The sequence below is a fragment of the Bos grunniens genome, chromosome 18 (genome assembly GCF_055505025.1).
Source record: "Bos grunniens cultivar Pamir isolate PY7600 chromosome 18, Bosgru_T2T1.0, whole genome shotgun sequence".
Lineage (NCBI taxonomy): Eukaryota > Metazoa > Chordata > Mammalia > Artiodactyla > Bovidae > Bos > Bos grunniens.
Genome location: NC_141182.1, coordinates 63,217,850 through 63,323,423, shown reverse-complemented (window position 1 = coordinate 63,323,423; position 105,574 = coordinate 63,217,850). Strand labels below are relative to the sequence as shown.

General features: G+C 50.2%; 4 protein-coding genes, 4 long non-coding RNA genes and 2 pseudogenes across 17 annotated transcripts; 7 read left to right on the top strand and 3 right to left on the bottom strand.

The window, feature by feature from the left end:
* Positions 1 to 18,107: 18,107 nt before the first annotated feature.
* Positions 18,108 to 18,998, bottom strand: LOC147354685 (uncharacterized). The gene is made up of 2 exons (XR_015146536.1): positions 18,680 to 18,998; positions 18,108 to 18,370 (listed from the first exon to the last, which is right to left on the bottom strand). It is a non-coding gene; the product is annotated as an uncharacterized LOC147354685 (long non-coding RNA).
* Positions 18,999 to 27,677: 8,679 nt separating this feature from the next.
* On the bottom strand, positions 27,678 to 32,855 carry LOC147354684 (uncharacterized). Its single transcript, XR_015146535.1, has 3 exons — positions 32,688 to 32,855; positions 30,447 to 30,613; positions 27,678 to 29,437 (listed from the first exon to the last, which is right to left on the bottom strand). It is a non-coding gene; the product is annotated as an uncharacterized LOC147354684 (long non-coding RNA).
* Positions 31,562 to 41,453, top strand: LAIR1 (leukocyte associated immunoglobulin like receptor 1). 3 transcript variants are annotated; one of them, XM_086354604.1, is made up of 8 exons: positions 31,562 to 31,658; positions 32,073 to 32,108; positions 35,605 to 35,922; positions 37,637 to 37,756; positions 37,852 to 37,894; positions 37,979 to 38,016; positions 38,224 to 38,264; positions 38,681 to 41,453. In XM_086354604.1, the coding sequence occupies exons 1-8, from the start codon at positions 31,625 to 31,627 to the stop codon at positions 38,825 to 38,827; spliced, it is 777 nt and encodes a 258-aa protein (XP_086210730.1). In that variant the 5' UTR covers positions 31,562 to 31,624; the 3' UTR covers positions 38,828 to 41,453. The 3 variants fall into 3 exon arrangements, with proteins under 3 accessions (XP_086210730.1, XP_086210729.1, XP_086210731.1); XM_086354603.1 differs by having other exon boundaries at positions 38,224 to 38,276; XM_086354605.1 differs by lacking the exon at positions 35,605 to 35,922 and having other exon boundaries at positions 38,224 to 38,276.
* A 9,997-nt stretch (positions 41,454 to 51,450) lies between these two features.
* Positions 51,451 to 56,715, top strand: LOC147354682 (leukocyte immunoglobulin-like receptor subfamily A member 6; annotated as a pseudogene). Its single transcript, XR_015146534.1, has 8 exons — positions 51,451 to 52,339; positions 52,749 to 52,883; positions 53,040 to 53,075; positions 53,249 to 53,533; positions 53,679 to 53,981; positions 54,200 to 54,496; positions 54,702 to 55,004; positions 55,975 to 56,715. The product of XR_015146534.1 is annotated as a leukocyte immunoglobulin-like receptor subfamily A member 6 (transcript).
* A 3,760-nt stretch (positions 56,716 to 60,475) lies between these two features.
* Positions 60,476 to 65,925, top strand: LOC147354681 (leukocyte immunoglobulin-like receptor subfamily A member 2). 2 transcript variants are annotated; one of them, XM_086354602.1, is made up of 9 exons: positions 60,480 to 60,882; positions 61,639 to 61,788; positions 62,006 to 62,041; positions 62,200 to 62,484; positions 62,638 to 62,943; positions 63,151 to 63,429; positions 63,710 to 64,009; positions 64,798 to 64,848; positions 64,978 to 65,925. In XM_086354602.1, exons 2-9 carry the CDS (start codon positions 61,740 to 61,742, stop codon positions 65,097 to 65,099), a joined length of 1,428 nt encoding a protein of 475 aa, XP_086210728.1. In that variant the 5' UTR covers positions 60,480 to 60,882; positions 61,639 to 61,739; the 3' UTR covers positions 65,100 to 65,925. The 2 variants fall into 2 exon arrangements, with proteins under 2 accessions (XP_086210727.1, XP_086210728.1); XM_086354601.1 differs by lacking the exons at positions 64,798 to 64,848; positions 64,978 to 65,925 and having other exon boundaries at positions 60,476 to 60,882; positions 63,710 to 64,434.
* On the top strand, positions 65,356 to 73,016 carry LOC147354680 (leukocyte immunoglobulin-like receptor subfamily A member 6; annotated as a pseudogene).
* A 7,344-nt stretch (positions 73,017 to 80,360) lies between these two features.
* LOC147354679 (uncharacterized) lies at positions 80,361 to 83,117 on the top strand. Its single transcript, XM_086354600.1, has 4 exons — positions 80,361 to 81,430; positions 81,978 to 82,129; positions 82,565 to 82,886; positions 82,980 to 83,117. Exons 1-4 carry the CDS (start codon positions 81,427 to 81,429, stop codon positions 83,090 to 83,092), a joined length of 591 nt encoding a protein of 196 aa, XP_086210726.1. The 5' UTR covers positions 80,361 to 81,426; the 3' UTR covers positions 83,093 to 83,117.
* A 452-nt stretch (positions 83,118 to 83,569) lies between these two features.
* Positions 83,570 to 91,147, bottom strand: LOC147354678 (uncharacterized). 3 transcript variants are annotated; one of them, XR_015146532.1, is made up of 3 exons: positions 90,832 to 90,924; positions 85,114 to 85,332; positions 83,570 to 83,845 (listed from the first exon to the last, which is right to left on the bottom strand). It is a non-coding gene; the product is annotated as an uncharacterized LOC147354678 (long non-coding RNA). The 3 variants fall into 3 exon arrangements; XR_015146531.1 differs by lacking the exon at positions 85,114 to 85,332 and having other exon boundaries at positions 90,832 to 91,147; XR_015146533.1 differs by lacking the exons at positions 85,114 to 85,332; positions 90,832 to 90,924 and adding an exon at positions 84,101 to 85,102.
* A 1,431-nt stretch (positions 91,148 to 92,578) lies between these two features.
* LOC147354677 (uncharacterized) lies at positions 92,579 to 93,655 on the top strand. The gene is made up of 2 exons (XR_015146530.1): positions 92,579 to 92,853; positions 93,034 to 93,655. It is a non-coding gene; the product is annotated as an uncharacterized LOC147354677 (long non-coding RNA).
* Positions 93,656 to 96,638: 2,983 nt separating this feature from the next.
* LOC147354676 (putative killer cell immunoglobulin-like receptor like protein KIR3DP1) lies at positions 96,639 to 104,729 on the top strand. Of its 4 annotated transcripts, XM_086354596.1 has the most exons (9): positions 96,639 to 97,383; positions 97,526 to 97,561; positions 98,706 to 98,972; positions 99,868 to 100,167; positions 101,193 to 101,492; positions 102,461 to 102,511; positions 103,252 to 103,374; positions 104,102 to 104,154; positions 104,266 to 104,729. In XM_086354596.1, the coding sequence occupies exons 1-9, from the start codon at positions 97,350 to 97,352 to the stop codon at positions 104,419 to 104,421; spliced, it is 1,320 nt and encodes a 439-aa protein (XP_086210722.1). In that variant the 5' UTR covers positions 96,639 to 97,349; the 3' UTR covers positions 104,422 to 104,729. The 4 variants fall into 4 exon arrangements, with proteins under 4 accessions (XP_086210722.1, XP_086210724.1, XP_086210721.1 ...); XM_086354598.1 differs by lacking the exon at positions 101,193 to 101,492 and having other exon boundaries at positions 97,213 to 97,383; XM_086354595.1 differs by having other exon boundaries at positions 97,332 to 97,561.
* Positions 104,730 to 105,574: the final 845 nt, after the last annotated feature.

The window sequence follows — 105,574 nt, the reverse complement described above, 5'->3', positions numbered from 1 at the left end:
ATTCACGGTAGCGTCTAGGTGGTGGGTATCTATCTACTCAGTGGAACATTCTTTAGTGCTTCATCTTTATTGAGATATTGTTGATATATAACACTGTGTAGGGTTCTTTGGAAACTTGTTTGTTCAGGTCCTTTGCTCATTTTATGACTTCCCTGGTGGTTCAGATGGTAAAGCGTCTGCCTACAATGTGGGAGACCCGGGTTCAATCCCTGGGTTGGGGAGATCTCCTGTAAAAGGGAATGGTAACCCACTCCAGTATTCTTTCCGCCACCCCTCCCAAAAAAAAGCAGCCCAAAGAAATATTTGGGCTTCCCTGGTGGCTCAGAGGTTAAAGCGTCTGCCTGCAATGCGGGAGACCTGGGTTCGATCCCTGGGTTGGGAAGATCCCATGGAGAAGGAAATGGCAACCCACTCCAGAACTCTTGCCTGGAGAATCCCATGGAGTGTAGATTATTTGTGTGTGTGTTTTTTTTTTCCCACTGTAACATTCTTTCAACTTTTTTGTCTATTTGAAATTTTTCATAATGTTGCGAAAAGAAAAGGGCAAGGCCATAATTATGCATAGTTGCTCAGTCATGTTTGACTCTTTGTGACCCCATGGACTTTAGCCCACCAGTCTCCTCTGCCCATGGGAGTCTCCAGGCCAGAATAGTGGAGTGGATTGCCGTGCCTTCCTCCAGGGGACCTTCCTGACCCGGGGAGTGAACCCACGTCTCCTGCATTGGCAGGTGAATCCATTTTAACGCTGCACCACCTGAGAAGCCCAGGACTCTAATTACAGCAACACAATAAAGTAGTATTAGATTATAACCCAAATAAGAAATAAAAGGCTGTGATTCTAGAATGATGTAAATGATTGATCAAATAAAGTAATATATAGATGAGAGAGAAGGGGCAAATTCCCCACACAGCAGAATTCCAGATAATTGATGTGGATACTCCCACCTCAAGGGTGGAGCATAACTCCCAACTCCTTAAGTGTGGGTTCAGCGAGATGACATCCTTCTAAAAAGAACAGCATGAAAGTGAGAGAAAAAGAGTAAGTTTGTAGTCAAGAAACCTGACAAGCCCTGCCTCAGCCAGGAATTCAAGGTCAGCATCAACAGTCCTGTTGATAGCACGTAGCCTTGATGGGGGGTGAGGAGACTGGCATTTCAGTTCCATGGTTTTCCTCCCCCAGACCCGGACCCCAGGCTAATCGTGAGAAAAGCATCCACCACATGCCAAGGGAGGGACTTCCCTGGTGGCTTGGTGGTAAAGTGTCTGCCTGCCAATGCAGGAGACTGTTTGAAACTTTCCATGGACTCCTGATCCAGGAAGATCCCACTTGCTGATGAGCAACTCAGCCCGAGTACCACAGCCACTGAGCCTGCGCTCTGGAGCTGCAACTCTGAGCCTGTGAGCTGCAACCCAAGCCACGTGCCCTAGAGCCGTGCTGTGCAACAAGAGATGCCACCGCGATGAGAATCCCACGCACTGCAAGTAAGGAGTAGCCCTCTGCCGCTGGAGAACAGCCCACGCAGCAACAAAGACCCACCAACGGCCACAAATGAATCAATAAAGTTATTTTTAAAAAACCCCAAGGAGTGGGGGGGGGGAACATCCTACAAAACACTGGGCAGGTCCTCTTCAACGCTGTGAAGTTTATCCAAAAAAAGGAAAAGGGGAGAAACCACTGGAGCCCAGGGGAGCCTCGGGAGACTCGGTGACTTACATGTCACGTAGTCTCTTGGATGGGGGCCTGGAACAGAAGAAGGACATGAGGTGAAAACCGCGGAGCTCCAGGTAAAGTGTGGGCCTTGGGTAACAACCGTGCCTGAACCAAGGCTCACTCGCTGTGACGGAGGTACCATAGCCACGTCAGATCTTAGTGGCGGGGGCAACAGGGGCCAGGGGTGGATAGCAACTCTCTGTACCGTCCTTGCAAACTTTTCTGGAAGTGTAAAACTGTTCTAAAATAAAAAACTGACTTAAATAAAGCAATCCCATTTTTTTTTTTTAATGATAGAGTAAAAAAAAAAAAAAAAAAGTCTAGGCTTTGGTGCGAACAGGAAGCAGTTCCATTCCTTCTCCGTCTGCCTTCACACTCCATCTGCCTGAGTCCCCTTTCCCTCCCCTGTTGCTATATGAGGAGCAGATATTCTACATTTTTCTTGCCATCTGGGGGTTTTCCACCTGTCCCAATTTCAGGGGGTCAACTGTCCAGCCTAATTTAATATCAGAATGCCCCCCTGGCATCTAGTTCAGTCACTCCCTGTTTTCCAAGGGGAGGCTTGAGCTAAGATGGGGGTAAGAGGGCCAGCCCATGGCTGGTTTGCCCGCTCACCTCGCCCTCTTTGTCCAAGTCTGAGACAGACTCTCCTTCCCGTGTTGTGCCAGGCGTTCAGCTGCTGTCTCTCTGTCTCATGGGAATCCCCCTTCCTCCTTCCCTCAAGCCCACCAAGAATTCCTGCTGCCCTTCCTCAGCACCAGATTTCTGCTGCTAATGATGCTCTCTAGCCAAAGACTGCCAGGAACACGCTTGCTTGCAGTTGAACAACCTGGGTTGGTTACTCATCACAGTGGGAGAGAACCACGGGCTGAGAGGTGACACAGACCAAGGAACAGGGTGCTGCGAACTGCACTGTGAGTGCTCAGTCATGTCTGACTCTCTGCAACCCCATGGACTGCAACCCACCAGGCTCCTCTGTCCATGGGATTTCCCAGGCAAGAACACTGGGGTGGGTTGCCTTTTCCTCTTCCAGGGGAGTCTTCCCAATCCAATGATCGAAGAGGTGGTGGATTCTTGACCAGGGAAGTCCATGGGCTGCCCAGGGTACCCACCAAATTCACATGTTGAAGTTGTCATCCTCAGCACCTCAGATGTGACTATACTTGGAGAAGGGGCCTTTGACAAGGTAATGAAGTTAATGTGAGGTTGTTAGAGGGGAGCTCTAATGGAATATGACTGCTGCCCTCACTAGAAGAGGAGATTAGGACACACACATGACAGACGGCCAGCCGTCTGGGGACACAGTGAGGATGAGGGCACTTATGGGCCAAGGAGAGAAGTCTCAGAAGAAACTAAACGGGCCGGGGCCTTGATCGCAGACTTTCAGCCTCCAGGACGGTCAGAAAATAAACTTCTGTTGTTGAAGCCCCCGAGTCTGTGGTTATTTGCCATGGTGGTCCAGGAAAGGGAGGCAGAGCGTGTGAGAAAGGTGTTACAATTGGCTTTAGATTTACTGGCTCACTTTGAGCAGGGTCAGAGGAAGAGAGCTTGCCCTGGATTTGGGTGTTGTCAGGAAGCCGAGGAAACCCTGTGATTGGGTGTCTCAAGAAATCTTACCCACAAACAGCTCATACAATTCAATATAAAAAAACCCAATCCAAAAAAAAAAAGGGCAAAAGCCCTAAACTGATATTTCTGTAAGGAAGACGTACAGATGGGCAACAGGCACAGGAAAAGATGCTCAGCATCACTGATTATCAGAGAAACGCTAACCAAAGCCACAATGAGGTTCACAGCTTCATGGCAAACCACACAGCAGTCAGAATGGCCATGGTCAAAAAGTCTGTAAACAATAAATACTGGAGAGGGTGTGGAGAGAAGGGAGCCCTCCTACACTGCTGTTGGGAATGTAAACTGGTGCAGCCACGATGGAGAAGAGTGTGGAGGTCCCTCAAAAACTGCAAATAGAGCTTCCATAGGACCCGGAAATCCCGCTCCTGGACAGATGCACACAAAACACGGCAACGCTAATTCAAAAAGATTCATGCACCCCCGTGCCCACAGGTGGCGCTAGTGGTAAAGCATCTGCCTGCAAACGCAGGAAGGGCTCCATTCCTGGGTCAGGAGGATGCCCTGGAGAAGGAAATGGCAACTCACGCCAGGGTTCCTGCCTGCAGAATCCCATGGCCAGAGGAGCCTGGCGGGCCACAGTCCATGGGGTCGACACGACTGAGCACACACACAGTATCCATGCTGCTGCTGCTGCTGCTAAGTCGCTTCAGTCGTGTCCGACTCTGTGCGACCCCATAGACGGCGGCCCACCAGGCTTCCCCGTCCCTGGGATTCTCCAGGCAAGAACACTGGAATGGGCTGCCATTTCCGTCTCCAATGCCTGAAAGGGAAAAGTGAAAGTGAAGTCGCTCTGTCGTGTCCGACTCTTCGCGACCCCATGGTCTGCAGCCTACCAGGCTCCTCTGTCCGTGGGATTTTCCAGGCAAGAGTACTGGAGTGGGGTGCCATTGCCTTCTCCAACAGTATCCGTAGCAGCACTATGTACGATAGCCAGAATGTGGAAACAACGCAAGTGTCCGTCAACAGAGGGCTGGTTTAAGATATGGTGGACGCATATAATGGAGTATTCTTCAGCCATAAAGAAGAGGGAAATAATGCCAACATGGGTGGGCCTAGAACTATCACACTAAGTGAACTCATACAGAGAAAGAGAAATAACATGATATCACAATATGGAATCTGAAAATTACTAATAATACAAAAGAATCTATATACAAAACAGAGGCAGACTCACAGACATGGAAAACAAACTATGGTTACTAAAGGGGAAAGGGAGGGGCAGGGAAGGATACATTAGGAGTATGGGATTAACAGATACCAGCTACGACACATAAGAGAGATCTATGTATTTACTGTATAGCAGAACTATATTCAATCTTATAATAACCTATAATGGAAAAGAATTTTTTCTCTCTCTATACAAAATGTTCTTTATTCATTTCTATATATATATGTATATATATGTGTGTGTGTGTATATATATATATATATATATCAGTTCAGTTCAGTTCAGTCGCTCAGTCGTGTCTGACTCTTTGCGACCCCATGAATCGCAGCATGCAGGCCTCCCTGTCCATCACCAACTCCCTGAGTTCACCCAGACCCACGTCCATCGAGTCAGTGATGCCATCCAGCCATCTCATCCTCTGTCATCCCCTTCTCCTCCTGCCCCCAATCCCTCCCAGCATCAGAGTCTTTTCCAATGAGTCAACTCTTGGCATGAGGTGGCCAAAGTACTGGAGTTTCAGCTTTAGCATCATTCCTTCCAAAGAAATCCCAGGGCTGATCTCCTTAATGTTATTATTTAGTCTCTAAGTTGTGTCCTACTCTTTTGCGATCTCATGGACTGTAGCCTGCCAGGCTCCTCTGTCCATGGAAGTTTCCAGGCAAGAATATTGGAGCGGGTTGTCATTTCCTTCTCCAGGGGATCTTTCCGATCCAGGGATCAAACCCAGGTCTCCTGCATTGCAAGTGGGTTTTTCTTTTTTTACCCGCTGAGCCACCAGGGACGCCCATATTTTCTGTACAGTTGAAACCAACACGATATTGTAAATCAATGAAAACCCTCTAATTTTTAAAATTGACATACAAAAAGAGAGAAAGAGAGAGAGAGACAGAAAGAAAGAAAAAGAGGAAGGAAGAAAGAAAGAAAAAGAAATCTTGTCTGCAGGAGGGCAGAGGAGAGCAAGGCTAACCGGGTACCAGGCGAGGAAGCAGGCTCCCGTCACTGGGAAAGCGTGTGTGCTGCGGCTGCGCAGTGGCCCTGGCCGAGGCGGGATGTGTAGGTTGTCCGCCTCCCGCGGGCCGGTCCTGGCCCGGCCGGGAACCTCACATCCCTCCCGCGCATCCTTTCCCACCAGGCGCCGGTGGGCGTGATCGCTTCTGACCAGTGCGGTATCTGCAGCCATGACCAGCCTCACTAAACTTCCTCCAGGCCTGGCCCGTGTCTCCCGGGTCCTGTGTGGGATGCCCCCACGGGTCCGGGGAGGCCCGCAGCAGACCCGGACACGAGGGAGAAGTAACTTAGACGGTGACAGACTCCGTGGTGGGAGTCTGCCTGTCGCAGTTCCAGCCCAAGCCACCCGTGCCGCACCTGTCCCTCACACTCGCTGGCTCCTGTCCTGCCCTGGCCCTGCTGGCCCCTGTTCTTCTCCACCTTGGCACCTCCGGGGCCCTCGCCCTCTCGGGCAGGCCTCTGGGGTGTTCTGACTGCCTGGCGACGTCCTCGGCATCACACCTGCTTCTGCTGTGTGTGTGTGTGTGCACGTGTGTGCCAGCTGCTAAGCTTTACCTCCCCTCACCCTAACCTCCACTTCCCTGGTGGCTCAGTCGGTAAAGAATCCGCCTGCAATGCAGGAGACCGGGGTTCCATCCTTGGATCTGGGAAGATCCCCTGGAGGAGGGCATGGCAGCCCGTTCCAGTATTCTTGCCTGGACCATCCCACGGACAAAGGAGCCTGGTGGGCTACAGTCCATGGGGTCGCAAAGAGTCGGACACGACTGAGTGACTAACACCTCAACCTCACACCCCCCAAATCCAGAGGATCAGCCTTCTTCCACCATGCTGCATCTCCGACAGGGGGAGGCTCTGAGATGTCTTAGAATACAGGCTGCTGCATGTCTGATGCTTCTGTGTATTTATTAGATGCACCACCGGCTTGTGCGTTGGTTGCTCAGTCGTGTCCAACTCTTTGCAACCCCATGGGCTGCTCTGTCCATAGGATTCTGAAGGCAAGAGTACTGGAGTGGGTTGCCATTTCCTTCTCCAACCACCAGCTTGCAGGATCTTAATCCCCAGACCAGGGATGGAACCTGAGCCCCCTGCTGTGGAAGCACAGAGTCTTAACCCCTGGATCCCCAGGGAAGTCTCATGAAGCTACTCTTTAGGACATGCGTGCGTTTACCGTCCATGGGCTTTCCCCCTGGGGCCTCAAACTGCAGAAATAGAGGAAATCCCCCCTGCTGTGTTTTGAACAGCTTTACAGAGATATAAGTGATATACAGAAAGCACACATATTTAATACGTGCCATTCGGTGACTTTGGAAAAAAAGCATACAGTGTAAAAGCATTACCCCCATCGAGGCAATGTACATTTCTGACACCTCCCAGGCTCTTCTTGTTCCCTCTTTTAACATCCTTTTATGCTCTCCTTTGAGAAGGCTTTCTCTTTTGTTTTTTTGCCCGCATGCAGGATCTTAGTTTCCTGACCAGGGTTTCACCCTTGGCAGTGAAAGTTCTGAGTCCCAACCACTGGACCACCAGAGAATTCCCTACACTGTCACTTTGAAATGACTTTAGATCTACACAAGAGCTGTAAAGGTGGTACACAGACCTTTTGCTTAAGCTTCCTGATGTTAACATCTTACATAACCAGAGTTTTGTTGCTTAATCGCTAAGTTGTGTCTGACTCTTTTGCGATCCCATGGACTGCAGCCCTCCAGGCTCCCCTGTCCATAGGATTTCCCTGGCAAGAATACTCGAGTTGGTTGCCATTTCCTTCTCCAGGGGATCTTCCCAACCCAGGATCAAACCCCAGTCTCCTGCATTGCTGGTGGATTCTTTACCAACTGAATCACCAGGGAAGCCCTTGGCTGCAACAGGAAACCTACTTTATTTGGTATGGTGGGGAGGTACTTTGGAGGAAGTGATAGAAGATGGTCCTTGAAGGATGAGAAGAAGCTGTGGGGAGAGAGTTTCAGGCAGAAATAACAGCCTGTGCAAAGGTCCTGAGGCAGAGACAAGCTTAGATTTGGAGGAGCAGACTGAGAACCAATACGTGTGTGTGTGTGTATTGTGGGGGTGGCTGGTGGGATCAAGGGAAGGGGTGTTCTGGAGGACGAGGTTGGAGAGGTGGGCAGGCCAGCTCTCCCAGGGTCTGAAGTCTGAGAGGCATCTTAGAGCTTATTTTCAGGCAACAGAGCCATGGGTAGGGGTGGGGTTTAAGCAAACCTGGGCGTGGCATTGTGGCTATGAATGGAGTTTGACAGGAAATGGTATGTGTGTCCAGATGCTAGAGATGTGTTTAGATCTAGCTGGTGGGACAAAAGTCAAGCCAGTTTGTTGATTGCATGCAAGCCACACAGCTAGGAAGACAGCATAACCTCGAGGCTCCCGGGATCCCCTCTGAGCAGGTATGTCTCACCTGGACAGGCAGGGATTTTCACTTTGTTTTTTTCTCCTTCCTCTTTTTCCTTTCTTTGTGTGTATGTGTGTGTGTGTGTGTGTGTGTGTGTGTGTGTGTGTGTGCTTAGTCACTCAGTCACGTCTGACTTTTTGTGAACTCTATCCGTGGGGATTCAATATTCTTCATAGGCAAGAATATTGGAGTGGGTATCCGTTCCCTTCTCCAGGAGATCTTCCTAACCCGAGCATCGAACCCAGGTCTTCTGCATTGCAGGCAGATTCGTTACCGTCTGAGCCACCAGGGAAGCCCATGAATACTGGATCGGGTAGCCTATCCATTCTCTGGGGGATTTTCTGGATCCAGGAATCAAACTGGGTTTCCTGCACTGCAGGTGGATTCTATACCAGCTGAGCTACTAGGGAAGCCCTAGTTCTTGGTATTTATACTCACTGTCTTTGGGGGGATGGAGGGCAGGGAGTGCAACTCAATTCAAGCTTAACAGGAAATGCTGCACAGAAGATAAAGCAGAGAGAAGGGAAACCAGAACCCATGTGGGGGAGGAAGGGATGGGAACTCTGAACCCACAACATGGTCCTCGTCTTTGGCCTGAAGGATAATCTCAAAGGAAGCACTCTGGTGCTCTGGGATTGGAAAGAAAACTGACCTTCTCCAGTCCTGTGGCTACTGCAGAGTTTTCCAAAATTTGCTGGCATACTGAGTGCAGCACTTTAACAGCTTGGATTTGAAATAGCTCAACTGGAACTCCATCACTTCCACCAGCTTTGTTCACAGAGATGCTTCCTAAGGCCCACTTGACTCCACACTCCAGGATGTCTTCATTTTAGAGTCAGCCTTGTCACTTTCCACCTCACTCTGGGTGATTGCAGTGACTCTGTGACTGTTGCCTCCAGCCCTTGCCTCTCTGAACTAACCCCTGCACTTTCCTCTCCCTAGCAGCAACACTGGGCTCCCTGCTGGTCTTTGAATGAGCCGCTGCACAGGCCCACCCCGCTGCCTTTGCTCCCACTGCCCCTCCGCTTGGAGCTGTGCTCTCCCAGATGAACAGTGACCAACTTCGTCTCTCATTCTAACTCTTGCTCAAACGCATATCCTCAACTCCTCCTCCTCAGACTATCTTATAAACATCTCAGCCTGCTCCCCACCCCCCAGGCATTGTAGATCTCCCAGACCTTCCCTCCATGTTCTCCTTTTTCCAAATCACTTTTCCTCTTCGAAAAGGAATGGATTTACTTATTGAGAAGACTCTTGAGAGTCCCTTGGTCAGCAAGATGATCAAGCCAGTCAATCCTAAAGGAAATCAACCTCTGAATATTCATTGGAAGGGCTGAAGCTGAAGCTCCCAGTATGTTGGCCACCTGACGTAAAGAGCCAGCTCATTGGAAAGACCCTGATGCTGGGAAAGATAGAGGGCAGGAGGAAAAGGGGACAACAGAGCATGAGAAGTCTGGATGGCATCACCGACTCGGACATGGGTTTGAGCAAGCTCTGGAAGTTGGTGATGGACAGGGAGGCCTGGTGTGCTGCAGTCCCTGGGGTCATAAAGAGACTCACTAAGAGACTGAACAACACTCCCTCCGCAAGAAGATAAGATCCTCGAGGGCAGGGGTTTTTGTTTTGGTTTACTGATGGACCTCAAGAGCCTTGAAGAGTGTCTGATACACAGAGGATCAACAAATCCTTATTGAATGGAGAAATGAATTTGTCAGATTAAAAAAAAATTTTTTTTCCCTTCCCTTCCTGCAGGAAGGGAACTTCTTCTCTGTGGTCGCAAGAGGGAGCCCAAGATACAAGTTAATTCTCTGCAGCCCCAGATACCTAGCAGAGAAGGCAATGGCACCCCACTCCAGTACTCTTGCCTGGCAAATCCCATGGATGGAGGAGCCTGGTAGGCTGCAGTCGCAAAGAGTTGGACACGAATGAGCGACTTCACTTTCACTTTTCACTTTCATGCATTGGAGAAGGAAATGGCAACCCACTCCAGTGTTCTTGCCTGGAGAATCCCAGGGATGTGGGAGCCTGGTGGGCTGCCGTCTCTGGGGTCTCACAGAGTCGGACACGACTGAAGCGACTTAGCAGCAGCAGCAGCCAGACACCTAGGGCTTCCCCCGTGGCTCAGCAGATAAAGAACCTGCAATTTGGGAAACGCGGGTTCGATTCCTGGGTCAGGAAGATCTCCTGGGGGAGGAAATGGCAACACAAGCCAGTAATCTTGCCTGAAGAACCCAAGGACAGAGGAGCCACAGTCCATGGGGTCACAGACAGTGAGACACGACTGAGTGACTAAGCACTCCACTGCAGACACGTTTCCTTCTCTTGTGCATATTGTGAATAATGCTGCAAAGAACACAGAGGTGTTCGTCTCTCTTCAAGATCAAGCTTTCGTTTCCTTTGGAAAAAGACTCAGGGGTGGGATCGCTGGATCACAGGATAGATTTTTTTTTTTTTTTTTTTTGAGGAAGGAGTGATTCTGGTTTTCAAGCAAATGCAGGTGTGTATGGAAAGCGTACAAACCAGCTCAGGTGAGCCGCCTTCAGCCCTCTGGGGGATATCCCTGTGTGGACACCCGGGCATCACTCTCCCACCTGCATCCCGAGGGCTGGCAATTGGGAACTAGTGGCAGAAGCTGCAGCCCTTCCCTCTCATACAGGAGCCCGACCTGGGTCTCATGCGACAGCCTCCTCCCAGGTCTGGGGACCAGAGGCGTCCTTCCTGTTCCGCTCCAGCCCTGACTGGCGGACCGCTCTGTGGGCCGGGGGTCAGCAGGAAGTGCCTCTCCCGATGAGAGCGCTCCCGCTCCTCTTCTCAGTAGATGCCTCTACCCAAAACCAGAGTCCTATTTTATCCCATAATTTCCCAGGAATAATAAAACATTCCATAGTAATCAGCTCTTGACTAGCTTTTCTTTTTTCTTTTAGTATTATTTTTTAAGACATACACACAGCTATTTATTATTTATTTTATTTATTTTTGGCTGTGCTGCATCTTTGCTGCCGGCATGTGAGTTTTCTCTAGTTGCAGAGAGTGGGGGCCACTCTCTCCTTGCGGAGCATCGGCTCTAGGGCGTGCAGGCGTCTGTAGTTTGTGGCCCGAGGGCCCTAGGGTGTGCAGGCATCTGTAGTTTGTGGCCCGTGGGCCCTAGGCGTGCAGGCGTCTGTAGTTTGTGGCCCGCGGGCCCTAGGGAGTGCAGGCGTCTGTAGTCCCGGCTCCCTGGCTCCAGGTGTGCGCTTAGTGGTTGTGGCACGTGGGCTTAGCTGCTCCGTGGCAGGTGGAATCTTCCCAGACCAGGGATCGAACCTGTGTCCCCTGCATTGGCAGGCAGGCTCTCATCCACTGCGCCACCAGGGGGGTCCTTGGCAAGATTTTCTCGGTTGGCCCTTCAACATTTTTTTAAATAGGATCCACCTTTTTCCTGTAATAGAGTCTTCCTCGCAAGGCAGTGAGCTCCTAGAATGACAGCCATAACGTTGGCAAGTCATTTTCTCTCGTGTCGATCAGCCCAAGCTCCAGACACGAACTTGGCCGGCATTCCTAGTGCCTTGGCAGTCAAGACTGTGTCCGTCTTCTGCTATCTGCCAGGCTTAGCCCCGATGCTGGGGGAGGGGGGAGTTGTTATGTTTAACAGGGTGACACTGCTGCTCGGTTGAGATTAGATCAAAGGTGAGGAGGTTAAAAACGAGTAGCGGGGAGAAAGACAAGCAGCATAGGACATCACTTATACGTGGAGCCTAAAATATGACACTAACCAACATATCTACAGACAGAGACAGACGGACAGACATAGCAAACGGACTGTGGTTGCAGCGGGGTGGGGCTGGGGGAGAGACGGGCTGGGGGTTTGTGGTCAGTGGATGCAAACTGTTCCATATCGACTGGATGAACAACAAGGTCCTGCTGTAGAGCACAGGGACTTATGTTCGATATGATGGGACAAACCATGATGGAAAAGAATATTAAAAAGATTGTAAAAAAAACCAAAATGAAACAAAAAATCAGCAGAGAGGATAAATGCCTCCAGCAGGAAGATGGGCTAAAGACCAGTCCTCTTCATCATTTAAAACTGGGGTTTCTATCCTTTTAAGCCTTGCTAACGCCCAGTCCACTTTCATCCCAGGATGTGGCCCTTGGTGGATGTTCATGGGGTCCTTTCTCCACGATGGAGCCTTCTGCTTGATACCCCAATTTGGAAGTTCTGTTTAATGAGATGGCCGAAACTTCTATCCAGCTTTTCCCTGTCTTCTCCGCTGCTTCTACTGTCTACATTCAGCAAACCGTCAATGTAGGACTATGAGCAAGTGATAAATCCCCCTGTCTTGGTTTCCTTCTCTTTTCGCAATTTGGAACCAAAAATTCTCTCTTGCCTTGGAAACGCTCCAGGGCCGGCAAGCAGATGTTCTTTATGGTTTGTCCCTGGTTTTTTTTTGTTTGTTTGTTTCGTTTTTTCTTTTGCAAGTCGGAAGTTTAACCTAAAACAACCTAGTCAGTCAGTTTTGGAAACCAAACTTCTATCAGCATTTCTTTTGAGCTTACTTCCCAGTCTCGAATCCGTGTGAGTGTGTGTGTGTGAGTGTGTGTGAGAGTGTGTGTGTGTGTGTGTGAGAGAGAGAGTGTGTGTGTGTGTGTGTGAGAGAGAGTGTGTGTGTGAGAGAGTGTGTGTGTGAGTGTGTGTGTGTGTGTGAGTGTGAGTGTCCTCAGTAGTTCAGTTGTGTCCGACACTTTGTGACCCCATGGACTGTAGCCCGCCAGGCTCCTGTGTCCATGGGATTTCCCAGGCAAGAATACTGGGGTGGGTTGCCATTTCCTTCTGCAGGGGATCTTCCCAACCCAGGGATCAAAACTGGGTCTCCTGCACTGGCATGTGGATGGTTTACCCCAGAGCCACCTGGGAATCCCTGGCATTCTAACAGTCACCATCCTACCCCAAGCAACTCATCTCTTTCCTGGAGGACAAGAGCTTCTTAAGTAGTCAGTCTATCCACCCAAGTTTTGTTTTCTTTAATAAACACAAAATTTACATTGATATTATATATTATTGCTAAATATAGTATCACAATAATAGGTGACCACAAAGGACCTTCCCAGGTTGAATGCCAGCTCCACCACTCGCTAGATGCACAGCACAATCCAATCGGTTACCCCTCTGAGCCCCACTGTCCTCATCTCTAAAATGGAACTGATAAAGGAAACTCCTTTACTGAGTCTTCTGGGAATTAAGCCAACTATCCATATGCAGAACTCAAAACAGTGACCGGCTTATCAGTGCCCAGAAAATGTGAAAATGTGAGCTGTTTTTTGTCTTGTTTCCTTTTTTTTTTTTGGCCACACCGAATGACTTGTGGAATCCAAGTTCCCAGACCAGGTATTGCACCTATGCTTCCTGCATTGCAAGTGCAGAGTCTTAACCACTGGGCCACCAGGGAAGTCTCCTAAGCTATTATTTTTGTTGTCTTTTCCGATTTTGTCTCCATGAAGTGGCCGCACAGATGTATCCTAGACAAATATCTGACTATGCCAGACTTACATTTAAAACCTTTCTCTGGGACTTCCCAGTGCTTAGGAACCCACCTGCCGATGCACGGGACATGGGTTCGATCCCTGGTCGGGGAACCAAGATTCCACATTGCCCTGGTGCACCTAAATCCGCTCACGGGAACTAAAAATCCAAGCGACCAAAATAAATATTCAATATATTTAAATAAATAAATAAATATATATATATAAAATAAGATGAAACAAAACCTTTCCCATTGTCCTAAAGATACAATCACAAGTCTTTGCATAGCCTTTTAGGAAGCGCTACACTTTCAGTCTCTATTGAAGCGTCTCCGCGATGTGTTCCCACCTCCAGGGGCTTCGGAAGTTGTGTCAGCTTCTTAGAACCACCAGTAAAATTAGTTCCTGACCCGGGGCTGGAGTCAAGGTTCTGCCACACTTCTCCCCGGCCCTCTGCCCTCCTTTCCCACGTTGACAGTTCATCTGTCTTCAAACGCCTACCAAAGCTCAGCGTCACCCAGGGGACCCTCCCTGGGGTCAGCAGTCGAGGTCAAGTCCCCTCTCGACCCAGAGCCTGAGCCACTGTTTCCCTCAGAGCGCCTGCTGGGTGGGCAGCTACGTGCTCCAGACTTTCATGGCTTCTCTTTATTGCGCTGTGTATAGTTTATTTAATCGTTTGGCCTCCTGGCACGTGGGATCCTAGTTCCCCAACCCGGGATCGAAGCCCCGCCCCCTGCGTTGAAAGGCAGAGTCTTAGCCGCTGGGCCACGGGCAGTCCCTGTCCGGCTGTGCTGTCAGTGGAGGCAGCGGTCCTACCTGGCACGATATTTCCAGCCTTTCTTAGCCTCCGCTGGGAACCTGCGACTGATTCTCATCACTGCAACCAGAGCACACGTAATACCTGCCGCTCAGTGTTTTGTTTTATTTTTTTTCTTCAAGAAATGGATGCGTCGTTTTCACTCTCTCATTCTCCTTCGCCTCTCTGGTAGCAGAGAGGTCTTAGTGGATGCTGAAGCCTCCAAATTTGGAAGAATCCTGGGAGAACGGGTCACCCTGTGGGAGGGACCCCAACTGCAAACGTGAAGACACCCCTATGGAAGGGTCACAGGAGTGAGAAATACACATCCTGTTGAGACACATTACTGAGCTTTTGAGGTTGATGTGTGAAAAAAAAAGAAAAATAAATCTAGTGTTCCTAGTGGTTATTCAGCACCCCTGAAATCATGTGACTACTGGAGAGCTGTGATGTGTGTCTCCTTCACTAGGCTGGGAGCTCCGTTAATTTGCATATTTCAAAAGATTTGGGTCTTTAAGAGACACCCGATTGGTCGAACAACAGCAACAAAAGAGAGGCACCAGGTACGCCTCCCTACGGAGGTGATGCACCTAAGATGCCATATTCTGCATGAGTTGTTGCTCTTGTTCACTCGCTCAGTCGTGTCTGACTCTTTACAACCCCATGGACTGCAGCCCGCCAGGCTCCTCTGTCCATGGGATTTCCCAGGCAAGAATTCTGGAGTGGTTGGCAAGGGTTCCCTTGCCCTCCTCCAGGGAAATCTTCCCAACCCAGGGATGGAACCCGTGTCTCCTGCATTGGCAGGCAGCTTCTTTACTGTCTGAGCCACCAGGGAAGCCTGGTGCCTCGGTTGGAGGGGTCATAACAACACACTCCTTTGCCACCCGTCCTCCTGTGTGGAACGCTTTCCTAGGAACGGCCAGAGGCAGAGCTCATCTGGCTGTTCTCAGGAAAGCGTTCCCCCTTTCGCAGTGGTGTGGTCTCTCTGGGAGGTGGCTACTCACAAGGGAATCTACTGTCCGGTCTCAGGTGCATTCACTTGTGACTGTAGTAAGTATTTACAGCCAAGAAATTTGGGCAGAAATAACATGTATCCTTTCCGGGCCAGCCATTTTACAGGTGGACCACCCCCCTCTCTGCTTTCTCTTTCTCTTGCTTTTGGTTGGAGGCAGAGGGCACTGCTGCCCATGAAGATGGTCGGGCCACAGATGGAAGCGACTGTAGTTCCTGAAAACTCCTAGGGAGGAAATTAGAACTTCACCCAGGAAAACCCACATTGGTTATTTGCATAAGTGAGAAACAAACTTCCGCTGTGTTAAGACACTGGTGTCTCACGGTTGACCTGCAGTTACAGTGGTGAGTGCTACTCTCCGTTTGTTTGTTTGATATCACAGCATCATTAAATAGTTGATGGTTAGCTCTTTGAGTCTGTCCCCTGGTTGGATGGGAGCTCTGGGCACAGGGACCCTATCTACTTCATTTGCTCCTGCGTGCCAGACGCTGAGCACATGGCAGGCAGTGTGTAAATAGTGGTCAACTGGCTTCTGAAAAAAGGGAACTGATGAGCTCATATTTATGAAAGTTCATGGGGGAAGCGACGTGTCCAAGGTCGCTGGTGGAGACAGGGTCAGAGGAAAATCTTATTCTGTCTGACTTCTCAGCCCACACTCTGCACATCTTTCAATATTTCAAGGAACAAGTTTCCAATACACACCTACTCAGAGTGGCCAAAATCCAAAATGCCGAGGAAGCCAAATGCTGGTGAGGAATGTGGAGTGAGAGAAACTCTCATTCTTCGCTGGTGGGAAATGCAAAATGGGACAGCTGCTTCGATGAAAGACTGGCAGTTTCTTACAAAACTAACCCTGCTTCCCACGTGATCCTTGGTATTTACCTAAATGGACTGAAAACTTATGTCTGCACAAAAAAGCTGAGCACAGATGTGTATTGTTGTTGTTCAGTCGCTCAGTCATTTTTGACTCTTTGTGATCCCATGGACTGCAGCACGCCAGGCTTCCCTGTCCATCACCAACTCCCAGAGCTTGCTCAAACTCATGTCCATCGAGTCGGTGATGCCATCCAACTATCTCATCCTCTGTCGTCCCCTTCTCCTCAGGCCCTCAGTCTTTCCCAGCATCAGGGTCTTTTCCAATGAGTCGGTGGTCATTTTCCAATCAGGTGGTCAAAGAATGGGAGCTTCAACTTCAAATGTGTAGAGCAGCTGCTTTTTTCATAACTGCCCAAAGTTGGAAGCAACCAAGATGCTGATCAGCTGGTGAACAGATGAATAAACAGAGGTCCATCCACAGTAGTGTATTCTGTGCTAAAAAGATAGGAGCTAGCAAGCTCGTGAAAAAACATGGAAGAATTTATTTTTTAAAAAAACTTTAATTTTATTTTTATTTTGTATTGGGGTATAGCCAACACACCATGCGGTGATAGCTTCAGGTGAATGGCAAAGGGACTCACTATCCTTATACAGGTGTCCATTCTCCTCCCAGCTCCCCTCCCCTCCAGGCTCCCACCTGCCACTGAGCAGAGTTCCCTGGGCTCCACAGTAGGTCCCTGTTGGTCATCCATTGTAAAGATAGCAGGGTGTGCATATAGACACCGAGAAACTTTAAGTGCTTGTTACCCAGTGGAAGCGGTCACTCTGAATAGGCTACACGCCATATGATTCCAACTCCATGACATTCTGGAGAAGGAGAAACTATGGATACTGTAAAAGGATCGGGGCTGCCAGGGGTTAGGGAGGGGGAGGGGATGAACATATGGAGCAGAGGCATTTTTGGATAGTGAAGCTACCCTGTATGGGTCTGTAGTGCGGATTCACAGCGTTACACATTTGTCCAGACCCACAAAAGGTACCCCAAGGATGAGCCCTAATGTAAACTATGGGCTTTGGGGGGTTCTGATGTCAGTGTGAGTTCATCAGCTGTAACACACGCACCACCCTGATGCCAGCCTGCTGATAATGGGGGACACTGTGCCTGTCGGGGGTGGGGCAGGCAGTGTATGGGAGAACTTGGCATCTTCTGATCATTCCCCCCTGCCTTTTTTCCGTACTGTGCAGCTTGTGGGATCTTAGTTCTGCAACAAGGAATCGAACCCAGGCCCCTCGGCAGTGAGAGTGCAGAGTCCTAACCACTGGGCATCCAGGGAATGCCTCTTCTGCTCGGCTTCACTGTGAGCCTAAAACTAGTCTAGGAAATGAAATTTACTTATGAAAAAACCCAAATAACCCATAGGTCGTGGACGGTGTTTCAGATAAACGTTGTTGCTTAGTTGCTAAGTCATATCCTAGACTCTTTGCGACCCCAGGAACTGCCAGGCTCCTCTGTCCATGGAAATTCCCAGGCAAGAATACTGGAGTGGATTGCCATTTCCTTCTCAGGGGGATCTTCCTGACCCAGGGATTGAACCCAGATCTCCTGCACTGCAGGCAGATTCTTAATCATCTGAGCCACCAGAAGCCCTCAGTGCTAACCCTGGGCCAAACTGTTTTGCATGTTGTTGAATTGCTCAGTCGTGCCCGACTCTTTTGTGATCCCGTGGACTGTAGCCTGCCAGGCTCCTACTGGAGTGGGTTGCCGTTTCCTTCTCCAGGGGCTCTACCCAACCCAGGGATTGAACCCACATCTCCTGCATTGGCAGGTGGATTCTTCACTGCTGAGCCACCAGGGAAGCCCTCTCAGCTAAGTGAGCAGCAGTTTACTTGCAAAGCAGTTGAAACATCTGCTATGAAACGTCCCTCCCTGCGGACGGGGTTGGCAGTGAGGAGAAACAAAACCTCAAGGAAAGGAGTTACTTCCCTTCTCGAGAGAAAACTGTTGCCGGCCAAAAGCTTGGCCTTCTCGGCCCAGCAAAGCCAAATGAAAAAATGTGGAGACAGTTTGGAGGAAATTGAAAGGGGGCTTTTATTCTCAGCTGGCAGAGAGGGGAACGCAGTAGGCTTGTGCCTCAAGAACTGTGCCCCCGGCCCCACGAGGAGTCTAGGGGCTTATATAAGACAAGGGCTTGCAGGGGTTGGTGATGAGGAGCGAAGATGATAGGGTCTTGATTTCTTCCTCTTGCATTGTTTCCAAGGCAGTTATCGACGGGTATCAGTGACCCAGTAATGCAGTCTGGCAGCTTGGTGGCTCTGCCGTCTTCTTTCTGATATGTAAAAAGGGGCAGGGTGTTGCAAGGGTCAACACCAGCTAGGGGACGTATTTAGCACAGAGTCTAAGGAAAGCAGGTGCGAAGTGTAGCTCCTGCAGAGTTAGCGGGCAGAGACGCAAACTTAGTTACAGACACTCAGAGTTAGGAGCAAAGTCAAAAAAACAAAACAAAAAGCTAGGAATGTTCAGGCCTGCTTCTCACTGTTCTCTTTATCTTTGTTCTCAGGAAAGGGAAAGAGAAAAAAACCACTCCTCTTCTTTTCCTTTTCACTGCAACAAGACCAACAGGCAAACCGAAATATACCTGGGGTTAAGCTTCTGGGCACCACACCCTGTGTGTCTGTCTGTGGAGTCGGGCTCCGCTGCCTGTACAGCTGGTGTCCAGTTGGGTTGTGTCAGCTCCTGCGTTCGCCCGGGCTGGCCCTGGACGGGACGCGCATGCCTGGCCTGGTTCCCCGCCCCCGCCCCTCCTCCTCCGAGAGCCCCGCCATGGGGACAAGCATGCATCCTGGCCTGGCTTCTCCCCAGGCTCTGGGAAGCCGCCCCTGCAAGGACGTCCAGGTGCTCCCGACTGATGGCGAGCAATCATGGATGGGCTCGACTGACCCCCAGGGCTTGTGATCACGTGGAAATGTGCCGGGCTGATGTTCCCAGGGCTTGTGGTCACGTGTGAGCATGTCTGGCTGGCCCTGGTCCTCTTTGGGGCTTAGATGGGCGGTTTTAAGCTTTTTTTCTAAAATTAATGGATTTATTTAGTTTTGGCTGCGATAGGCCTTCACTGTTGCAGTGGGCTTTCTCTAGTTGTGGCAAGCAAGGGCTTCTCTTGCTGCAGAGCGCAGGCTCCAGACACGCAGGCTTTGGTAATTGTGGCTTAGTAGCTTCCGCGGCGTGTGGAATCTTCCTGAACCAGGGATCGAACCCGGGTCCCCTGCATTGGCAGGTGGATTCTTAACCACTAGGAAAGTCCACAGGCTTTAGGCACACAAGCTTCAGTAGTTGTGGGACACAGGCTTAGTTGCCCTGCAGCATGTCGAATCTTCCCAGACCAGGGATCAAACTCGCATCTCCTGCACTGGCCGGCGGATTCTTAACCACTGGACCACCTAGGAAGTCCTGTTTTAAGCTTTTTAATCCGGGGAGTGACATATATGGGAGGTGCCCCTGGGGTTCTTGGGGACATAGTGACACACAGAGGCCCTCCAGACTCATTGATGGAGACAGAGAGAAAAAAAAGGAGACAGAGAATTTGCATGAAGTCAGACTAAGTGAGGCAGAAGAGACGAAGAGGCACAGACAGGGACAGACGTGCTGAGTGAAGGAGACCCCAGCTTACCTCGGATACCGAGGGTGGGCTTAGAGATGCTCCACCCAGAGTGGTGGCTGCTACCCACAGGAGGTTGTTGATCAACTGACATAAAGCCAGTCTCGATCTGGAAGTGCGCATGTGTGTGCCCGCACACTCAGTCGCTCAGTTGCACCCGACTCTTTGCGACCCCATGGGCTGTAGCCCGCCAGGCTCCTCTCTCCATGGATTTTCCAGGCAAGAATACTGGAGTGGGTTCCCATGCCCTCCTCCAGGGGATCTTCCCGACCCAAGGACCAAACCCACGTCCCCTGCCGGTCCTGCATTTGCAGGTGGGTTCTTTAACACTGAGCCACCTGAGAAGCCCAATTGGGATGCGCTTCAGTCAAGGCTATGGTTTTTCCTGTGGTCATGTATGGATGTGAGAGTTGGACTATGAAGAAGGCTGAGCGCCGAAGAATTGATGCTTTTGAACTCTGGTGTTGGAGAAGACTCTTGAGAGTCCCTTGGACTGCAAGGAGATCCAACCAGTCCATTCTGAAGGAGATCAGCCCTGGGATTTCTTTGGAGGGAATGATGCTGAAGCTGAAACTCCAGTACTTTGGCCACCTCATGCCTAAAGCTGAAACTCCAGTACTTTGGCCACCTCATGCGAAGAGTTGACTCATTGGAAAAGACTTTGATGCTGGGAGGGGTTGGGGGCAGGAGGAGAAGGGGATGACAGAGGATGAGATGGCTGGATGGCATCACTGACTCGATGGACGTGAGCCTGAGTGAACTCCGGGAGTTGGTGATGGACAGGGAGGCCTGGTGTGCTGCGATTCATGGGGTTGCAAAGAGTTGGACATGACTGAGCGACTGAACTGAACTGAACTGAACTCAGTGACAAAATACTCCCTGGACCTTGAATACATAATATGAGAAAGAGTATGAGCTATCTTGTTGGTCATTTCTTACGCTGAAAAGACACCATTTTAAAATAGACTGGATTATGTTGGTGTTTGACAGAGAAGGACAAAATTCTGTAAAGCAATAATCCTTCAATTAAAAAATAGATTGGGTTAAATGAAACATAAGTATAATTAATTTCCATCAATTTCTTTTTGGTTTTTTAATGTAGATGTGTAAAAGTGCCTTGCTGCTAAGTCACTTCAGTCATGTCCGACTCTGTGCGACCCCATAGATGGCAGCCCACCAGGCTCCCCCGTCCCTGGGATTCTCCAGGCAAGAACACTGGAGTGGGTTGCCATTTCCTTCTCCAGTGCATGAAAGTGAAAGGTGAAAGTGAAGTGGCTCAGTCGTGTCTGACCCTCAGCGACCCCATGGACTGCAGCCTTCCAGGCTCCTCCGTCCGTGGGATTTTCAAGGCAAGAGTTCTGGAGTGGGGTGCCATTGCCTTCTCCGGTAAAAGTGCCTTGGTGGCTACTATTTGTGGTTTATGCTGTGTCTTTGTTGGACTGTGCTGATTTAGAAAGCTGACTGGCCACCTTAACAACCCACAGTCTTTGCAAAGGAGATTCAGAAGAAAATGGGTATTCCCCCTTAAGCAGATTCTGATAGAATCTCCAGAGAGCATGTGGCCAAGCGGCATTACTCAGAGACCTCGTGTGACCTATTCTTTCTGTCCCCAGAGAGATAAGCTAACTTTCCAAGTCTTGCTTAGCAGACGGTGGCTTTTCTGACTTCCCTTGAAATTTGTGATTTCAGTCACTGAAGACATCTTTCAGACAAGATGGTTTTTCTGACAGTGACCTCTCATGTTATTTGATCCTAACGATTTCTGGACTCTGACTTCATGGTCATGGGGGTCTGGAACAGTGCAGAAGACAAAAACAATAAACTGGACAGAAGGTAAATATACCCAAACTGCAGTCCTAAGAAGAGAAAAATGGAACATCCATGGGGGAAAGTCTCAGCGGCTTGTGGGACACAGAAAGAAGCTTCTATATGTGATTAATTGGCAGTCTGAGGGTGAAGAAGAGAGAGAGCCAAGGAAGAGCAATATTTGAGGAAATCGTGACCTAGAAATTGTCCAGTCTTGTCTAATTTAAATTTTTTGTGTGATTTCATCTTTCCTTTTAAATTTATTTTTATTTTAAAACTTCATTTATTTTTAGTTGAAGGATAATTGCTTTGCAGTTTTGTGATGATTTCTGCCATACATCTACATGAATCAGCCACAGGTATACATGTGTCCCCTCCCTCTTGAACCTCCCTCCCGCCTCCCACCCCCATCCCACTGCTCTAGGTTGTCACAGAGCCCTGGTCTGTGCCCCCTTTGTCATACTCCAATTTGAATTCTATCCGGCTTCTAATTATCCAATGTGATCCGTATTTGTTTCACAAGTTGGATCAGCCTTCAAGTCACTGCTTCCAGAAGCTCAGAGAAACCCAAGATAAGTACAAATAAAAGTGTTCAGTACTTCAGAGTGAATTCATCCAAACTACAAAGGAAAAATAACATCAATCTTATGAAAAACACATTGCCAAGGAAAAAGAGAGACTATAACTTATATCCCATGTATTTATTCATTTATTTATTTATCAAGTCAAGTGTTAGTTGCTCAGTTGTGTCCGACTCTGCAACCCCATGGACTGTAGCCCATCAGGCTCCTCTGTCCATGGGATTCTCCAGGCAAGAATACTGGAGTGGGTTGCTATTTCCTTCTCCAGGGGATCTTTCCAACCCGAGGGTTGAACCTGGGTCTCTTGCATCTCCTGCATTGGCAGGCAGATTCTTTACTAATGCCCCACCTGGGAAGCCCCAGCAGATACAAACTGCTACACAAACAACAACACAACAGCCACAATACAGAGAGGTTTTTTGTTGTTGTTGTTAGACATACTGAGGGTTCCTTGAAATAGAAAGACAAAGCTGGAAGACACACACTCCTAGGTGTCAAGCCTCACTATGGGGCTAGAGTGTCTGGTCCATGTGTTACTGGGTACACATACACACACTAATCATTAGAACAGAGACTCTCCTGCGATACAGTACAGGATATCCAACAGCTCAGTGAGGAAAGGATGGTCCTTCCAATAAACTGTGCTGTATTAATTGGATTTCCATACGAAAAATGCATGTGGACTGTTAGCACACAACACTCCCCCCCCCCCGCCCACACACACACACAGCATTATGTCCCAAGGACTGAAGATATAAATCCAAAAAGTACGTCTCTAGCTCTGGGAGGAACATACAGAAAATTTCTTCACCCTTTGCAGCAGAAATAAACATAAAATAAAATTAGATAAATGGGCTCTAATAAGATTTAGAAATAATCTTTTTCAAAATGCAGCAACAAGAGAATGACCCTCAGCTAGATGAGGAACAAATATTCAAAAGGAACACATCTGACAAAGGACTTGAGCATAATAAGAAAAAGAGAAAGCTTCCTATTGTTTAGTTAAAAAAAAAGTCAACTCAATTTTCTAAAATGAGGAAATGAGAAAAATGACTCAAACAGACATTTCAAAAAATTGGATGAATATTCAAATGACCAAAAGCCATAGGAAAATGTTTCCAAATGCATTAGTTACCCGAGACATGCAAAGTAAAACCACAAAGGTACCACCACCCCTCACAGGGGGGCAAAAATAATTAAGGTGGGAAAGCAGAGGGGCAGGTGAGGATGTGAGGTAACCAGAATGCTCAGAGTGTGAACTGATGCCATCACTTCGAAACATATTCATAAGTACCTACTAGAACTGAATAAATGCACAGCACAACACATGGCAATTACACCCCGAGGTTTATTCCAACAGAAACACACATATACGCTCATCACTGGACATGAATTAAAACATTCAAAGCAACACTTTCCATCCTAACGTAAACTGGAAGCTAAGCAAATGCCTCTTTACACTGGGGGGATGTACGCATGGTGGTGATTCACACAGTAAAATACTCCACAGCACCCAGAGTGTTAGACAAGTCTTAAAATATTCGATTGAGCAGAGGAAGCCACACACACACACACACACACACACACAAAGAGGCTGCAGAGAATATTCATCCTGAGATAAAGAACCAAAACACGCAAATTTAACCCATGCTGTTAGAAGTCAGCAAAGTCATTACCTTTGGAGAAAAGTTACTGGCAAACCTAGGAGTGCTCAATCTGAGGATTCGTCAAGCTGTGCATTTGATATGTGCACTTTTAATCTATTACACTTCAGTAAAATTCAACACACACACATATGCTGAGACACATCAGAGGAAAATTGCTGAACTCCAAAGGCAAAATCTTAAAAGCACTGAGAGAAAAAGGACACACTATTTTCAAAGGAGCAATGAGAAGATCTGCAGTTCATTTGCAACAGAAATGATTAATGCTATATTTAAGCGCTAAAAAATAAATGCCAACCTAGAACTCTACAACAGGAGAAAACTTCAAAATTGGAGGTGAGATAAATACATTAATTTCAGGCAATGAAAAACTGAATTCTTCACCAACAGATGGGCACCAAAAGAAGGAAGTGTGTTCTTTGCTTCAGTTGTGTCCAACTCTTTCAAGCCCTATAGAACATAGCCTGTCAGGCTCCTCTGTCCCTGGGATTCTCCAGGTAAAAATACTGGAGTGGGTAGCCATGCCCTTCTCCAGGGGATCTTTCCAACCTGGTGATTGAAACTGCGCCTTCTGCATTGTAGGTGGTTTCAGGTAAAAGGAAAATAATCCCAGTGGAAAGACATGCAGGAGGGAACAAAGGATAATGGAAAGATAAATACTTGAGTAAAGACAGGAATTTCAAAAGATGGTTACATTATTAATAAATAGAACATTCAGTTCAGTTCAGTCACTCAGTCATGTCCAACTCTTTGCAACTCCATGGACTGAAGCATTCCGGTTCTCCCTGTCCATCACCAACTCCTGGAGTTTACTGAAACTCATGTCCATTGAGTCGGTGATGCCACCCAACCATCTCATCCTCTGTCGTTCCCTTCTCCTCTTGCCCTCAATCTTTCCAAGCATCAGGGTGTTTTCCAATGGGTCAGTTCTTTGCATCAGGTGGCCAAAGTACTGGAGTTTCAGCTTCAACATCAGTCCTTCCAATGAACACTCAGGACTGATATCCTTTAGGATGGACTGGTTGGATCTCCTTGCAACCAGGGACTCCCAAGAGTTCTCTCCAACAGCACAGTTTAAAAGCATCAATTCTTTGGCACTCAGCTTTCTTTATAGCCCAACTCTCACATCCATACATGACTCCTGGAAAAACCATAGCCTTGATTAGACGGACCTTTGTTGGCAAAGTATCTTTTTTGGGTGGGATCCAACATTCTCCTGTCGATGGTTGTTCAGCAGCGAGTTGCAATTTGTGGAGTTCTCGGAGGAGATGAGCACACGTCCTTCTACTCTGCCATCTTGCAGTCAAAGGAATAGAACATTAGTCCATGCTTACTCCATACCTGATTTCAAAAATCATTTTCAAAACTCTATTGGGTCATAAAGTTAAAAACAACAATGAACACACGTATGTATATAATACGCATGCAAATGAGTATATATGTGGTCACACTGTATTTACAAAAATGCAAGAGAAACTTGGACACACGATTTTAGATGTTGGCTGCTTTAGGTGGTGAAGGAGTGAAGCCTGCTGTGGGACACCGTGGATACAGACAGGATTTTGCCAGTTTTCCTTTCGGATGGGGGTCACAGAGTGTTTCTTTCCATGTTCTTATTTTTTCTTCGTTGCGGTGGCTTCTCTTGCTGTGGAGCACAGGCTCCAGGGCACGTGGGCTTCAGTAGTTGTGGTTCATGGGCTTAGTTGCTTGTGGGATCTTCCAGGACCAGGGATGGAACCCGTGTCCCTTGCACTGCAAGCCAGGCTCATTACCCACTGGACTGCCAGGGAAGTCCTCCCTGTCCTGTCTAACTTTCTTTAAGGTGGCCTTTGGAAATTTCCCAGCAGTGTGATGGGAAATATGTAACAGTTACAGCTATGGGAGCAGGCAACCGATCTGTAGCACTCGCCAGTTTCTGGGGAGTGAATACAGTGTGGCTCATTGCAAGCTTCAGCCTTTGACAAAATTCAACATCCATTTATGATAAAAACTCTCCAGAAAGCAGGAATAGAAGGAACATACCTCAACATAATAAAAGCTGTATATGACAAACCCACAGCAAACATTATCAATGGTGAAAAATTGAAAGCATTTCCCCTAAAGTCAGGAACAAGACAAGGGTGCCCACTTTCACCGTTACTATTCAACATAGTTTGGGAAGTTTTGGCCACAGCAATCAGAGCAGAAAAAGAAATAAAAGGAATCCAAATTGGAAAAGAAGTAAAACTCTCACTGTTTGCAGATGACATGATTCTCTACATAGAAAACCCTAAAGACTCTACCAGAAAATTACTAGAACTAATCAATGAATATAGTAAAGTTGCAGGATATAAAGTCAACACACAGAAATCCCTTGCATTCCTATACACTAATAATGAGCAAATAGAAAGAGAAACTAAGGAAACAATTCCATTCACCATTGCAACGGAAAGAATAAAATACTTAGGAATATTTCTACCTAAAGAAACTAAAGACCTATATATAGAAAACTATAAAACACTGGTGAAAGAAATCAAAGAGGACTCTAATAGATGGAGAAATATACCATGTTCATAGATCAGAAGAATCAATATGGTGAAAATGAATATACTACCTAAAGCAATCTATAGATTCAATGCAATCCCTATCAAGCTACCAACGGTATTTTTCACAGAACTAGACAAATAATTTCACAATTTGTATGGAAATACAAAAAACCTCAAATAGCCAAAGCAATTTCATGCCAGGTACCATTTCATGCCAGTCAGAATGGCTGCTATCCAAAAGTCTAAAAGCAATAAATGCTGGAGAGGATGTGGAGAAGAAGGAACCCTCTTACACTGTTGGTGGGAATGCAAACTAGTACAGCCACTATGGAGAACAGTGTGGAGATTCCTTTAAAAACTGGAAATAGAACTGCCTTATGACCCAGCAATCCCACTGCTGGGCATACACACCAAGGAAACCAGAATTGAAAGAGACATATGTACCCCAGTGTTCATCACAGCACTGTTTATAATAGCCAGGACATGGAAGCAACCTAGATGTCCATCAGCAGATGAATGGATAAGAAAGCTGTGGTACATATACACAATGGAATATTACTCAGCCATTAAAAAGAATACAGTTGAATCAGTTCTAATGAAATGGATGAAACTGGAGCCTATTATACAGAGTGAAGTAAGCCGAAAGAAAAACACCAATACAGTATACTAACTCATATCTATGGAATTTAGAAAAATGGTAATGACAACCCTGTATGTGAGACAGCAAAAGAGACACAGATATGTATAACAGTCTTTTGGACTCTGGGAGAGGGAGAGGGTGGGATGATTTGGGAGAATGGCATTGAAACATGTAGAATATCATATATGAAATGAATCACCAGTCCAGGTTTGATGCATGATATAGGATGGTTGGGGATGGTGCACTGGGATGACCCAGAGGGATGGTACAGGGAGGGATGTGGGAGGGGGGTTCAAGATGGGGAACACGTGTATACCCGTGGCAGATTCATGTTGATGTATGGCAAAACCAATACAATATTGTAAAGTAATTAGCCTCCAATTAAAATAAAAAAAACCCACTAAAACAATAAATAAATATATTCCAATAATTTAAAAAAAAGTGAGATCACTAAGCCTGCAGTGGGTGAGGGATGTTCACAGTCAGGTGTCGGGAACCAGCTTGAGCTGGTTGCTCCACACACCACTGAGTGTAGTTGTCAAGTGAAATTGTATGACTCCAGGGGCCTAGGGCTGCAGGGCTGCCTTTAAGGAAGTAAAGTTCAGGATGGGTTAGGAGGGAGAGAGAGCAAGCCAGAGGGCAGGAGGGAGAGAGGCAGAGACAGAGAGATCGAGACACAGAGACAATGAGAGACAGAGGGAGAGATAGAAAGACAGGGAGAAACCGACGCTGACAGAGACAGAAATACAGAGAGAGAGACAGAGGGAAAGGGAGAAATTTTATTCAGTCAACAAATAAGAGGATTTTAGATAAAGCCCTCAAGAAATAGTTTTCATATGTATCTTACATTGCTCATTATACAGAATTGCAAGATACATTCAGCAACTCACTGACTTTCACCAAGGAAATTATGATCTCTGTAAGTGATACTGAGTCAAAATTCTGGCTGGAATAATCGTGTGAGTCTGTGTGTGTAGCTTGTTTTGGTGGCCTGGGTCGTGGCTGCGGTGCAGGCTCTCTCCAATTGTGTGGGGTTCTCCGTGCACTGGCTGCTCCTGTTGCGGAACCCGGGCTCCAGGCGTGCTCGGGTTTCAGCAGTTGCGGCAGGCAGGCTGAAGCTGTGTTGCACGGGCTTAGCTGCTTCGTGGCACACGGGATCTTCCCAGACTAGGGGCCAAAAGTGAAACTGAAGTCGCTCAGTCGTGCCCGACCCTCAGCGACCCCACGGACTGCAGTCCACCAGGCTCCTCCATCCATGGATTTTCCAGACAAGAGGACTGGAGTGGGGTGCCACTGCCTTCTCCATCTCGATCATGAAGCTGTCATAATTACTGGGCAAGGGAAATTTTGATGACACATTTAGGGGTACATTAAAACATAAAATTGGTATCACTGTTAGAACATGTCAAGATGATCTTTCCCAGGAACTGAAATTAAAATTTTTACAAGAAGCTAAAATCCTCAAGCAATATAATCATACCAATATTGTAAAATTCATAAAAGTTAGCACACAAATACAGCCTATCTACAAAATTAAGGGACTTGTTCCAGGACGTGATTTCCTCTCCTTTCTGAGAAAGAAGGATGACCTAAAACAGTGGCATTTTTATTAGATGCTGCTTCTGGATGGCAAATCTCAGGTAAAAATTGTATACGCAGGGACCTTGCTGCAAGAAACTGCCTGGAGGCGAAAATAATGTTCTGAAAACCAGTGACTTTGGACTGTCTCGTCAAGAGGATGGTGGTGTGTATTCATCTTCTGATTTAAAGCAGATTCCCATTAAATGGACAGCACCAGAAGCTCTCAATTATGGGAGATATTGGGACCAAACTAGGGACCAAATGTCCCCGGCATTGGCAAGCAGATCCTTAACCACTGGACCACCAGGGAAGCTCCATAATTTTTTTTTTTAACAAGAATAATGTACTTGTGTATTTAGTAGGTAAAGGAGTATTATATATCACCATCGTCATAAGACCTGGTAGTTGAGGAAAGAAGAAAAGTAAAAAAGTCTTTAAAAGCTTTGATATGAGTTTAGCACTTGTAAAACCAAATCATGGCCAGTTTGGATAGGAGGCTTGGGGCCTATAGTTCACGTCAGGGAGTAGTTAGGGGATGAGGGCTGCCTAATATAGCATCGGATTTCCTGTAGAACAGTTTCAGGAAGCCCTGTTCTTTTCTCAGCCCAGCCCGGGGCAGAACAGAGAGACCCACACAGAGCAGAAAGAAAACTGCTTGGTCTTACGTACTCGCTGAGATACAGAACTGTCGGCCTGTGTTCTGGTCCCACGCACCTGTGTTTCTGCCTCTGATGTGTTGCTGTTGAGTTGCTCAGTCGTGTCCGACTCTTTGCGACCCCATGGACTGTCGCCTGCCAGGCTCCTCTGTCCATGGGATTCTCTAGGCCAGAATACTGGAGTGGGTTGCCTTGCCCTCCTCCAGGGGAACTTCCCGACCTAGGGACTGAACCTAGGTCTCCTGCATTGCAGACAGAATCTTTACCGTTTGAGCCACCAGGGAAACCCTGAGGGGAAAACAGAGGTGTGGGCTAGTCTGGAAAACTTGAGGTGAGCTTTGCAGCAGAGTCTCCTGGAAGCAGGGAGCATGCCCCCGGACACCTCGGCACTGTTGACTCAGATTCTGTACTGTAGGCCCACAGATCCACAGTGGACACGCCCATATTTAATGGTTGTGGTTAACTGTCTGCAAGTTATCTGTTAGTAAAGCTCATAAAAGCCACTAATGACCATGAGCGAGGGAGACACACACAGAGAGAGGTCAGAAAGGTGGTTACACGGGGCTGCGTTAGTGTTCGTCCTAGTCAGCCAGGGTGACCCTGGTTGACTTTACTCTAGCCTTGACTTTACTAGCCTCACACTTGAGCCTTTAGCTGCTACCCTCGGTCAGGCCATGATACTAAAACTTAATTCATCACTGTCAAGGTGACAGCTATGTTCAGCATTCAATTTGGCTCCAGGGAATCTCGTCTTTTCATTTTTGACCATATGACCTTTGCTGAGTTTTCATTTCTTTGAGGCATTTAAGATAACCTTTAGAATATGCTATAAAGCAGTTTTATTTTTTTAGGTAATTATTATTTTTTAAATCATTTATTTATTTTTGGCTGTGCTAGGTCTTTGAGGCTGTGTTGGTTTTTCTCTAGTTCTGGCAACAGGGGGCTACTCTCTAGTTGCGATGCCCTCTTTGTGGTGGCTTCTCTTGTTCCGGAATACAGACTCTAGGGCACAGGCTCAATAGTAATGGCACACGGGCTTAGCTGCTCTGCAGTATGTGGGATCATCCCGGACCAGGGATTGAACCCATGTCTCTTGCATTGGCAGGTGGATTCTTTACCACTGAGCTATCGATAAAACAGTTATTATTTTAAGACGGTTATTATTTTATGCAGTGTGGTCCACAGATTTAGTCTGATATTTGACAGAAAATCTAGCACAGTTATTCTTTACTTCTTAAGAATTCCAGGGGTAGGCAGTCACAGGGCTTTTTCAGCAATTCCAGGAGTTTCTACAAACCTTAGATCTTGTATTCTTTCACCTCAGTATGTTCAGTATCTCTGCTATTGTAGTCAAGCTTGTTGCCTCAGGGTTGCAAAATGGCTGTTGCAGCTCCAGATATCACATCATCATCATATAGCTGCCCATGGACAGGATTAAAGGAGCCAGACATCTTATGAGACCCTCTGTTAATAAGAGAGAAATGTGATTCCAGAAACCCTGATATATTCCACATTAAGTGTCATTGACCATCCATGGTCTTGTGGCCCCCTCTGGACAGTCACTGCAAATGGGATTGTTGGATTGCCTTAGCCCTATACTGCATCCTCTCCACTCCCTCTTCCCTAGTCCAGGGTTGGAACACAGCCCCTCAGATAGAACTAGGTTTCTGTTAATAGGAAGACTGAGCACCGGTGCTGTGTAGACCACCATCACCACCTGGCAGAGCTCCTCCCGGGAGAAGCGGCTGTTCCCTGGCCTCAGGGACAGAGGACAAGGGATTCCACGATGGGGCTCCTGTCCTGCAGGCTCCGTGTGCACACACGCCTCCCACCCCCAAGCCCTGTTCTCATTTCAGCTCCCAGCTGAGGGCCCCACTGGGTCCCAAGCCCAGCGCCAGGTCCCAAGGTCTGTCTCCCCATCACTCAGCTCTGGGATTTTGTGTGTGCTCACCGGCCAGCCCCGCCTCCCCCGGTTCCAGCACCACCTGGGGAAAGGGGCAGAGAACACATGTGATAAGATATTTTTAATGCACTTGACACCTCCTGGGAATGTAACATATATCGTAATATTAAACACTCAGAGGAGGGTTTCGGAGTTTTCCATTTTCAATACGAGGAACCGTTGGCATAAAGTGATGCAACTCTTTGCCCAAGAACAGAGTCGGGACTGATGGTCAAGTCGGTGTGCTGCACAAAGTGTGTTCTGCTCATGGGTGGAGAATGGGGCTCCCCCCTCAGGGTGCACCCGGAGAGGAGTTGAGCCTCATGGGAGCTCAGAGGGAGGAACAGCTGGGAGCCGCCCCTGGGTCCCCTTGGGGGGAAGTGTGATGAGCGGGGAGGGCGCTCTTCCCCTTTGTGTGAGGCTGTTGGTTGGAAACCACCCCATAAAGGCCCGGGGGCACATCCCCTTCTGTGCAGACTGCAGGCTCCATCCTTCAGCACCGAATCCAGGGCGCGTCGGGACAGGGCTGGGCCATGGCGCCTGGGCCCTCCACCCTCCTGGGCCTGGGTGAGTCTGGGGGTGCTGGGACAGATTCCAGGGGCAGAGGGGCTCTGCTCAGCCCTGACTCCAGCCCAGGAGACGCCAGAATCCTGGGGGGCAACGTGGTTCCCCCTCCATCCCTGGGGCTGCGCCCTCAGCTTTGGCCCAGACCCAAGTCACGGGAAAGGTTCGGTCCTGGACACCGGCCGGGTGTGGGGTGAGTGCAGACTGAGCCGGGCTGGCCTGGAGGAGAGGGTCGGGTTGTCTGAGATTTCTTCAGAGCGAGGAGAGGGCTTGCAGTCAGACGTAATGTTGTGGGGGGCGGTGTTGGGAAATGATGGAAAGACACCCGGCCACCCCACGGCTCCTCGAGGGCCCCGGGACTGCGGCCAGTGAGGAAACCGCGAGGCGGGCATCTTCTCACTAGAGCTTCTCTTCCAGCGCTCTGTCTGGCCCAGACGGCCCGCACCCAGCAGGGTGAGTCTCCCCCAAACCCCCGCCTCCCCAAGACGGACCTCGATGAGAGCGGAGAGGATCGGGGGGTCTGGGGGCCCTGGCTTATACCCCGAGCTGCTAACAGCCCCAGGGTGGGACCCTGGCCCGGGTCTCCCTTGTCCCCCCTCTGCCCTCGATGGCCCCGCAGGGACGACCCGACCCTCAGGACCGTGCTGAGCCGGCCAGCTCGCGCCCTCCTCCCCCCGCCACCCCCGCGAGCCCAGACCGCCCCCGCCCCCACCCCGCAGCCCCGTGCAAACAGCGCTCGCTGAGGACCAGCCCGGCGCCTCCTCCAGCCTCCTCCTCCAGCCTCCCCTGCACACCGCCCCCCCCCCCGCCCCCACCCCGCGCCCCTACCGTGAGGCTACTCGCTCACTGGGTTTTCTTTCACTTTCTGAATCTCGCCGCCCAGCCCAGCCCTCCCCACGGTGACTCCTCCGCCCTGCCCCTCAGCCCGGGGACCGTCCTCCACGTCTGCTCTTAGCTCAGGAACCCCCTCCCTCGACCCCCGGGGGTCAGCTCGGCCTCCCGCTGCCCCCTCCCCGAGATTCCCACGCTCACCCCGAGGGCACACGTCACCGTTGGTACCCATGGATCCGCACAACTGTCTGTGAACGTCTGTCGTCCCTCTGGACTGTCAGCCCCAAGGGAGCAGGCGCCGGGGTGTTTCCCGTATTTGTGGAGCCAGAGGCACATGGAGGCCTCAGTAAATGGATGGACGGATGGACGGGAACTAGATGTGGGGGAAAGAAAGAGGGAGGGGGTGAGGGGGTGAGGGAGGGGTAGCTCTCCCAGTCTGTGTTGCTGTGTCTCAAGGGCAGCTGCCTGTCCTGGGTGTGAAAATGTGAGGTGAGGGGAGCAGTCTGCAGAACGGGGAAGTGAAGGGTGTGTGTGTGTGTGTGTGTGTGTGTGTGTATGTAGGCAGGTGTGTGTGTGTATATGTGTGTGTGTATTTGGGCGGGTGCGTATATAGGTGTGTGTGTGTGTGGTGTGTATGTGTGTTTGTGTATATGCGGGTGCATGTGTGTGTGTATATGAGTGTGTGTGTATGTGGGCAGGTGTGTGTGTGTGGGCAGGTGTGTGTGTGTGAGCAGGTGTGTGTGTGTGCAGGTGTATGTGAGTGTGTGTATGTGCATGTGTGTCTGTATATGTGAATGCACATGTGTATGTGTGTGCAGGAGTGTGTGGGTATGTGTGTGTGTGTGCATGTGTATATGTGGGTGGGTGTGTGCATGTGAGTGTGTGTGCATGTATGTGCATGAGTGTGTGTGTGTTTGTGGAGGAGTTGGAGCACAGGTCTGGTCCCACGTTCCCTGGCGGGTGAGGGTCACTGTGTCCAGGGTGAGTCTGCAGGGACCATCCCTGGGTTTTCTCAGTATTCTCTTCCTCCATCCCAGTGTATTTCCGTGTCCTTGTCACTGAGGCTTCTGGAAACCCCACATGTCTCAACTAGGCAGGGGCGTGGTGGGGGTCGTGGTGGGGGGTCGGGGGGTCGAGGAGGACTTGCAGCCCTGAAGCAGGAAGTTGGCTTCAGAGTCAGCGAAGTCCCCACAGAGGCAGGGGCTGGCAGAGTGCGCTCCTCACTCACTCTCATTGTTGTCTTTATCTGGAGGTCAGCTGTGGTTTCAGGACATGCACACAGGTGTCAAGTTGATGCTGTAGGTGTGGTGGAATTTGTGGTATTTAATTTTGTGTCTCCTCGGCTGGCCCATGGTCATTTACATGGTCAAACATTCTGGGTGTGTCTGTAAGGATGTTTTGGGATGGTATTAACGTTTAAATCATTGCGTTTTGACCAAAGCAGATCGTCCTCCATAATGTCGGTGGGCCTCATCCATCCGCTGATGGCCTGAACTGAACAAAAGGCCGACCTCCCCTGAGCGAGGGGGCTGTGCCAGCAGCCGGCCTCTGAACCTGAACTGCAGCACCAGCTCTCCTGGTCTCCAGTCGGCGCCCACCCATCAGATTCTGGGCTTGCCTGGGTGCTGCAAAGTGGACACAGGGACCCTCAGCCCCTGGGGTCTGTGGGGCCAGATCTGTGCTCCAGGTCCTCCACACACACACACCCCTGCACACCCCCCACACCTGCACACACCCACACCCATACACACCCACACACATGCACACACATACCTGCACACACCCGCACACATACACCCACACACACACCTGCACACATGCATACACACATACCTGAACACACACACACACACACACACCACCCCTCACATACACACACACACCCACAGCCTCCACACATTCATACCCACACCCCAACCCCCCCACATACATACACACACTCATACACATACACCCACCCACATCCCCCCATGCACATGCACACATACACCCTCCCCACACACACGCACACACATATATACCTGCACACACACACATACATGCCATACACACCCCCCCTACCCACCCCCCCCACCCACACACATATATACCTGCACACACACACACACACACACATACATACCCATACACACACCCACACCATACACACCCCCACACACACACCCACACATATATACTGCTCACAGACACACACACACCCATACACACCCCCACACACATACACCCTCCCCACACACATATATACCTGCACACGCACACATACACCCCACACACACCTGCATGCGCACACACATATATACACCCCCCACACACACACCTGCACATACACCTACCCCCCCACACCATCTTTCCCAGCACAGGCAGCGACCCGTCCCTTCAGACCCAGCGCAGGTCACTCCCACCCACTCAGAGCCCTGCTTTGCTCGTCCCAGGAATGAGCCGGGCATCCCGCCCTGTGTCCCCCTGCCCCTCTCTCTGGAGTGGCCGTGGGCAGGGAGGGAGCCGCCCCCAGCTGCTCTGTCACCTCCCATGTCATCCTGAGCAACATGTGACCGAGTCTCAGGGTCCTTACGTCAGTGGGGAGACTAACCGCAGTGATGGGAAGTCACCTGCTCCTGGGACGGGCGGGGGGTGGGGCTGTCCACTGCGGGGGAGACGGGAGTGTTCCCAAACTGGATGCTGGTGAGGGCTGTACACCTCTGCAAGCTTCCAACAAGAAAAAGAAGTGAGAGAGTGAATTGTGTTGTGTGGTGATCTCCACTGAGAGACTTTTGTTGTGTGGTGATCTCCACTAAGATGAGAGAATTGTGTCGTGTGGTGATTCACCACTAGGATGAGAGGATTGGGTCATGTGGTGATTCTCGACTAAGATGAGAGGATTGTGCTGTGTGGTGATTCACCACTAAGATGAGAGGATTGTGCTGTGTGGATTCTCGACTAAGATGAGAGAATTGTGCTGTGTGGTGGTCTCCACTAAGATGCGTGCGTTGTGCTGTGTGGTGATTCTCCACTAAGACGAGTGGGTTGTGTGGTGTGGTGGTCTCCACTAAGATGAGAGAACTGCGTTGTGTGCTGGTCTCCTCAGGACAGACCCTGTGGCCCTGCTCTCCCCTCCTAGGGACCCTGCCCAGACCCTCCATCTCAGCTGAGCCGGGCTCCGTGGTGCCCTGGGGGCGGCCGGTGAGCATCGTGTGCCGGGGCCCTGCCGGGGTTATGAGCTTCCGCCTGGAGAAGGGTAATAGAAAGGACTATAAGGATGTGGGTGTCACATCCCGAGGTGAACAGGAAACCGAGGCCAGATTCCACATCACCGCTCTGCGTGAAGATGCCGTCGGGCGTTATCACTGCCTCTATCAAAAAGAGTCCACCTGGTCAGCGCTCAGCGAGACCCTGAGCCTGGAGGGGACTGAGGAGGCCGTCTCTGCCCTGCCTGCAGGTGTGCCTGGGCCCCGCTGTGCCCTCTGCCCATTGGCCCGCACCCCCGCCCCCCGAGCCCTCTGCTTCTGTCCCCTCTGCCCACGCCTCCCCTGCCTCCACGCCTGGCTCAGCTCCCTGAGCCTGGTCTCACCAGGCAAGTCACAAGGTCCAGGGGACCCCTGAGCAGGCTGGATGGTGCCTCAGGGGACTCTTGGGGTGAGGCCATGCCTGTCCTGTGTGTGGTCAGCCTCCAGGGTGTCCTGGAGTCGGGTCCGTCCAGCACACTCTGACCCCCCACCCCCAGAGAAGATCACCATGAAGAGTCTGGGCAGTGATGCAGGGCACAGCTCCCGGAGGTGCAGAGGGTGTGACCACAGCATGATGGAGCAGGGGGCTCCGCCTTGTCTGGCCCCAGGCCCCTTTTCTCAGGAATCTCGGGGTGTTGTCTGGGGTTGAGTGAAGGCCGTGCGTGGCCCATGGTCGGATGCTCAGGATGGAGAGGCGCCAGGCTGAGTGGGACAGACCCTGGGCAGCCCCCACACAGCACCAGTCCTTCTCCTCTCCCCCCACCATCACAGGACCCCCTGGAGGCATCAGCTCCCCCACCACTCTGTGCTGCTCCTCGGCTGCTGAGTAGCTGACCCCTGCCTGGAGGGGTGTCTTGGGGAGGGCTCTGTGCTGGGATCAGGGCGCAGCCCTCTCCTGGACTTGGCTCAGAGACTGTGAGAGCGCAGCACGGGGCTGGCAGGCGCAGGGCACCAGGGTGTCTCAGACACTCATAAGGACCCCGGGAACAGCACCCACCTGGCTAGATGACCCTGCACCGGGCGCCTGACGGCAGTAATGCCAGGACAGCCCATCGTGGGCGGCACTTCCCGGACCTTCTCAGAGCCTCCGCCCCTTTTCCTATGCAGAAAGGAGCTTACAGGTTCTTGTCCAAAGGGACAGGGATTGGAAGGGAGGAACCAGCTCAGGGCAGCCCGACTGGACCCCAGACTCGGGGGTTTGGCTGCAGCTCCGCAGTGCCCCCTTGCGGTCAGGGTGTAAAGGAGGGCCCTGCTCCCGCTGAGAGAGGGACAGCGGGGCTAGGAGCCAAAGGGAAGGGACCCCTGATGGTTATGCCTGAGCAGCCTAGAAGGCAGACCTGCCCTCTCGGAAGGCCCTGAACCCGCCGGGGGTAGCAGTCCAGCTCAGCCCCCTTTCATCTCGCTCCCCAACTCCCATTTCATGTTGTGGAGACTCATGTCCAGAGAAGAACCCATCACCGAGACTGCCTGGATCCAGTCCCGCCCTCCCCAGCTCTGTGCCCCGGATTAAATCCAATCACCCAATCCTTCCACGTTCCTCGTTGCTCGTGTGCAAAACCAGGAATAAATGCACCGACCCCGCAGCACTGCCTGAGCCTGGAGAAGCGTTAATCTTATTCATACGAGGAAATATTTTCTTCCCTCCTCGTGGAGTGTGCTCTTTGGGGAAAGAGGGAGAGAATGGGCTTTGGTGTTGGTATTATTCCAGCTCTGCCAATATACTGTGGACCCAAGGCTTCAGCGCTCAGACCCGGCTTTGTAAAGCAGGGGAGAGCAAGTCCCAAGCCACAGGACTGGTGTGCGTGTGAGAGCTTTCTTTATATCTGAGTGTGAACACCATAAACACCCAGCATGTGTGTGTGTGGGTGGTATGCAGCAGGTGCTCCATAAGGGCATACTGCTGATAATCTGATTCCACCCTCCCAGCTCCCACAGGCCTGTCGACAGAGCAGGTTTATATTCTCATCGGGGTCTCTGTGGCCTTTCTCCTTTGTCTCTCCCTCCTGGTCCTTCTCCTCCTCCACCGTCAGCTCCGGAGAAAACGAGGTAGGTCTCAGGGACAGGGGAGGGTGACTGGGCAGGCCGTGTGGGGGTGCTGGAAAGAAGCCTTCTCTTCTTAATTCACACCTGACTCTCCTCAGGGCCTCCCAGAAGCAAAGACGAGAAGCAGAGACGCCAGGGGAGGTGAGGGCCCTGGGGATGACCTCTCATACTGCCTGTCCTCTGCCCCCAGGCAGCCCTCAGGGCTCACATGTTCTTTCTCCTCAGGCTCAGCCCAGCTGTGGATGTCCTAGATGGGACCCCAGGTAAAGACAAGGATGGGGGACAGGTCTGGGAGGGGAAGCAGGGGTTCAGTGCCATGCAGGAAGCAGTGGTGGGGGTGGGGGTGGGGGATGAAGCATTCCAGGATGTTCCAGGTGGGGTGGAGATGAAATATGAAGCTGTGAGGTCAGGCATATTTGTCTCCTAAGCTCCACCTCAGAGAACTGAGCCCTGGTCCTCCTCCCATTCAGGTGTGGCCAGCGTTGACAGATTTCCTGATGTGGATGGAGAGGTGGGCGCCTTCGTAAGTGTTTGCATTCATCAGCTAATGCTATGAACCAAAGCCTCTACAATTTAGCAGCTTAATAGAATCATCTCAGTTTCTTGGGCCAGGAACTTGGAATCGGATCGGCTGGGTAGTTCTGGCTCACGGTCTGTTCTGAGGTTACCGTCAAGATGCTGAGCAGGGCTACACTCATCAGAGGCTCGACCAGGGCTGGAAGATCTACTTCCACGATGCTCAGTCCCCTGGCAGCAGGCAGGATCTCACATCCTCACCACACGGGCTTTTCATGGTGGTCAGACTCCCCCAGAGGGAGGGACCCTAAGAGAGAGGGACAGAAGCCACAATGTCTTTCTGTGTCCTCACTGTGGAGGTGACATGCCCTCACTCTGCCACCCAAACTCACCCTGCATCTTTATCCTCAGACCCCTGCTGCAGGAGGCTCCCAGGAGGTGACCTACGCCCAGCTGAACCACAAGCTCCTCACCCAGAGAGTGGCCAGAGCTGTGTCCCCGCCGTCCACAGAGCCCCTGGCCAAGTCCAGCACGTATGCAACCATTGCCAGACATTGACCGCATGCCCACCTGGCCTCTGCACTAAAGATGCAGGAAGCCACACTTGCAAAAGCCCAAAGTGGACGTTGGGTTTCCCTGTGGAATCATTCCTTTCTGGAAAGACATCTAGTCGATCCTCCTGCAGGCAAGAGCTCAAGTCCTGAGATCCCACATTACCTTCTAGGAGATTCATTAACCATGTGATCCCTCCCACAAGCAACTAGCTCCTCAGAGAGGTGTAGCACTTGTTTCAAGAGACCCAGCTATGGTGTTTATTGCCTGTTTCCAGAGACCCAGCTTTAGTTCTTGGCTGTTTCTAGAGACCCAGATTTGGCACTTGGCTGTTTCAAGAGAGCCAGCTATGGTGCTTGGCTGCTTCCAGAGACCCAGCTATGTTCCTACAGTTGCCCAGTGAATTCCTGATGTGTCCTGTGAATTTTCCACTGCCCCTGGAGAACCATTTTGTCTTCTGAGCTGACTCTGCAAACTTCCTAGAGTGCGGGTGGTGATCTTGAATCTGGGCTGCACTTATGCAGCTGATAGCTGACACCCAGTTCTCTGGGTCACACTTCACCTTGTTCGTCAGTCAGTGTTCTCACAGGTCCAAGAGCGTCAGCCCCGCATGTGGCGCTGGGCACACAGGCTCTAGGCCCCAGTCTCTGCTCCACCGTCCCCCAAAACTCAGTGAGGGAAGCAAGACAAAACAGGACAATCAGTGTTTTCTGACCCAAGAGTGTGTCTGAGGGGACTTGTGTCTGGGTGAAGGTGCAGAGCTGCCCCACCTGCATACAGCTCCCATCCCCTGCATGCACAGGTCCATGGAGGCACGCACACACAGATACACACATGCACACACTGTACACACACATACACTCATGCAGACACCCACATGCGTGGGCACGGTGGACTGGCTGAGGGAGTTGGTGAGGCCATGACCGCACAGGGAGGGCCCCTCAGGCTTTAGGTCCACCCGGAGGAACCGGCAGGCCCCCATCTCCCACCCCACCCCAGTTCATTCCCACTGGACGCCATGCATTCCCCAAACACGAGAGGGCCCAGCAGCTGTAGGACACTGTCCTTGACCTGACCTTCACCCCTCACCGGGCTAATGCCTGTCAGATTTGGGATTGGAGGCCATTCATCCCTACAAGCATACAACTGCTGTAACAAATCACCACTCACACAGCAGCACCAAACAACGCAGCTTATTTCCCTACAGTTCAGGAAGTCAGAAGTCTGAGATCAGTTACACGAGGCTGAAATCCGGGGTGGGCAGGGCTGTGTTCCTTCTGGAGGCTCCACGGGAGGCTCCACTCCTTTACCTTTTGCAGCGTCTGGGGGCCATCTGCACTCCTTGGCTCATGGCCCCTTCCTCCATCTTCGGATCCTCTCTGTGACTAGGACTCCTGCTTCTGCGGTCACATCTCATCTCCTCACTCTCTGACCCGCCTGCTTCTCTTATAAGGGCTCTGGTGATTACACTGGGTCCACCTAGAATATCCAAGCTCATCTCCCCCTCTCAAGAGCCTTAACTCAGTCACACCTGCAAAGACCCCTTTTGCACCTAAGGTAACACAGCAGCTGGTTCCTGTCTTCCTGAGTGGGTGTCCGTCCGCATCACCACCTCCATTCGTGGGCTCCTCTGGGCTTGAATGCCTCACTCTAAATTCTACGCATCTCCTTGCAGGGATGTTTCCTTCTGTTTCCACTAGCTTGTGAAATAATGAATTCTTGAGAGTCTATTTCCTGTGTCCTAGAACCTCTGTGTAAGAGGAGGTCGGGTAGGAAGCAGTGGAGACTAGAAACACCCCCACCGTGTGACCCCCACGTGCCCATAAGGACAGGTGGCCCCTGTGTGACAGGACTGTGGCTGCCCGCAGCACCATGTCCGCCCTTCCTGGGCACCCAGCGAGATGGTCTCCCAGCCTCCTTGCAGTTATGTGTCCTGCAAGGGATGGGATGATGTTCACAGTGAGCAGGATGCACGGAGCTGCTTCCAGGCCTGGCCCCAAACCCTCCCTCACAAGATCCTCACTGTTGGTCATTCTGCTGGTGGATGCGGATGCCCTGGGCGACCTTGGCAGCACACTGAGAGTGGTGCCTGGCTGCCAGGATGACAGGGGAGTAGAGCTCCCTGTACCTCTTGTATTAGTCCTGCTTCAGGTTTCTGTAAAGTTGATGCTTTAACATGTGTGATACAGGCATATTCTGGTGTGAACATTAATAAAGGGAAACCTTTAAAACGGAGTTGGGAAGCCTAAAGGGGCGCTCTCTTGCCTCTCCCCTCTGTTGCAGCTTACTTTACATTTCTGGGCAGGAAGGCAGTTACCTTACTAGACAGCAGCGGGAGGATGATTTTCTCCTTGCCCACCAACAGCCCAGCCAATGAGAAGCAGCCACAGCTCAGCCAATGAGAAACAGCCACATCGCAGCCAATGAAAAACCATTACTGCCTTGAACGCTTGCTTTTCTTCAAGGGCCTTTGATTCAAAGCAGCCTCTTTCAGCTTCCTCTTATTTCTGTGTTAAGTAATATTCCTCTCATTTGTTCTCTGAATTTGACTGTGGTTTGCCATAGTTAGAATGTCCTGAATTGCAATTCCTCTGCCATTCCTAAATAAACTCATACTAATGGTTAAAAAAAACAACCGAAAACTGCACATCGAATTTTAAGGTTGACACAGGACATCTCTTTTCCTGGATGAGCTGATAATATGCCTGAGTCAACTGTACAGGTCTCCTGCTTCTCTCATTGTGTCCCTCCCCCAATATTTGAGCAAGAATCCTCTTCCTCTGGCGCACATATCAAACACAAACCAGTGAATCCAGGGTCCACACCTCTAACCACCTCCTTTATGGGGGTCCACAATCTGGGCCACTATCCACTTGCCCTTGTCACCCCAGGTCCAGGTATAGGCTAACTACGGACACCCCCTCCACCCCAGAACCAGCCAGGAGAGCGATTCCACTGGGCGGTGTGCGTGGTCACCGCCCTGCTTAATGGGGTCAGACTGTGGTGCCCACTTGGATTAAAACAGAAACTTTACCCCAAAATCCCGCTATGGGGCGGCAGCGTCCAGTTATCAATATTTTCATTTTTAGTTCTTAATAGAAACATAAGAAATGGCACCCCACTCCAGTACTCTTGCCTGGAAAATCCTATGGACAGAGGAGCCTGGTGGGCTGCAGTCTACGGGGTCGCACAGAGTCGGACACGACTGAGCGACTTCACTTTCACTTTCCACTTTCATACATTGGAGGAGGAAATGGCAACTCACTCCAGTGTTCTTGCCTGGAGAATCCCAGGGATGGGGGAGCCTGGTGGGCTGCTGTCTACCGGGTCGCACAGAGTCGGACACGACTGAAGCAACTTAGCAGCAGCAGCAGCAGCAGAAGCACAAGAAACCTGCATGCCTCTTACAGGCCTGGTATTTTTAAATGTCCTTATACATTTTAAGCATATTTTAATAATTGATCCTAGATTTAGCCAGCTCCTGCTGATGCTGCTAAGTCGCTTCAGTCGTGTCTGACTCTGTGACCCTATGGACAGCAGCCCACCAGGCTCCCCTGTCTACGGGATTCTCCAGGCAAGAATACTGGAGTGGGTTGCCATTTCCTTCTCCTCAGCCAGCTCCTACAATGGCTATTTTAGTTCTGCACCAACATTGGCACGTTTAACCCTGGTAAGAATCCTCCACAGAATGTCCTACTCTCTCCTCCCCTTTTTTGCAAGAACCAGGGACTGAAACATTAGATAACTTGCCCAAGGTCAGCCAGCTCTGAGTGACGGGGCCACAGACCTACGTGAACACCTGACACCCTGCCCTGACCTCAGGGCCGGCTGTATCTCGACAGCCAGGAGGTTTCTGTCCTGGCTCAGAGGAGGGTGCCCAGCCCCCAGCTCATTATTAGTACTGATCTTTCATTTCTTATTCACACTCGTGGTTAGTTCCTGCAGAGACCTGCGTCCTAACTCTTTGTTTCCTCCGGTTCCATTCTTGTGCTGTTTCCCTATTTCACTCTCTCTCTGCCTCTCTCTGTGTTCCTCTCTGTCTCTGTCTGTTATTTTCCCACCATTACCGTATTATTCAGGACTCTCCAGGACGGACAGGTCATCACACAGTTGTATGGGGATTTCTGAGAGGAGGCCATCATGGGAACAGACTCTCAGGGTTCAGGAGGTGGAGAGTCCGCCCCAGGACCTGCTGCAGACCCAGAAAAGCGGGTGACATCATCAGTGTAGGTGTGTGATAGCGTCAGTGTGCGTGTGTGACAGCATCAGTGTGGGTGTGTGACAGCGTCAGTGTGGGTGTAAAGGCCTAGACCGGGAGGGCGGAGGTGTCAGGCCCAGCCTGGGGCTGGGGAGGCGGGAACCAGGGGCTCTGAGTCTGAGGGCTGGAGATGCCCACATTGTGAGGGTGGACCCCTTCTCTCAGCCACTAAACTCAGCTCATCTCTTCCAGAGTCTCCTTCGCAGTCACGCCCAGAAATACTGTTTTACCAGCTCTCGAGGCTCCTTAGCCCAGGCAGGTTGACACATATGTTAATGATCACAGTTAGAATGGTGCATTTCCCCTAAAACATGGCATGACCCTGACCTCAGGCAGACTCGCCGACAGGTGGGTGCTTAGCAGAGAGAAGTGTGGAGGGCTGGCGTTCCTGGAGACGTTCCTGAATATTCTATGCCCCCGCCCGGCTCATGGATGGTTGACATGGTGCTGTCTGCCCCACTGAAAAGGATTTTTATGAGTCCAGCCCACAGTGGGGAGCAGACAGGGTTTAGGAGAAATAAAGACAAAGGTAAAAGAAAAACCTTTCCCACCTGGGAAGCAGGTGGGAAGAGAAGACTGGCCCGGAGAGAGGACAGGAAACACGAAGTCAGGGATAGTCTCTTCTTCCTGATCCTGTGGCCTCCCGAGCCGGGGATGGACTCAGGGCCCTGCGGTGCAAGGACATTCCCGCGGGGAGGGCGGCCCCTACTGCTCTGAGGCCCTCGGGCGCCACCTGGAGGACGAGCCGGGCAGTGCTGCGTGGTCAGGCAGCCAGGCTCCACCTCGCGCTCCGACCCTGCCCGCTCCCGTGTGTTCACTGGGGTGAGTGACGGGGGTCACAGTGGGCCCCCTCGTGGTGGGAGGAGAGACGTCGCCTGGGTGCGAGAGGGCAGGGACAGATGCTCAGACACTGAGCTCCCGGGGACGAAGAGCTCACCTCGATGACCTGAAGGGTCCCCAGGCCCCCAGGGAGCCGAGCGAGGATGGATCTCCCTTGACCGGCGCCCGCAGACGTCAGCCTCCAGCAGCCTGTGAGCGAGGCCCGCATGGCTGGTCAGCTCGGACGCAGTGCCAGCGGGGGCCTGGAGTCTTCCCTGTGGTGCGAATGACTGCTCCCTCTCCCCTGGGTACCATCCTGGTGGAGCGTTGACAGGGAAACACAGAGGTGGAATAAATGCCACGGGGTGTGTTTATACTGCTTGGCAGGGGCTAAGTATCAAACTCTGGCAGGGTGTGTGTGTGTGTGTGTGTGTGTGTGTGTGTGCTGCCATTAAGCGGGGGCCGCTCCGGGGACCAGATCAGTGCCAGACAAGTAAAGACGTTTCAGGGACTTCCCTGCTGGTCTGGCGGGTAGGACTCAGCACTCTCGATGCAGGGGGCCCGCGTTCCACCCCTGGTCAGGGAGCTAGACCCCGCATGGTGCGATTAGGAGTTCACGTGGGACAGTCAAAGGTCCTGCAAGCTGCAAGAAGACCGAAAATCCCGTGTCCCAAAGAAGACCGAAGATCCCTCGTGTTGCAGGTAAGACCTGGCGCAACCAGATAAATAAATATCAAAAAAGCCATTTCTCTGATTCTTGTTGATGTTTGGCAGAAACCAATGCAGTACTGTAAAGCAATTACCCTTCAACTGAAAATAAATAAATTTAACTTAAAATTTTAAATTTTCTTTTAATTAAAATAAATTAATTTCTTTTAATCAATTAAAAATAATTCCATTTCATTTCTTCTACTGAACTACAGTGCTAATAATCTACATACACATGCACACATGTGTACACACCCATGCACACAAATACATGCACACACATGGGCCTGCACACATATGCACACTCACCCAAAATTAATACATGCCAATGATGATACATTCATTTATTTGCAGTACTATCTAACATCTCCACATTTTAATTTCCTAAGGAATGCCATCCCCACTAAGGCCTCTAACGGCACTTTGGTTTTACATAGCAGAGTCCCATCAGTGGGAAACCATTGATTCCAGAAAGATCAGATCAGATCAGTCACTCAGTCGTGTCCTACTTTGCGACCCCATGAATAGAAAGGTGGTATGTTGATTCATAATATGATAAAAAGTTAAAATAGTCAAAATGAATGATTCTCTGAATTATAAAAAAGTCAAGAATCATAGAAAATTGTATAAAAATTCCTTTTCCGGAGGGGTTTGTGTTTTGTTCTAATGGTTCCGAGCGCTCACTGACAGAATCTCTTATCAAAACCTGGAGCCTCCTGATAAAGAACTAGTGATTAGGGGAAGGGGTAAAATGGGAGACGTGGATTAGCAGACACACACTGCTCTATAAAATAGATATCCGGGGCTTCCCTGGCGGTCCAGGGGTTAAGAATCCGCCTGCCAGTGCAGGGGACACGGGTTCCATCCCTGGTCTGGGAAGAGTCCACGTGCGGCGAGGCAACTAAGCCCGCGCACCACTAGAGGGCCCCCTGCTTACCACGACTAGAGAAAGCCCGCACCGCAGTGAAGACCCAGTGCAGCCATGGATCAATAGACAAGATTATAAAAAAAGAGAGAGACAACAAGGACCTACTGTAGAGACAGGGAACTATATTCAATATCTGGTGATAATGTATAACGGAGGAGAACCTGAAGAAGATACATGTCCGAGTCACTTTTCAGGTGTTCACTTCACTTTGTAACACCTGAAACTAACGTGACATTGCAAGTCAACTATATGTCAATTAAAAAATAATTTTAGAGTTAGTGATTAATGGTGAGTTTAGAATCAAATTATTCAAAATCTGAATGACTTAATGAAGAGACACCCAGTTTGAATAATAGATGGGATATCATAAGGGCTTCCCTGGTGGCTCAGATAGTAAACAGTCAGCCTGCCAAGGCAGGAGACACGGGTTCGATCCCTGGGTTCGGATGATCCCCCGGAGAAGGAAATGGCAACCCACCCCAGTATTCTTGCCTGGAGAATCCCATGGACAGAGGAACCTGGCAGGCTACAGTCCACGGGGTTGAAAAGAGTCGCACATGACTTAGCGATTGAACAACAACAACAACAACACACGTTCTAACCGGGCTTGTTGAATAAGCAACCACGTTGTCTGAACCCTCAGAGCTGGTGAGAACAGAACCTACTGAGGAGGTCTGGGGGCAGAGTGTGGGTGACACTGAGGTTGGGTCGCTTCTTGAATCTGAATCCGAACCAGACCACAGAGTAAAGGTAACAACATTCAGCCAAAAAAGGGAAGGGGTGGAGAAAGAGCTAGACAAATGCAAACTCTTGTTATTATTTATCCCCCTTTTTTTGGGGGGGGGGGCTTCCCAGGTGGCGCTAGTGGTAAGAACTTGCCTCCCAATGCAGGAGATGTAAGAGATGCAGGTTCAGTCCCAGGAAGATGCCCTGGAGAAGGAAATGGCCACCCACTCCAGTATTCTTGCCTGGAGAATCCCTGGAGAATCTCACCAGAGGAGCCTGGCAGGCTACAGTCCATGGGGCTGCAAAGAGTCGGACTGAAGCGACTTAGCATGCATGCATCCCGTTTTTTTGAACACATGTATCATTGTTTTCTTTCCCAACAAGAAAAATAATTGAGAGGCACGTTTACTGCTTTTTCACTTAAAAATCCACCCACAGCACCTTGCATGCATGCTCCTTCCATGACAACATGCATAGGTTTGTGGCAGGTTCCACGGGGCCCTGCCCTCTGCCAATAGTGCCCCTCCCCCCCCCCACTGACTTTCCTACCTGGGGTGACATGGTTTAAAAATGAGTGACAGGTCTGGTCGGCAGTCAACGGTGGGCAGGGTTGCCTTGTCTGAGTGTCTGCACGTGGGTGAGTTTCGACACAGGGTGTGTGGCCCATCTCATCTTGATTTGAGGGAGGAAATGAGGCGGATGGCTGTTTTCATGCAGAAAGGGAAGTGCTTTTCAGAGGACAGTGACTGACCGAAGAGCCTGGCTTCCTGCAGCCTGCCGGGGGCCCTCTGGGGCAGCCACGCCGCCCCTTTCCTGGGTTCCCTTTTTCTTGGAGGAGCTGGTCAGCTGGGCTGGGGGCGCAAGGGGGGTGGTCTGGGCAGATGTGGGGCTTGGGTCAAGACTCCTAAGGCACGAGGACCTTGATGCTGGGAAGGATTTCAGACACCAACAGCCTGGCTGTCTTCTCCTTGAACAGAAGCAACCACTGGGGCTGAGGGCCCCGCGGGCTTGAATGCAGCAAGACCTGGGACCGGCCACAGGCCTGAGCGCTTGGACAGACTGACCCCTCGGACAGGACATCACTGCCCTCCATCTCTATCAGACCTTGCCTTGCTGACCCCAGCATCCCGAGGAGGTCCCTTCCTGAACACCCAGCTCTGCCTGTGAGCCTGGCTTTGGTGCCCTAGGCTCAACAAGCCCCTCTCTGGGGCTGTGACTCTGAGAAACCCCGGGTCTCTCCCTCCCTCCGCGTCGGACCCCCCTCCCCAGTCTCCTCCTCACAAGGCCGGCCCCTCCCCTGGGTGTCGTGATGGTAGGACTCAGGGGGCGGGGGCGCCAGGCCACCCCTGCCTCGTCATAGGGCCCGTGTCCTGTGAGCCCCGTGGGGTGCAGGCAAGAATCCAGCCACCGTCCCAGACCCGTCGGGTTCTGTGCACACTCGCCAGTCCAAGAAGCCCCGCCCACCCACGTTGGACAAACGTAATTGTTTCCTTAGTTCACCCACATCTGTAGACTGAAGGCTTTCGGTTTAGAAGTGATCTGAGCCAGCTGGGAGGCAGGGTGAGCATGGAGAGTGCAGCCCAGGGTCACAGGATACGGGGAGTGGGGTGGGTGGGGGTTGGCAGAGACCAAGCTTCACAGTTGAGGTGTGCATCTACCCCGGCGGGCGTGAGGGAGGCGGGACCGAGAGCCTGTCTGGGCGCCTCCTGATGGAACAATGTGATGTTGACAGGAGAGTTTTCTTTCTCCTTTTGCGCTGGGAAATCTAAGTGTTTGAGCGAGGAAATGAGCGCTTTGAGTACTGTCAGCCTGTTAGGACCAGAAGCGGTGCAGGGAAGTTTCTCCACCAATACCCGACCTTGTGGTCTGGTTATTTATGTAATTATCCATGTATCTATGTAACCATGTATCTGTGTATTTACCTATATAGCTATGTATGTTTCTGTGTAGCTGTTTACCTATGTGTCTATGTAACTATCTATATATTTAAGTGTCTATGCATCATCTAGCTACTTATCAATCAATTCACCTATTTATCTACCTATCATGTTTCTATCTATGATGAGTTAATACTATGCCTGCTTCATCCAGACTCAGGTTGAGTCTGGTTATGACAGATCTTGCTAGAAACACTTATCTGTGTAATTGTTTTGTTCATTTAGTTTTTCTATGACACCAGACCTTGCTTGAGGGCAGGGAATACATGGGTTTTTTCTCAATTTTATCTCCTCATTTCCTGGGATGGCCATGGGTTGACATGCTTAAATATTTCTTTAGTGAACAGGGATAAGATTGCTGAATGGTGAAGGATGAACAAAAGGGCAAGTCATGGAGCGGTTAAGGTGAGTGATCTTGAGCAGTCAGAGAAGAGACGATGTCATTGGAAAAAACAAACCCAAAACACCTCATGGCATTTTCCAGTCCCTGAATTGCTGTGAGTTACCCTGGAAGCACGACCCAAGACAAGGATGGAAGTGTAGGTAGTTTATCTGAGAAGCAAGAAGGCCGAGTGGGGCAGGGAGAGTGTGAAGGAAAGGAATTCCTGGTAGAGAAGCCTGAGGTCCATGCAGGAGGTGATGGCAGGGGACTCCACCAGGACCTCGGAGAGTGTAGAGAACGCCCTGCAGGGTCTTCCCTCCAAAGGCAGTGACACTTGGGAATGTATTCATGGGCTTCTGTTCCCCACTGCTTGGAATCGTCCCAGGGATGGCTACGTTCTTCAAGGTCGGGCTGAAAGTGGTTCTGACACCTACAGAGCCATCAACCACATCAAAAACGAAAGGGCAGGTCACCACAGGGATCTGAACCAGAGGCTAAAAACACATGCTTGAAAACCTCTGTTCAACGGATTGAATCCAGTCTGTGAACTTGACTTCACCCCTTCCAAAACCCTCTGCATCTTTGCCTTCTGGACCGGAAGACAATGCCTCTTTCAGTCCCTACTTCCTCTTTTCCCTCCCAACCAGCGTTTCAGTTCGGAAGTCAGATGGTCTTCTCACCCTTTGAGGAGAACAGAGCGGAACGATGGTTACTAACCTCCTAGATCAGACCACAACTCTAGGTCACTTCAGGCCGTACCAGTAGAAACTGCTGAAAGTCTAGCCTCAGAGGTCAGCAGCAGTTAATGCACTGGGAGTGGCCTGGGCCCCTGCCTCGACTAGGGGCACAGAGCCCAGATGAGGGGGGCCTCGAGGAGAGCTGGCCTGCTAGATGGAGGGAGCAACATGCGAGAACATTCTGGAAGGCCAATGGGAAGACGGGCAGTAACCAAAGGGCTGCCTGTCAGGGCGTCATCTGGTTCCATCAGCCCTTAAGGAAACGTCCCGAATCCTGGCCACAGAGAAAGAGCTCATTCCTGTTGTTTTCATGATGGTTTTACACTTTTAGATTCTTATTTTGTACTGTTACAGGCTCCCCAAATTAGACATATCTTTACAATTCTTGCATTTACACAGAATTTTCACTGTTCTCTAGGTGCCAGGAAACCAGGCCAGTTGTCCCCTCCCTGCCAAAACAAACAAACAAACAAAAAAAGGGGAATATTAGAAGACTCAGGCCCATCACCACTTGTTTTTGCTTGCTTGTTTTCACTGAATTTTTGGCAGTGCAAGCCCTGTCCTCACAGGAATTCGATGTGTTCTTCTCTGGTGGGGACATTGAGGGGCAAACAGAGCGGGAGAGGAGGGATGAGACAGTTCTTGCAAGACCCTGGACACCAGGGAGAACTTGTATGTGTAGACCTGGGGGGAGCTGGGCCACCTGGGGACGGGGGAGGGGAAGGGGAGGGAGAGGGGAGGGGGAGGGGGAGGGGGAGGGAGGGGAGGGGGAGGGGGAGGGGAGGGGAGGGGGAGGGGGAGGGGAGGGGAAGGGAAGGGGGAGGGCGGCTGAGTGGTGCAGGGAGCAGAGGGAAGCGGACTGGAGAGTCCTCGAGACACCGCAGTGAGAGTCACTCAGCCATCAAAAAGTCAGACTTGTAGTCACTATAGAATTAATTTCTATGAACCAACCACTTTCAGATCCACAAAGAAATCCCAGCTTCCCCTGAGTAGGAATAACCAAAACAACAGCAGAGGAAAATTCCAAGGGATGAATGTAATACAAACTGTGCAAAACTGAGCCCATGTAAGTGTCTATCTTTCAAACATTCCTGAGTGGCACAAAAATCAGATTTGAAGAAGTGAAGAGCTACATCCGATCCTTGGACAGCATCCGTGGACATGACAAATATGCCAGTTCTTCTTCAGCTAATTTATAAATGAGCCCCAGTCTTCAAAATGCACTAACAAGCATTTTTTCAAAAACTAGACAAATTGATACTAAACTTTATATGGAAAAATAACAACTAGGAAACACTAGTTGAAGCAGTATGACAGTATAACAACTAGAGAAGCAGTATGCAGGCAGAAGGGATGAGCTCAACCAGAAGTTAAAACACACCACACAGGGACTTCTCTGCTGGCCGAGTGGTTAGACTTCGCCTTCCAATGCCCCGGGTTCCATCCTTTGTAGAGCAGTTAAGATCCCATATGCCCAACAGCCAAAAAGCCAAAACAGAAAGAGAGACAATATTGCAACAAACTCAACAAAGGCTTTAAAATTGGTTCACATTAAAAAATTTTAAAAACATTTTTTTAAATAGCACATACACAATAGAGCCTCTGAGTCATGAGGCAGTAAGAAAGCCTAGGTGCATCTCCTTAGTCTGGGAAAAGAAACAAGAAAGAATCAGCCGTATTCCTCAGGTATTTCAAAGCAGTGGGGTATTATACACAGTGTGGTTTACATGCAAACGGATGCTCTGGGAGAAGACATGTGGCTACAGCACAAGGTCAGTAGCTGCTAATATTATTAAGTGAATGTTTAATGAGGAACGTGGTATGTTCAAACTCTCAGAGTATCAATATCTCCCCGCACCCCAGTGACTGATCACAAAGGGCAAACCACAGCTTCACTCTGGGGAAACCCAGGGCACGCCGAGTGCACCCGCAATCCCTGATAAGAAGAAACAAGGACAGCACGGCTTGGCTGGTACTCTGCCCCCAGTGCACAGCCCGCATCTGACCAGAGTGGTCTGGCTCCTGTGCTGTGTGCCTCATGCCTCCTTTCTCGGCGGCTCCCCCTCTCCCAGCGCCCAGCACCGGCACCGGTCTCATCACCCTTGTGAGGGGAGGAGCCCGGGTCTCTGGTTGGGAGACTGATGGAAACTTCACTGTGTCCAGACAGGTGGCCCTGAGCCAGAGACTCGAGAGGAACACAAGCCATTCAAGACCAGGAGGGGCTCAGACCTTGGGCAGGAGCCGCTGATCTTCTGACCGCCCAGCCCTAAGCCCAGCACTGGGCTCTCATCACCTCATGGCACATTTGGACCAAGCCTGGAGCACATGTCTGGGTTTATGATGGGTGGAAATTGTTTGCTGAACAAAAAGGATTCTTACATCTTCTGTGGGATGGCCTTGGAGACTGACATGTAGGGGAAGAGCTGCTCGACTTCTGGTGAAAATTTCAGCATTGAAACGCACGCTGGGGGTGACGGGCACCTGCCCACGGCATCCTCATGGTCAGCGTGGCCTCCCAGGCTCTGTCATCCTGTCCCTCTGATCAGTCCAGGGTGGGCAGGAGAGTCGCTGTGATTTCAGCACTCGTCACCCTGCTCAGCCCCACTCCATGGGGAAGGAGAGTGAGTCATGTGTTTATTATCATCATTTGGTTATTTGAGGATGAGCCTTGAATTTCCCTTTCAGATCCCCTAACACGCCTTCTCAGTGGTGGAGATAGGGAGACAGTCCTGGATTATCCGGGGAACAGGGGGTCCCCTGTCACCACCAAGGTCCTTATGGGTGAAACAAGGAGGCAAGGAAGACACAGCCAGAACACATGTGACTTGAGAGCAGAAGCTGGAGAGCTGTGACTGCCGGCTTTGAAGATGGGAGGGGTGATGCCAGGGAGAGGGTCGTTTGTAGAAGCTTGAGAAGGTGAGGGGAGACATTTCCCCCGAGTGACTGGGAGGAACGCAGCCTGACGACACTGCGGTTTTAATGCCGGGGTTTCCAGTGTGGACTTCTGACCTCCAGAGTGGAAGGTAATTACTGTGTCGGTTTAACTCGGTGACTTCCAGCAGCTGCTCTGTAGCCACAGGAAGCAAACACACAGAGTATCTGAGGGGGTTTTGGTGGCCGTTGCTGTTTGCTTCTTTGTTTGCCAGTCTGAACTCTGCAAGCTCAGGGTCTGAATCTGTCGTGCCCAGAGACGTACCTCTAAGCCAGGCACATGGCCAACACCGAGAAATAGGTGCAGATGCTTGGGGGGAGAAAAGCCATCAGACCAGGAAGGCTTAGGGCAGCTTAGAGTTACGGGAGGCCCCAGAAGTGGTCTGAAATGTCTGTCGAACCCACTGCCCACTCCAGCCTCAGCCTGCAGAAACTAGGGCCCGGCTCTGGGGAGGGTCGGTCCCTTCCTGCGGGGATGCTGATGTGACAATCGCATGACAGGAAGCACCAGCCCTGGAGAGGACACACCCTGTGGTCTGTCTGTCCAGAGGACACCTAGGTCTCCTCCATCCTCACAGCCTGGACCGCAGGGAGGAGACGCCATGGCCCCCGCGCTCCCCGCCCTGCTCTGTCTCGGTGAGGTGAGGAGGCGCAGGGGGAGCCCTGGTCTGGAGGGACCCCCCCCCCAGCAAGCCTGCTCCGTCAGGGGACCCCAGGGCCCAGGAGGCTCCCGGGGAGGAGAGGCGCTGCTCAGATCTGAGGGCAGACCTTTCACAGGGCGCTCTCTTCCAGGGCTGAGTGTGGGCCTGAGGACCCAAGTGCAGGCCGGTGAGTCTGTCTCAGGGCCTGGCTCCCTCCTCTCGTGGGGACAAGGGTCACCCCCAGGCTGTGGGCAGGGGGAGGGCAGCTCGGGGCTCATGGAGGGGGAGTCTGGGAGGTCTGGGCTGAGAGCCAGGGCCTGGGGTGGACGCCTGGTGAGCCCGCCTCTGATTTCCTTCCAGGGACCCTCCCCAAATCCACCATCTGGGCTGAGCCCGGCTCTGTGGTCCTCTGGGGGAGCCCTGTGACCATCTGGTGCTGGGGGACCCTGTGGGCCCAGGGGTTCCGTCTTGATAAAGAGGGAAGCCCGGTTCTCTGGGACAGACAGAAACCCCTGGAGCCCCGGGACAAGGCCAGGTTCTCCATCCAACACATGGGACAGGACCACGCAGGGAGCTATCGGTGCTACTACAGCACCCCCACTGGCTGGTCAGAGCCCAGTGACCCCCTGGAGCTGGTGGTGACAGGTGAGGGACACTCGGGGGCCTCGGGCTCTGCCCTCGAGAAGGGGGTCTGCTCTCAGGGGCTGTCCCTCTCACAGCCCAGCCCTGGGGAGGGGAGGGGAGGGGAGGGTGGGGGCCCCACGGAACCAGCTGCCTCCTTCTCTCCTAGGATCCTACGGCAAACCCAGCCTCTCAGCCTTGCCGAGCCCTGTGGTGACCTCAGGAAGGAACATGACCCTCAAGTGCGGCTCCCGTTGGGGATTTAACAGATTCCTTCTGACCAAGAAAGGAGAAGATGAGGTCTCTTGAACACTGGATGGACAGTGAAGCCCCGACGGGCAGACCCAGGCCCTGTTCCCAGTGGGCCCTGTGACCCCCGGGCACGGGTGGATGTTCAGATGCTACGGCTTTTACAGGGACACCCCCCGGGTGTGGTCGGCCCCCAGCGACCCCCTGGAGCTCCTGGTCCCAGGTGAGGAATCCCGTCCTGACCCCATACATTTGTGCAGACAAGACAATGTACTGGGGTCTCTGCTCCCAGGGGAGCCCCTGTGAGAAGGTGGGGAGAGGAGCGTGGGGCTCACAGGACAGACACACAGACTGAGACACAGCGAGGCCTGGGGCCGGGACGGGAGAAGGGGGGTCCATGTGGGAAGCAGTCCCTACAACCCAGTGCGTGTCTCTCCCCAGGGCTGTCTGGGAAGCCCTCCCTCCTGACCCCGCAGGGCCCTGTCGTCACCTCTGGACAGAACCTGACCCTTCAGTGTCGCTCTGACATCGGCTACACCAGATTCGCTCTGTCCAAGGAGGGGGAACAGGACCTCCCCCAGCGCCCTGCCCAGAGGCCCCAGGGGGGGCTCGCTCAGGCCGACTTCCCCCTGGGCCCGGTGGGCACCATCCACGGGGGCCAGTACAGATGCTACGGTGGACACAGCCTCTCCTCCGAGTGGTCGGCCCCCAGTGAGACCCTGGAGCTGCTGGTGGCAGGTGAGGAGCCAGCAGGTCAGTCGGGGACCAGACTCTGCACAGGCCCCACCGGGGAGCCCCAGGGGTGAGGCTGGGACCAGGGGGAGGGGTCCCAGGGAGGGACAGAGAGACTCGGAGAAACAGAGACAGCACTGAGGGGCCAGAGAGGCCCGCAGAGTCTAGCTCAGAACCCGGGCCGGTGCCCGCACCCCCTTCCTCTCTGCAGGATGGCTCAGAGACAGCCCCTCCCTCTTGGTGCAGCCGGGCCCCTAGGTGGCCCTGGGGGAGACCGTGACCCTGCTGTGTCAGTCAGGAGAGAGGACGGACACCTTCCTTCTGTCCAAGGAGGGGGAAGCCGATCGCCCCCTGCGTCTGCGCTCCCAGGACCAAGACGGGCGGTACCAGGCCGAGTTCTCCTTGAGCCCTGTGACCTCAGCCCACGGGGGCACCTACAGGTGCTACCGCTCACTCAGCACAGACCCCTACCTGCTGTCACAGCCCAGTGAGCCCCTGGCGCTCGTGGTCTCAGGTGAGGCCCTGGTCTGTCCGTCTCACTCGGCAGCTCGGGGCTCTGCCCTGGGAGCGCCAGGCGGTGGTGGAGGAGGGGGCGCTAAGGGAGGGGCCCCTTGCTTGAGGGGCCTCGGAGCCCGCGCCCTGCCCCTTCTTCCCGCACTGGGGTCTCGGAGGGCCAGGTGGGCAGTGTGAGGGTCTCGGGGAGGCCACAGGGCCGTGCATGGCAGAGGGGAGTGAGGTGGGGACCCTGGGTCAGCCCGGCGTACGCCTTCCTGGGCTTATTCCCAGGACCCAGTCTCCCAGCCACAGACCCAAATCCGAACCTGGGGAATCTCGAGGCTCTGTGCTCAGGGGAGAGAGCCCACCCCAGGGCGCCTTGAGATTCTGTGGGGGGACAAGGCCCCTCAATCGTCAAGGGCCGGCGGGGAGTCGGGCAGAGATGGCCTGGGAGCCACAGGCTGCAGGGGCCTGAGGCTGCTGGATGGGGGGTCAGTCTGGGGAGGAGCAGGCCCGCCCCACCCCATCCTGCCCCCTCCCCGGGCAGAGTCCAGCCGGCAGACACAGAGGGCTGAGTGAGCGCCTGTGGTGGGCGGTGGTGGGTCCATGGGACCCCGCATACCACTGCTCAGGGGCGGCCCCCACCCCGGGACCCCACAGACCACAGCTAAGGGGCGGGCCCCACCCTGTGCTGTCTGAGCTCCGGCAGCTCAGGGTCCTGAGCAGGAACGTCTGAGACAGTAAGATAGAGAGGCCCCGGGAGGCTCCCGAGGAGGACATGGCCCACCCACAGCCTCTCTTCAGGACACTCGGGCCCCGCTGACACCCTCCCCCAGCACCGCAGTCAGACTTGCGAGTGGGGATGAGGACACTGTCCCCTTCAGGGGCTGGGCTTGGGGCCACGTCCTCTCACGGGATGCAGGTGCCCTGGGTGCACACCCCGGTTCTGGGTAACGGGGCCTGCGCTGACCTGTGCGCCCTCATCCCAGACTACACGGTGCAGAATCTCATCCGGATGGGCCTCGTGGCCTCGGTCCTGCTGCTCCTCGGGGTCCTGCTCTGCCAGGCTCGGCACGACCACGGAGGAGCCCTAGATGCGGCCCGGAGCTGAGCACCGAGGCCTCGCACTGCCCGAAGCTCAGCATCCCGGGACGCCAGCTTCCCGCCTGGGAGCTTCTGGAAGAGCCTCTGTGGTGCGTGCTGGGTGCGCTGTCTGCAGAGACCCTGGGGGAGAGATGTGAGATGCTCCGCGGGGGCGGGAGGAGGCCCCTGGGGGCTCAGCCTCTGCTCACAGGGGTCCCCCTCCCTCCTGGGGAGGACGCCCCGACTCCCGGCTCCTACCACCCCCGGGCCTGAGGCTCATCCCAATGGCAGGAGCAGGTCCTCACCCTGCACGCCGGCAGGCTCTGTCCACTCTCATGAAGGATGTGAACTTCATTTTTAATGCCCGCCGTCTCTGGTGTGTGCAATGACCTCCATCCCTTTGCTCTGAAACAGAACTTCATTTAAGTAACTGAATAAATGGGTGAAGGTGGGGCCCCATTGGGAACAGATGGATCCAGAACTCTTCCCTGAACCCCCCAGACCCCTCACGCCCTGCTCTCCTCATCAGGTGACACCCAGTGTCGTTTCTGCAGACACCATCACTGCGAGGGGACACCCTGGCGTTTGAAGTGACAGCCAGGTGCTCTGCTGGTAAACGGCTAAGGAATACAACAGTTTATAAAGAGCCCAGGTGTGCAAGCTGTGTGTCTCCTTTGGTGCAAACGCTCTCCGTGGCCAACCTCAAGGAGCCTGGGTGAACACGCTGAAGGCCCAGTGGGAAGGAAGGAGCAGGCTGACTTTCCCACAGGAGCGGGTCTAATCCAGCCAGCCCCTACCGATGGCCCCACGCGCACAGATGTGTCCTTTGTGTTAGGTTAGATCATTTCCATGTCAGTTTCAAGCCCCACTTTCCATGAAATCAGATGCCAAAACCTTAATCCATTCAGATGAGAGGGAAAGAGAAAACAATGCAAGTACCAGTTGCGGGAGAAAACATGGAGCACTTTGGCTCCAATACCTTACAGCTTGGAGTGCAAATTGCCTCAGTAATTTGAGGAGGAAATAACAACCATCAGTTAAAAGGGAGAGACACACAGCCCCCACCCAGAGTTATGTAACCGAGGGGGAAATTGTGCCTAACCACCAGTACACATGCAGGAGAGTAAGGACAGAGGGTCGCTCATATCAGACAGATCACAGAAAACAACCTCACAAACATGAATGCTTTGGTGTATACATGCGATGGAGCTTTAAAATTTCATTTTAAAAAATATTTTATTGATCTATTTGGCTGCGTCAGGTTCCAGTCGCAGCATGTGAGATCTTGTTGCCTCGTGTGGGATCTTTCACTGCAGACCCTAGTTGTGGTGGGCAGGCTCCAGGGAGCGCGAGCTTCAGTAGTCACAGCACACGGGTTTAAATTGCCCCTCGGCACTTGGGGTCTTAGTTCCCTGACCAGGGATGGAATCCATGTTGCCTGCATTGGAAGGTGGATTCTTAACCACTGGACTGCCAGGGAAGCCCTGCAACGGACTTCTATATGAGAGAAAAGTTGAACTGCCACAGTAATACAGACCAACTTTCAGGCATGTTACTTAATGAGTGAAGAAAAGCTGTAAGTGTGTGCACGAGGATCTCCATTGCATAAAAGTCAAAAGGAGACAGATGACGGCCTGGCAGCCACTCCAGTACTCTTGTCTGTGAAATCCCATGGACAGCAGGGCCTGGCAGGTTATGGTCCATAGGGTTGCAAAGAGTCAGACACGACTGAGGCGACTTCACACGGGCATAAAGGGACAAAACGCGTTACTTGGGGAGGCAGAACTTTGCCGAATTTTAGGACTAGAGGACGGAAAGCTCCCACGTGACCTCCTGGTCCTTACACACTGGGGAGGGGGTGGGGGAGCTGTCAGAGGGAAGCTCAGGGGCTGCTGGAATGCAGTCCTGTCCCTTCTGATGCGTGGGTACTGACTCCTGTCTGCGGCTCCTTACTGATGAGCCGTCCCTTTGCTCCATCACCCTCCCTAGCTTCTCACCCCTGAGTGAGGTGGGGCTGAAGCAGGCTGGGGAAAGCCAACCCCTGCATAGGGACCAATTCATAGCAAAGTGGCCGTCCAGCAGTCATGGCAAACACTCCACACACTCTCAGCGTGTTTCCACACACCATGACCTCAGCTGCCCAGTTGGCATCACTGAGTCCAGCCAGATGATGAGGCACTGCCCCGGGGAAAACGGGGCCTCAGATGACATGCGGTACAGCAGAGCAGGTGATGACTCAGGCCTGGGAAAGAGGGGCGCCCTGAGCTCCAGCAGCACCAGGCACCCTGAGCCTCCCGAATAGGACAGCCGCCCCAGTCCTTGAAGCACGGGCACTGCCAGTGCCCCAACAGAAAGTGTCACTGGAGGTGGCGCAGACAGGGCAGGGCCCCCAAGCCCACTCCCCCGCTCTCTGCTTCTGTCCTCGGGCTGGACAGGGGCCCGTGTCCCCCCCCACCACCACAGATCCCATCAAACTGTGTCGCCTAGAAGTACTGTAGGGACCAGGACCAGGCCGTATTGATGAGTTTCCCAGGATCCCCGGAGAAATATCCCACGGCAATGTGTGATCTCCTCCAGACGCCAAAGTGACCTGTAGTTGTGTGACGTTTTCAAGGCAGGGGACAATCTGGTCCCCCTCATAAGCGTCAGGAAGACGTGACTACCGTCACCCATGTGTTCACTTGAGGAAGCTGAGGTTCGGAGAACAGGCAGTGGGCTCAGAGCTACAGAGCGGGGCAGGTCCAGGAATGAGCCCAGTCTGTTGACCTCAGAGCCCTGTCTTGCCAGCACAATACTCTTCCACCTTGTACTAGTGTCCGAGGGCCGGGGGGACATTGCCACCATCTGGGAGGATTAAGACAACAGGCGTGTATTTGATCACAGTTTGGGAGAAGCCCAGCATTAGGGTGTCCCTTGGAGGTTCTAGGGACAATCCTGACTGCCTCTTTCCAGGGTCTGTTGGCCAAGGCACCCCCTGGTTTGGGGCAGAACCTCTCATCATTCTCCTCCACTCCACGCGGCTGCAGCTCCTGGCGCCTCTCTGTTGTCTCCGGCATGCCTCTCCATGTTCCTCTTCAATTCATCCAACTGGAGCACCTAAAATATCACAGGAGGACCCTCCCCCTGCAGTACGATCTCAACATGATGACACTGCAAAGACCCCATTTCCCAAAAGTCACACCCCCAGGAAGTGAGGCTGCCAATTTCAACATACTCATTTAGGTGAAAATTAACAGCCTCCAAAAGAGAAATATACACAGGAATGACTTTATCAAAGGAGGTGCAATAATTACACACTGTAGTTTTTTCATCTCATGAGGAACATCTGAAAAGAGCTGGATTAATGGGAAGACACTCCAGGATGGTAGGGTGGAAGATTAATGTTGTAAAGAGGACAATACTCTCAAGGTGTCCTGCAGAATTAACTCAATCCCTATCTGAATCCCAAAGGGTATCTCTGCAGAAAAAAGAAAGTCATTTCGCTGAAGTCAAGGTCATTGAGAAAGACCCACGGTAGCCAAGCAACCTTGAAAAGTAAGAACAAAGTTGGAAACCGCACCCTTTCTGATTTCAACACTTACTACAAAGTTCCAGTAATCAAAACAGAGTGGTGCTGGCTTGAGAAGAGACACACTGATGCTTGGAATGCCAACATATAAACCTATACACATGATCAGTTGATTTCTGACAAGACTTCTTCTAAGCCATGATAATGACAAGCAAGTCTTCCTGACTCATCCCATTTAACTGTGCATATATTTTGTTGTAGAATTTGTGGATGGCTTACATGAGAAAACCCGATAAACCTCCTAGATACTGATCCACTCATCACCTACTGGTCGACTTGACACTGGCGCTGTATCACCGTTTATCACCATCACCATCCTCCGAGAGTCCAGTCCCTATAGGATGGTGACCGTCTCAGTAACAGCTGTGTGTTCACACCTTCCTTCCCTGAAAATGAGCCTACTGCCTCAGGGATACAATCCTGGCACACTCGCAGGGAGCATGAGACCCTGTGTGACCAGGGCACAGCATCTGGATGACTCCTTTTCTTAGGAAAACCCACTCCCCCTTCCTGGCCCCTCGCCACTCCTGTGCTCCCACTAGCAGTCTGGGTCTCTCCTTCTCCAGGAAGCCCCCACTTGCCATCACTAGCTTCCTGGACCTCCACCAGTTACTGGGTCTTGCTGCCCTCTGTGGTTCCCCTTCTCTACAACTGACCGAAACCAGAGCCACCGTATTCACTGTCTAAATGTGCACACTGTCGGTTATCATCATCAGAACCCCCCTGAGTCCAGGGAAGGAACTGGTCACTTTCACCAAAGAATCTCATGTCTGGATATAGTAACTGCTCAGTAAACACTGGCTGATGGCCTGGATGGTGGAAGGAAGGAAGACAGGAAGGGAGGAAGGGAGGAACTTTGCATTTTCAGAGTCTCAGAAAAGGGAAGCGACTCAAGGTCACACCGTTTCCATGAAAAGCATAAGCAGAATTGGAACCAAAGCAGTGCACTGGGCAGCACCTAGAACGTGTCTCTCCTTCCACCGTGCTCAGACAGAATAGGCCCAGGGACGCCCCTTTCTCCAGCCTCCGACCACCCTCCAACCATTTTTCCAGTGGCAACCTTGGAACCAACCAGATGTCCTCAGCCCCCAGGACCAGCCAACGCCATTTGCAGAGATCGGCTCCTTGTCGCCGGCCACCCGTGAGCTCCCAGTATCCTGAGACTAACTCCTGGCCGCCCGGTCCACATGCAGCCTCCGCCTCCCACCCCAACCTCTCTCTGGGCTTCTCCAACCACTAGGACCAGGTGGGTCTGGAGGGCGGGCCATCTCCCGGTGGACCGGGGGAGAAACGGGGAGCCAGGGCGGGGGAGCACTGAGCTCCATGGAAACTGCAGAGCCAGCACTGCAGTCACACACTCTTCTAGGATGTCCGTCCAGGGCAGGACGAGGGGGTCAGACCCCAAATGCTGTGGGGCTGCCCTGCTCGCAAAGAACCTGAGCCAGGCCTTCATGGACCCGCAGGCCCTGGGTCCTCCCCACCAGACTCCAGCTCCGTGACTTCCTGCAGCCATGTCCTGGACAAGTGGGTGAAATTCACCACGACGGTGGGTGCCTACCTGACCAGCGCTGCAGGCCAGCTGGTCCCCAGTGGGGCTGGATGGCTTTCTCCTGCAAAGTTTCAGCCTCCAAAGCGCCGCTAGGAGCCTCTGGAGCCCAGCGGCTTATGAGGAGCCCCTTTGGGGTCAGAGCGTCCTCCAGGAAGCTTCTCTTTGCAACCAAGAGGCAGCTTGTTAACCACTATAGAGCCATCTTCCAAGCCTTGGACCAAATGGAAATAATAAAGCCTTTTCCAAAAAAAAAAAAAAAGTAACCAATGTTGAGCTAGGCCCCACCATGCACCTCAGCCTCCTGTCTAGGGACCATGTTACTCTCTGGGTTTTGGGGTGGGATCTGGTGAGACTCCCATGTGCTCTGGAAGGCTCCTGAGCCTGCTGTCTGCTGGGCTCCACTGGGAAGGGCGAGCAGAGTGAGCAGGGTGGGGCTCTTCCTCTTTCTGGAAGGAACCCAAGACGCGCCACCAAGCCTGGACCTTCACGCCCAGTGCGTCTGTCTGTCCCGCGGGCTCTGAGGTCTCTGTAGGTCACCTGCTCTGCTGGGGACCATGAGAGGCAGCGCCACGACCCTGACCTTCACCGCCCTTCTCTGCCTTGGTGAGCTTCCGAGAAGGGAGGGGTGGAAACCCCTCTCCTCCCACATCTGGTCCCTGAGAGGCCCCAGGACGCAGGAGGTTCCGTGGGGACAGACTTTCTTGGGGGAGAGAGGAATGTCCTCAGGCTGGATCTGACCCCAGCCCTCAGGGCACAGAGCAGACCTGGAGTGTCCAGGACGTGTGGTGGGGCCGGGCGCTCACAGGGAACTCTCTTCCAGGGATGTGCTGGGGCCCGTGGGACCAGGGACAACCAGGTGAGCCCCAAGACCTCCTGCTTCCACCCACCACCGCTGGTCACTGGGGAGCACAGTGGGTCAAGGCCGCGGGTGGCCCGTCTGGGAGGGGCCTGGGTGACAGCTGGGGAACCTGGGGGAGAAGGCACCCTGACTCTTTGGGTCTGATTCCTTTCCAGAGGTTCTCCCCAAACCCTCCATCTGGGCTGACCCAGGCACCATGGTCACCCATGGGAGCCCTGTGACCATATGGTGTCAGGGGTCTTTGCTGGCTGATGTCTACCATCTGTATAAAGAGGGGGACTCTGTATACTGGGAGGCTAAGGCCCTTCAGGGCTCCAGGAACAAGGCCTGGTTCCACTTTGCATCCTCGAGCTCAAGTGATGCCGGGCAATATCAGTGTGCATATCAGAGCAGAAACCGCTCGTCAGAGCGCAGTGACCCCCTGCCCCTGGTGGTGACAGGTAAGACGGAGGGGTGGGTCCCTGGGTCCCTCCCATGGGAGCCTCCTCATGGGCAGAGGAGCAGAGTGTGGGCTCAGGAGGCCCCTCCCCTCCCAGCGCACACCTGGGGTCACTGGGTGGAGGTCCCCCTTTAACACAGCCCCTCGCCCCCAGGAGTGTACAGGGCGCCCTCCCTGTCTGCCCAGCCCAGCCCTGTGGTGGCCGCAGGAGGCAGAGTGTCCCTCATATGCAGTTCACAGTATGCAGCGGGCTCTCTGCATCTGCTGAAGGAGGGAGGCGCTGACCCGCTCCGACACAAGACGTCAAGGAGCTATGGGAACCAGGGCCGGGAACAGGCTGTGTTCCCTGTGGGCCCCGTGACCACCTCCCACGGGGGGACCTACAGGTGCTATGATGCTCCCAGCATTCAGCCCTATCTGTGGTCGCGCCCCAGTGACCCTCTGCATCTCCAGGTCACAGGTGAGGCCCCCAGGCCCCTCTATTTCCTAGACAGACCCCTGACCTAAGCCTTATGCCCCATGAGCCCTGGGAGAGACAGGGGCAGGGACACTGGGATCCTGGGGCAGGACGTGGGCGGGAGCCTCGGGAGGGAGTGGGGACAGCTCTCTCTGCAGCCCCAGGAGCAGGGCTGGTGTGCAGCCCTGTGCCTCCATGCCCTGTCTGCAGGCCTGTCCTGGGCACCTTCCCTGTCCTCCCAGCCTGGCTTGCTCGTGCTCGCCGGAGACAACCTGACCCTCCAGTGTCGCTCAGAGGCCGGCTTTGGCAGCTTCGCTCTCACCAAGGACGAGGGGCTCAGCCCGCCCCTCCGTCTAGAAGGGCAGCAGAGCCCCGACTTCCCTCTGGGCCGCGTGAGCCGCGCCCACGGGGGCCAGTACAGATGCTACAGCGGACACAACTCCTACGCGTGGTCGGCTCCCAGTGCCCTCCTGGACATCCTGATTGCGGGTGAGGAGCCCCTGTCCTGGTCCAGGTCCCGACTGTCTGCTCAGGGCACTGGACGAGGGTCGGCCCTGGTGGTGACGGGTCCGGGGAGAGGGTCCTGGAGCAAAGGCCCAGGTGGGGCAGGGGTCTGGGGGGGAACGTGAAAACAGGAGTGAGAGGCACGGAGATTAAGGAGACGCACACAGACGGGCTGAGAGGAGCTGGGAGGGTCACAGGGAGGCCCCCTGCTCAGAGTCCGGGGTGTGGGGAGGGGCTCTCTGCTCATCACCCCCGTCCCCCCAAGGAATGCACAGGAAACCCTCCCTCTCCGCCCGCCCGGGGGCCTCAGTGCCCCAGGGAGAGAATGTGACCCTGCAGTGTCGCTCTGAGGTCCGGTCAGACACTTTCCATCTGTCCAAGGAGGGGTCGCTCGCTGCTCCCCAGCACCTTCGTCTGCAGGACCCGGCTCCACCCGTTCAGGCCAACTTCACCCTGCGTGCTGTGACCTCGGCCCACAGTGGGACCTACAGGTGCTACAGCTCACACAGCACCGCCCCCCACCTGCTGTCGCTCCCCAGCGACCCCCTGGAGCTCCAGGTCTCAGGTGAGGGCCCAGCCCTGGTCCTCTGCATCCTCCAGGTCAGGCCAGGGCCCTGTTCCCAGGGGAGCTCTGGGCTGAGTGGGAGTGGGGGGTCACAGAAGGTGGGGATCAACTCTGAGGGGGCCGGAAAGAGCCAGAGGCCTCCCTTCCCTGCCCGTCCTTGCCCTCATCCCAGGCGTCCAGACCCGCTCCTGATGATGGAGCTGAGCTACACAGGCCTCAGGGTCAACCAGTAGGACTCAAGGCCAGAGCCCTCGGTCCCCACCCTCCTCTGGTCTCCAGTCTTCATGGCCCCTCGCCCAGAGAGCAGCACAAGAGAGGGGCTAACAGAGCCCGTGGCCCCCAAGGGAGCAAGCGGACAGGCCCTGGCTCAGCTGGTGTCCCGGGGGACCGTGGGGCTCCTGGGAATGAGACATGGATGAAGGGTGGGGTTCATGCAAGGGGGGATGCTAGGGCCCAGCCTGGGGGAGGGCAGCCCCTGTCCTGACCCCCAGGAGCTCTGAGGATCAGCTCCTTTCTCCCAGGGGGGAGGCCCCCAGAGCAGTCAGTGAGGGAGGGGGTGGTGGGTCCATGGTGGCCAGAGCTGTCACACCCTAGTGATCCCCTCGAGTTTGTGGTCTCAGGTGAGGGGCCAGATGCTGTCCTGTCTGAGCTCAGAGTCCTGTCCTCAGAAATGCCTGAGACAGTCAAAATGAGTTCACATGGGGATGGGGCGCCACAGGGAAAGACACAGAACCAAGAGAGGGGTCTCCCCAACTCCTCACCCACACCACTCACTTTATGCTTCTCAGGAGCCCCTGACAGTATCAGCCCACCACAAAACAAATCAGACTCCAAGAGTGGTGAGTAAGACAAAGTCTGTTACAGGGCTGGGCTGGGGGCCACATCATCTCCCGGGAGGCAGGTGCCCTGGGCCCACACCCGGGTTCGGGAGTGATGGGCCTGCGCTGACCTGTACGCCCTCACCCCAGACTACACGGTGCAGAATCTCATCCGAATGGGCCTCGCGGCCTCGGTCCTGCTGCTCCTCGGGGTCCTGCTCTGCCAGGCTCGGCACGACCGCGGAGGAGCCCGAGACGTGACCCAGAGCTGAACACGAGGGCCCTGCACCGCCTGGAGCGCTGGAGCCCAGGATGCAAGCTTCCGGCCTGGGAGCTTCTGGAAGAGCCTCTGCGGCGCGTGCTGGGTGCGCTGTCTGCAGAGACCCTGGGGGAGGGACGCGCCGCGGGGCGGGAGGAGGCCTGGGTGTCCCCGGGGGGCTCGGCCTCTGTTCACCGGGGCCCACTCCCTCCTGGGGAGGACGCCCCAACTCTCGGCTCCTCTCACCCCCAGCCCGAGGTGCATCCCACATGGCAGAGGCGGGTCTTCATGCTGCACGCCTGCAGGCTCTGTCCGCTCTCATGGAGGACGTGAGCCTCATTGTTAATGCCCGCCGTCTCTGGTGTGCGCAATGACCTCCATCCCTTCTCAGAAACAGAACGTCGTTTAAGTAACTGAATAAATGGGTGGAAGTGGGGCCCCGTTTGGAACAGATAGATCCTAAACTCTTCCCTGAACCCCACTCTGGACCCCTCAAGCCCCTCTCTCCTCGTCAGATGGCACCTGGTGTCGTTTCTGCAGACACTGTCAGTATGAACAAACACGTTGTCGTTTGAAGTGAGTCAGGTGTTGTGCTGGTAAATGGTGTTAGCAATATATCTACTTTGTAAAAAGCCCAGATTTGTGGTTTTTGTCTGTTTCTTCAGTGTAAACACTCTCTTCGTGGCCAACCTCAAGGTGCTCGGGTGAATGTGCTGAAGGCAGGCTGGGAAGGAGCAGACTGACTTTCCCCAAGAAGCGAGTCTGATCCAGCCGGCCCCTCACTGATGACCCCCATGTGTACAGATTTGTCCTTTATATTAAACATCATGGTTAGATAATTTCCACTTTTTGCCCCAGTTTCCATTAAACCAGATGCCAAAATATCCTAGTTCATCTATAAGAGAGGGAAAGATAAAATGAGGGAAGAGAAAACAACTGTAGGAGAAAATGCTGAGTATGCTGAATCCTGGCACATCACTGGGAGGTGTACTAATTACTCCAGTCAGTTTGGAGACTCAATAACAATTACCAGTTGAAAGGAAGAGACCCAGCTCTGGTCCACAGTTATATAACCTAGAGGAAAACATCTGCATAACCATGAGTGTATGAGCAGGAGCATATGGACAGATAGATGGATTGCTCATATTAGAAAAAAATTACAGAAATCAGTCCCACCAAAAATGAATGATTATATGACAAAATTTTATATGACAGAAAAATTCACAAAGTTAAACTTCTACAGTAACACAGTTCAATTTTTAAGTATGATGGTGAATAAGTGAAATAAAACTATAGGAGCATATTCCATCACATCAAATCCAAAAGGTGACAACAAGGGGCCCAAATAAACAAAGTAAGAAATGAGAGAAGAGAAATAACAATTGATACCACAGAAATACAAAAATTCATAAGAGAATATTAAGAAAAACAAATTGGACAACCTGGAAGAAGTGGACAAGTCTCTAGAGACATACAGCCTGCCAAAACTCAATCAAGAAGACATGGGTAATATGAAAAGGCTGGTCACTAGAAGTGAAATAGAATCTATCATATTAAAAATAAAAACTCCTTGCAAACAAAAGTCCAGAACTGGATAGCTTCATACAGGAATTCTACCAAGCTAAGAATAATTTATAATACTGATACTTCTTAACCTCTTTCAGAAGTTGAAGAGGAGGACACATCCCTAAAGTCATTCTATGAAGCCACTGTCACCTTGAAACCAAAACTAGAAAAAGCTAGGACCAAAACAGAAAAATTACAGGCCAAAGCTACCCACTGCAGTATTCTGGCCTGGAGAATTATATAGACTATACAGTCCATGGGATTGCAAAGAGTCGGACACGACTGAGTGACTTTCACCTCACTTCTATCATTGATGAATACAGATGCAAAAACCCTCAACAAAATATTAGCAAACTGAATCCAACAACACATTAAAAGGATCATACACCATGATCAAGTTGGATTCATTTCAGGGTCAGAAGAATGGTTTAATATACACAAATCAAAATGCTATACTACAACAACAAAAGACAAAAACCACATGATCGTCTCAACAGATCCAGAAAAAGCAGTTTATAAAATTCAACATCCATTCATGATAAAAACTCTTTCCAAAGGGGTATAGAGGGGAAAATTATTTATGACAAACCACAACCAATGTAATACTCAATGCTGAAAACCCAAAAATATTCCCACTAAACCCTGGAACAAGTCAAGGATGACCACCACTTTTATTCAACATAGCATTGGAAGTCTCTTCCCAATTTGGATATCTTTTATTTCTTTTTCTCATCTAATTGCTATGGCTGGGATTTATATATCATTACATGCAGATGACATGATACTTCATATACCATGAAAACCCTGAAGACTCCAAACAAAAATACTATGAATTCAAAGAGGTATTAGCATACAAGACCAACATACAGAAATCTGTTGCATTTCTTTACATTAACAATGAAATATCAGAAAGAGAAAGTAAAAAATCAACCCCTTTAAAAACTGCATAAAAATAATAAAATATGTAAGAATAAATCTGACAAAAGAGGTGAAAGACTACACTGAGAACTATAAAACATTAATAAAGGAAATCGAAGATTATTCAAAGAAATGGAAAGATATCCCTTACTCTTGAATTGGAAGAATTAATGTAGTTAAAACAGCCATATAACCCCAAGTAATCTAGAGATATAATGCAATCTCTATCCAGTTACCCATGGCATTTTAAAAAACAGAAGTAGAACAAATAATGCTAAAACTTATATGGAACAACAAAAGACTCAAAATTGCCAAAGCAATGCTGAGGAAAAAGCAGGAGGCATAACCCTCCCGGACTTGAGACAATACTACAAGGCTACAGTAATCAAAACAGCATGGTATTGGCACAAAAACAGACATGTCGCTGGGACAAAACAGTGAGTCTAAAAATAAAGCCACACACTCGTGGTCAAAAAAATCTTCAACAAAGGAGGCAAGGATATACAATAGAGACAAAACAATATTTTCAGTAAGTGGTGATGGGAAAAATGGACATTTCCCATCTCATCCCAGTGGTCTTTGAGGAGACCCTCTGGTGTCACGGCTTCTTCCTGAAGCCTCTCTGCTGCCATGAGGCAGCTTGTAGACCACCTTGGAGCCCTTTCCCAAGCTTTAGACCAAATGGAAACAATAAAGCTTTTTACAGCAAAAAAAAAAAAAAAAAAAAAAAGAAAGAAAGAAAGAAAGAAAATTAAACAATTAGAATCAAATTAGGGCTGCTCCTGGGCCCTGCCCTGCATCTCAGCCCTCTGTCACTCTTTTGGTTTGGATTTGGCATGAGGTGTAGGCAGAGTGTGTGGGATCTGGTGAGACTCACATATGGTCTGGAAAGTTCCAGAGCCTGCTGTCTGCTGGGCACCATCCTGCAGGGAGGGTGGAGTCCGGCCCTGGGTGGGACTGGGGCTGTTTTTCTTCCTGTGAGGCCACCGATGAGGAACTTGTAACACAGAGGCTGAACCTTGTCACACACCCCATGTGTCTGTCTGTCCTTCTAGGTCTGTGGGCTTTTTAAGTCATCTAAAGACTGAGGCAAATCATTCAATATCACAGTAATTCAAGTATATGCCCTGACCAGGAATGCTGAAGAAGCTGAAGTTGAACGGTTCTATGAAGACCTATAAGAATTTTTAAAACTAACACCCCCCAAAAGATGTCCCTTTCATTATAGGGGACTGGAATGCAAAAGTAGGAAGTCAAGAAACACCTGGAGTAACAGGCAAATTTTGCCCTAGAGTACAGAATTAAGCAGGGCAAAGGCTAATAGAATTTTGCCAAGAGAATGCACTGGTCTTAGCAAACACCCTCTTCCAACAACACAAGACAAGACTCTACACATGGACATCACCAAATGGCCAACACCGAAATCAGATTGATTATATATTCTTTGCAGCCAAAGATGGAGAAGCTCTATACAGTCAGCAAAACAAGACCAAGAACTGACTGTGGCTTAGATCATGAATTCCTTATTGCCAAATTCAGACTTAAATAGAAGAAAGTAGGGAAAACCACCAGACCATTCAGGCATGACATAAATCAAATCCCTTACAATTATACAGTGGAAGTGACAAATAGATTCAAGGGATTAGATCTGATAGAGTGCCTGAAAAACTATGGACAGAGGTTCGTGACATTGTACAGGAGACAGGGATCAAGACCATCCCCAAGAAAAAGAAATACAAAAAATCAAAATGGCTGTCTGAGGAGGCCTTACAAGTAGCTGTGAAAAGAAGAGAAGTGAAAATCAAAGGAGAAAAGGAAAGATATACCCATTTGAATACAGAGTTCCAAAGAATAGCAAGGAGAGATAAGAAAGCCTTCCTCAGTGATCAGTGAAAAGAAATAGAGGAAAATAATAGAATGGGAAAGACTAGAGATCTCTTCAAGAAAATTAGAGCTACCAAGGGAACATTTCATGCAAAGATGGGCTCAATAAAGGACAGAAATGGTATGGACCTAACAGAAGCAGAAGATCTTAAGGGGAGGTGGCAAGAATACACAGAACTGTACAAAAAAGATCTTCACGACCCAGATAATCACAATGGTGTGATCACTCACCTAGAGCCAGACATCATGGAATGTGAAGTCAAGTGGGCCTTAGAAAGCATCACTATGAACAAAGCTAGTGGAAGTGATGGAATTCCAGTTGAGCTATTTCAAATCCTGAAAGATGATGCTGTGAAAGTGCTGCACTCAATATGCCAGCAAATTTGGAAAACTCAGCAGTGGCCACAGGACTGGAAAAGGTCAGTTTTCATTCCAATCCCAAAGAAAGGCAATGCCAAAGAATGCTCAAACTACCACACAATTGCACTCATCTCACATGCTAGTAAAGTAATGCTCAAAATTCTCCAAGCCAGGCGTCAGCAATACATGAACCACGAACTTCCAGAAGTTCAAGCTGGTTTTAGAAAAGGCAGAGGGAACAGAGATCAAATTGGCAAGATCCGCTGGATCACTGAAAAAGCAAGAGAGTTCCAGAAAACCATCTATTTTTGCTTTATTGACTATGCCAAAGCCTTTGACTGTGTGGATCACAATAAACTGTGGAAAATTCTGAAAGAGATGGGCATACCAGACCACCTGACCTGCCTCTTGAGAAACCTGTATGCAAGTCAGGAAGCAACAGTTAGAACTGGACATGGAACAACAGACTGGTTCCAAATAGGAAAAGGAGTATGTCAAGGCTGTATATTGTCACCCTGCTTATTTAACTTCTATGCTGGGCTGGAGGAAGCAAAAGCTAGAACAAGATTCCTGGGAGAAATATCAATAACCTCAGATATGCAGATAACACCACTCTTATGGCAGAAATTGAAGAAAAACTAAAGAGCCTCTTGATGGAAGTGGAAGAGAGTTAAAAAGTTGGCTTAAAGCTCAACATTCAGAAAACTAAGATCATGGCATCTGGTCCCATCACTTCATGGCAAATAGATGGGGAGACAGTGGAAACAGTGGCTGACTTTATTTTTCTGGGCTCCAAAATAACTGCAGATGGTGACTTCAGCCATGAAATTAAAAGATGCTTACTCTTTGGAAGGAAAGTTATAACCAACCTAGATAGCATATTCAAAAGCAGAGACATTACTTTGCCAACAAAGGTCTGTATGGTCAAGGCTATGGTTTTTCCAGTAGTCATGTATGGATGTGAGAGTTGGACTATAAAGAAAGCTGAGCACACAAGAATGATGCTTTTGAACTGTGGTGTTGGAGAAGACTCTTGAGAGTCCCTTGGACTGCAAGGAGATCCAACCAGCCCATCCTAAAGGAGATCAGTCCTGGGTGTTCATTAGAAGGACTGATGCTGAGGCTGAAACTCCAATACTTTGGCCACCTGATGTGAAGAGCTGACTTATTGGAAAAGACCCTGATGTTGTGAAAGCTTGAGGGCAGGAGGAGAAGGGGTAAACAGAGGATGAGGTGGTTGGATGGCATCACCGACTCAATGGGCATGAGTTTGGGTAAAGTCTGAGAGTTGGTGATGGACAGGGAGGCCTGGGGTGCTTCAGTTCATGGGGTTGCAAAGAGTTGGACATGACTGAGCGACTGAAACTGAACTGTACTGAAAGAGTGGGGACCATGAGAGGCAGTGCCACAACACAGACCCTCACTGTCCTCAAGCCTGGGTCCTGAGAGACCCCAGGACACGGAAGTCTTAAAGGGGAAAGACGTTCCAGGGGAGGGGGATGCACTCAGCCGCAGATCTGACCGCAGTGTGCAGGGGCCCACACCAGACCTGCAACACCTACAGTGTGTGCTGGAGGATGGGTGCTGGCAGGAAGCTCTCTTCCAGGGCTGTGTTGGGAGCAGGGGGACCAGGTACGACCAGGTGAGTCCCCACCAGACCTCCTGCTCCCACCCAGCCAGCCCTCTGGTTACTCGGCCCCCACAGGACTCCAGTAACAAGGCCAGCTTCTCCATCAGGCCAGGAGCTCGAGCACTACCGGGCAGTGTCAGTGTGCATGTCAGAGTAGGAATGGCTGGTCAGAGCGGAGCAACCCCCTGCCCCTAGTGCTGACAGGTAATGTGGAGGGCGGGGTCCCTCCCACTGTGGGAGCCTCCTCACGGGCAGAGGAGCAGAGTGTGGGCTCAGGTGGACCCCTCTTCTCCCAACCCACACCCAGAGTCAGTGGGCTGGAGGTCCCCCTTTGACACAGCCCCTCCCCCGAGGAGTGTACAGGGTGCCCTCTCTCTCCCCCAAGCCCGGCTTGCTCATGCTCCCTGGAGACAATCTGACCCTCTGGTGTCGCTCAGAGGCCAGCTTTGGCAGATTCGCTCTGACCAAGGACGAGGGGCTCAACCCTCCCCTCCGTCTAGAAGGTCAGAAGAGCCCGGCTTCCCCCTGGGCCATGTGAACAGCACCCACGGAAAGTGTTAAGTGAAAGTGTTAGTCACACAGCCATATTGGACTCTTTGCGACCCCATGGACTGTAGTTGACCAGGCTCTGCTGTCCATGGAATTGTCCAGGCAAGAATACTGGAGTGGGTTGCCATTTCCTTCTCCAGCACCCACGGGGGCCGGTACAGATGCTACAGTGGACACAACCTCTCCTATGTGTGGTCGGCCCCCAGCGCCCCCCTGGGCATCCTGATGACAGGTGAGGCGCCCCTGTCGTGGCCCGGGTCCCGACTGTGTGCTTAGGGCACTGGACCAGGGTCAGCCCTGGTGGTGACGGGTCCAGGGAGAGCGTCCTGGAGCAGAGGCCCAGGTGGGGCAGGGGTCTAGGGAGGGAACATGGAAACAGGAGTGAGAGGCACAAAGATTAAGGAGACCCACACAGACAGACCGAGAGGAGCTGGGAGGGCCCTCAGCTCAGGGTCTGGGGTATGGGGAGGGGCTCTCTACACATCACCTCTGTCCTCCCCCAAGAATGCACAGGAAACCCTCCCTTTCCACCCGCCCAGGGGCCTCAGTGCCCCGGGGAGAGGATGTGACCCTGCAGTCACTCTGAGGTCTGGTCAGACACCTTCCATCTGTCCAAAGAGGGGCCGTTCACTCCTCCCTAGCACCTTCATCTGCAGAACCTGGCTCCACCCGTTCAGGCCAACTTCACCCTGAGTGCTGTGACCTCAGCCCACAGTGGGACCTACAGGTGCTACAACTCACACAACACTGCCCCACACCTGCTGTTGCTCCCCAGCGACCCCCTGGAGCTCCAGGTCTCAGGTGAGGAGACCCCTGCCCATACCCACTGAGGAGTCAGACCCACAGCTCAGCCCTGCCCCTGGGGAGCTCTGGGATGCTTGCAAAGAAGGGAAACATGGGGATATCAGCCACAGGTGACCCCACCTCACAGAGGGATGGATAATACAAGGGGGTCCCTCTCAGTCTACTCCACATACTCCCTCCCCAGGGTCCAGGCAGTGCTAGGTGTGCAGAGGGGACTGAAAAGTGGAACGTTCTGGGCTTTGAGGGAAGACATGGAGCTAAAAGCAGCATGAAGACCCAGACACACTCCCACACCCTCCTTCTGTCCTTGTTCCAGGGAGCAGCTGGGGCCTGCAAACCCCACCCACATGCGTGAGCTCCACGTCTGCTGAGTAACCGAGTCCTCCTAGCCTAGAGGAGATGGAGTTTTCCTGGCCCTGGGTGACCTCCTGCTCCCCCTTCCCCACTAAACCTTTACAGGTTGCTTCCCACAGGGTCTAGGGTGGGGTGGGGACGAAGGGAGGGGGCTTCAGGTCCCAAGTGTAACTGAGCTCACTGGTCCCCACTGGCTGCTCAGAGTGAGAACTGTGTTAAGGGGAAGCCACCCAGCTGGGCAGGGAGAAAAGAGGAGGTGGCCTCCTTGCCTCTGTCCGTGGTGCTGATTCCTGGAGCCTGAGAGTCAAGGGCACCAAGGGAATCCGCCCCACAGTGTGCAGGGCAGAGTGAAGGTGGCCTCTTCGCCTCTGTCCATGGTTCTGATTTCCAGGAGCCTGAGAGTCAATGGCACCAAGGGAATCTCCTTCACTGGCTAAGCTAAAGCCTTTGACTGTGTGGCTCACAACAAACTGTGGAAAATTCTTAAAGAGAGGGCAATATCTGACTACCTTATCTGCCTCCTGAGAAACCTGTATGCAGCTCAAGAAGCAACAGTTACAACCAGACATGGAACAATGGATTGGTTCCTGATTTGGAAAGGAGTACATCAAGGCTGTATATTGTCACCCTGCTTATTTAACTTCTATGCAGAGTATGTTATGTGAAATGCTGGGCTAGATGAAGCATAAGCTGGAATCAAGACTGCTGGGGGAAATATCAATAACCTCAGATATGCAGATGGCACCACCCTAATGGCAGAAAGCAAAGAGGAACTAAAGAGCCTCGGTGACAAATTTTATTTTCTTGGGCTCCAAAATCACTGTGGGTGGTGACTGGAGCCATGAAATTAAAAGATGTCTGCTCCTTGGAAGAAAAACTATGACAAACATAGAGTGTATTAGAAGGCAGAGACATCACTTTGGTGACAAAGGTCCTTGTAGTCACAGCTATGGTTTTTCCAGTAGTCGTGTGTTGGTGTGAGAGTTGGACATAAAGAAGGCTGAGCACTAAAGAATTGACGCTTTTGAATTGTGGCGCTGGAGAAGACTCTTGAGAGTTCCTTGGACAACAAGATCAAACCAGTCAATCTTAAAGGAAATCAACCCTGAATATTCATTGGAAAGACTGATGCTGAAGCTCCAATACTTTGACCATGTGATATGAAGAGCTGACTCATTGAAAAACACTCTGATGCTGGAAAAGATTGAGGGTAAGAGGAGAAGGGTGTGACTGAGGATGAGAGAGTTGGGTGGTATCACTGACTCAATGGACATGAGTTTGGCGAATTGGCAAATATGGAATCTGCAACACACACACACACACAAAATGGGGGATGGACTGTATTTCAAGAATGAAGATGGAGGTAGAGAACAGTGTCTGGAGACACAAAGTGGAAGCCCAATGATGGAAAGACAGGCCAGAGGTTCCAGAAAGCAGAGATCCAATTCTCTGTTCCCATCTTATCTCCTTCTCCCCAGTGTTGTCTTCAAAATCTAGCTTTCTCTTTTTCATCCTTTATGTGGAGTGATGCCTCTCATTGAGGGGAGAGCAGGGAGTCTCCCTGTCCATGAACATCCTTGAGGCTGGAGGCAGAGATGGAACACCCAGTCTGGGCTTGCCAGGGAGATGGCTGCAGAAGGAGTCAAGGAATGGATGGATGGAGAGACAGCCATTGTTTCTCATTCTGATTGAATCAAAATGAATAAATTAATTTTTTCCTCTTAGCACATAGTTCTACCAACTCTCTTCCCAGCTCCTTCTCTTTTGCCCAAGCAGATTCTGGGCCACAGGCAACCTCTCTATCCACCTGAATCTATGAATTGGACAGCAGCCTGGGAAGCCCAAGGAGATGCTCTCAGGAACTCTTGCTCTCTCCCTACATCCTTCCCCAGTTGTCCCTGGGTGGGCTCTGCCCTCTGGATTTCCATCCAGCCCTGGGATGAATCAGGTCAGAAGAACAGAGGAGAGGGCACCCACATGATCCAACAGGATCCAGAACGAGGCATTTTTCTTGTTTTCCTGCTTTCAAATTAAAAAATAATAATAATAACTAAGCAATTAGAAAGAGAGATGAACATTTAACATTCCCCATGCCTGTGTTCTCAGTCTCTCTGTCATGTCTAATGCTTTGCAGCCCTGTGGACTGCAGCACACCAGGCTCCTCTGTCCATGGGATTTCCCAGGCAAGAATACTGGAGTGGGCTGCGACTTCCTCCTCCAGGGGATCTTCCCCAACCCAGGGATGGAACCCACATCTCCTGCGTCTCCACACTGGCAGGTGGATTCTTTACTACTGAACCACCAGGAAGCCCAAAATATGCCATAGTCCCTGGGTAATTCATTTTTGCCCCATGTTTTGCTGTTAATTTAAATATATTATAGATGTATGCTATAGATCTTTTGCTTGTTGAATGTATACATCCTCAGAAATGAACAATGTGTCTGATTTTGTTCATTTTTTGACATTACTTCCATGTAATGTCATGGACGGAGGTTCGTGTCATCGTACAGGAGACAGGAATCAAGACCATCCCCAAGAAAAAGAAATACAAAAAATCAAAATGGCTGTCTGAGGAGGCCTTACAAATAGCTGTGAAAAGAAAAGAAGCAAGAAGCAAAGGAGAAAAGGAAAGATATAAGCATCTGAATGCAGAGTTCCAAAGAATAGCAAGGAGAGATAAGAAATCCTTCCTCAGTGATCAATGCAAAGAAATAGAGGAAAACAATAGAATGGGAAAGACTAGAGATCTCTTCAAGAAAATTAGAGATACCAAGGGAACATTTCATGCAAAGATGGGTTCAATAAAGGACAGAAATGGTATGGACCTAACAGAAGCAGAAGATATTAAGAAGAGGTGGCAAGAATACACAGAAGAACTATACAAGAGAGATCTTCACGATCCAGATAACCACAATGGTGTGATTACTACCTAGAGCCAGACATCCTGGAATGTGAAGTCAAATGGGCCTTAGGAAGCATCACTAAGAACAAAGCTAGTGGAAGTGATGGAATTCCAGTTGAGCTATTTCAAATCCTGAAAGATGATGCTGTGAAAGTGCTGCACTCAATATACCAGCAAAATTGGAAAACTCAGCAGTGGCCACAGGACTGGAAAAGGTCAGTTTTCATTCCAATCTCAAACAAAAGCAATGTCAAAGAATGCTCAAACTACCACACAATTGCACTCATCTCACACACTAGTAAAGTAATGCTCAAAATTCTCCAAGCCAGGCATCAGCAAAACGTGAACCATGAACTTCTAGAAGTTCAAGCTGGTTTTAGAAAAGACAGAGGGAACAGAGATCAAATTGGCAAGATCCACTGGATCATTGAAAAAGCAAGAGAGTTCCAGAAAAACATCTATTTCTGCTTTACTGACTATGCCAAAGTCTTTGACTGTGTGGATCACAATAAACTGTGGAAAATTCTGAAAGAGATGGGAATACCAGACCACCTGACCTGCCTCTTGAGAAACCTATATGCAGGTCAGGAAGCAACAATTAGAACTGGACATGGAACAACAGACTGGTTCCAAATGGGAAAAGGAGTACATCAAGGCTGTATATTGTCACCCTGCTTATTTAACTTTTATGCTGTGTACATCATGGGAAACGCTGGGCTGGAGGAAGCAAAAGCTGGAATCAAGATTGCTGAGAGAAATATCAATAACTTTAGATATGCAGATAACACTACCCTTATGGCAGAAAGTGAAGAGGAACTAAAAAGCCTCTTGATGAATGAAAGAGGAGAGTGAAAAAGTTGGCTTAAAGCTCAACATTTAGAAAATGAAGATCATGGCATCTGGTCCCATCACTTCATGGCAAATAGATGGGGAGACAGTGGAAACAGTGGCTGACTTTATTTTTCTGGGTTCCCAAATCACTGCAGATGGTGACTGCAGCCATGAAATTAAAAGACGTTTACTCCTTGGAAGGAAAGTTATGACCAACCTAGATAGCATATTCAAAAGCAGAGACATTACTTTGTCAACAAACATCCATCTAGTCAAGGCTATGGTTTTTCCAGTAATCATGTATGGATGTGAGAGTTGGACTATAAAGAAAGCTGAGTACAGAAGAATTGATGCTTTTGAACTGTGGTGTTGGAGAAGACTCTTGAGAGTCCCTTGGACTGCAAGGAGATCCAACCAGCCCATCCTAAAGGAGATCAGCCCTGAATATTCATTGGAAGGACTGATGTTGAAGCAGAAACTCAGTACTTTGGCCACCTGATGCGAAGAATTAAATCATTGGAAAAGACCCTGATGCTGGGAAAGATTGAAGGAAGGAGGAGAAGGGGATAATAGAGGATGAGATGGTTGAATGGCATCATCGACTTGATGGACATGAGTTTGAGTAATCTCCAGGAATTGGTGATGGACAGGGAGGGCTGGTGTGCTGCAGTCCATGGGGTTGCAAAGAGTTGGACACTACTGAGCTACTGAACTGAACCATGTCAGAAACTGTACCTTCATTCAATCATGCAACACATCATTAGTCATAAACCTCAAGTTTTCTAGACTGGATTTGGGAGTAAAAAATAAAAAGTCTAACAAGATGTGTTCCAGACACATATATTTCAGCAGAAAGAAGACACATCAGGTAAACAGAGTAAAAACTACACTGAAAATCATCAATTGCTATTCAAAGTTCTACCCCTCCTTCCCTTTAACTGTTAATTAGCATTTCTGAAGTTGTTATGAATTGTTTAATCATTTTCTTATTCCGGACATGAATTAATCCAATCAACTCAGCTGATTGATAGTTCAAGCAAATATATTCATGCTTGTTCACAGTAGTCAAGAATTCTCCCAGAAGAAATCTCTTAGGATAAAAACTACTGAGTCAGTGGGTACTGCACTCATTTGATCCTTATCAAATGTTACCAATTCTGTCTTCAATACCTCCAAAAATTGTTTACCAGCATATGTCCCATCAGCAGGGAGAGAAAGCCAAATTCCTCCTCCTGTGTCCCAGCTGTCTTGATCAATCCAGTGGGCAATGAAATTAGCATTACATTCATTTGTATATTTTTATCGGTATGTATTCACATAACACAAAATTCACCCCTTTAAAAAGGGTATCTCCAACCTCCAGGATCTAATGCCTGATGTGGAGCTGATGTAATAATAACAGAAATAAAGTGCACAATAAATGTAACGCACTTGAATCATCTGCAAACCAGCCCTCCATCCCTAGTCTGGGGAAGAACTGTCTTCCACAAATCTTGTCCCTGGTGCCAAAAACGTTGGGTACCACTGCTTTAAAGTATATAATTCAGGGACTTCTTTGGTGGCCCAGTGGTTAAAAATTTGCCTGCCATGCAGGGACACGGGTTCAATCCCTGGTCCAGGAAGATTTCAAACGCCTCGCTCAGGACAACTAGGCTCGTGCACCACAACTACAGAGCCCACACTTTAGAGCCCGGGAGCCGAAGCTACTGAAGCCCACATGCTCAAGAGCCTGTGCTCTGCAACAGGAGAAGTCACCACAGTGAGAAAGGACATTGCAAGGAAGAGTAGCCCCCGCTGGCAGTAACTAGAGAAAGCCTGTGCATAATATTGATGACCCAGCACAGTCAAAACTAAATAAATAAAACTTTTTAAAGTATACAATTTTATGGTTTTCACTTTACTCACAGAGTTGTGTATCCCTCACCATGATTCATTTTAGAACTTTTCATCACCTTAAATAGAAACCCCATAGCCACCACTGGGGAATCCCAATTGCCCCCCAGCATCCCCAATTCCTGAAAACGGCCAGTCTGTCTTCTCCCTGGGTTTTTCTGCTCTGGAATGCAGGAGACAAGGGTTCTATCCCTGGGTTGGGAAGATTGCCTGGAGAAGGAAACGGCAACCCACTGCAGCATTCTTGCCTGGAGAATCCCATGGACAGAGAAGCCAGGCAGGCTCGCAAGTCCATGGAGTCACAAGAGCTGGACACGACTTAATGACTAAACCACCACCTATGATTGGAATCATACAATTCGTGACCTGTGGGGTCTGGCTTCTTTCACTTAGTGTGATGCTCTCACGGTTCTTCCATGTTGTAGTCTCTGTCAGTACTTCATTCCTTCTTATGATTAAACAGTATTCCATTGTGTGAGTGTATGATGTTTTGCTTATCCCTTCATCAATGGGTGGTCATTTCCATTTAGCTTCTACTTTTGGCTCTTGTGAGTAATGCAGCCATCAACGTTTCCAACTATATACTTCTGGTATTTTCCTGATGATCCAGTGGTCAAGAATCTGCCTTGCAATGCAGGGGACATGGGTTTGATCCCTGGTCAGGGAAGTAAGAGCCCACATGCCTCAGGGTGACTAAGTCTGAGTGCCACAACTACTGAAGCCTGTGCAACACAACTAGAGAGACTCTGAGCATTGTGACCAAAGATCCCGCATGAGCAAAGACCATCTTGCATGCTGCAACTAAGACCCAGCTTAGCCAAGTAAATAAATATTATAAATAAATTATATCATTTCATAAGGGACTATCAGTGAGTTTCTCCATCTATTCATGCTTTTCTTGGCTGGATAAATGTTGCATTGCAGAACCTTTGAGGGCAAGGACCTCACTTTCCTGCTCTCCACTGGCATATTTATGAGGATTAAAATATGTTAGATAAGAAAGAGCTAGCTGGTGGACTATTAAACTTCCCTACATTCAACCCAAAGTAGCCACCAAAATAATGAGCAAGACCTATAATAACGATGTCTACATTCAGTGGCTCAGTCGTGTCTGACTCTTTGTGACCCCATGGGACTGTATCTTGTCAGGTTCCTCTGTCCATAGAATTTTCCAGGCAAGAATCCTGGAGTGGGTTGCTATGCTCTCCTCCAGGGGATCTCCCTGACCCAGGGATCGAACCCACATCTCTTGCATCTCCTGCACTGGCAGGCGGGTTCTTACTGCTGCACCATCTGGGAAGCCTGAAGATATCTATATGTTTTATTTAATTTTGAATTTGATCCCCCATGTACTTCCAGCACTCTGGACTGTAAGCTTTGTAGCCATGCTCTCCTCTGACCCCTGACCCCATGAGGGTCTGGCCACGAGAGAATGGGAGCACCCACTCAGCTGTCTGGACAGAACAGAGGCACCCCCAGCATCTTCCTGATAACCTCTAGCTGAGGGTATTGGCAGATATTGGGCTTTCCTGCTGGCTCAATGGTAAAGAATCTTCATGCCAATGCAGGAGACCTCGGTTCAATCCTTGGGTTGGAAAGATTCCCTGGAGAAGGAAATGGCAGGCCACTCCAGTATTCTTGCCTGGGAAATTCCATGAACAGAGGAGCCTTGGTGGGCTACAGTGCATGGGGTCACAAAGAGTCGGACACAACTTAGAGACTAAACAACATATCATCAAGATATCATCAAGTCCATCCCAAACACCAACCCACACTAGCAAAGCATGAGAAAGCCAGATACCCACACCTTCCCCTACCAATCCCAGGCAAGGACCCTCTTCTCAATCTTTACCAATCTAATCAACAAAGTACACTTAATTTCCTTTAAGGAATCATCAGAAGATGGCCTCTGGTCACATCTTATACACTAAGGAAATCATTGGATTCTCCCCTGTTGACAGTACCGCCATCAACCATCCTGGTGACCAGTGTGTTTCTAGGTGCCCAAGAAGCAAAAAAGATGTCCAGTTATGGTAGAATGTTGGCAAAAAGGAAGCCAGGTAAATGTCCACTTATAGTGAAATGCAACCCCGAGTGACAGTTCACAGTGACATAAATAACAAGATCTCTTTGCTGTGTTTCATGTTGTATTGATCACCTATTTAATTTCATTCCACTGCTGATAATCAAAGTCCCTGGGGATGGGCATCCTAAGTTGTGCTTTCCTCTGACCAGAAGCGAGAGTGTGCAGGAATTCCCAGGAGACCGTGGCACAAGCCATGAGTTCAACCTGATGTTTAGACCCAGGTCTAAACAGGAGGGGCTGGACTCCAGGGACCTAAGCTCCTGAGTCAGACGTGGAAACCCAGCTCATTCACTTACACGGGAAAGGGGGCGGGACCCCAGAGGTTTCCTAGCAGCCCCCAGGACAGGACTCAGTGAGCAGTGATTGCTCAGCAATGAAAGGATTAATTGATAATTGCATCTCCTGCGAGGGGGTGGGGCAAAAGAGGGTGGATCCTGTAGGGTGTGTCAAGGTGGGCACAGTATACAAAGCTGGGTTGTAGGGCCCTGGCCTCAGACCTTCCTGCAGAGCCCCAAAGGTGGAGAGCAGAGCAGCAGTGAGGAACCAAGAACCTCAGTCTACCATGGGTGAGTACGGGCCAGGGCGAAAGGCCTGGGCTAGAGGCTGGGGGTCATGGCCGAGGCCGGAGGTCTCCTGGGTACCCAGAGGAAGGCCCAGCTGTCCGAGAGGGCTTCCTGTGGTGGGGAGGACGCTGCAGAGTCTGGGGCATGGAATTACGTTATCTGGACAAGATGAACAGAGAGCCAGCCCACCGCGGCCCCCTGCAAACATCAGGGTCACTTCAGCCCTTGGATAGTGAGGGGACCTGGCGCCCAGGAGAGCCCGTCCTGCCTGCCTTCGCAGGCTGGAGGCCCTGGGGCTGAGATCAGGCCCATCACAAGGATGTGGACACTGAGGCCCAGAGATGTGTGAGGGCTGGGGTGGGAGGAGAACCAGGCTGGCACCAGGGGCGGCCAGGCCGGATGCCACACGCTTAACCTTGCACCAGCCTCTACCGGCAAGCGTGAGCCCCTCGTCCGCTCACCAGGGCCTGAGCCAGGCCGGGGGAGGGGGGCTGGGGACCATCTGGAGGTGGGCTTCGTCTGACCCTCCTTCTCCCCCAATGGCTCTCAGGACCTGCAGGGAGGCAGCGGCGGCAGCGCACGGTGTTCAACAAAGAACAGTTACGCGAGCTTGAGGAACACTTCGTAAACAACCAGTACCCGAGCTACTGGGCTCGTGAGGACTTGGCGGCCAGGCTCAACCTGGAGGAGTACAAAGTGCAGGTCAGATCCCACCCCCACCCACCGTGCCCACAGCTATACCAGGGCCAGCTCCCACCTTGGCACTTACCACGTGCCGCATCCGGGGGCCAGCTTTCCGCCCCTCCAAGGTCCAAGGGGCCCGAGCCGGGCCCTGGGTCACTCAGGAAGCAAGGGCTCTCCTGGGGTCCGGATCTCAGGGCCTCTGGGAACCCAGGGAGCCCCTCTGGCAGACCGTCTTCCTGGCGCTCGAGCTCCTGAGTGACCAAGGCTGGCCACTCCTGCCCTCTTCAGGTCTCCTCTGCGGCCTCTTGAAAACTCCAGGAGCCTCTAATTGGGCCTGGGGGAACCGAGGCCGGCTTCTGCTCCACCGGCGGGCAGCCTCACACCCACCCCCGGAGGCCGCAAATGCGCACGGCCCCTCCTTTGACGCCTCCTCCCCGGCCCCTCTGTCTCCAGGTGTGGTTCAAGAACCGCCGGGCCAAAAACGCTCGGCTGAAGCGATTGACCCAGGGGCCTGGCCAGGGTTCCCGCAGCGCTTCCACCGACGGTGGAGTTCCCGACGACCCCGCTCCCAGGACTGCCTCTATCCCTGCCGCCGCGGCTGCAGTCTCTGCGCCCCCAGAAGGCCCGGGGTTCCGCAGCCCCTCTCCGCCCAGCCCCGCCAGCATGCTCAGCGCACCAGCACCCGGCGGCGTCCCTAGCCAAGGCCAGGCCAGCTGTGCCCTGGCTCAGGGCGCCCAGGACGGCTTCCCTATGGCAGCTCCAGCCTCGACCCCAGGTCTGACTTCAGCCCCGACTCCAGACTGGGTTCAGGACCCCTGCGCCGCTTCGGACTCCTTGCCAGACTCTGTTGTCATCTTTGATTTCACAGACCTCTTCCCGCTCCAAGAACCATCCCACGAACCTCCCTCCGTCTTGTTCTCGGAGTACCAAAAGGGAGATGTCTCTGCGGATGAGAACGACTCCGGCCCCCAGAATTTCTGAATCTATAGAGTCATCTGTCCCAGCAAAGTCCTGCAGACCTTGGCCTGCACTGGGGTGCAGAAACCCTGGCGGCTTGGCCAATCACCAAGTAACGGCTAGTCACTGTCGGGAGAGACGCACCTAAGTGTATCCGGCCTGCGGGAGGGGGTCATTTGTGTTCGCCGAGAAGCGGCCCTCGGGGGTCGCGCTGCTCTGAGTGTCCCCGCCACTTTATTTAGGGCACACGCGGGCAGTTCAGCTGGTTCCTAAGCCAGCCATGGAATTGCTGCTCCCGGTGTGCGCTTGGCTTTGGTGGGTGCCACCCGCAGGAACTTCCCAGGGGACACTTGACCGGCCTCGATCGCCCAGAGCTCCTGCTGATCCCAGGGACATTTAGGATGTGAGCCTTTGTGATGGTTGCCCATCTGCTGTCTGGCGACTTCTCTGTGATTTTTCATACTGATTCCTTGATGAGAGAGAAACTGAGCCCTACTCATGTTTATTAGGCATTAGGAATACTTGCAGAGTGCCCTTTTTTATTTTTTGAATTTTTTGGTTAATTTTTCTTAATTTGTTTGAATTTATCATTTTATCCCTTTTGGGGATAAAACTTTAATTACCATTAAAGTGTTGCAAACATTTCTTTTCCCACTCATGTTCTTTGGAAGTAGAATTTCCTGATTTTCCTGTCTATTTCAGTGCCTCTCCTTATCTGTTGTGGTCAACCAGTGTTTTCCTTTTTTTTTTGGTCTCCATCAGTGGCACACTGATATGCTGTAAAACAAAATGAATTTATTAATAAAGACTTAAAATAACCTTCAGAAGCCTCATTCTCAAGTTGACATAAAAATTCAGAAAACCTGACACTCAATGTCAACTTGCCTTATCACAGACTGAAAATAGTTTGTTGGGGGTATCAGTTCTGGGTCCTTGGTCTACTACTTTCAATCCACCTCAAAGATTGTTTAAAGAAATCTTTCATTATCATAAGAAAGATATTGGTCATAAATGTATTCTCTAAAATCTTACCAGTATCATCTTCCATGTTTAGGTCTTAGTGAAAATGTTAATTGCTCAGTCAGGTCCAGTGCTTTGCAACCCCATGGACTGTAGCTCGCCAGGCTCTGTTTTGGGAGCCAAGAGAGAGGAAATGTCTCTGGAAATGGGATTTCCTAGGCAAGAATACTTGAATGGGTAGCCCTTCCCTTCTCCAGGGGATCTTCCTGACCCAGGGATCGAACCTGGGTCTCATGCACTGTAGGCAGGTTATCATCTGAGCCACTTTGGGTCTTAAGACTCCTACAATTGATTGTGTGTGTGTGGTGTGAGTCAGGGATTCCTTTCTCATTTATCCTCATGAATTTACTGCTGTCAGTGTATGGAGAGACTGGTTAACTTGTCATAAATCAAAGATCCATTCATGCATGGACTCAGTATCTACAAAGTCTGCATTTGGGATTGACGGTCTGGTATCCTTGCACCAATTATATGCTCCTTTGTCTCCAGTTTCTCTGCTGTCTTCTGTGACAGTCTTGGCTCCAGGGTCTCCCCACAGCTGGTTCTCTGACCCTGCCCTGGTCCATTTAGCAAATGCTCCAATCCTCTTAAGCCAGGGAAGCCTCAGCTGAGCAGAGAGAGACTTAGATCAGATTGGAGGGAGGGAAGGGAGACACATGACAGGTCACAGACCTGGCAAGGGTGGACAGACACGAGAGTGTGGACAGTCCTGGGGCTACCAGGATACAACAGCAGCTGCTCCTGCTTGTCTAACAGACCCTGTTGGGAAAAATATAGAAGCACACCTAGGAGACAGAAGCAGAGGAAGGAAACCAAGAAGGAGAAGCACTGGGACTTCCCTGGTGATCCAGTGGCTAAGAATCTGCTTTCCGATGCACAGGCCTCAGGTTCAATCCCTGATCAGGGAACAAAGATCTCACATGCTGCATAGCACGAAGCCTGTGCACGCATCAGCCAGAGACAGCCTGTATATGGCAAGGAAGACCCAATGCAGCCAGAATAAATAAGATAAAAAAATACATTACCATATGTAAAATAGATGGGTTTCCCTGATAGCTCAGTTGGTAAATAATCCACCTACAACACAGGTGATGCTGGTTTGGTTCCTGGGTCGAGAAGATCCCCTGAAGAAGGGACAGGCTACACCACTCTTGTATTCTTGGGCTTCCCTTGTGGCTCAGCTGTTAAAGAATCTGCTGGCAATGTGGGATACCTGGGTTCGATCCTTGGGTTGGGAAGATCCCCTGGAAAAGGGACAGGCTAATCACTCCAGTATTCTGGCCTGGAGAATTTCATGACCTGTATAGTCCACGGGGTCACAAAGAGTCAGACACGAGTGAGTGACTTTCATTTCACTATGTAAAATAGACAGTCAGTGTGAGTTTATTATATGACACAGGGCACCCAAAGCTGGTGCTCTGTGACAACCTGGAGGGATGGGGTGGGGAGGGAGGTGGGAGGAGGGTTCAGGAGGGAGGGGACACAGGTATGCCTATGGCCAATTCATATTGATGTATGGCAAAAACAATCACAATATTGTAAAGTAATTATCTTCCAATTAAAATAAATAAATAATTTTTTTAAAAGTACATGAACGTTTATAGCAGCATTAGTCATAATAGCCAAAAGATGGAAACATCTCAGGTGTCCACCAATTGAAGAAAGAATAAACAAAATGTGGTACATTTCTACAACAGAATATTATTCCACCATAAAAAGGAATGAAGCACTGACTCATGCTACAACACGATGAACCTTGCAAACAAACATTCCAAGTGAAAGAAACCAGACACAAGAGAGCACACAGTATATGATTCCATTTCTATGAAATATGCAGAATAGGCAAGTCTGTAGAGACACAAAGTGGATTTATGGCTGCCCATGGCTGGCGAGGGGCAGGGGGGGGGGTGGACAATTAGGACTGACTGTTTAACAGGTTCCCAATTTCTTTAGGAAGTGATGAAATGTTCTAGAACTAAGTGGTGATAGTTGTATAACACTGGGTTGCTGTGCTAAGTCACTTCAGTCGTGTTCAACTCTTTGCAACCCCATGGACTGTAGCCCACCAGGTTCCTCTGTCCATGGGATTCTCCAGGCAAGAATACTGGAGTGGGTTGCCATGCCCTCCTCCAGGGGATCTTCCTGACCCAGGAGTTGAACCTGCACCTCTTATGTCTCCAGCATCAGCAGGCAGGTTCTTTACCACTAGCATCACCTGTGAAACTCTATATAACTCTATATAAAGTGTACAGTTTAAGACGGTTCAAATGGTAAATTTTATGTTTTGTGTATCTTGTGCTTTGCTGGAGCAGCCGTGAAGAGATACCCCATGCCCAAGGTAAGACAAACCCAAGTAAGATGGTAGGTGTTGCAAGAGGGCATCAGAGGGCAGACACACTGAAACCATACTCACAGAAAACTAGTCAATCTAATCACACTAGGACCACAGCCTTGTCTAACTCAATGAAACTAAGCCATGCCCGTGGGGCAACCCAAGATGGGCGGGTCATGGTGGAGAGATCTGACAGAATGTGGTCCACTGGAGAAGGGAATGGCAAACCACTTCAGTATTCGTGCCTTGAGAACCCCATGAACAGTATGAAAAGGCAAAATGATAGGATACTGAAAGAGAAACTCCCCAGGTCAGTAGGTGCCCAATATGCTACTGGAGATCAATGGAGAAATAACTCCAGAAAGAATGAAGGGATGGAGCCAAAGCAAAAAGAATACCCAGCTGTGGATGTGACTGGTGATAGAAGCAAGGTCCAATGCTGTAAAGAGCAATATTGCATAGGAACCTGGAATGTCAGGTCCATGAATCAAGGCAAATTGGAAGTGGTCAAACAAGAGATGGCAGGAGTGAATGTCGACATTCTAGGAATCAGCAAACTGAAATGAACTGGAATGGGTGAATTTAACTCAGATGACCATTATATCTACTACTGCAGGCAGGAATCCCTCAGAAGAAATGGAGTAGGCATCATGGTCAACAAAAGAGTCCAAAATGCACTACTTGGATGCAATCTCAAAAACGACAGAATGATCTCTGTTCATTTCCAAGGCAAACCATTCAATATCACAGTAATCCAAGTCTATACCCCAACCAGTAATGCTGAAGAAGCTGAAGTTGAACGGTTCTATGAAGACCTACAAGACCTTTTAGAACTAACACCCAAAAAAGATGTCCTTTTCATTATAGGGGACTGGAATGCAAAAGTAGGAAGTCAAGAAACACCTGGAGTAACAGGCAAATTTGGCTTTGGAATACGGAATGAAGCAGAGCAAAGACTAATAGAGTTTTGCCAAGAAAATGCACTGGTCATAACAAACACCCTCTTCCAACAACACAAGAGAAGACTCTACACATGGACATCACCAGATGGTCAACACTGAAATCAGATTGATTATATTCTTTGCAGCCAAAGATGGAGAAGCTGTATACAGTCAGCAAAAACAAGACCAGGAGCTGACTGTGGCTCAGACCATGAACTCCTTATTGCCAAATTCAGACTTAAATTGAAGAAAGTAGGGAAAACCACTAGACGATTCAGATATGACCTAAATCAAATCCCTTATGATTATACAGTGGAAGTGAGAAATAGATTTAAGGGCCTAGATCTGATAGATAGAGTGCCTGATGAACTATGGAATGAGGTTTGTGACATTGTACAGGAGACAGGGATCAAGACCATCCCCATGGAAAAGAAATGCAAAAAAGCAAAATGGCTGTCTGGGGAGACCTTACAAATAGCTGTGAAAAGAAGAGATGTGAAAAGCAAAGGAGAAAAGGAAAGATATAAACATCTGAATGCAGAGTTCCAAAGAATAGCAAGAAAAGATAAGAAAGCCTTCTTCAGCGATCAATGCAAAGAAATAGAGGAAAACAACGGAATGGGAAAGACTAGGGATCTCTTCAAGAAAATCAGAGATACCAAAGGAACATTTCATCAAAGATGGGCTCGATAAAGGACAGAAATGGTATGGACCTAACAGAAGCAGAAGATATTAAGAAGAGATGGCAAGAATACACAGAAGAACTGTACAAAAAAGATCTTCACGACCCAGATAATCACGATGGTGTGATTACTGACCTAGAGCCAGACATCCTGGAATGTGAAGTCAAGTGGGCCTTAGAAAGCGTCACTACCAACAAAGCTAGTGGAGGTGATGGAATTCCAGTTCAGCTCTTTCAAATCCTGAAAGATGATGCTGTGAAAGTGCTGCACTCAATATGCCAGCAAATTTGGAAAACTCAGCAGTGGCCACAGGACTGGAAAAGGTCAGTTTTCATTCCAATCCCAAAGAAAGACAATGCCAAAGAATGCTCAAACTACCGCACAATTGCACTCATCTCACACGCTAATAAAGTAATGCTCAAAATTCTCTAAGCCAGGCTTCAGCAATATGTGAACCGTGAACTTCCTGATGTTCAAGCTGGTTTTAGAAAATGCAGAGGAACCAGAGATCAAATTGCCAACATCTGCTGGATCACTGAAAAAGCAAGAGAGTTCCAGAAAAACATCTATTTCTGCTTTATTGACTATGCCAAAGCCTTTGACTGTGTGGATCACAATAAACTGTGGAAAATTCTGAAAGAGATGGGAATACCAGACCACTTGATCTGCCTCTTGAGAAATTTGTATGCAGGTCAGGAAGCAACAGTTAGAACTGGACATGGAACAACAGACTGGTTCCAAATAGGAAAAGGAGTACGTCAAGGCTGTATATTGTCACCCTGTTTATTTAACTTATATGCAGAGTACATCATGAGAAACGCTGGACTGGAAGAAACACAAGCTGGAATCAAGATTGCTGGGAGAAATATCAATAACCTCAGATATGCAGATGACACCACTCTTATGGCAGAAAGTGAAGAGGAACTAAAAAGCCTCTTGATGAAGGTTTAAAGTGGAGAGTGAAAAAGTGGGCTTAAAGCTCAACATTCAGAAAACGAAGATCATGGCATCCAGTCCCATCACTTCATGGGAAATAGATGGGGAAACAGTGGAAACAGTGGCTGACTTTATTTTTCTGGGCTCCAAAATCACTGCAGATGGTGATTGCAGCCATGAAATTAAAAGACGCTTACTCCTTGGAAGGAAAGTTATGACCAACCTAGAGAGCATATTCAAAAGCAGAGACATTACTTTGCCAACAAAGGTTCGTCTAGTCAAGGCTATGGTTTTTCCCGTGGTCATGTATGGATGTGAGAGTTGGACTGTGAAGAAAGCTGAGCACAGAAGAATTGATGCTTTTGAACTGTGGTGTTGGAGAAGACTCTTGATAGTCCCTTGGACTGCAAGGAGATCCAACCAGTCCATTCTAAAGGAGATCAGCTCTGGGATTTCTTTGGAAGGAATGATGCTAAAGCTGAAACTCCAGTACTTTGGCCACCTCATGCGAAGAGTTGACTCATTGGAAAAGACTCTGATGCTGGGAGGGATTGGGGGCAAGAGGAGAAGGGGACGACAGAGGATGAGATGGCTGGATGGAATCACTGACTCGATGGACATGAGTCTGAGTGAACTCCGGGAGTCAGTGATGGACAGGGAGGCCTGGCGTGCTGTGATTCATGGGGTCGCAAAGAGTCGGACATGACTGAGCGACTGATCTGATCTGACCTTGATTTTGAAAAACGGCATGAGAACAGACACTAAAGGTGGGTGTGCTGACAGGGTGGCTTTCTCCTATTTCTTGTTTTGAACAAAGATGTGATGTCTGGAACTGCAATAGCCATCTTGCCACCATAAGGCAAAAAAAAAAAAAAAAAAGAACAAGCAGATTCAACAAGCTAACGAAAGCAGAGAATGAAAAAACAGAAAAATTCTAAGACCTTGATTACACTGTTGAGCTGACTGCCAACCACAAGACTCCTTAACAATAAATGTCCTTGAAGCTAAAAAAAAAAAAAAAAAAGATGGGAGGAGCTGCCTGTCATGATGTACCACAAAGTGGAGTCGCTAAGGGACTGGCTGAAAGGAGAGGAGGACTCAGCTTTTCCCTGAATGGAAAGAAATGAGGAAAGTCAGACAACAATAAAAAGCAGGTCTGTACAGCTTTATGGTTGCCAAGGTGGGAGTTGGGGGAGGGACGGACTAGGAGTTTGGGGTTAGTGGATGCAAGCTATTATATATACAGGATGGATAAACAACAAGGTCCCACTGTATAGCACAGGGAACTATTTTCTTTAACAAGTATCAGTATCACCAAGCCCAAGATGGTGATTCACTTGACTATGGTAAATCTTAGAGATGGGAAGAGAGTCTATGAGTACACTGGGGTCCCACATTGATTCCTGGTGATCCCAGGGGATCAGGGAAGATGCAGTTCTCAAAGTCGGCCATAGGGTGTCGCTGTTAGAAATAATTCACTGTCAGTGCGCCTCTTGCTGAATTCTGCTGCTGCTAAGTCGCTTCAGTCGTGTCCGACTCTGTGCGACCCCATAGACGGCAGCCCACCAGGCTCCGCCGTCCCCGGGATTCTACTTTTTTGCTGAATTCTACTTTTCTTGAAAGCATGACTTGTCTTGTTTACTTGCTCAGTCTTGTCCGATTCTTTGCGACCCCATGGACTGTAGCCCGCCAGGCTCCTCTGTCCATGGGATTCTCCAGGCAAGGAAACTGGAGTGGGTTGCCATTGCCTTCTCTTAGCTAAGCCAAATTAGGATCACGGAACTTTCTTTCTCCCCCATGAAGACGTAAAATTAAAATAAAAGGATTATGGTACATATTTCTAGCGCTTACCATTTTTTCCACCTCTCTTCCTCTTCCTGACCACAGTCCCCAGGCAGGACCTACAGGTGGGCGGGGCCGCATATCTGTTCTAGCCAATAGGCTTCCAGTAGCGGTGATATGCGTCACTTCCTGGCTGGCGTCTTAAAGAGCCAGTGCGTGCTTCTTTATGCTCTTTCACAGCCACGTGCACTGAGGGTGCTGGGGTTCCAAGGGTAGAAACGAGACAACAAGATCCCCCTCAGTCTAGATCTGCACTGGCTGATAAAGTAGTTACCCAGCCACGAGGTACAGACAATGACTCTACACGTATATGAAGCAGAGCATTCAGTTCTTCAGTCACACCCACCACATTTCAAGTGCTCAGTAGCATCATGTGGCCAGGCGCCATGGTGCTGGACAGAGCAGATGTTTAAAAAGTCCCGTCATCACAGAGAATTCTACTGGACATTCCACTCCAGATCACTGAAGGGCTGCAGAGAGAACACTTGCCCCAGGGAGGCTTTGCATGTGTTGCATTAATCCATAGATATTTGGGCTTGTTGTTTATTTTTGCTTGTTTTCACTGAAAAAAAGGATTTGAGAATCTTGCGCCTTTTAAATTAACAATTGGTGGCACAATGTGGCTTGGCTCAACCAAGAGGAGGGCTGAAGAGGATAACACCATGAGGACCCTGGTGTGAACTGAGTGGCAAATGGGATGAAAATCAAGCTCCACAGAGCCTTAGTTGCTCATTGAGCTCTCTGTGTGTGATGTCTCTCCTGGCTTAGAACTAAACCACCCAAGAACTCATTTACCAAGAAATTTCAGGATCACTTAAAGTGAAGACATTCTGGGTCTCCTGTGTTGCTACTGTCACTGTTTCCATTTTTCCCCCTGCTGCTGCTGCTAAGTCGCTTCAGTCAAGTCCGACTCTCTGCAACCCCATAGACGGCAGCCCACCAGGCTCTCCTGTCTCTGGGATTCTCCAGGCAAGAACACTGGAATGGGTTGCCATTTCCTCCTCCAATGCATGACAGTGAAAAGTGAAAGTGAAGTTGCTCAGTCACGACCCCATGGACTGCAGCCCACCAGGCTCCTCCATCCATGGGATTTTCCAGGTAAGAGTACTGGAGTGGGGTGCCATTGCCTTCTCCGTTTCCCCCCTAATTATCTTTATTTGTTTTTGGCCTTTAGGTGCGGGGACCAGCTGTCATAATCTTCCTTTTTCTTAATGTTCACAGTGTAGACATGAACTCCAGTTATTCTTATATATCTTCTTTTAAAAAAATAATTGAATGTTGGCATTTGATGCCTGCATTCTGCAGAATCTCAGTTCTTCAACCAACTACAGAAGATGGGTTAACCTGGGTCATGGGTGTATTTCTGTGTGTGGCATCAATGCCTGGTACATAGTAGGTGCTCTGCAATAATTTATGAAATGACCCAAGATGAGAAGTAAATTCCATTTCTGGAGGGGACTGGGAAAATAAAGTTCTGAGTCCTATTTGGAGCCAAACTGTCCAGGGCTGATTCAGAATGAAAACCTGGGTCCCACCCTCTGGAGCAGGGGGTTAGACAAGGCAGAAAGAGAAAGAGCTGAGACCTCATGTCTGGGCTGAGATGCCTCCTGAGCCCTGCCTGGAGACATCAGCACCAGGTACACGGAGGGGCCGCACCCTGTTGTGAGTCTATGGCTGTGGGAACCCTGAGGGGTGGCGGCAGCCCCCCAGGGACCACATCCTGTTTGTCCTCTAGGGCCCCTTGGTCTCCTCATCTGTACAGGGCGGGGGCAGGGGCAGCTGGGCACTCAGAGCTGCAGACATGCCTTCCATCTTCTCTGAGCTTCTCCTCCTCAGCCAGTTGTGCAGAGTAGGGAGGGCACCGCAGGAGGGTACAGGACGCCCACCCTGCCCCCAGTTCACAGGAACCTCATGGTTCAGACAGCGTGAGGGGCCAGGGATCCTGATGGGGAGAGAATTAGCCCAAGCATTTGGCAGCAAATCTTTCACTTCCAAGGCTGAGTCTGGGCCAGAAGACCCTGAACCCTGCAGGTGAGTCCTCCTGGGTCTCCTGGGACCCATATCTCACTTGAGTCCCAGGAAGTTGGTAAGGGGCAAGGTCAGGCACTGGGATTCTAGAGTGATGCTGATGAAACCTGGAAGGGCTCATGAGCTGGGCTGGGGAGTGAGGGGTGGGGAAGGCCTGGGACTCAGTCTCTAATTTTCTTCCAGTGACCTTCCACAAACCAACTATCTGGGCTGAGACTCTTTTGGGCAGCTCAGGGTGCCCATGTGAATACACCCTATGCAGAGTTGGAATGTGAGAGTGAGTACACAGACCATAAGGGAGTATGCTGCGGTTGGCCTGCATTATTTGGAGAAGGAAATGGCAATGCATTCCAGTATTCTTGCCTGGAAAATCCCATGAACATTGGAGCCTGCTTGCCTACAGTCCATAGGGTTGCAAAGAGTTAGACATGGCTGAGTGACTTCATTTTCTTTCATCTTGTTTTAAAATTTATTTATTTTACTGGTTCCATTTTTTAATCTCATCATATACATATTTTATTGAAGTGTAGTTGACTTACAATGTTTCAGGTGCACAGCAAGGTGATTTTCAGTTATACAAGCACACATACATTATTTTTCAGATTATTTTCCATTTTAGGTTATTACAAGATATTGACTATAGTTCTCCATGCTATACAGTAAATCTTTTTTGCTTGTTGCATACCTTTTTTAAAAATTAGAAATCTAGCATTGGGGTACTCTTTCTGCCCCCTTCTGATGCCTATGTCAGAAGTTTTCTCTATCTCCTTTATACTTTAATAAAACTTAAAAAAAAAAAAAGAAATCTAGCATTGTATTCATCCTTCTATTTTTAAATTTATGGTATATTCCATGTCAGTGTTATGCTACACTGAGAGTGAAAGCATTATGCCAAAATCCTACCATGTCCATGATAAAAGTAAATGGAAAAAAATGGCAATGTTAATTGTGGGACAAAATATTGAATCATATTATGTTACTGGTGGGCTTTCCTGGTGACTCAGATGATAAAGAATCTGCCTGCAACACAGGAGACCTGAGTCAATCCCTCGGTTGGGAAGATCTCCCGGAGATGGAAATAGCAACCCACCCCAGCATTCTTGCCTGGAGAACCCCCATGGACAGAGGAGCCTGGTGGGTCACAGCCCATGGGATCACAAAAAGTCAGACACGACTGAGGGACTAACCTCTTCTCAAGGCTCTGAACTTGAAAGGTATAACACTTTCCCATTCGTGTAGAGATAAAAAGTGGCAGAACAGACAGAACCTTTTGTCTTGTCAGGGGCTTAAAGGGACTTTATGACCAGACCTGCATGGACAGCTTCAAGAACAAAGGATTCCAGAATTAAAAGATTTCCACAGTGGAGGGGACGTAAGTATACCTATGGTTGATCCATGTTGATGTATGGCAGAAACCATGACAGTATTGTAATTGCCCTTTAATTAAACATAAATAAATTAAGGGGGAAAAAAGCTTGCAACAGGGCTTCCCTGGTGGTCTAGTAGTTGGGAATCTGCCTGCCCATGTGGGGGACACAGGCCCGATCCCAAGACCGAGAAGATTCCACATGCCTCGGGGCTTTTAAGCCCGTGGGCCTCAAGCCCATGTGCCTAGAGCGGGTGCTCCACAACAAGAGAAGCCACAGCGATGAGACCCTGCACACAGCAAAGAGCAGCCCCCCTGCCCACAACTAGAGAAAGCCTGTGCACAGCGAAGAAGACCCAGCACAACCATTAATTAGTTAATTAAAACACTGCAACAACCAGCCACACCTCCTCCTCTTTTAGTGTGTGTATGTGTGTGTGTGTAAAAGTGTGAAAGTGTGAGTTCACACATGAGTATTTAATGTGTATTGTTCTCTTTTCTTGGAATTTTCTTCCCCACGGGCTAGGGTTATTTCACATTCAGTAAACACTGTTGGACCATCCCTCTCACTCCCCCAAAAGCCCATCTAACTCAGGTAAGATGATGCTTTGGGGCACAAGTTCACGATCTCATTGGTGTGCTGGCTTTCCAAATAAAGTCACTATTCCTTTCCTGAACACCTCATCACTCTGCCCCTTGACAAACAACATGAGGTTGGACTCAGAGCACATTCATGAGACATTAGCAGAGGTGTCGTTCATTTCAGACAAAATCCATAGACGTCACTCTCACAATTGGTATCTGTGGTTTAAAAGAAGATACGCAGATGGCCAACAGGCATATGAAAAGATGCTCAGCATTGCACATTAGTAGAGAAAGGCAAATCGACACTGCAAGGAGGTACCACCTCATAGCGATCAGAATGGCCATCATTAGACAGTTGCCGAATAATAGATGCTGGAGAGGGTGTGGAGAAGAGGGAAACCCTCTTACACTGTTGGGGGAGTGGAAACTGGTGCAGCCACTGTAGAAAACAGTATGGAAGTTCCTCAAAAAAAGTAAAAGCAGAGTTTCCATATGATCCAACAATTCCAGTCCTGAGCATATGTCTGGAAAAAAACTATACCTTTAAAAGATTCATACACCCCTATGTCCATAGCAGCAAAACTTACAATAGCCAAGACATGGGAACAGCCTAATTGTCCATCAACAGATGAATGGATAAAGAAGATGTATATGCTTATACGCACAGAGAATGGAATACCACTCAGACATTTAAAAAATGAAATCATACCATTTGCAGCAGCATGGGTGAACCTGGGATTAACATATTAAGTGAAGTAGACAGAAAGAGAAAGACAATTTTCTGTGATATCACCCATGTGTGGAATCTAAAAGGAACATATCAATGAAAGAGGAACAGACTCACAGACACAGAGAACAGGCTTGTGGTTTCCAAGGAGGGAAGGACTGGATCTTGGAATTAGCAGATGAAATCTATTTATACGTAGAATGGATAAAGAATGAGGTCTACAGTATGGCACAGGGAATTTTATTCAGTATCTTGGCATAAATCATAATGGAAAAGAATATACATGTCAAGCTGAATCAACTTGCTGTACAGCAGAAATGAACTATACTTCAATATTTTTTTTAATTTTTAAAAATTTGTGGTTTCTATATCTGCAATGAACCTTACATGACAGTAAAAATGCACAAACTGAAATGACAAAGAATACAGATCAATTCTGAAACATGATATTAAGTAAATAAGAGGAAATTTTAAGAAGGGTGACTGTACTGTTACTCCATTGCATACATAAAGATCAAGAGGAGAACCAGATTTATTACTTAGGGAGCATCACTAATGTTAATGACCCCCACCACCAGCAAAATGGTGTGGAATCACTGCACTTACTGAGGTTTGTTTCCTGTCTATGAACAACAGCTGAATTGGCTGTATGTCTGCCCTTGGCATCCTGAAACTGGATGCCAAAGCTGGGCCATTTTGCCCCAGTTTGGAGTTGATTGTTGTGGACACGTCCCTCACTCAAGCAATCTGTAGCTTGGAAGTCCCTACTTGACATATTTTGTGTTCATCTGAGTATCTAGGAAGCAAGGTGGTCCACCTTTTCAGGCAGAACAAATCCCCTTCCCCCCAGAACACCGCAGTCATCTTTACACACATTATCTTTGTGTACATGTGTGGTCCTTGGCTTAGAAAGGGAGGAAGAGAGACAGAGAGAGTGTCTGTGTGCAAAGTTTCCACTCACAGTCACGAAATAATTTCAGATGAAGAACAGTCAGAGAAAGACAAATATCACAAAGATATAATTTATTTGTGAAATCTAAAAAAATGAACTTATTTACAAAACAGATTCACAGAGAATGAACTTATGGTTACCAGGGGGGATATTGTCAGGGGGAGGTTAGATTGGAAGTTTGGGACTTACATATACACACGGCTATATAAAAAATGCATGACCACAAGGACCTACTGTATAAAACAGAGGATTCTACTTAATATTCTGTAACTACCTAAGTGGGGAAAGAATTTGAAAAGCAATAGATGCATGTATATATATAACTGAATCACTTTGTTGTACACCTGAAACTAACACAGTTAGTTTCTTAATCACATATTACAATGTAGAATTTTAAAATATTTTCAAAGAACCATAATATGCATGTCTGGTCTTCTCATAAGAATGCAAAATAAAAGTCTCTATTAATGAGTCTTTAATTGGCAACCTTCACTGAGCCTGACATACGAGGTGGGAACATGTGATTTCTCTTCTTTGAAGAGTTAAGGTTAATGAGATTTATCAAGAGCTTGAGAAAAGCATCCTGCATGGTATACACTGAATCGCCGTTTCTACTTCCTAAAGGCAGCAAGATCTGTCTGAATCCTCTTAGGTTTATAGTTAGGGAAACAAAAAGTGAGGATTGGGTCATGAGGCGTGCTCCAGATGAGGCTCAGGTCAGACTTCCATCCCTGGCGTGAGAAGAGGCTGGCCATCTTCCCATGTGACATGAGCCAGGCTGACTGTACCAATAGCACCGCCCGTCTTCCGCATCCTGTGACTCTGTCAGCTTTGCTCAGTTGTGCCTCCTGTCTCACAGAAGCAGAGCCATGTGCCCCACACTCCTCAGCCTCCTGAGTCTCGGTGAGTCCGGAAAGACACGGTAGGAGAGGGTTATGGTGGAAATCTGGGGGTCTTCACACCACTGACCAGGTTCCCTGGATGAGTGTGCAAGGAGCGTGGGGTCCATCAGGACAAGCCATCTCTGACATGCTTTTCCTTCTAGGATTCTGTGTGAGTCTGAAGATCTGGGCACTTGCGGGTGAGTCCTCCCCATCCCTTATTTCTCTGTTGAGCAGAGCAGTTGGGGCTGATGCAGATGACACTGGGGGCTGGGGTGAGACCCCTGTCAGTACAGTGAGAGCGGCGTGCCCTGTGGATCCCAGGTCCTCCTATTGGCCTTGATAGTCATATTCACTCTCCCCAGAGGTTAGTCCAGCTCTGGACTCTGGACCTGAAGGCACAGTGTGAAGTCTGGGAGTTAGGAGCTAGGCCCACTGAGTGCCATTTCTATCATGAGAGGGGAGCAAGAGGCTGCAGCCCACAGACCCTCACCTACAAGTAGGCCCATGCCATCTCCAACCAACACTTAACAACAGGATCTGCGGGTCCGCCTGCTAGACCTGACCCTAGGGAAGGGTCTGGTCATCAGGCAGGGCCACCTGGACCTTGTCTCACATTTGATGTGTGATTGTAGTTAGCTAACAAAGGAGCGAGGTTCAAGGTTTACTTCCTTCTTTTTAGTCAAGTGCCTTTTTCACTGCTGAGTTGTGTAAGTGTTAGAGTATCGTGTCTGACTCCTTTCGACCCCACGGACTGCAGCTCAACAGGCTCCTCTGTCCATGGGATTCTCCAGGCAAGAATACTGGAGGGGGTTGCCATTGCCTTGTCCAGGGGATCTTGCCAACTGAGGGATTGAACCCTGGTCTCCTGCCTTGCAGGAAGATTCTTTACCATTTTGAGCTACAACAAATGCAACAGGGAAGTCCTTTCGCTTCTTGCCCATGCATCAGTTTTTCTGTGGTGTTTTATTTGCCTTCATCATGCAGCTTGCGGGATCTTAGTTCCCTGATCAGGGATGAACTCGGGCCCTTGGCAGAGAAAGTGCCAAGTCCTAACCACTGGACTGCCCAGGAATCCCCAGGTGTTTTGTGTTTTGAGAGAAAGGTTTTCAACATTTTGTCAACCCAAAGAGTGATTCATGTCCTGAGAATTTCCATGATGTCCGTCCTGGATTGACTGTGTCTCTGTCTGTCCCCAAGCCCCAGGTGTCCTTGAGCATCAGGGTGATGCACGTTAGGGGAGGAGAGTTCGAAGAATTAAAGGGGAAGCCCACCCACGAGAGCAGTGGGGAGAGCTGACTGTTCCCATTTTCTTTTCAAAGCCTGTGTCTCCTTCTCTCCTAGGTGAATATGAGAAGCTGTCTTTGTCCGCCTGGCCAAGCCCTGTGGTTCCCTTAGGACAGACCGTGACTCTTTGGTGTCACTCACGTTCTCCACTTAAGAGATTCACACTGTTCAAAACAGATGAGAGAAGGCGTTTGCCTGAGCTCCAGGGACATTATGTCAACAACTTCACCCTTGGCCCTGTGACCAGAGAACATGCTGGGTTCTATATGTGTTCTCGAGCCTCTTGGTCTGCACCCAGTGACCCCCTGCAGATTGTGGTCTCAGGTAGGAGAGGTCCAGCCCAGCCCAGGACAGCCGTGCCTGCAGGCAACCCTTCCCTAGGTCCACGTCCCAGTGCAGTCCAAGACTTCCTCAGGACTACCAGCCAGGACCGAAGGAGGGAAAGAGGACCCACTCTGAGAGTTTAAACTCAGGGTATTGAATATAGGGATGGGGTGCCCCAGTGCAGGAAGGAGGAGCCTCCCTAGGCATTAGTTAGACAGGACTCTGCCACTGCCTGCCAGCAGGGAGGATAGGGCACGACCCTGATTCAGCACCTGCCACCCGGTAGGGAGCTGTAATCCCTTATGAAGGAGCTGGAGCCCCAGGGAGGAGTCTCAGGAATGTCTCAGAGGCATGAGAAGGGGTCACAGATTGGAAATGTTCCCTTTTCTCCACCTCCACCCCAACGTTCTGCAGTCATTGCCCACATTCTAGATGAGTGTGAAGGGAGCCAGGGTATGCATCTGAGACCCACCCCAGCTCCCACCATGCATATTAGGGATGGGATGAAGCTGAGAGCATGGCAACCCACTCAGTATTCTCAACTGGAGAATCCCATGGTCAGAGGAGCCTGGCTGGCTACAGTCCATGGAGTTGCACAGAGTTGGACTCAACTGAAGTGACTGAGTATGCATGCATGGACCCGAGAGCAGATCCAAAAGCTAAAGAGCTTAGAATGAGCACAGAGGAGGCTGGAGGTCTTGAGCAAAGAGAAACATGAGCCAGACGTAAAAGCATGAGCCAAAGCCCAAGAACAAGGCTAAAGAGAATGCAACAAAACACACAGGAAGGGTAATTGGCTCCGCTGGCAAATGGGGAGGAGTTTTACACCTTCAGCTCTCAAGGGAAGCACTGAGGTGGGGTGACTCACTGAAGCTCACAACCTCTTTGCTCCTAGGTGTGTTCACAAAACCCTCCATCTCAGCCCACCCAGGGCCCATCGTGCAGCGGGGAAAGAATGTGACCCTCCGCTGTCACTCACCGGTGGTGTTTGACAAGTTTATCCTGCACCAAGAAAGCAGCACAGGGCATTTCCAGAGACGTGGAAGGATGCTCACTGGTGGACATTGCACAGCTGACTTTGTCATTGGCCCCATGAGTTTGGCGAGTGTGGGCACCTACAGATGCTACAGCTCTCTCAGCAGCTCCCCCTATGAGTGGTCAGCCCCCAGCGATCCTGTGGACATTGTCATCACAGGTGAGTGTGGCCAGACCAGTCCCTTCTGCTCTCTGTGTCACAGAAGGTCTGGTGTCCAGTCCAGCATCAGTACTGGGAGAGAATGACAGGCATGCAGAGACACTCACAAGCTCAGGAGAGGGAACAAACCAGAGAGAGGAGGTGTGAAAGTGGAAAGGAAAAGAGAACAGAGTCCGTGCCATGTGCTAAGAAGACTCAGCCGGTGACAGAGTGAAGGAGCAAGAACGTGAAAGAATGACCAACGGAGAAAAATGTACCAGAGAAGGGACACGGGTAATTCCCCTGCTCAGGCAGCCAATGACGGTTGGTTAAGGGGTTGGTTTCCTGCTTTGATGTCAGAGCTCCCTTCCTCTATCAGGAGCACACTGTGGTACCAGACGCCCTTGCAGTCTGGCCCCTGTGTGATCGAGTTGAATGTCAACACCCTGAAGTTGCTCAGCCTCGCAGTTTAACTCTCCTTCTGCACAAAGAGAGGGAGAGCTGTCCCTCCAACCCTCCCCGATAAGGAGTCCCTTCCAGCCCCTGGGGGTGGGCAGGGCAGCACTGAACACGCCCTCAAGAAAGAGGTGGTCAAAGATCCTGTGAGATTCTGGCAATTTTCACTCCATAATCTCTTCTTCTGGGTCAATGCCATGCTTTCTGATGGTCCCCAGCAGTAGTTAGTAGGTTCCGTTTATTTCAAGAGAACAGCACATCTGGTTGATTTTTTAAATTTATTTTATCTTATTTATGTTTGTTGAAGTCTAGTGGATTTCAGATGTTGTTAATTCCTGTTGTACAACAGAGTGATTTAGTTATTCATATACATATATTCTTTCTTTTAAAAAGGATATTAAATGACACTCCATTTTAAAAGTTATTTCTGAAGTTTTCCCTGTGCTGGGTATCCCTTACTGTGGGGCTTTCTCTCCTGGCAGTGGGTGGCCTTCTCATTGCAGTGCTTCTCTTGTGGCACACTTCTGGTTAGTCCTATACTTAGGACTAGAGTTATTTTGTGCTCTAAGTTCAAGGTCTCTTCCTTCCAGGTCTGTCCAAGAAACCCTCTCTCTCAGCCCAGGGGTGCCCTGTGGTGAGGTCAGGAGAGAATGTGACCTTGGTCTGCAGCTCCGAGAGTGCCTTTGACCAGTTCCATCTGCTCAGGGATGGGGAGAACCTTGGGTGCCCACTTGCTGGAGGGCAGAGCCCCCATGGAGCACTCCAGGCAGAGTTCCCTCTGGGTCCTGGGACCCCAGCCCACAGTGGGATCTACAGGTGCTATGGCTCCTTCACTCACTCTCCCTACTTCTGGTCAGACTCCAGCGACCCACTGTTCCTGTCTGTCACAGGTGAGGAACCTCTTCCTGGCCCAGGCTTTGTTGTTCCTGTTCAGTCGCTATGTTGTCCAACCCTTTGCCACCTTGTGGACTGCAGCACGACAGACTCCTCTGTCCTTCATTATCTCCTCCACATGGATCACAGCCTTGTAATGGTGAAGGGGCCTTCGTACCTCAGTGAAGCTATGAGCCGGTCATGCAGGGCCACCCAAGCCTGAAGGGTCATAGTGAAGAGTCCTGACAAAACGTGGTCCCCTGGAGGAGGAAGTGGCAACCCATTCCAGTATTCTTGCCTGGAGAACCCATGAAGAGTCCCGTGCTTTACAATCTAGAAAATGAGATTGCAGTGGGCAAAAAGCCCATTTGGGTTTTTGCATAACATGTTACTGTATGATGAGCCATATATCAAAGGCTCCTTGTTGGTGTTAGGGGAACCTTATGGCTTCTGGAGGAATGGAGGCAATGAGAACCAGAGAGAAAGAGAGATAGTAGATCCATCTCAACCCTCTTCCACTTCCTGTATGGATGCTCCACATCAGAGTCCTGTCTATCCATGCAAAAAAGCAAAAGAGCCAGGGTAGACCCTGGAGGAGGAGAGGCTAGGCTCATTTGGAAAGATCAGAGATTGCATTGGCCACTTGCTCTTAATGTTTTCCCAGAAGCACCTCTGACATACAGGTGATTTCCCAATTAAGGAGCACAGATACTCATTCCAGGAGCAGAGAGAATGTCTTGCTTACAGCTGTCTTTCACCACCCGGCATATCTTTCCTGCCTCCTTCCACCATCCCTTCTCCAGGATGGAGGGTCCACTCAACGCATTCACGGGGAGGGACCAGAAGCTCTCCCCTCCACCGTCAGTGCTCTGAGGGATGATAGAGTCAAGGGCAGGCAGGAGGTCAACCTTCCAGAAACAACATTCCACCTTCAGTTAGTATGAGGAAGGTTACTGTTCACCCCTTCTCTCTTTTTTTCCCCAAGGATCCACTACAAGTACTTGCCCATCAACCATGAATCCACACACCACAGAAGGTAAGCAAGATGGTGTCCTATCTCAGAAAATTTCTGAGAAGACAGAGGGTTCCTGTGTGTGTGTTGGCTCTGCCAACTCCCAGCTCTGTGACTTTGGGCTCCTCAATGTCCCTGTCACGTGAGCATTTGAGACCATGGTCTGCCTAGAACCAGAGGGGACATTGAGCTTCTCATGCTCTGTGACTGGGAATTTCTAAATTGAAGAAAGTGGATCAGAGTGACCTAACCCCATGTTTAAGGGAGATGCTTACCCTCCCTCCACCAGGATCTTTGGGTATGGATGGCAGTGCAAGTGGAGAATTTTAGGGAGCACCTTTATATGTATTATTCCTCTTAGTGTTTTGTGAACTAAGCATTCCACAGGTCAGAAATAAAAGTGTCATATCTTCTTGAGGATTCCATTCGAAGTCTATGTGGATGGAGGGGGAAATGTATTGTGGACTAAAGGGTCACATTCATCCAAAAACACCAGGCCTTGTCATATGGGGCAGCAGAGAAAAACTGCATTGGTGCCTGGGGTACCTTGTTTCAGACCTCTGCTGGTCTTGTGTGGCCTCCTTACTTCATCCACTGCTAGCATCTCTCCTGGATGCTTTGGTACCTCCTGGGAAGTGGAGGCCATAACTGATCAGGTTGACAGGTGCTGACACACTTTGACACAAGGAAACAATAACTCCTGTGTGTAGGGGCAGGGTGTATGCAACGAATAACCAGACGTTCTTCTCTTGGCTTGTTGGCAGAAGCACAGCTTCCTCAAGCACACTCCAGCACATGGTACATTGTCCTTGGGCTCATCATAGCCTTCACCTCTACCAGCATTATCCTCGCTGCTCTTGTCTGTCACTGGTTTTCTACCCAAAACCGTAAGTCTGAAGGTGGTGAGCTCAGCATCATCTGACCCAGGGGGAGTGGGCTCATCGCAGAGAATGGCGTTTTCATTTCTTGTAGGTTAAAAACTGATTTCCGTTGTTGTAATCCCCGATGAAACATCTTCCAGAGACCCAGGGAACCCTGTAATTTTTATGAAAATATGTGTTGATTTATTCTTGGCTGCATCAGGTCTTGGCTGCAGCATGGGGGATCCTCATTGTGGTGCTGGGGTGCAGTTCAAGGCTACAGAGCTCACAGGCTCAGCAGTTGCAGCACTAAGGATACTTGCTTCAAGGCATTTGGGATCTCAATTCTCCCACCAGGGATAGAACCCCGCTCCCTGAACTGGAAGGTTGACCCTTAATCCTCGGGTCACCAGGGACATTTCAAGCCCTGTTCTTCCCTTACACTACAACCATGCATTTTTTCCCCTACATGATCTTGGGAATCTGCTGATATGTAGAAGAGGATGGTCCATAACAGAAGATGTAGGATGGGTCCATGAGTTTGCACAGATTCATGAGACAGTCTGTGAATGGCTGGGCTTGTTTATGGAATATTTTGTTTTGTTTTGTTTTGTTTTCATTTAGTGGAGTAGACAGGCTCAGCAACCTGGGGCACACCCCTGCCTTTTTCTGGCTTTGATGTAACTATCAAAGTTACGGAGGTCTGGAATAACTGCCTCCACCCTGAAGAGCCTTGACTCTCTTCCATTTGCAGATGTTGCCACCATGGAAGGAGAGCCCATGGAAGACAGAACAGTGAATGGTGAAGTGAGTCCTCCCAGCCCAAATCCTTGCCATAGTCTGAGCCCCTCCAATGCCCAATGCCCCAGCCTTTGAAGATCACACCTCAGTCCATCATTCTCACCTCTCTCCTCTCAGGACTCTGCAGCAGAAGACGTGATATACGCTCACTTGGACCTCGGGACCCTCTCTGAGAGACGGTTCAATCCCACTCCCCTGAGGCCCATGCACCCCTCTGCTGAACCCATTATTTATGAGAAATTCGATGTAAACCAAGACTGTGCTGAGCCCTGAATTGGCCCCATCCTCTGAGCACACAGAGTGTCACCAATCGAGGACCTAGATCTCTTGTTAAAGGGGTTCTTCATGGACACTCCTTCCCCTCCAAAGCAGCCCAGCAACTCTGAGGTGAGGAGTGGAGTCCAAGAATTACAGTATCGTCTTCAAAAATCCCACCACCTCTTAATGATCTCCTGGCTATTCTAGGACTCTATTGTAACTATCTCACCTTTTGGGGAGATACTATAATCAATCGCTCATACTAGGTAGCTTATCATGATCACTCTACTTTTTATACAATTCCAATAAAACATAAAAAATTTGCCAGTTGATTCTTCAAATTATTCAGTTTAAAACAAAATGAATAAAAGTAAACCCCTCTGTTCAGTAACATTTTACAAGGGTAAACTTATTTACAAGACTGAAACAGACTTGTAGACTTAGAGAACAAACTTAGAGTTACCAGAGGGGAGGAGTGGCGGGACAGATAGTTTGGGAGTTTGGGATTGACATGTGCACACCGTTATATTGAAAATAAAATGCTTTCCATGAAAAAATAATAATGCTAGTTGGCCAAATAAAAAGATGAAGTATACTCTGAGATAGCCAGTATGGTGCCACTAACCATATTAGGCTGAACACACGCATGCTAAGTCAACTCAGTCATTTTTGCGACCCATGGTCTGTAGCCGCCCAGGCTCCTATGTGCATGGGATTCTCCAGGCAAGAATACTGGAATCGGTTTCCATTCTTTTCTTCAGGGGATCTTCTCGAGTCATCAAACTCAGGTCTCTCAGGCCTCTTGCAATGACAGGCAGATTCTTTACCACTGTGCCACCAGAGAAGCCCCCTCAGCTTTCTAAAAAGAATAAACTCCTGACTTTTGAGAACATGGATTGACTTGGAGGTCATTATGCTTAGTGAAATAAGTCAGACAGGGAAAGAGAAATGCTATATATTTTCACTTCTATGTGGAATCTAAAAATCAAAATAGTGATTTCTGTAATGGTCCAGTGACTAAGACTCTGGGTTCACAATGCAGGGGGTCCAGGTTCAATCTCTGGTCAGAGAACTAGATCCCACAAGCTACAACTAAAAGGATACCACGTTCCACATCTCAGATCTGACGCAGCCAGATAAACAAAAATAAGCATTAAGAAAATAAAAA

Bases quoted from the DNA above. Each gene is read 5' to 3' on its own strand.
- LAIR1 (XM_086354603.1), top strand. From the start codon at position 31,625: ATGGCGCCTGGGCCCTCCACCCTCCTGGGCCTGG. The intron at 32,109-35,604 runs GTGAGTCTCCCC...CTCCCCTCCTAG, and splicing joins GACGGCCCGCACCCAGCAGG to GGACCCTGCCCAGACCCTCC. The intron at 37,895-37,978 runs GTGAGGGCCCTG...CTTTCTCCTCAG, and splicing joins AAGCAGAGACGCCAGGGGAG to GCTCAGCCCAGCTGTGGATG.
- LOC147354681 (XM_086354601.1), top strand. From the start codon at position 61,740: ATGAGAGGCAGCGCCACGACCCTGACCTTCACCGCCCTTCTCTGCCTT. The intron at 62,042-62,199 runs GTGAGCCCCAAG...ATTCCTTTCCAG, and splicing joins GTGGGACCAGGGACAACCAG to AGGTTCTCCCCAAACCCTCC. The intron at 62,944-63,150 runs GTGAGGCCCCCA...CCCTGTCTGCAG, and splicing joins TCTGCATCTCCAGGTCACAG to GCCTGTCCTGGGCACCTTCC.
- LOC147354679 (XM_086354600.1), top strand. The intron at 82,130-82,564 runs GTCAGATCCCAC...CTCTGTCTCCAG, and splicing joins TGGAGGAGTACAAAGTGCAG to GTGTGGTTCAAGAACCGCCG. The intron at 82,887-82,979 runs GTCTGACTTCAG...TTGATTTCACAG, and splicing joins AGCTCCAGCCTCGACCCCAG to ACCTCTTCCCGCTCCAAGAA.
- LOC147354676 (XM_086354595.1), top strand. From the start codon at position 97,462: ATGAGTGTGCAAGGAGCGTGGGGTCCATCAGGACAAGCCATCTCTGAC. The intron at 102,512-103,251 runs GTAAGCAAGATG...GCTTGTTGGCAG, and splicing joins GAATCCACACACCACAGAAG to AAGCACAGCTTCCTCAAGCA. The intron at 104,155-104,265 runs GTGAGTCCTCCC...CTCTCCTCTCAG, and splicing joins ACAGAACAGTGAATGGTGAA to GACTCTGCAGCAGAAGACGT.